Source organism: Argiope bruennichi, chromosome 2 (genome assembly GCF_947563725.1).
Source record: "Argiope bruennichi chromosome 2, qqArgBrue1.1, whole genome shotgun sequence".
Taxonomy (NCBI): Eukaryota; Metazoa; Arthropoda; class Arachnida; order Araneae; family Araneidae; genus Argiope; species Argiope bruennichi.
The window spans coordinates 19,025,686-19,169,864 of NC_079152.1; the positions used below are offsets into that span (position 1 = coordinate 19,025,686).

General features: G+C 29.7%; 1 protein-coding gene across 1 annotated transcript; it reads right to left on the bottom strand.

Moving 5' to 3' along the window:
- Positions 1-1,403: 1,403 nt before the first annotated feature.
- LOC129959046 (adipokinetic hormone/corazonin-related peptide receptor variant I-like) lies at positions 1,404-102,984 on the bottom strand. Its single transcript, XM_056071836.1, has 4 exons — positions 102,469-102,984; positions 14,762-14,966; positions 7,266-7,814; positions 1,404-1,585 (listed from the first exon to the last, which is right to left on the bottom strand). Exons 1-4 carry the CDS (start codon positions 102,982-102,984, stop codon positions 1,404-1,406), a joined length of 1,452 nt encoding a protein of 483 aa, XP_055927811.1.
- Positions 102,985-144,179: the final 41,195 nt, after the last annotated feature.

Consider the following 144,179-nt stretch of genomic DNA (forward strand, 5'->3'; position numbering starts at 1 on the left):
TTTATTTCGCCATTAAAAATTACTTATCCGAGCCGTTTGAAAAATTAATGAGTATAGGTAGGAAATGGCGTCGTCGTCTAGTGCCTAATATACGAATAATGGGAATCAGGGAATTCTTGTCTTTAAAATGTAAAAAGTAAGTTCTTTGTAGTTTGTAAACTTGGACAAAAGAAAATGAAATGATTTTTTTATCTTGAATTTTGAACTTTAATGAGAATGGAGGGACCAGTTTGTAACATAAAAATACAAGCATGAAACACGCGATGTTAAATAAAAGTATTTAATAATAAAAAGTTTTAGATAAACACAGAACGAAAGGTAATAAGATTATATTTTCATCTATATTTGTCCATTTAGGAATTTGTAAATAAACTTCAGATTAAATGGAAAAGTAAGTTATTTTTTTCTTTTATATAAAATTAATTTTTTGCTCTGCTTTAGAGATTAGAAAATATTGTGTTAATTTATTTTGCCAAAAATATGTTGTGATTAATAGGCTGTTGATTTGATTGCTAAGATTCTTAGTAAGATGGCACTATAAAAATTGTTTTAGAGCATTGTTCACAACAAGAATAATGGCATTAAATTTCGTAAGGGCTTTTCATTGATAATGGCATTAACTTTCGAAATGGCCTTTCATTCATAATGGCATTAAATTCAACAAGAATAAACAATTTCAAACATACAACATTTATTCACAGTCTGTGACATATATAATAAGATATTGTAAATATGGATATACATATATATACGCCTATACACAAAATATTAGAGGTATAATTAAAATAAGGACATGTATACATATACAGGGTGTTTCTAAAAAAGGAACATTATTTTTTCAATGAACATTTTTACAATGTTTATTGAATGTCATTACTTACAATATAAAATTTCTTTAAATTGGTGGGGAATTATTTGAAATCATTTTGATTTCCATGATTGATGATAGTAAAAAATTAAACAATACAAAAGATATGTATAACATATAATAATAACATATATTTATGCATTATGCATTTTTCATATGTATTTATGCAAATGGTCCAAGTTTGGTGCCGATTGCATGACCACACACCCTGCATTGGTTCTGCAAGCAGGAGGAGGGCTGTATATAAACCAGTGCATAGTTGCAGATTGAAAATATAGCACCAAATAAAGAAAGAACGGTGCGATCGTGAAACTTTTAAGATAAGTACAGTAAGATCCGACATGCAAATTATGCAAATTTAATGTCGATGGCATGACCACACACCTATCAGTGACACTGTAATCAGGAAGTGGCCCTATATGAACCGGCGCATAGTGGCAGACTTACAAACATAATCACATTCCGACTCGATGAGGACTTTAGTGAGCGAGTAGTAGGCAGATAATCGTGTGTGAAAACATTTCTACCAGTTAAGCTAGTTTGAGAGGAGTCTCATCACCGGCACAAAAACAACAGGTGGTCCACACGCCGTGTTGCTCGTGAGGTCCATCATTCGCAGTGTGCCTTCAGAATGTGATTGGAGAAGTCGACACGAGATAGTACCCACGTGTGGAGTAACAGTACTAGAGCAACCAGGAAGACGACGAGGCTTGAGAACTAAAGTATTTTGAGGCAAGTTCTCGTGAATTCCAGTAGCTCATTTCACGGTACAGTCAGATGTAAGGGTGTCAGTTTTTCCACAAATCTTTTCCAGATGGCCTGCGGAAGCGAATCTAAAATCCAAGCTCCCTTTTTATGCACTCTCTTTAACACTGAAGCATTGGCGATTCCGTCTACAATGATGCCAAACCAGAGCGATTTGGAGTGTCACAGATTTGCAGAACATAGCGGTGATAAATGAATCCTGCTCGTTTTGGGGACAGATGATAATCACTAAAGGGTATGGAGACGCCCCGGTGAACAGTAAATTCCGCCTACATTGTGGAGCGACACATTGTCTGCACAGCAGGTATAATAGTCTGTTGAACCTTAACTCATGATAGCCAATCCAGTCTAACGGGATATATGGATCCTTAATGGGCCAGAATTATGTTGATTACATTCTTCGACCCCACTTGGAAACTTTCCTAACTTATCTTTCAGGGACAATTTTCCATCAAGATAATGCTTGTCCACATACAAGTCGAATTGCTTAAAACTTCCTACGTCATGTTCAGACTTCCATGGCCGGCCTGCTCTCCCGATTTGTCCCTTATAGAGCATGTGTGGGACTAGATGAAACACAAAATGCCGTTATGCCACTCTGTGTATGATTTGTAGATGCCTGCTCAGGATTTGTGGGTCCATCTGCCTCAGGGCTATCTAACATCAGATGTCAAATCATCACAAAGCCGAATTTTGTTTCGGAAGGTATTGCAGCAGGAGGCGGTCCGACACGCTATTGAAGTACACTTGCATTTATCTAATTGTGCACATCATATTTGTTTTTTTTTATCTAGATTTTGAGATTTAGTGAATCTTTCATTTAAATTCACTACTCTGATGCTCCCTTCTTAACGAGATAATTTCAATGCACCTGCTTGCTTAATACACATAGCACATATATATAAATACATCAATTTGCTCCAAAGCTTATTTAACATTTGAAACATGATGTGGAATTTATTGATCTCATTATCCAACAAAGAAGAACTCTGCAGTATTTGAATACTATAATAGCTCAATACCAAGAATGTTTACTAAATACTTTAAAAAAAAAGGCTTATAAGAACAAAAAGTGTTGATTGTTCCCTTTTTTTGAGGAAAATAAAGGCTTCAAAATACTCATAAAATATATATATATATATATATATATATATATATATATATATATATATATATATATATATATATATATATATATATATATATATATATATATATATATATATATATATTTCAAAATATTTTCGAAGCATTTACACAAAATATATATACATATATTACAAAAGACATATATATATATATATATACATTTAATATACAGGATATACGCAAATGGATCGCCTTGTTGCACTGATATCTAAGCATTTGAAACATCATCAGAAATTGTATCGATCCCGTTATTTAACATCATCAAAAAATTACACAATATTTGAATTTTACGATGGTTCAATAAATGTATTAATAAACTTTTGTATAAACAAAAAATGGCTGTTTAATTCCTTTTTTGACAGAACATAAGACAGTTTCAATACATTTTTAAGTATTTACACAAAACATACAAATATATAATACACAAAATATACATTCTTTTACTACACTATATACACACATAAATACAACATATAAATGTAAAATACAATACATATATACATATAGTGCACAACATATACATATAGTACACAGCACATACATATAAAACATAATACATATATACATATAGTGCACAACATATACATATAGTACACAATATATACATATAAAACACAATACATATAGTACACAATATATACATATAAAACACAATACATATATACATATAATGCACAACATATACATATAGTACACAACATATACATATAGTGCACAACATATACATATAGTACACAATATATACATATAAAACATAATACATATATATATAGTGCACAACATATACATATAGTACACAACATATACATATAAAACACAATACATATACACATATAATATGCAGTACACATATACACATATAATATGCAATACACATATACATATAATACACAAGGCAAGCAAAAGCATCAGTTTATCCTGCAGAATACTTAACATCTTTATGCATCATTAGAGAATATATTGATATCATTATAAATCATTTGAACATTATATAACACATAAGGCATATATAACGTATAACACACAAAACATACATAAACATACAAAAATGGATTTATTTGCTCTTTTGAGTCCTTAATTACTTTATGTATCATTCGAGAATATATTGATCTCAATATTTAATAAAAAATAATCCTGAAATATTTAAATAGTATTTGAGTAAAAAGCATATTCTTGATCATAACCAGAGAACTAATTTGAACCTTTTTTTGAAAAAAAAAAAAAAAAAAAAAAAAAAAAACATAATTTCATCATTTTTATAAATATTAAATTCATTTTGAAAGGCTGTATTTCAATATATTTTAAAGCATTTGCACCATACATATATAAATATAATACACTAAATGAACATGATATGCATATCTATAATACACTAGACATTATATACACATAATTCTCAAGATATGTGTATATAACATACATATGCATACATTTCTTAACATATGAAATATCTTTAGAAACTGCATTGATCGCATTAAGTAGCAATAATATCTAGGTAACATTTGAATTCTACAATGGTTCAATATTATGAAAAGTTGCAGCAGATTTTTTATAAAAAAAAGTGGCAGTTAAACCCTTTTTTGACAAATAAACTTGCTCAAAACCTTTTGAAGCATTTGCACAAAACGTATAACTATACAATACACAATATAATACATACATACATACATACATATAGTACCCACTTTTATACATATAACACAGATTAATTAAATGAACACTTAACATTTGCAATATCATTAGAGAAAATTTTGGTCGCATCATTTATTAAACACATTATCCTGCAACATTTGAATACTACAGTCATTCACTCCCATGAAAATCTATTAAATGCTCTACTGCATTCCTTATAAAAATAAAAATTCACTAATCTTGCCCTTTTTCGACTGGATATATACTGGATATTTTACAAACATTTTGCATTTTGAATTTAATACGAAAAATTTAATATCGAACATTTTGAAATGTTTAATGACTAATTGAATACAATATATTTTCTCCTGCCATTTCGATCGACAACTAACTTCTCCAACACAATTTCTTTTTATCTAATTTGTAACCTTGTAATAAAAGCAATTTTCAAAACAATAGGATCTATTGAGATTGTAACATGATACAAATGAAACGTCTCTCTAGTTTTCAGGTCACAGGAGGAAAAAGGGCGTAATATCACAGTGTAAGACAACGTATGTACAAGGCATATTATGTACAAGGAAGAAACGGCGATCAAAAGACGAGTCAGTCTACATCGCGACACAAGAACAGAAGCGCAAAAGAGATCGAAATTTTCCTTCGGTGATTTTATAATGAGATTTCGGTAGGAATTTCTCTGACACGCGTAGTCTTAGAACAGGGAAATATAGGTATCTTTAAAAGAATGTTGTAGAAATTAAAGATTTGTATCCCTTCTCTCAGAGTCTGAGAACCTGCTGAATTCGGCAGCTTTACAGAGAGCGTGTGGAATGAATTAAATAAAAAAGGCTGGAGTTGGATCAGGAAATAAGGGAACATTTTAGGTGAAGTTAACATTGGGCTAAATGAAGATAAAAATTTGAAAATTAATTAGGATTTAAATTAAATTAAAATATATCATCATGTATATAAAATACTGCATGGAATTTAAAAGCGGGAAAATAAAAAAAAGTAATTACATTTTAACAATAATAAAAAAGTTTAAAAAAAAATTAAATTGCGTAATTGGACTTCGTCTCTGATTTTTTTTATTGTTTCTTCTAACTGTGATTTAAATACTTTGATACGAATACATAGCTTATTTTCATGCATACAATTAAAATAAGTTAATGATATTTAATTTTATTTTTCAGCCTTCAATCATTTTAGAATTATTACTTTTGAATTCATGATAATAATTAAAAAATATATTGAAAAGTTTTAAAAACCTGCAGCAGAAGTTTTGTAATTTTTTTTTGAGCATACAATTGTAAAAGTTCTACTATTCAGAAGTAGCAGGAAATACCACTTGAAATCTTTCAGTTTATGTTTGAAAGGTATCTGGCTTATTATTTATTAATCATTTTTACTGGATCCATTTTATGACGGAAGATAAATTATTATTTCTGTTTAACCATACTTTCAATGGAATTATATGTGAGGTTCTGACATTAAAAATGTAAATCTATGTCCAAGTTTAGATCCAGTCAATAAAAGGGCAAGGAATAAAAATGCTTTTCTCATTCTATTCACTAGATATTCAAGCTAAACATAAATCACGTGACATTCAAGAAGTATCCGAAAAAGTTCGGAGGGGGGGGGGTATACTTTTGCTGATTAAAGGATGATTTCTTAATGAAATTCAAATGTTCCGAGAATTTCTAGGTTATTTGTTTTCTATATCTAAATCTCATTTTCACCAAGCTATGTTTGTTTGAAATTGAGGTTGTACTTGGAGGCATGGCGAAATATTTTAACTATTTGATTCGTTAGAGCTTCACTGGGATTTCAAATATTGAAAAGCTCGAGTTTCCTTGATTAAGATAAGAAAACTCCGTAACCACACCTTGAAAACCTACAGCTCTTAGAGTTAAAGGAATTGATATTCAAGTGAGCGTTAAGGGGTATTTGCATAAGGAAGTGGATTTGTCTCTTACCTCTTTCAAATTGAACAACTCTAACAAGCATCTTTGATTGTTCAATCAATCACATTTAATGAAAGGAATGTTCAGGCGATTGCCGTACTTTGATTGAACGGATGCTTTGGGCGGCTTAGTATTGAAGGAGTTCATAATAAATTCTTCATTAATGGGTATTTTTCATTAAAATATTATATTTTCTTTTATTAATTAGCAGAAATATCGTACCATAATAATATTTTATTCTTGCCTACCGCAGAATTTAATGCACCAGCCGTTGCTTTGTATATATAAAGCACCATGGAATTCGGTGAAAGAATGCCATTAAAATAACAAATGGCATAATGTTTAAAATAGATATAATATTTGGAACATAACTATAACATATTGTATTGTTCCAATACTTATTTTGACCCATCGAAAGTAAGAATTAGTATAAAAGTAAAATTAATAAATTCCAAGCATTTTTTTCTTTAGAAATTTTGGGAAGTTATTATTTGAAATATAATTCAGAATATAAGAGCGATTTTAAATAATGTAACTTCTTTTACATTAAAATTTAATTCATAAAAATTCTAAACTAAAATGTTATGTATATCTGACTTATATAAACTAATGTCAAATTGTACTTTAAGAAAGCTCTTAAATAGATTAAACGTGTCATGAAGATGAAATACGTGATATGTTAACTTTTGTAGTTTTAGTCATAAATATTTTTATCAAAATAAAAGGCCTAAATATATCTTCATATATGTTCATTTAAAAATCAAAAAAGAATCCTATAGTCTTTATTTAATCCATATTTTATCTTATTTGTTCCTGATGCGGATAATAAAAGCTCGTAGAAGTAAATAAATTTTAAATAGTATATATATTCGAACGGCAATAATCACATTGAGAATTATCACATGAGTTTAGAACCAAATTTTCTTCTGTACGATGGACATTCATGAGATTCCTGCGACTCAGCGGCCGTCTGACTGGGGTAGCTTCTCTCAACTCTAAAATCACCTCCCCGGGCTGCGATGACCGATATTCATCAGTTCCTCTACCCAATCTATCTTCAGAAGTGACTCGTCTCGGAATTTGTGAGTTGGACTGTCCAGATCTCAACTGGAGTCTTCGGCAGCGAAACAAGTTCTTCAGCGAGTCTTTGAAATTGAAGATGTAACTACCATACACAAGAGGATTGATGCAAGAATTGAAGACAGCAAACATGAACATGGAGGACTGAATTCTTGTGTCCAGTTTTTCTGCTGACTCGGAATCGAAGAGATACCACAGGTCAATTATCACGTACGGTGTCCAGCAGAAGAAGAAAGAGATGACTATTAAGAATGTCATCTTAAGGGTCCGAGATCGAGTCTTCTCCAGATGTCGGGTGTCCGACAGACGAAAGATGCAGTGGCTTGAAGTTTCCGATCGATTGTCTTCGATTGAATCTGAAATATAAAGAGTTCAAGTAATTAGATTTATCATTTGAATCCATATTTTAAAAAATCATTGTTTCAATTTGCAAAATACACCGAAAAATATCAGAATAACTAAATGTTAATTATTGTTGATGATGATGTGACCGTGTTACCACGGAAAGGGGGTGCAGTAGCTTCTTAGGGTAAAGACCCCTGAGTACTTGAGGGCAGAAGTATGACTTCTGGCTTATATGAAGATGAAACTCGCACATTCACTTGCACAACCCCTTTTTACAGGGGGGTACATTCACACACCTTACGGATAGCACACAGAGAAAGAACAACCATGCCCGAACCGGGATTCGAACCTGGAACGCCCAGATCACAGAGAAGACGCGCTACCGCTACGCCAGGACGCCGGGGTTAATCACTTTTGAAGAAAGGAACTGTTTTAAACTCCATAATTTTAAACTCCGGTTTTGATATAACCAACCGGAGTAGTTTCCCCAAAACATTCTCGCGCACTCTGTAATAAAAGTGTTATATTAGAAAACGCCTTCCGTGGAATTAGCGTACAATAACTACGAAATATTAACCTTAGGCATGAATTTGGCATTTTTACTGGATCTATCTTGTCATCCTTGGCGATTTTTCTGGCGATTAATTCCTGGCATGCAGTTAAAAGTGTCTAAATATCGAATGCATTTTCGCCAACCGATTGAAATTAAAATTTGATATAAAACTACATTTGTACGCCCAAAATGCCATACCAAATTCGATATATTTAAATCATTCCGTCTTTGAGATATCGCGTTTTCGTGTTTCTGAAAATACAGACCGACAGACGGTCGACCCCTAGCTGGATTTTGATCAAAGTTTGCTATAACTCAAACTCTATAGTTGCTAAATCTGTATACCAAATTTTATCTATATAGCTCTCTTCTTTTTATAATTATCATATTAATTTATATTTGAATAGCCGGACAGACAAACTTCCTCTTAGAGGATTTGCTCAAATTTTGATAGAAACTTACAAATTTGATGTAAGGACTATGTACTGAATTTCACCACTCTAACTTAAAGCATTTTTGAGTTATCTTTATCACAAACAGATAGACAGACGAAACGTCAGTTTCCAGAAAAAAGTGTTTTTCGAACTCGGAGGTCTGAAATATGGAGATCAGTCAAAATCTCGAGTTCAGAATTTTTGACGATTACAGTATTTTCTATGCAATACTTATAAGAAAGAGTAATAAAGAAAACCGTTGAAAGATACAAATGTGCATGTGTAGCTTCGACAGGTTGATAAATTATTAAAGAATACTTGTGACTTAATGGCTTCAGGCACGGATTTCTGCGAGCTTCAAACACAACTCTACTAGAGATCTTCGTGCATTGCGCTTTCTGCTCGCTAAATTTTACTGCGAGTTCGTAAATTGTACAGACTAAGTCTATGGCAAAGGATACCGACGTGCTCTGATTGGTTTAAGCCTTGGCATCTTTTTGGCAATGTTTTGCCTAAAAAATGCCATACCGAAATATATTTTTATAAAAATAAATAAAATTTGTGAATTTATCCCCCCCCCTCCTATTTTTTACGGTTCACATGTAATATTAATCTGGAACACATATACAGCAGAAAAGATCAAATCCTGAAACCTAAATTCAGGATATAAAAAAATTAATTTATTAAAAATATTTTTGTGTGTGTTTCTTCTTAATATTATTTTAAATAAAAAAATGAGCTACGAAATCAAATATTCCGTTAAATCTTACATATTTATACGTTTTTTGGGCATTAAGTAATCATCTCCCCATATGTAGTTGATGGGAAAGTAACAAACGTTCATCAACAAGTTTCAATGACTGCATAAATGATCTAATAAAGGCAAGAAAATCATAGAAAAATAAGAATTATTTAATTCCTGCATCATATGTTGAGTCATTACTTCCATTTAGTTTTTATACTTCTGTGCATAAACAAATTAGTTACTTGTATTACTAGTATTATTAGTAATATTTATTATTATTAATAATAATTAGTATTAATTGTATTACTAGTAATATTTAGAGAAAACAATTTTATTAATAAAAATTAGATCGTGTTGATATTCACTCGTATCTTCCATAAAACTAATGAAAGGTACAAGGTTTGAGCCAAATAAGCGAAAACTACACTATTATGAGTGCAAAACATTGCCAAAAAGATGCCAAGGCTTAAACCAATCAGAGCCCGTCGGTATCCTTTGCCATAGACTTAGTCTGTACAATTTACGAGCTTGCTAACTCGCAATTTTACTCAGTTACGATTGTTCAAAGCATAAACGTACTGAGCTCAGACAACTAAGAAATCTTTCAAACATTTTGACACAATACTTTATTTATACAAGCATAGTAGGATGAATTATAATTAGTATTTTAGAACCACAAATTTCTAATTCTAGATTCATAATAATTTTGTCTGATATACAATTAAAAAATTGATTTTTTTCAAAGGTAAATTAAAAAAAAAATGCTCACAATCTAGCATTGAAGACAAGGATAAAAAGAATACAAATAAAAGAACTAACGCATGCGCAACTTATAGAAATTCTGGATGCTCAAAATTCTTATATAATATTGCGACCAAATGTTTTGTTTCTTCATTAATTTAACTAGTTCTCTTCAATGTAATAAATTTCAGCGGAAATATATTTATTCTTTTTAAAAATAAGATAGCAATCTTAACAATTTGTTATTTATTGCAATTTTTAACAATAAATATTTAATATTTGATAAACAATAAATATTTGCACGTCATATTTGGAATTGATTTGAATAGCTTTCTTCTAAATTTTTCATCCAACGAAATTCCAACTGGGAAAATTCACTCTTGTGTCTGTAGTCTATTCAAGTTAATAAATTTTGGCAGAAGTGCATTTATTCTTTTTACTAAATAAGGTAGAAAGCTTAGAAATTCATTATTTGTTGCAATTTTTAAGATGTGATAATAATAAATATTTGCACATCATATTTGGAATTGATTTGAATAGCTTTCTTCTAAATTTTTCACCCAACGAAATTCCAACTGGGAAAATTCACTCTTGTGGCTGTAGTCTATTCAAGTTAATAAATTTTGGCAGAAGTGCATTTATTCTTTTTACTAAATAAGGTAGAAAGCTTAGAAATTCATTATTTGTTGCAATTTTTAAGATGTGATAATAATAAATACTTGCACATCATATTTGGAATTGATTTGAATAGTTTTCTTCTAAATTTTTCACCCAACGAAATTCCAACTGGGAAAATTCACTCTTGTGGCTGTAGTCTATTCAAGTTAATAAATTTCGGCAGAAGTGCATTTATTCTTTTTACTAAATAAGGTAGAAAGCTTAGAAATTCATTATTTGTTGCAATTTTTAAGATGTGATAATAATAAATACTTGCACGTCATATTTGGAATTGATTTGAATAGCTTTCTTCTAAATTTTTCATCCAACGAAATTCCAACTGGGAAAATTCACTCTTGTGGCTGTAGTCTATTCAAGTTAATAAATTTTGGCAGAAGTGCATTTATTCTTTTTACTAAATAAGGTAGAAAGCTTAGAAATTCATTATTTGTTGCAATTTTTAAGATGTGATAATAATAAATACTTGCACATCATATTTGGAAATGATTTGAATAGCTTTCTTCTAAATTTTTCACCCAACGAAATTCCAACTGGGAAAATTCACTCTTGTGGCTGTAGTCTATTCAAGTTAATAAATTTTGGCAGAAGTGCATTTATTCTTTTTACTAAATAAGGTAGAAAGCTTAGAAATTCATTATTTGTTGCAATTTTTAAGATGTGATAATAATAAATACTTGCACATCATATTTGGAATTGATTTGAATAGCTTTCTTCTAAATTTTTCATCCAACGAAATTCCAACTGGGAAAATTCACTCTTGTGGCTGTAGTCTATTCAAGTTAATAAATTTTGGCAGAAGTGCATTTATTCTTTTTACTAAATAAGGTAGAAAGCTTAGAAATTCATTATTTGTTGCAATTTTTAAGATGTGATAATAATAAATATTTGCACATCATATTTGGAATTGATTTGAATAGCTTTCTTCTAAATTTTTCACCCAACGAAATGCCAACTTCGAAAATTCTCTCTTGTGTCTGTAAGCGTTTTAGAAATAGGCTGTGGATTTTTAGAAATAAGTTCCTTTGAAATTTTTTGCCTAACAAAATGTCAGCTCAGAAAATTCACTCAGTAATATCCATCATACCATTCACGGATCTGCATTTTATGATTCGATCAGAATAAAAAACTTCAACATCGATCGGTTGATCTCATTGGTCAACTCGTTATCTGAAACTGAGTTATCGGTTTCCAATAATCAAATCTTTTTGAACGTGCAATGTATCCTTAACCACTTGTGACTGACTGCCTTTGGTTTTTCGTGTATTAACCTATCAAAATAATTAATTAATGAACTATGATATTTAGCCTTATGTCTGACATTAAATATGCTATGTTTGACTGTATACATGTTTCCACTTGTTGATAAAGTAAAATATAATTTTTTTCTTTCTAAAAGGACTATTTATATTTTCTTGTCTTAATTCAGTAACAGTCGAACAATTTTTTCTGTTTATTAAATGGTTTATGAAATTTAAATAAAGAAAATTCTGTATGTGTCATACAGGTAAATGGAAAACGTTTAAGATTGATGATTATGATTAAATATTTGATTTTGTTCGTTTCGATAGATTTTTAGAAAATTACAATGACCTAATAGTAATGTACTGACTTCGAATAGGCGCATCTATAAGTTAAAAACTTATTTCACTGAAGATTTTTGCGGTTATCTAGGCCTGGTGCATGTTAATTCTGGCGTCTTAATCCAAAAATCGTCCCACTGATATGGTGCTGATGTTTGGAGAGTGGGGGCGTACTTGCTTAGGTATGTATTTGTTATCTGAACTTGGTTAAAATTACAATTTCCACTCAAAAGCTTTTGTGTTGCTTCAAATAAGACATTAATACTTTTAAAAGGCCTTTTTTTCTAGTCATGACGTATTAAAGCATTTTTTAGGATTGAGATTGGTTTAAGAAACGCTATTCAATTATCTTATGAAATAAATTTAATCTGATTTATTAATTAATTAACCAAATTAATTAATAAATTAAATTAAATTTATTTAATCAATCTATAATTAATTAATTAATAAATAATTAATTAATAAATCAAATTAAATTTATTTCATAAGATAATTGAATAGCGTTTCTTAAACCAATCTCAATCCTTAAAAATGCTTTAATACGTCATGACTAGAAAAGGCCTTTAATTTGGTTAATTAATAATTAAGGTATCCGAGAATGTTCGGAGCATTTTTTTTAAAGAAAAACATGGTGTAGACATACTTTAACTATCTTTCTGTGTTTAAGACTATTCAAAATTAGTAATAGGATGTCAATATTTGAAATAAACATTAAAAAGTTTTGAAAATTGGCATTTAATAGCATACATTTAAGCAAATTTTTTAAACACTTCAAATTGGTTACACCAAAAACTATTACTCTCATCCAAACAAAACTTATACCAAAATAAACTACATAGTTTTCTCTAGAGAATGAACAACAATCATATAGTTATAATAATAAATAAGAATTTTAGAATAAGTCGAAGAATTTATCATGAAATTTTTAGTAAATTTATGACGTTATTGTTCAAAAAATAGGTTGTAAATTAAAAAGTATTTCCTAAATCTAAATTCTTTTAGTTCATTCCCTAGAAAATAGTATAAAGACAAAGTCCACCAAATTTCATAGTAATATGATAATTATAGTTTCAGTTATTTGATTTAAAGTGAGCAATTTTGAGAAAAATGCATTTAAAGTATACACTAACATGTTTTAATAATAAATTATATGTGTACACACTTAAAATTCACCACATTTATAGGTTATGCCTTTTTCCTCCTCAGCATTTAATAATTTCCCTTTTATATACATTTCTGGCAAGTTTTGTGTTTGGCAGTGAATGCCGTCTAGATTCGTATATTCTGTTTTTGTCGAGCTCAGCAAATGCTCTAACTGCATTTGCAGTATCATACACTCCATTAACCTCAAAAACATTCAATAATCCTATAAAAACTTCCTTAAAATGTATTACAGACATAAATGCTCCTAATCTGAGGGTTCGGAGCTCAACAAAGACATCTTTAGGTACAAATTTCCAGAAAACATAGTTAAAACTCTCATTATCATTTTTCATTTTGCAGTGCAAAAAATGTTCTGTATTTAAAACTAATTTGTGCGTATACAAATTTTTAACATATTTTGGGCCCTTTAAATGGTTAATTAAACGTCGACTTCCGGTTTACCGATCATTACGAAAATATTAATATCTTGACTTCTAATAAATGTCGAGATAAAAGTAAACCTGTTTTGGATAGCTCAAAGGCTGGTCTATCCAAATTTTTTTTTAAATATCATTTTTGGCGAAAATCGACTTTTTTAACGTGTTAGGATACCTTAAGTAATAAATGAAGACACACCATTTTATGTGAGATAAGAAACTGAAATATCTGAGTTTCTCTCTGATTTAAAAATTGTCAAAACTCATGCCAGCCTACATAATTTAGCACATAATAATCATTGATGAATTTGATGGGAAGCATACTTCCCATGGTCTTAGAAAGGGTTAATATAGTTACACTAAGCTAAATCAATAAATTAACATGGCATTATGTTCGTGAAGTAAGCACTACAGATTGGAAAATGCCGAATAGTGGATTTAGGATATTTACAAAATACCGGTTATAGATTGACTGGTAGTAGTAACTAAGTAGTAACATCTCTACATTTGTATAGAGGTTATTTATTTAATAAGAGATTGACATCTGCCTCTTCTCTTTACCAGCATGCAATTAATGACGGATTCAGTACTTTGCAAAATGTGGATGGTCCTATGATTTCGATATGTACTTTAAAGAAAAATCTCACCTTTAGCAAGCTTGGACCTCTTCCATATCACCCACAGCACCCTGCAGTAGCAGTACACGATGACCGACAGTGGCCCGCAGTAGAACACGAACAGGCAAAAGAGATTGTAAGAGATCTTCTCGAACTCATTTTTAAAGGAATGAAAACTCACGCACTGCTCGAAGTCTGTTTGGACTGGATGGCTTTCGACGTGGAAGATGAAAGCCTGCAAGTGAAAAGGATTTTATTACTCTATATGAATATGCTATACATACTTCAATAAGCATATGCCTTGTTCATAATATAATATTATAATTTGATTAATATATTAATTATTAATTGAGCTTTATTTGTATTAATTTAGTGATATATTCTAAGTTCTAATTAAAATTTAAATTTTAATTAATTTTAATTTTAATTAAAATGTAAATTATAATTAAATTTAATTTTAATTAGAATTTAAATTATAATTAAATTTAATTTTAATTAAAATGTAAATTATAATTAAATTTAATTTTAATTAAAATTCTAATTTTAATTAAAATTTAAATTCTAATTAAAATTTAAATTCTAATTAAAATTTAAATTCTAATTAAATATAATTCTAATTAAAATTTAAATTCTAATTAAATATAATTCTAATTAAAATTTAAATTCTAATTAAATATAATTCTAATTACAATTTAAATTCTAATTAAATTTAATTCTAATTAAAATTTAAAAGTCCGAAGAGCACATTCCCATTTTCCAAGGTATGCATGTGCCGAATTTGGTAGCATACGCGCTTGCGCACACACACATTTTTTTTTTATTTGTTTTGTAAAGGACGCAAAAATTAAGCAGAATACTTCTTCTTTACCTTTCAACAATAGAAGAAAATCACGCGAGCAGATGGTTGATGAAACAATGAAAACAGTTGAACAGAGGTATAATCTCAAGCAATTATTACTGGAAAAAGAAAAAAAAAACCCAAACATTTTTTTTAAAAGTTGCTAAAAATCCGGAAAGATTTGTACTGCTATTAAATTGATATCATTAAAAAAGTTTTTATATTTTAAAATGATGCAAGATTTAGTTTTGTGCAATATTATCGCATGAAAACGCCAAAATTGAAGTTGTTGTTTATAATGACACTTGCCATGAACAAGCTAGCTGGCGAAGTCCGCGATTTTAAGCCCAGTGAGCGTCTCTTGTTTTAGTAACGCCAACAAGGGCCAAGAGTACGTCTTAGCTGCTCACACATGACATTCGCTTGCCCAACCCCTTTTTACAGGGTGGCACATTTACACATCTCACAGATAGAACAGATGAAGAACAACCATGGCCGAACCCAGTACGCCCAGGTCACGGGGAAGACGCGCTACCCCTATGCCAGGACGTCGGCCCAAAACTGAATTTAATTTAGTTAATTTAAACTCTAAAATAATGGTTTCGAGGTACATATTTCCACACTTCAAGGTAAATATGGGCAAAAGTTAGTAGATGCAAGTCAAACGATCTGGCGTACAGAGCGCCAACACACATGCACGCGCGTGCACGCACGCATCCACACACTCACGCACTCATCTTTATTATTAGTATAGTTGCTATCTCCAAATATTATTTTTTCGCTTTTTTAGCAGTAATTTTGAATAAAAGTTTATTTTATGAAAACTTTCCTGTGTTTTTTAAAACCTTTTGGACTATAATACATGATATGAGCTTTTCTAACAAATCTGACAACATAAATTGTACCCATAATCTAAATTAAAATCACTAATGAAGAAATTCCTAGACAAATTTCGCTTAAATAAAGAACATTCAAATAATTACGGCTCAACAAACAAATAATTACAATTCATTCCTCTTAAAAAGCTAAATCATAATAGAAAAAATTATAAAATTTAAATTCAAAATACTTATTTTATCTTGTGAAAACAAAATACAAATAGATTATCATATAAGAAATATCTGTCAATTTTATCTGATATAACAGTATTTATTGAGTATTCTATATGAATCTGTTTACCATTTTACTCCTACAATAACGCTTATTTACTAAATAAACATTGTACGTTTACCCTGTATCTGAATATTTATTAATTCTCCGTCTTCCCAAACATTCATGGAGAAGAATTCTTGGAGGATTAATTTATCTTTCGGAAACATATGTTTACTTTAATTACATTATATCTATCGAAACTTAAATTAACGAGTATAAACGTATCTATAACATAAATATGCATAATTAGAAAACCGATATCGTATGTCTACTTAAAATATGTTTTCAAATTTTAAACATGCAAGATGCAAATCCATTTATTTATATGAAGAGTAAATACATAATTTAATTTATTTTTCTCCGAGAATTTTGTTTCTATATGGGATGAAAATAAAAGTGACTTTGTAAGTCCAGGATAGAGTTTTCTTGTTTATAAGTAATTTTATTTTTCTATTAAATTCAGCATAATGAATTCGGTGAATAAATTGCATTTTCGAGTAAAAAATTCGCAATCCAGTCTTCCGTACCTAATTTGTATACAACAATATTATTGATAAATGTTACTTTATTTATTTAAATATTTTTAATGAAATCAGTTATTTACTGCCTCTCTTTTAAGTCGCCTTTTTGTATACAACTATATTTGTGTTTGTACAACTTTGTTTACAACATATACAACTTTGTTTGTAGTTTCTGTTATCTTGAATATTACTTAGTTGCCTTTATATCAGTGCTAAAAGTTGATAAAGTCGGAATGCCAACAATTTTCAGACAAATTTTTAACTTTAAAGTAACAAGTGAGCATTGCTTTATAATCTGGAAAACATGAAAAGTACCTAATACCAAGTATTTCAAAACACCATATTAGGAAATTTTAATGTCAATCTATTTATGAATTATATTGACAAATTTTTGAAATTTCTCGGCGTTTTCGTTTTTGTGATTTAGTGTTTACTATTTCTAATCCTCAAATTACCGTAATATAGCTTCGGGATTTCCCAATGTTATTCTAATTACTCTAAAATAGTACATTATACAATTTACTGTAATATGATTCTGCGATTTTCTAACATTATACACTATATTGTAATACAGTTTTTCAATTTTTTATTTGCGAGCTGTTTGCAATGCATTTAAATGATATGCAATGCATTTAAAATGTGTAGCAATATTATTGATAATGTTAATGGAAAGTAATATATTTAAATAGGAAAAATAACATTTCTATCTTTCCGAAAGTTTCCCTCATATTTTGAAATTGGCTCATATATTGGTAGTAATGAAAATATTTTTATGTATTCTATTAATAAGCGATTTTGATTAATTTTCAAGGAATGTTCACCAAAATATTTTGCAATTTGATTAGATTTAAAAAAATATATATAACTTTTGACTTTTTCTTCAATTTCTACTATTGTATGTAAATAAAAATGCTAAATCCGGAAAGTTTAATTAATAAAAAGCAATTTAAAAAAAATGAGCATTTTGTTGGAAAATGGTTTTCACAATGTTTGCTGAGAATTTTGAATTAAAGAGAAAATTTAAGAGTATATCAAAAAATTTCGGCTCAGAACAATATTGAGTTACCCGATAGTTAACGATAAATTTGATATTTGTGGTATTATTATAACTTGATAAGAAAAATTTCAATTCGAGAATTGTCGTTCAGTTTGGATTCTACTTTATAGTACATTATAAATATAATGATACGGATGTGTACAGCATTATAAGTTACGTGATTTACAAATTGCTGATCCAAACTGATTTTTGGTGCTACTATTACTATAAATAATCGGTAATTAGTGATCACAATCGTTAATTATCAATAATAAGGGGTCAATGTAATAAACTGAATCACTTTAGCTATTATTAATAATAACAGATTAATCACACTAAAATAACAATAACATATCACAATAAGGAATTGGTTTTCATTGATTGCAATATTTAAGTTTTAGCAATTAACTATAGAATTTGCATTTCTTGGAATATAACTATAATAGCGAAACAGTCAAAACTATATTTAAAAGATATATATATATCTACCAGTGCAATAAGTAGCTAGCATTCTATTCAATGGCCTTCAGTTTAGTTTTAAAAATGAATAACACCAGCTTTTATTGAGGAATAAATCCTACTAATATTCGACATTTCTGTCCAATTCAAATCTAGAATTACTTGAAGTAAAATGAATCCGATGATCAAGTGGTTTCAATGGCTCAGGTAATATAAAGAGATGACATATAATAAATATTTGGCATCTTAAAGTAGGCTTCGTATTCCCTTCCGAATTTCCAATTCATAGGAGATTAGATAGCTATTTATCTGATTTAAAGTGTCCTTTAACAGTACGAAACTTCCATATTTGTTTAATTCTGTTAAAAGATTAATCTATTTCCAAGAAAAGTTCTTAAAATTTTTATCCAAATTACTTTTACAATCGAGTATCAATAATGAACAGATTTTGAATCATTTAATTTTAAAGTGTTTAAGAAGAAAATTATTTCATTGAACAATTGTATATTTATTTGAGTAGCAGATGCAATGTTAATTCTTAAATGCCAATTACTGGGAATGAACTATCACGTCACTATCACTTTACAGCGAACTATCACATTTTTCCTGGTATCAAACAAAAAAATTATTTTTGTTCAATACCAGTAGTAGTCCATATTCACGAGTAGTAGTCCATATTCAATGAATAACCTCGTCCTGGTCTAGGGGTAGCGCGTCTACCACGTGATCTAGGAGTCCCAGGTTCGAGTCCTGGTTCGGGAATGGCTGTTATCTTCCTTGTTTTCTCTCTGTGAGGTGCGTGAATCAGCCCTTGTAAAAAGAGGTTGTGCAAGCGAGTTTCTTCATTTGAGTTCGAAGTCAGACTTCTGCTCTCGGGTGCTCAGGGGTCTTTACTCTCAGAAGCTACTGCGCAAACATTTAGCTTAAAATAGTCACGCGACAAAAAAAAAAAAAAAAAAAAAAAAAAAACTGTGACTGAACTATCACATTACTGTCACTTTAAGGTGAACTATTACTTTTTACCTGGTATTTAACAAGAAAATTATTTCTGTTCAATACCAAGTAGCATATTTAGGAACAGTAGTGTATATTCATTGAATTACTGTGAATTAACTATCAAGGCATTTCATTGAATATGGATTGCCATTCTTGAATATGCTATTTAATACTGAACAAGAATGATTTGCTTTTTCAATACTAGGTAAAAAGGTCAATATCAAGTGTATTTTTTAATATTTTGCCAATAATTTTGCTTGATATCAATAGATATTCAGTATTATAGTTTAGTTCCACATTCTGTCCATCAATAAAAAGCAGAAAACTGGAGCAGACATTAAATTTTTTCTTATAAATTTCTTTATTTTTGCCTATATGAAAATTTATGATATAAGAGATTTTTATTGATTGTTATATTAAAATCACTTACAGTAGTTACAAAAAGATAATTTTTCAATGCATTTGATTTGTTTGGAATGAAATGTTCCATTTGAAGTCACAGCAGACAGTGCATTGCTTAAATTTAATTCATGATGGAGTACCGATTATCCTTGTTCAATATCAGGTAGCATATTCCATATTTAATGGACTACCGTCATTGAATTATCACTGTAATTCAATGAATATGAGTTACCGCTCTTGAATATGCTACATGATATTGAACGAGTATACTAACTGATATTAAACACAGTCGAAATTCTTCTTTATTTGTACAACAAAATAATACAAAGAAGTTTTATATGATTCCAAAATTACACATAACAAACCTTTCTAGTTTCAAATACATAATCCTCTTATCTCCAGATCAATAATTAGATTTATGTTCACTTTTGCAATTGCTTGAGAATTATATTAGAATGAACATCGCAAATTTGACTAATTGAAGATAACAAGGATTCTACCTGAGTGGGTATTCCTCCTCCATATTTTCACATCACATTTAAGTGCTCATTTCATCTGATTCCGAAGGAATAAACATATACCCATTTTCTGAGAGAAGCCAGACACTGTGATGAACTATAGAGACGAACCTGGAGTATTTCAGTCCGGAAATTGAGATCTTGTCATCCGGTCTCAACGGTAATACATAAATCATAGATTCGTGACATTTCAAAATATTTCCTGATATCACATAGTATTATTCTACATTTTACTGAATAATGTATAACATCTCAATTTAAAACTATTCCATCACCAAAACTTGCCGTATTAAATTTTGAGTCCCACATAACGGTTTCTATTAGTTTATAAATTAAAATTATAAATACCTTCCATAGAAAATCATATGTTTCTAAAATAAGAAAATCCAGTGAAAAACTAATTTATTAGTTTCTTTTAAGAATTGTTATCTATGATGTAGATCTTCACCTTGAAAAACTTATTGATAATAATTTACTAATATCATTAATTGAAAATTCTAAAAATACAGAGACATTTCTTCATGATAGTTCTGCTTATTCACTCGAAATCTGACTCATAAATATTTATTTTCCTGTTGAGCGTGCAATCATAGACTGTGCATTTTAAAAATGAATAATGCAATTATTTTTTATGAATTATATTAATTTATTAAATAAAATTGAATTAATTAACGCATTAGTTGAATTAATTTATTGAAAATTCAGATACTAATTAATTAAAGGTTATTTAAATATAATGCTGTTTTTTCATATAAAGGAAATGATGGCTTGGATATTAAAATTTAGAAATGAAAAATAAATAATTTACTTGAGTGTGCATTTTAAGTTCCCATTTGTAATTACAGTCGGGAAAAACATATTTCAGAAATATAAACGAATGTTATCCGTAGTACACTTTATTTGTAAATATATAGTTATATTATAAAGAAACAATAAAAAACCTTAATCCTTTGAATTAAAAACCTCATTGTAAGCAACATTCGTTGTGAAATATCTATTGCCGTTTAAAAGTACTATTCTGTGGAATTTTTCATTTAACTTTAACATGGCTGTTATTCCGATATTTTGATAATACTACATAAAACTGTCCATGTAGAAAAAAAGCACCTCGTGAACTCCTACTCGTTTAAAAGTCTGTCCCTGTGATTTGTTGATAATCATAGCATACGTCAGAAAAATAGGAAACCTTAAATATAAATGATAGATAGACATCAGATGGAATTAAATTTATTTGGAACAGTAAAACTGTCTATGTATTTTTCTTTTTGAATTCTGAAAGATAATGCTTTACAATTTTATTTTTTATGAATCTCCTAATGGTAAGATAGGTAGCATTACATATTGTTTCTAGATTTATTCCTTAACTGGGGAGGTGTGGTATTTCAGAGCGCTAAGGATGGACTTTCGTTCACTTCTGTTCTATTTTTAGCTCAATCAAATGGAATAACCCAATAGCCGTTTGTTCCGTGACCTTCATTCACTACATGTGCACTTTTTTCAATCGGTTTCCGCGGATACTTTAAAAAAATATTTCAGCTATTTCTTTGCGCGATTTCTGTGAGACCGCACCTCCCTTTTAGTGTTCCAGTATTATACAAGGCTTAGAAGATGGCTCTGAAGCTTGGTCCTCGAAATATCATCCGATCTACTGATTCTCGTTATGAAGTTTAGCTCCAGAGACTTTTAAATAAAGTAGAAAGTGATTTTAGTGCTGAGGATAATTGTACAGAAGATTTTTGATGAAAGCTCACATTCAATTGATTCTGATATGCATGCTCAAATATAATTATATATTGGTATATTAATATCTATAGAATTTACAGGCTGATTTTTATACTAGTACTCATCCTGTATATTTAAATGCTCTCGAAAACCGTGTTTCTGCGTAGAACTGATGCCGACAAGAAAAAGGGTCAGTTTTACCCATTGTCATTGTAAAATTTTTCCTATAGTTGTTGAATTTTCCATTATATTGTTTTATATATATATATCTTTGTATACTGGAAAAATAAATACAATTTCAAAAGTAAAAACTAGTAAGTTTTTTTCCAGAATATTATTTGCTGTAAGATGTAATTTGAGAAGAAAATGTATGTTTCAACGCAACTTTTTTCAATGATAATATATTTTGAAAAATTTCTAAAATATATTTATGTATCAAGAAAAATATCTGCAGAAAAAATTGGCTGATTTTCACACAATACTTTAATTAGAAAATTTAAAGTAATTAATTTAATTAGAGTGAAGAAAAATGAGACCCCAGACAGCACCTCCCCAGTGAAGTCCTGCATTTTGACATCTCCAGTTAAGTCCTGAATTTTAACCTTCCCAGTTAGGTGTTAAATTCTTTTGAAATATGGCAGTAAATCCTTCTTTTAGCTGCAGTACATGAGGGTTTTCTTGAATGTATCTAAAAACAAAAGTAAACATATAAAGGCACTGGATTATGTACTGTTAATTTCTTTCGATATGTCCCCAAACACACGTTTATTTCTATATTTAAATTCAAAGGAGACGATTTACTCCACGTTTTTTGTAATAAACAGACTAAAAACAGACATATCATCCATAATTCTTGAAGAAGTGTATTTAGTAAGTCCGAGTATAAGATTCAAATTTTCCTTTGCGATATGGTGCAACGAAGAAGCAAAAATAAACTCACGCGCAATTTAAAACATTTTATTATTGAACTTAGAAGTTTAGTAAATATTCAACTCTGCTTTGTTGATTGACTTGTGTTCGAAAGATTTGATTTACGCATTAGAGTTACTTCCGTTAATCCTCGATCCTTATATTTAAATGTTTTGAATGTAAATATTAAATGTTTGTGTCGTCTTACTTTGGATTGAATTATTTTAGAAAGAACACACCTAATGTATGACAGCCCTACTTCAGTCATCACAGAGGCACGTTTACCTGCTTGCAAAGAAGGTTTACTTCCATACTTAATCAATTTATCTTTGGAAAAATAGATGTTCTCAGTAAATTCAATTTCTTCTGAATTATCATCGTCATATGAAGATAATTCTGAATCTTCCGAAATGTGATCTTTTAATTCCTTCACATTATCTTCGTCATCCGAAGCAGCTAGTTACATACCAAGAATTTCTTCTTCTAATAAAGATCCATATCTCATTGAACTAATAAAAAATCACTGTCATAAGTTGGAATTGGTACGAGAATTATTAATTACATAGAATTCTTGGGCCAATTTCATAAGAGCGACGAAAAAAAAACACACCTTTTTAGCGCTTCTCATTGATTATGACATTCATGCGTCTCAAGACAATCTGCGGTGAAAAGATCGAGGAAAATTATCGAACAGTTTTTTGGAATTTCCTTTTGATTCTAAACTTTTACGTCTAGACTTTCTCTGCCTATATATAATGTAAGAATAAAACAAATATTATAATATGTATGTGGGTATAATATGTATATCATAATACATATTAATAACATATATATTTCTAAATAATACTATAAAAATTATACTATATATATATATATATATATATAAATAATACTATATATATGAACTTTTTTTTTGACAAATAAGCTATGTTACAATCACGACAACCAACGAATATCTTTCACATAATAGCAAATTGAGCATATTCACCAAGTCACATCGCAATGGACATTTTATTTTCAATTATATTACAAAATTAAATGGCCTTTGGTTCAAAATGGACCTGAACTCAACAGCAAGATTACTGTGAACTGTTCTTTCATTTTAATTCTTTTTAAAAACTCGACAATGACTTAAAGATTAAAATGTATAAAACATATAAGTGGATTTTAGAAGGAATCTATTTAAACATTCCTCTAGCTAAAGGATAAATGCTTATTTTATTGCACTAATGGGCTATTTTATAAAGGATACCCTGCTGAGACGTATTATGAAATTCCACTATCCATTATTAATTCATCATGATTATTCTAAAAACTAAGAAATCCTTGTAAAGTATTAAATTTAAGTAATTTGATGAATAGATTTACAATGCAAAGCAATAAATCATTTAATTATTGAATGCGCCTCTCATAACATCTTTCAAAGAAGCTTGAATAGATTGTTACCTTCAATATAAGTAAACTACTTTCTGAACAATTATTTCCCAAATTAATTAAATATATATTAAATTGAATTGATTTGATCAATAAATTTTTAAAGGAAATCACCAAATAAATATAATAAATTAATTTATATGTCAAATAGATATTAAATTAGGACCGAATAAGTGAAATAAATCAAATAATGGTATTCGTTGTTAGTATAAAGAAATTTTAAAATCGATTATTAGTTCGACATTTGTTTCTAATTTTTTAATTGGTAAACGGAAAGATACATTGTAGAATTTAAAAATTTGCTCTGAGTTTATAAAGATGTCAAGTATGGTTTTCGATATGAGTTAAAAGTTATGGTTTCTTCCTAATTGATTTAAGTTTGAATAAAGGATAATCCAAATCAGATGATTTTTTTCAACAATATTAAGCGAAAGCTTTCTCTCCTTGCATGTAATTGGCGTACAAAAATTCCGAAATATTAATCCCTGGCTTGAATTTAGTGTTTTCATTGAAATTGTCATGTCCCCTAGACGAATCTCTTGGTGACTACACCCTGGCATACGGTTAATAGATCCGAAAATAGAATATCTGTTTTAGACATGTTACTCCCAACCGACCAAAAATTGACACTAAATTAAACTTATAGTCACAAAATCCCATACCAAATTTGATATACAGTACACTCTCAATTATCCACGGAATTGGGTGGCGCGGCCACCGCGGATAATCCGAAAAGAGCTAAAAACGGGTATAGCAAAAGAGAAAACAGTCATTCCGACTTTGAAAATTCGTTTTATGTACAATAAAACGTAAAATAAACTTCAGGAAATGTTTAACTAACGCTTAATATTTTAGTATATCACTCAAAACTAACTTAAAATGCATTTTGTTAATGAAAACAGAAAAGTGCTTTGTACTTACGAGAGACGTCAAGGATACACAGAAAAAATAATACATATGTTCTGTTTTAATACTGTAATGTATTATGTAATTACAAAAGCATAACTGTAAAACTGCACCGTTTTGAAGAAATCAGTCGAAAAAAAATTGTGTGGCAGGCACGGATAACCCGTCCTCGGATAATCGGGAGTCTACTGTACCTGTTTTTGGGTTTGAGTTTTTAAGTTGCCCTGTTTACATATTTCTGAAAGTATAGACCGACTGATGGTAAACCCTAATTGGATTTGGCTCAAAATTTTTAATGTGTCTACTTTATAAAGGTTAAATCTCTGTATCGAATTTTATCTATCTAGATCTCTTTACAGGGTGTTCATTAATTATTGTCGGGGTTTCCGTACCTCATAACTTTCGAATAAAAAATATTACGCAAAAACCGATTACGTATTCGTAAATTACAACTCAAAGAATTTTATTAATGATATTAAAGTGTAAAGCTTGCACAATTTGCACTTTGTAGGCATTCAACTGAAGGCGATTATGTATTTGTAAATTACAACTCAAAGAATTTTACGTGACAACAATGCGAAGAGGTGGACCAATCCCAGGGCCTCCGAGATCACCAGATATAACACCGCTGGATTTCTTTCTATGGGGGTTTGTTAAGAACATTGAGTACAAGACCCCTGTGCCCTCCCTTGATGAACTGAAGCGCAGAATTGTTCCTGCGATCCAAAATGTTACCCCACAAATGCTGGAGAACACTTGGAAGGAAATCGAATGTCGTCTCGATGTGTTACGAGCCACGAAGGGCAGCCATGTGCAAATTCATTAATCTTTTTAATATCATTAATAAAATTCTTTGAGTTGTAATTTACGAAGACATAATCGCCTTCAGCCGAATGCCTACAAAGTGCAAATTGTGCAAGCTTTACACTTTAATATCATTAATGAAATTCTTTGAGATGTAATTTACGAATACGTAATCGGTTTTTGTCTAATATTTTTTATTCGAAAGTTATGAGGTACGGAAACCCCGACAATAATTAATGAACAGCCTATATTTCTCAGTTAACGTGTTAAATTATATTCGAATGACGGTACAGACGGACATCCTCTGATCAGATTTTACTCAAAATATGATAGAAATATACAAATTTGATATAAAGACCATATACTAAATTTCATCTGCCTAGCTCAAAGCTGTTTTGAGTTATCTTTGACACAGACAGACATACGAACGTATATTTTTCAAAAATGTGTTTTTCAAACTCATGAAGGCCAAAGTTATGGAGAGTCCTTCAAAATTTCGAGTTCGATCTTTTTGACGATTACAATATTTTCTTTACACTATGTATACTAGGAAGTAAAAGTAGCACCAGACATGAACAATTCAAAGCCTAATTTCTCTTGTATTAAGATTTTAGACCATATATACTAACTTTAGCCTAAACAAAAAATAACTTATCTCTGTCCTCCAGCTGGCTAAAAGCAGTTCTTTCTGTATCGTTTAAACACTTAACACTTGCGCTTATATGCAAAGAATTATTTTATTTTTAACTATAGAAATCATAAATAATTAATTCATAATTATTATAATTCGAAATATGCAAAAACATCAAGAATTATATGGGCTCATTGTGCAATCACAATGAATAAACATTTCCAAAACAAAAAGTATCTAATCAAACAGAGAAAACAAAATAATTAAAGGAATCAGATTAAAGCCGAAAGTTAAAGCCACACTTGAGACTTTTGCTCGTGCTCTAACTTCTAATTAGTATTCTTGATTTTTTCTTTGCTTTTAGGTATATAATTAATAGCGCAATGTTGATGAGAAAGCAAAGCAATTAAGTGAAAGGTAGTGAAACTGGATATTATAGCTACACTAGAGAATTCGCCCGCCGCTGAAATCTTTTGATTTTGTTTTGTCAGGCTCTTTAGTAAATGATGCTGATACTGAATATTTTGAAGAAGCATTAAGGTAAAGAATACATTAAATTAGAAACATAGTAGAAGAAGCACTCTCTTAATTCGAACACCAGAATATGAATTTCTGTAGCTTAATTTTTTTATGCTTTGTTGCGCTGTTTATAGAAATTTATATGCCAAATCCATTGATTTTGACTTTAAAGCTATCGCCCAGTTAAATAAACAATATCAAAATTGTTTATTAAATAAACAAATACCGTTTAAATAATATTTATCGATATTTCTTGAAAAATATTTATCAATATTTTTTGAACAATATTTATCAATATTTTTTTAACAATATTTATGCATATTGTCTGAACAATATTTTTCCATATTGTTTGAACGACATTTATCAATATTGTTTGAACAATGTCGAAATTTATCAATCCAGAATAAAGAGAAATTAGAAAACATACACGTATTTTCATAGTTTAGAAAAACAAATTTAAGAAACATATTAAAATTTTCCCCATAAATATTATCTAAGGAAATTACCTGTTTCTTAGTGTAAACACACTCATTCGCTTAAACGAACCCTGCTTCAACGATAATCGATATAGTTTTCGATCTATCGATAGATAATCAATAGAGTTACCTGAATATGTATTGAAATTTCATAATATCATGTCATAACTGGCATAGACGAACTATATACTCTACAACGTTTGCTTCCTTCTTTTAGAATTTCTCACAGTCTGTTTCAAATAAGAAAATGTTTACAACCACTCAGATTTCCTGCATCTTCTCATTAATATCTTACTACTGTTTTTCTACACTTTGATGTTTACAAGCTGGATATTAAATACTGAATATAAATATATACTTATCCTAAGTTGTTAAATATATTTGCAATAATTTTATAGTTGTTTCTTTATCTAATATTAGTCATATTCGAAAGTACTTCTCTTCTGAATCTATACTTACAAGGTTAAGAATTTCATTTTTAAAAATGTAAATTCATTACATTCGTTTATGCATTGGCATCATATGATTCAAATTTCGAATGATTAATAAAAGTTTAGTACATTTATTTATTTATTATTATTCTTTTAATATTAATCGTATAGCATCGGTGAATGAAACATGCTTCGTTTGCCTTTTTTTTCATGTGAATACATTTATAAATTTTATTTATATGTTTCAAAAATAAAGTTTATAAATAAAATATTGTTACGAAATTTCCGGGATTCGCTTGGATAATGGGAGTTATATGGTGTGGAGAACACTCAATCAGCAGGCGGCAGTAGAAAATAAAACAACGACTTTATTTACACGAAGACACACAGGGCAGCACAAGGACGACAACTATATACAGCACAGAAGACGATTATCTTCAGCCGAGACGTGCAGCAACAACAGCATACAACAAGAATCTACTGCAGACAGTAGCACACAGCTTAGTTCAGCACTAGCTTGACTCCGTCGCTGCTCCGCTTATCTCTGGAAGGCCAGTTCTTACTGTCGATTCCGACTACTCTTCTCTGTCGCTTCCGACTACTCTCCGATCTGGTTCACGACCCAATTCACGACGACCCGGAAGCTGCAGGCTATTCCTTTTATAGGTCTCAGGAGGCGGGGCTAGAAGCCTCTCAACCAATCAGGGACGTTCGAGGCGTAACTCGGTTCCTACTGGACGGTTCGGGAAAATTCTCGATGTTTCGGGTATAATTTATTTTGGCGCCAAAGTCGCCAAGCTCTGGGACCTCCCATGGAGCCAACTATGCTGGGAAGCAGAATCACAGGTTCGTAACAATATATATATATGTCTTTATATATTTTTGTTAATTTTATATGAATTTTTTTTGCCGCCTTTAAATATTTTATTTACTCGATTCTGCGTTTTGGGCAATGTTTTTTCCCACATAATGGTTGGTATTGTAAATAGGCGCTCTTTTTTTTTTTTTAGTCTTTAAATACAATATTTAGTAATTTTTATTTATTCACTTTCACACAACCAAAATTCATATAAAAAGTTTATAAGTTACAGAGTTTCTTCCTTATTTGTAGATATTTGTCACATGTAGTTTTATCTTAATGGTTGCGCTCATTATACCTCTGTATATTTCGTCTTATTACGTTTAATTTTAAGCATTTCAAAATTTACCATTCATGATTTATTATTTACTGGTCGTCCTTGGTAACCAGTTGTTTTATCACGGATATTGTTTATATGTGATTTCTGTTAGATAACTTAGATACAAATTCATGTCCACGATCCTGTAAAATTTTCAGAAATTAAAATCCCGTTATTCTAATTGTCTTACATATGTTACATTCAATGTGTCTAACATTCCGTTCAATGTGTATATATTTCTCATAGTGCTATGATGTCAGTGCCAGTTGTTTTATCACAGTGCTATAAGAAAGCGTCTAAATGCAGTTCATCCATCTTCTAAATTTCATTGTATTGTAACTTTTTTATAGCGCTTGCAATCAACACAAATGCTATACAGAAATCTTCATCTTCAGCTTAAAACAAAAGAAAACAAATTTGGCAATTAATTATTTGTCAAAGCAATGAAACTTGTCCGCGTTTTAGGGCAACAAAGTGATATGCTAGGGATGATCCAAAAAAAGTTTACAAACAGCATATTTGGAAAGTAGAAATTGTGGATGGGAATATTGTTTTCCGGAGTTACAGACAGATGGCGCTAGTTGTCTTCGACTGGTCGTTCGAGCAGATAGTATTAGCACTGAGACCTGAAACAGCGACAGTAATGGCAAGACGTCTAGAACCAACTAGCTCCCAGAGGGGGTTGTTTTTTAAATGAAAGTCATCTTAAAGTATATATTTTCTACCTAATTGTTTATTGCTATGTACTTGAGTACTTTTTCTACTCAAAAGTGCATTTTTCAAACTCATTTTTATATTTTTATAAAATGATGCCATGTTCCTGAGTAGTAAAGGCATATTTTACTAGTTTGTTGATTATATCTAAATTTGACTGTTTAAAATGTTAGTTTGCGTTGAATCCTCCTCTCCCCTTACTTTTTAAAAACATATTGTTACGAACCTGCGATGCTGCTTCCCAGCATAGTGGGTTGGTTCCATAGGAGGTCCCAGAGCTTGGAGACAAACCTGGTGACCATTTGGCGACGAATTTGGTGACTTTGGTGCCAAAATAGATTATGCCCGAAACATCGAGAATTTTCCCGAACCGTCCAGTAGGAGCGGAGTTACGCCTCGAACGTTCCTGATTGGCTGAGAGGCTTCTAGCCCCGCCTCCTGAGACCTATAAAAGGAAGCACCCGCAGCTGCCAGGCAGTGGTGAATTGAGTCGTGGACCAGTGGAGTCGAAGAGTAGTCGGGATAGACGGTAAAGAACTGGCCCTGCATCATTCAATTATTCAATAAGTATAGTTCAAATTCCAATTTACTATCAACCCCTGACGTTTTCTCATTCCTTTTTTTATTCTTAAATTTTAGCTTAAAAATTTCTACTTATCAAATGATTAATAAAAACTCGATAATGGTATTTATAATGCTTTAAATTAAAAAAAAATCTAGGCTCTTATTTTCGCATGCTCCGATCTACGCCGGAGACTTCAATCGCATTCCAATTTTTCTGGCTACATTCTCCCATAGAAGCTTAGGCAAATATGTTAACTGTTGCGTTGTTACGACGTTTCGTACCTTTTCATTTGAACACCCCTTGTAGCAAAAACAAGTAATACTTGGCACTGTGGATGAGGACGTAAAACATCTGAATTCTGTAAATATCTAACATATATGAGCTCAAAGCAGAAAAATCAGAGTAAGATAAGAGCAGAAGTTATTTATAAGATGGGTAAAAGAAATGATGACAAATAGTTTCGTCTTACGAGAAGTAGAGAAAAGATTAATTCTCAGGAATGGAATGGAATTTCTCTAATGGAGGAAATAGGTAATATATTAAATACATTCTCCAGATGAAATACAGAATAAAATTCTACCATTGCAATGGCGGTATAGATCACATAAATATTAAAATACAGATACGAATTGCCAAAGGTTAACATGTAATAATAACTGGGTAACGAATAGTTTTCAGAATGTCCAAAATAACAATATCTTTTCCATTAAAAGAACTTTTATTTATTCACAAAATTATTTTTTGCTTATATTTTTAGTCTTATTCTTTAAAATTTCACTTTCTCGTATAGGAAATATAGAGAAAGTGTTGTAATTGTACTAATAATTTTAGTACAATTACAACACTTAACGTGACAAATCTTCACGTTTAAGTTCGGAAAACACATATTTGTGAAATGCTTAAATATATGTCTGTTTCTGACAAAGATAACTCAAAAACGCTTTCAGCTTAATGAATGAAATTTGGTTTTTAATCTTTACACTAAATTTGTAAATTTCAATCAAATTTTTCAGCAAGATCCCTTTGGTAGAAGTCTGTCCAGCTGTTCGAATATAAATGAACACAATAACTACAAGACGGAGACAGTTAGATAGATACAATTCTGTACATAGATTTAAAATCTATATTCCAGACACCTATCAAATTTTCAGCGAAATCCAACAAGGACTTAATCGTCTGTCTGTCTGTATTTTCAGAATCATATGTTAGTGCTTATAGCACTTGCCATAGACAAGCCCGATGATGAAATCAGTGTTTTTAAGCCAAGTTTTAGCGTCTCTTGTTTCTGTAGCGCCGTCTAGAGCAAAGAGTACATCTGAATTACTCATGGATCTGACTGACCTTTCTTCATTCATACAATTCATTCACAGATCTTAATTCAGATCTGAAACAGAGGACAATCACCTCTGATTCAGTACCCCAGTGGTATTGTCTCGACTTGAAGGACCCTGTGGCCACGACATATTTATACGTGCACCAGCCACCATGTACACGGAGAGCCTTCGGCCGACTAGGTTCGAGCTCATAATCGAGGGGATACGAATCCAACGCCCAACCGACAAGGCTATGCCGGATGTATACGTGATAACTCAGAAACACATTGATTAAAATATATGAGTTTGATATGTGATTTTGTGTTTACAAGTTTCGTTCTGTGTCAAATTCATGCTTTAATCGTTTAAGAAAAACACATTTAAAACCAATTCCATTTTTGGTTACTATTAATGGCATGCCAAGGGTTAATCACCAAAAAATTCGCTAAGGATCAAACGATAGATTTTGTAAAAATGCTAAATTGATGACAAAGGTTAACATTTCGTAATTATTATTAACCCATGCAAAGGGTTCTTCAGAATAACATCTTTTTTCGAGCGATGACTAGAAAGTTTCGAGAAGACCATTCTTCTTGAATTTTATATTAAATATACCAGAGGATAGTATTTTTATTATAGTAAAATCGAACTGAATTCCCACGTTTAGAGCATCGTCAGTTTGAGAAAAAATTTTTGGAATTAATTATAAATGAAAATGGTAAAGAAATAAATAGCTGTGTGACATTTCGTATGCGGTATTTTATACAAGAATAAAGTTTATAAGACGAAATAAAATTTATAAACACGAAATAAAGTTTAAGAAAATTCATCAAAGTGTCTTTCTGTGCGTCATAATAAAACAAAAACGGAACAAAGTAAGCGGATAAAGCTTATTCACCAATATTGCAATTATATAAAATTTGTGAATTATCTGTCAATACATATTTATATGAACATGGCAACACAAAATGAACTAGTCTATATGGATGAATTTAAGAATGCAATATTTTCAACAAATTTGAATATCTCTTTCTAACTACAGAATAAATCATTCAACCTTGTCTTTATAAATTCATTTATTTTTTGTTTTTGTGAATGAAATAACTTGATCACATAATAAGCTGGTTAACTGAAACCTACAGCCTGAGTAAAAACTTTAAGGCCAGTAAAAATTTTTGAGAAAATGGAAACATATAAACTGAGGAATTAAAATACCATTTGATTGATAATTATTGAGCTTAAATAAAAGTAAAAAAAGTAGAAAAATTAATTTGCAAATATTTTATTATTAGAAAATATTACAGAACACACAGATGAATATTTGGGCCTGAGTAAAAACTTTAAGGCCAACATAGAAAATAACATATAAGAAAAAAATTACAAATTCTTAGAAGGTTGTGTAGGAGCCATTTCTTCGAATTACTTCAAATATTCTTGTTTTCATGGATGAAACGAGTTTTTGACAAAGGGTGGGGTTGGTTTTATACCATTCATCTTCGATAGTAAATTTCAGCTCTGTTGTTGATGTAAAATGTCTCCCATTTGCATAAACTCTTCTTGATAAGTCACCCCAAAGGTTCTCAATTGGGTTGAGGTCAGGTTATCTAGCTGGCAGTTTCACAGTTTCAACATTGTTGACTTGGAACCAATTTTTTGTGCTGTTACTCGAATGGATCGATGCATTGTCTTGCTGATATTTCCAATTTTCTCCAGCAAGACATTCAGCATTTGGCAAAAGATGATTTGTTAGGACATTTTGGTATCCTTGTGAATTCATTCTACCTGAAACGAATGCAATTGAGCCCACACTATTGTAAGCAAAACAGCCCCAAGTCATGACAGACCCTCCACCTAATTGGCGCTTGGAGAATATTTCTTTTTCATTTCTTATATCATGCCAGTAGAAATTCCAGCCATCTGGTCCATCCAAATTCCATTTTTTTTCGTCAGAAAAATAATTTCTATCCATTGGTTGTCCCAGGTCATGACTTTCTGGCCAAAGTTCAAACGCTCTATTTTGTGTCTCTGCAGTAACTGAGGCTTAGTCAGTTTTGCTATATAAGTGAACTTTCCAGACCTTCTAATTGTGTTATAAATCGTTTTTTGACAAACTTTTAAACCTGTCGCCGGAATCAGTTTCCTGGTTGAGTACTTTCCAGTAGATGCAAGTTGGCAAACTCTTCTTTCATCACGTGAGGACAAAGCTTTAGGTCTTCCCCCAGTATTCTTTTTACCATAATTGCCTTTCAATTTAAAAAAAAATTGTTGACTACAGTCTTTGACCTTCCTATCTTTATCGCAATAGCACGACTACTCATTCCTGTTGAAGACAAAGCTTCGATCTGTCCTCTTTCACGATCAGTTAACTTCTGACCCTTCGCCATCTTCACAAAGATCACCAATACTTCGAATAAACGTATGAAAAATATGAAAATTGCAGCGTTGTCACAAGCTAGTAGTTGCAATGGTAATTACACGATTATATTACATTTATTTCTTAAAAAATGACTGGTGGCCTTAAAGTTTTTACTCAGGCGGAAATACTAACTTTTTACATAACCACATGTTTCTCATAATTATGTATTTACAAATTATGTTTATGGCATTTATTTCTTATCAATGAACTTTAATAATTAATATTATTTGAATCCCTTTTATTTTATTTTACATTTTCTCAAAATTTTTTACTGGCCTTAAAGTTTTTACTCAGGCTGTATATGGAATTTTTGAAACTAGAATTGCTCATCCATATCGAATTTTGAAACAATCAGTCAAAGTGAAAAAAAAATCTAAAACATAAAATCTAGATAATCTATTTTATAATATGAAAATAAGGCGCAGTATATTATTTAAACACAAGAGTTGGCGGCAATTTTATTTTAAAATAAAGGATATGTTTTAATTTTTTAAGTATTATTTAAAGAAAAAACAACCTGTGAGATTTTATTTTTCATTGAAAGACCGCCCTTTCAATAAATTAAATTTTTATTTATTTATTATGAATGTTATCATTTAAATTATAATGAAAGACAGAGAAAGAATTTAAATTTTCAAAACAAACTAGCTGTTAAAATTTCAAATTATTTTAAAAAATGATACAGGAATCATAACATTTTACGGCATGCAAGCTAAAACAGCTCGAATATTAATATTCATTTTGTTTTAATATTGAAAAGAAAGAGAAACCCAGAGAGAAAACTTGCAAAATTTTATCTTAGTTTATAAAAGAAGTTATATAAATTCAAATGAAATTTCACATGTATTTAAGCAATAGTTTCAACTCTGTTAAATATGCATCATTAGCAGGAAATTCAAGAAAAAAGTTATTATTTTTTAATGAAGTAAAACATTCATTTTATAAATTTATTCATGCAATAATTTCCATCCTTGTAATATTTTTTGCTCATGAATTTTAATATGAAAAGAGTTTGTAATATTTTAAATAAAAGATGTGACATAAAGTTAGCATTTATATAGAATGAAATTATAGAATTTAAATTCAACAATATTTTTACACCATTTGCGCTTTTTATGTTATTTACTTAGACTATTAGTATTCCTACATTATTATATCAAAAAAGCATATTATTACGGAAATTATTGTGTTGAAATCGATGGGTTGCCTTTAATGGGAGTAGGGTGACGCGCAGTTAGCAGGCCACAATAATAAATAAAGACATTTATTATCACGAAGACACGAACATACAGACGACAAAACACAGCCAAAACATACACAAACAATACACAGTAGCACTTAGAACACACAGCAGCCCTGAAGTAGTAATCAGTAATAAACAATCATAACAACACACAAAGCGACTAGACAGAACTCAGCAGGAGGAAGGAGTCTATGTAGCTATTCACTTAGATCTATCCAAACGTCTGCAATTTTCCACTATCTCCTAACTTTAACTGGATTCAACTAGACTCACAACTGTACAACAGACTACTCCACACATGACTCGATGCTGCTTCAATATTTGTCTTCAAGACCCGGTGTACGACTCAATTCCCAACCCACTAATCGCTTGAGCTAAACTCAACGCTTGTGCATCGCAGTACTGATTCAATTAACTCATTGCTGACTAACTATAGAATCATAGAATAACTCGCTATAATGATTTAACAGATTCGTAATACGACTCACTTTGGCTTGGACTGTTGGCCTTTTATAGCTTCAGGAACAGGGCACAGAAGTTCTCGAACAATCAAGCATAACTCGCGTCCTAGTGACCCTATTGTCAAAATTCCTAAGGATTCCAGTATGAAGCATTTTGTCACCAATGTCGCCAAGACCGACGTCATTGATCCGGCATCCGATCAGCATTCAATAGAGCTATCATAAAACGGTCTTTTCTACGATGGAACTAACTGTGCTGGGAAGCAGCTTTACAGATTCGTAAGAGTATTTTTTAGCATATAATTTAGAAATGGATTCTGCCTTAATTTGCAAGCGTAGAATGTAGAATCAATTATTGGGATTAAAGTACATTCACAGCATATCTTAAAGTTAATCATTCTTCGAAATTAGATCATGTTTCGAGAATAAACTAATTAATTCTAGAATATTCTGTGGGTGAAAATAGTAGTCTGGAATAATATTCATATTTCTCATTACTTATTTTTCAATTGAATGACATGAGCAATGGAATATTTTGCTCATGTTTTAAGAAATATTGTTCTAAAATATTAGAATTTGCTTATTTTATTAAAAAAATTGTTTTATTTAAGGTATTAAATTTTTTTAAATTCATTTTTTTTTCATCTCGAAGTTTTACGGAGCATATTGAAAGGAAAAATATCATTCGAAGATCAATATGGGTTTTAGACATTTTTGAAACATTTTTTTAATATTAAGATGAAGTTTGAAATGTTTTCTTAAGGAAAAAAATAAACAAAAAAAGTCTTTGAAATAAATATGGTTGGGTAAACAAGATTTAAGAGGAAACATGTTTCAGAATTCTGAGACATTCACTGAGGAAAGTAAATCTTGATGCATTTTCTTTATAAGTTGCCTTCTTTACATACGAGTAATACTTCCTTTTAGTGAATTCTCGGCAGAAGATTTTAGCAACTTAAAATTTGAACTGAGCCGTAAACTCTTCTTGTTCTGAAATTTTTTTAAAAATATATATATTCAATATTTCTTTAGAATATTTTCTATATTCTATATGCTATATAATATTTGATTAGAAATTTTAACTCATTTCTTTGGAAAATATTTAAGATTAACCCTCTTGCTGTGTATTTCTTTAATATCACTATTTAAATGCGATGTTTGCAAATAAGTTCAAATATTTTTCAAAGAAAGTGAACTGATATTCTATCTTACACGATAATAATATAATAAAATAAAAATAAACACTCTAAACTAAGAAAAACGATGGATGGAATAGAAAATGGACTGATTGCCAACCCGCGGAAATCGAGGGATACGTAGCTGGAGAGTTAAAGAATAAAATATAAAGAAAAAAAAATGAAAATTAAAGAAAATGTATCATAATAAAAATTCCTCAGTGAATTTCTTTTAAAATTTTAATGTATATTTCATATATTAATCATGCTAAAATTGATTGAATTATTGATATTAATTAAACATCCATTTCGTATGTTTAATACATTTCTTTTTTTGAATAAAAATCATTTATAAAAAAGTAGGGTCTTTTAGAGATTTTTATATTTACTACCAGAAACAGTTAATTAATGAAATCCAATATTCAGTAATTTATAGAATAGAATAAAAGTGGTATTATTAAAAGAAGAAGCACAAACAAAATTGCAAGTCTCATATTTCTTAAGTTTTAAAGATGTCGAATATACAAGGTAATTTTTTTTTGAATAATGAAATACAAAACTTAAGAATTCTTAAAATTTTTGCTGGCGATATTCAGTGTATTTCAATAAAAAGTGTTTAAATTACTGAAATAATATGTCTGAATACTGAATACTGAATCAGTAACATATTACTGAAATAATTTATTACTGATTTATATAATCTAAGAAATTGAGGAACATCTTGTTAAAAATGCAAATAACATTAGAAAGTTCCTAAGCAGCTCTAACAATTGTTGGCAATTCTTTTAATATTCTGGTAGTCAAATCTTTACAGTAACCTTTTTTATGTATAGATAAAGACAAATATATATATATATATATATATATATATATATATATATATATATATATATATATATATATATATATATATATATATATATATATATATATATATATATATATATATATAAATAATGTTTTCAAAGAATACTGTGTGATTAAATTCTTGGATATTTACTTCGAATATCTAAAATTACCCAAAATTATACATAATAATAATATATTTTTTCCTCTTGCAGATAAAACAACTGTATCAATAGCGTTTAGTTACACTTCAACTTTAAAGAAAAAAATTTGTAATTATAATTACTATAGCAAAAATTTAGATAAAATAAATAAAACAGATTGTTACTGTAAAAAAGAAAAATATAAAGATTTTATAGATATTGATAAAGGTCATATTATTACAGGTAATTTAAAAATTATTGAATCCAACTCTTTAAGAGATTTGATGGGAAGAGGAACAGAATTTAGATTAAGAGAAAAAATAAAACATAACAAAATTTTGATTTCTATTGGTAATGATTTGGATGTTTTTACTGCCAAATTATCTAGAAAATACCATTGGCCTGCGGAAGGTTTCCAGGAATGGAAAGTGAGAATTTTAAAGGAAATTAAACTAAAAATGAATACTGATTTTGACAGATCTAAAGAACGTGGGATTTATTTTAGTAAAACATTAAAAAACGAAATAAAAAATTTAAAAGAAAAATTTGTTATTACAGTAATAGATAAATCAGCAAATAATTTCTGTTTAATTTGTAAATATTATTATAAAGAACTTTTAATTAATGAATATAACTCTAATGCAACTTGTATGTTAAAGAACACCGGGAAAAAGGAATTAGATAAAAGAATGCTAGCTTTCTCAAAAAAAACCAAAACTAAGACTTGTTCTCTTAACTATCCTTATTTATTCCCAACAGTTAAATTTCATAAAAATCCATTAAAATTCAGATTCGTAACCTGTAGCACTGGCAGTTATAATTACTATACGGGTAAACATTTCTTTAAATACTTAAAAATTATCCTGGACAAAATAAAAAATGAAGACAACTTTATTATTTCTAGTAACAAAGAAGTATTGGATTTTCTTAAAGATAACAACATTAATAAACTTAATACTTTTGATTTCGAAAATTTATACACTAATCTACCTCATGAAAAATTAATAAAGGTCTGCACTTTTATATATGACGAGCGTCATTCAATCTCAGTTTCTTCTTTTTGGCGATGGAAGCTCATTATTTCAAATATCTAGTAGAATATATATGAAGATATATTAAGAGAGAGCGAAACTATGGCTAATTGATTTCAAGTCTGACATATGTCTAGACACATAATTGATGAATAATTATGAGCAAAGTTTAATCATAATTTCTGGAAGAACAGAAGTTCACTGCCAAGAAATATAAAATCAGCACGTCGAGGCTTAACCTATTTCATCTATGACATTCAACATCATTGAGAGAATCAGGCATAACGAACATTTTCGACGTACATATTATTATTTAATTTTGTTTATTTCATGTGCAGAGTTTACAAGAAAGTTAGGTTTCCAATGCAGACGACTCTAAAATGTGTTTTATTAGTACAAAAAGATAAAATTTGGGCTACAAATGATGAGTTTAGCATCAAATAGATAAAACATTTAGCACCAAGATTCACTAATAGATGGCGTTATAACAGAACAGAACGCCGTCTCATACCCCCGTATCCGTGACCATTCTGGTCACTGAACGGTTTGGTAGGCATGTTACGGGAATTTTATTTAATTAACAAAATATTTACAGTAGGAAAACGAAACAAAAATAACTATTTACAAAATTTACAATTATATAAGAAATTATATTATGATGAGACCGTTTACATAATTTTTCAACTTAGAAATATAATTTGTAGTAATTAGCTTAGAAATATAATGCAGATTGAGAGATAAAATTTGTAAATATATACATATAATCTGTGTTCACATTTTTTATGTTATAGTAGATCAGGATGCAGTTAAAAAAAATCAGATGGAAAATGATTTGAGAAATGGAAATGAAGACAATCTCTGTTTGATTGAAATGTGTGACAGGAGACTGCAGTGCTTGTTTTTTCCCTTAGTCTTTTTTGGTATGAGACTTGATGTTGAGTGCTATGGAGGCGAGAATAGGTCTCTATTTCCACTTATAAATTTAATTATACTGTGGATTTTTTGTCTGGAAAGGAAGTTGCCGGCGACTCTTTTCAGCCATTCCTGTTCATGGCTTGGTGATGGTTTTTTCATGTGCCAGGAGATTGTAAGGATGCATTCCGTAGCATAATGAAGTGCGGTGCCTATCCCACCACAACTGCACTGGTCACTCTCAGACAGGTTGAACCTTTTGAGGTAGGCAGGAAAAGGGCCGTGTTCTGAGAAGAAAATAATTTCCTCTCTGTTCCAGTTAGTGGGATTAAGGTTAACTGAAGGTAAGATATTAAAAATTTTTCTGCCTGTGACACCATTGCTCCAATATCCTTGCCATTCCTCAAGCATGTCTTTCCGGAGGAGGGCTTTTATATGTGGTTTTGGTATCTTTGTTTGCATGTAGAAGGAAAATGTGAAACTGGATAAAAAGAAGGCGTATTTTGCACGAGAATAAGTTACTTTTCTGCTCGTCAGTCTTATGCTACAAGAAAAGGAATTACTGGTAAAATTGTTCTTTCGGAACCAGCAGAAATCCATTGAAGCTTTAAACGAATTCCGCTGATTGAAGCAGTACGCAGAAATCCCATATCCCCGAGTGTCGTACTCAAGATGATACAGAAATTTCAAATAACCGGCGAACTAAATATTCTTTCAGGCAGAGAACGAAAGCAAATCTTGTCTTTTAACGTCGAAAATATGGTTATCGTGGTCCCGGAAGCTAGTGACAAGTCGCCGCACGGTAGAGTGGATGTGTCAGTTGCTTTCCGTGTATTGTGTATGTTGATTCTTCTGTACGAAACATTTTAAGGTGAATTTTACATTTTCACCCCAAGGAATTTAAGTCTGTGTCGTTATTGCAATAGGGAGACTCAGAGGTTCGTAAAACTTTTGGATTTAGTTCCTTGCTGTAGTGGTAGTTGTCATTACTAGACCATGAAACCTTCTGTAACGTGAAGAAGACCAGTTTTACCCCAAGTTAAACTTTATAATTATAGGATTTATGCAGCGATAAACCTTTACTCTATTCAGGGAAAAAACTTTTGATTCTTAAAAAATTGACAATATGGCAGTGTTACAAGTATCTTTCTGTAAAGTGTTACACGTACGACAGTATTTCTGTTGATTGATTTCTGTAAAGTGTTACAAGTACGACAGTATTTCTGTAAAGTGTTACACGTACGACAGTATTTCTGTTGATTGATTTGTGTAAAGTGTTACGCTTACGACAGTATTTCTGTTGATTGATTTTTGTGAAGTGTTACGCTTCGACAGTATTTCTGTAAAGTGTTACACGTGCGGCAGTAGTTCTGTTGATTGATTTCTGTAAAGTGTTACACGTAAGAAAGTATTTCTGTTGATTGATTTCTGTAAAGTGTTACACGTAAGAAAGTATTTCTGTTGATTGATTTCTGTAAAGTGTTACACGTACGACAGTATTTCTGTTGATTGATTTCTGTAAAATGTTACAAGCTCGACAGTATTTCTGTTGATGGATTTCTTATAAAATTTGGTAGATAGTTACAGTTTTTATCTAATGATCGTATACGGCATTTCATTTGTCTAATTATTTATGTTTTTATGTTTTATGAGGTATCGTAATCATACGTAAGCCGAGATAAAAAAACTGACATAATTTCAAAATTGTTTTTTTTTGGGGGGGGGAGGGGCTTAAAATGATCGAAAACGTATCTATCAAATGATAGAAGAAGAATGGCATTTATAATGCATTCTCTTTCTTTACTTCATATACGAGAATATGATTATCTTTTTTTCAGATGGCAAAGTTCTTTCTTACAGTTTTAACGCTTCTTCACAAACATATATTTTTTTTCTATTTAATAAATATAAAAAATGATCTCGCCTTAAGACATCGCTGAAATGTTCCATGAAAAAAACGTTAAACAATTATTTCAAGAAAAAAAATTGAAAAAAATATTTTCCTCCTCGCCGTTTTAATGTGTCTATGACTGTTTTTTTCTGTCTATCAAGTTAAGAAACGATCTCGCAATAAAAAATCACTCAAATATTCTATGAAATAAGAGCAAAAATATGTTTCAAAAAAAGTTTAAAGAATATCTTCTTTCTCGAAGTTTTAAAGTGTCTACAAATGTTTTCCCCCCTGTCTATAAAGTTAAGAAATCGATCTCGCAATAAGACATCGCACAAATATTCCAGTAAAAGAAATGTTAAAAATATTTTAAAGAAATGCTTCTTGTAATGAATGAGTTACTGAGAGTAAACTAGGCATAAGGGATTGTTTCTGAAAGATAAAGACTCTCTCAGAATTTTAATCGGAAAACTTTACAGCTTTCTCTTTCTGATTTCTTTTCTGAAAAGTACAGAGCGATTGATTGATTGTTGTTATGATATGTGTTTATAAATTCTGGCTATAATATAATATTTGACTGCACTGTTGACATGTTTATACTTTTTTGTGCATGAAAAAGTTTATATTTTCGCTCACTGACATTTTCAATGTTTAAATGAAAGTTGAATTGTTCTTTTCTTAATATTTTTATAATTTAAACTTTTTTATTCTTTTATTTTCTTTACAAGCAAATATTATAAATGTAATTTATAATTAAGTAATTAAGACACTATTTATAATATTTCTAAATTAATTAATGCTTATATTATTTTTGTTTTTTATTGCAATTAATAATATTTTTATTTATATATTGCCAGTTCATCCTTTTAATACTCATTGAAAACATTTTGTTCATATTTGAATTTTTTACTGTAACATAGCTAAATTTATGAAACAAAAGGTGGACTATTGCAGAGTCAGAGTCGAATACAGGGAACATTTACCTAACGAAGTACTTCTGCACAGTTCGTGAGCACATACCCTGTGTTCTAGTTTTCACAAAATAGAAGATTCTACGCAAGATTTTTCTTGCGTAGAATCCATTTTATTCACATCAAGCCACTCCTTATTTGTACACAATTTCCGGTAAGCAATTCCATATTACGGTTACGAATATTTCTTCAAGACAATAAAAATTATTTTTTTTATAAATTACTAATTTCACAAGAAACTCGCTTTGTTTCCGCGTGATCTTTAAAATAAACTTGCTCTGCTTTTTCTCGCGAGCTACTAATCGCTCACACTCCATGTGAACGTCTACTTTTCTTGACTGCCAAGGAAAAAAGAAACTTTTCTGTGTAACTTTAAAGGCAACGGGAATGCATTGCCACCTGGAGTTATGAAGGGGAACTAATCTCGACGGCCAGTAAAGATAACTATTTACAAAAAGTTTTCCGGCCGTGAGAAATAATAACCTTCAGCGTTTTCGTGCAGGAAACTTGTGAAAGTGTTGCTTGTTGCTTCCGTCTCTTATCCTTTTAACGGGTGAATGTGGGATGGCGTTGTATACTAAGAAGGGCATGTAATCACTTAGCCCTCAAAAAGCATAGAACTATCTCACATGGAGGACGGTTGGCAATATCAAATCAAATTTTATGGTTATGCATTGCAACGCTTAATGAAACCCCGTAATTGAAAAAAAGGCTCCTTAATTTTGTCATGAAAGTTTACGCTTTCTTATGGCTTATTATAAAATGTTATACAACAATGTTTTTCATATCACAACACTCTTATTTTAAGAAAGTACAATGCCTCAAGTATCTAGAACCTGAACTGAAGGCTATTCTTCAATCAGAAACAGAGAAAAATCTTTATGATATAACCGAAAAAATTTAAATTTATGTCTAATAAAATTAATTAAAAAATAATAAAATTATTTTTTTGAATATCTGGCAAGAAGAAGGGCACGAAAGATCGATAATAAGACTTAAAAGTGAAGAAGATATTCAAAGCGTCGTAAATTAATTTTGACTGAAAACTACATGAATCTTAATAACCGGCAGACTATAACAATCAATAACCATCTCTAGTAACTAACTAAAGTAAACAAGAGATAGAATTGATCTCCTTAACAGGGATGTAAAGACATTTAAAATTCCTTCGTTCTCACAAGCTGTAGGAAAAATTGTAAAATAGATTACAAAAACTTCTAAAACAAGCTGAGTTCTTAGATCAAAATTGCTGAACAAAATTACTAGTCCCCTTCTTAAACGAAACATCATATCTGTAAGTACAACAGTCCAAGATGAAAATTAAAAATCTTACATTATGTTGAAAGGGATGAAATATATAATATTATTAAATTCTGAGTAATATTTTTAATAAAGTTCTTTTTAATTTAAAATGTTATTCAGTTTTATTTCTCTTATTTCGAAAATAAGCATAGTTTCATAAAGCAGAAAAATAAGATGGGTCTTGTAAATGCAATTCAGCTTTGAAATAGTTTCTATTTGTGTGGTTATAAAAAATTATTAATTAAAAAATAGTCTAAAAGAAAATGAAAGCGGCTGGAATAGATCGTTATTTTGTGAAAAATCGGCGATACTTAATCTGAGATACCAAAATTTACGTGATAAAGAGACAGCTATTTTACATTTAATTAAAATAAAATACTTTATATTTGTATGCTTGAAAATAAAATTTTGTTTTCTGTTTATTGAAAATCTACAATTTTAACAAAAAAAAAAAAAAAAAAAAAAAAAAAAAAACTTCAGATCCATTCCGGACAAGATGCAAACATTGTTCAATTTGATTAAACTATTTTTTTTTTGTAAATAAGTGACCAAAGTGGAAACTTTTTATCGAGTTCAAATTCTTTTATAAAAAAATAAATCCCTTTTCGTCATATACCTTAATGGGCATTTTGCCTATTATTGATGCCTTATTGTGGATTTTTTCCTCAATTATGCCTGTGTTCATTCGTTTATATATTTATGTTTAAAATGTTTATTTTCTTCCCTGTTTTAATATGATTAATTTTATTTCTTTGATATAATGCTAAAGTGTTGAACAGAATATTATTTGAGTGTGAAGAATATTTTATGATCAGATAATTTTTATATGTGTTCAACTTACAAGATTTTCCTATTTCTTAAATTTATAACTAATTATCATTTTTTATTTCATTAAATACTGTGCTTTTATATAAATATAGAAATTAAAATGCATGAATATAATCAACATTAAGTGAATTAAAATCAATATCTAGATATTTTGTCATCTTGTAGGAGCCGCAATTAAAAGAATCAATTGGATTATGCACCCAAGCAGGAAAATTTAAGAAAATCCTTATTTTTTTAGTCTTTAATTTTATATATTGTTACGGAATTTCTGGGGTTCGTTTGGATAGTGGGGGTTATATGGTGTGAAGAGCGCTCAATCACCAGGCGGCAGTAGAAAATAAAACAACAACGTTTATTTAGACGAAGACACACAGGACAGCACAAAGACGACAACTATATACAGCACAGAAGACGATTATCTTCAGCCGAGACGTGCAGCATACAAAACAGCATAAACAGCAGCATACAACAGACTCTACTGCAGACAGTAGCACACAGCTTAATTCAGCACTAGTTTCACTCCTTCGCTGCTCCGCTTATTTCTGGAATGCCGGCTCTTTACCGTCGGTTTCGACTACGACTCTTCTCTGGTTCACGACTACAATTCACCACCACTCCCCGGCAGCTGCAGCTCCTTTTATAGGTCTTAGGAGGCGGGGTTAGAATCCTCTCAACCAATCAGAAACGTTCGAGGCGTATCTCCGTTCCTACTGGACGGATCGGGAAAATTCTCGATATTTCGGGTATAATCTATTTTGGCACCAAAGTCGCCAAATTTGTAGCCAAGTCGCTAAATGGTCGCCAAGCTCTGGGATCTCCTATGGAACCAACTATGCTGGGAAGCCACAACATAGATTCGTAACAATATTTATTTTTATCCTGTGTGCTTTTAATTGTTTCCTTTGTTTCACTGGTGAAAGCAAGTTTTTACGAATTACATTATTTATCTTCGATTGACTGAAATCTATTCTAACTAATCTCTAACTTTCTTTATTTTTAATTTCTGCTAATTCCTTGAGGGTTATTAAAATCAGCATCATGTGGGAACCGATTTAAAAATAAAAGAAGGGACTAACTTAAAAATATAAAAAAAATATTTAATTAACAACGAAAAATTGAATTTCTCTTTAAAGCGAAAACATCGTGTGTTTTTGACAAGAATAACTGGTTTTAGATAAAACAAACAAACATATTTTTAAATGAATGAAATCTGAGAAGTCTTATCAACAATGACATCAATTGACAACAATTTCTCAGAAACTTATTTTTCTGAGAAATTAGAAAAATAAAGTTTCTTTAATACTTTATTCTCTCTAACTGATGATGTTTTACTCTATATTAAGCAAAATAAATGTTCATTGTTTTGTATTTTATGCCATTTTATCTTATTATTTTGAAGGGATACTTAATTCAAAACACAGTTACGAGCTTTAAACCTTTTAACAAACGATTAATTATTACTGAAGAGAATACTTATTGCAAGTCATCATCATTATATGTTTTAAGAATAATATAATTCTGTAACTATTGCATTTTATCTGGTAAGGTGCTGTTTCAGATAAACTATCTCATTATCAGTTTGAGATATAATAACTCGGATTTTTTATCCAAATTACTTTTTATCCGTTTTGTATTTTTATCTGTTTGAGAATTCTTCAATAGGCGCTCTGAAGTCACAGGAAAACCAAAGGGAAGAGAGAGTAGTTACCCTCATTAACAAGCTGAAAGCAACGTCTGCAGCGAGAACGAATATGATTGAAGAAATAAAAAAAAATATTCCCCACCAAAAGTTAAAGAAAAGCATATTTACTGGTATAACTTTACGACTTTCTAAATAAATTATAAGTTTTTTTTTGCTCCAATAACTGTACTGATAATGAGAACAATGCAAGAGAATTGTTACTGAAAATTTCATTGAATATATTATTCAGTAAATTAAATGTTTTTTTCCATATAGGATATAGCCGTTACACTTCTGTGCTTAGAATGTCTGCCATTTAAAAGAGTGCAGACCTTCTTCAACCCCTTGTCTAGATTCAGCGTAAGAAATATGAAAATCCAACTCTCTCCATTAAAAATTCAAAAACTGCTAATTTTGATATAGAACTGAGGACAGAAAAAATAAATCACCATTATGCCACAATGAGGGAAGGGTTATTTCGATTAGAATGAAGTTATTGACCATTATAACAATTATGGTTGTACATATATATCCAGAAACTTATCTATAAATAAAGCCTCCATACAAGAATATTAGAAACTTGCCTATAAATACAGCCCCATACAAGAATATTAGAAACTTGTCTATAAATACAGCCCCATACAAGAGTATTAGAAACTTATCTATAGAGTACAAGAAGTCGAAAATAACCATCTAGAGAGATTTGGACCAAAATCATGATACATATGCATCGAGAATATTATCCAGATATCTTGCTTCATTTGATGTTCTCCATAGAAAACATGGTAGGTGTGGCCATCTAGAATGATTTCATCCCCAATTATGATACAAATGTATCAGACTCTTATATAGATTTTTACAAGACCAGTGTGGGCATCTAGAGAGTTTTCTGCCAAAACGATTACACATGTATATACAGAATCTTATTTAGATATTTACCTCATTTCATTTCTTCGATAGAACATTTGGTGAGTGTGGCTATCTAGAAAGATTCAATTCCAATTATAATACATATGTATCAAACTCTTATCTGGATATTTACAACAAGACCAGTGTGGGCATCTAGATAGATTTCAGCTAAAGCGATGACACATGTATATACGGAATCTTTTTTAGATATCTCACCTCATTTCAAGCTCTTCCATAGAATATTTGGCGAGTGTGTCCATCTAGAAAGATTTCAGCCCCAATTATAATACATATGAATCAAACTCTTATCCAGATATTTACAAGAAGATGAATGTGGCCACTTAGAGAGATTTCAGGCCAAATAATGATACATATGTTTCCAGAATCTCATGCCCATATCTAGCCTCATTTGATGTTCTTCCATAGGAGATGTTCCTCACTAGATGTTCTTCCATCCATCTAGAGAGATTTCATCTCCAATTATGATACGTATGCATCAGACTTTTATCTAAATATTTAAAAGAAGACCAGTATGCTCATCTAGAGAGATTTCAGACCAAACCATAACATATATGTATCTAGAATTTTATCTAGATAACTAGCCTCCTTTGAAGTTCTTCCATACAATACAGAAAGGACAGTGTGCTCATTTAGGGAGATTTCAGACCAAACCATGAGTGCACACATCATCTATATTGTGTCACATGTAAAATTCTTTGCATATGGTTTTCTATTCACTACAAATCAGATTCCAAGTATAATCTTCTTAAAATTAAATTTGGAGTTAATCTTTAAAAGTACTTATTTTCACTGACTCAACTAAAATGTTGTATGGCAAAACATAAATAATTGAATTTCTGGAATCAGATCAGAAGTTGGTTTATAAATTTTTTTCATGCATGTATGCCTTCATTACAAAGATATTTTCGCTTTATAGGGGAAGATAATCTGTTCTGTTTGGTGAAAATAATCCATCAAGAGTTCAAGAATAGTAATATTGCTTCTTTGACAAATAAAAAAAAAAATCTGATGAACATTTTGAATCAGGTCTCTTTATCACTGAATGTTCCCAATTTGCTAATATTAATTTTCACGAGTGCCATTTCACAATACATTTCTTGCTTTTTTTTCATTTCTTTATTTGATTAAATATACTGTTGTTCTGATTTACTTTTTATTCTAGATAAAGCCATAAACCGAGAAATTTATTCAACCTCTACATCTATATAGAATCTTTTTGGTGATATTTTTATTTTGATCACTCAGTTCAGACATTAGGAATATCAACAACATGCCTCCATTCAAGATTCCAGACATGCTTCCAGACATTTATTTCTTTTTATTTAAGAAATAAATTTGTAAAGCCATTAATGGATTTTTTATTCCCTGGTGGCTCTGATTTCAAAGTTATTTTATTTATATATTCAAAATTATCTTATTTTTTTATGCACACGTTTCAAAAAGGTCACTTATTTACATATTAATACTTAGTGAGATTAAAAGAAGAATTTTCATCAAAAATAAATAGGATTCTGTTCTCTGCCATGATTATTAAATGATTTCCGTCTATATGATTTTTGAATTATATCTCTATGTAACTACTATGTTTCTGTTATTTAACAATGTGTTCACTTCTAGGTGAAGAGTTATTTTTCATCGTATGTCTACAATGTATAACCCAACCTGTAGTAAAGAATACTATATATGTAGAAATAAAAAGTTTATATGAAATGTTCAAAATATATGTATTAAATATAATAGAATTTTTTGATTATAAATTATCATCTTTATGTGTTGAATGAAAATATAATAGAAATAAAGTTAGATAATTTAATGTTTGATTTTTACACATTGAAAATAAGTTTGATTTTGTGTGCTTTATGCTATATCTTGCACATATTGTTATTTACCATTTATATTACCATTATATGAAATCATAAGACAGTATATTAGAATGAGTATTTTCATAAAGGAACTTATAAGTTTATCCCTTGTTTTATTCATTTGCATTAATGTCTTGCGACTTTATAGTGTTAAATATTATTTCTTCTATTATGAATAATAACATAATATACATAACATACATAAGACTAATTGATGTATTTGGCATTTTCGAAAATAAATTCTTACATTTTTAATATGACCTTCGGGGGAGCACGTCGAAATGAGAATGAGTTGCTTCCGGCATGGTGGTTGGATCTCGCCACCCTTGAGGGTACACAAAAAGGTGGGGATCTGACTCCTCCCATCAATGACGGGGCGTACTTCCTTCGGGGAGGATTGTACCGAATTGGTGATGGCCCTTAGGAGTCAACCACATTCCCGACAGTGTTGCTGTTGCTGTCCTGTCGATACTGCTACGTTCAGTGGTGGAGGGGTGGTCGGCTGTACGCAAGAAGAAGAAGAAGAAGTGTTGCTGTTGCGGCGGTCCGGTCATTCAGCCTTATGGTTTAAATCCGTGTGCCTTCCGGGTCGGAGAGTCGATCCGGGTCGGAGAGTCGATTGGCTGACTTACATGTTTAATATTTTTAATACATAAACTGTCTTAGAATACAATATTACAAAGCACAAAATCCTTTTATAGTTTATTTTATCAATGTTTTTTTTATTTTATTAAAATGAGAATATCATTTGATCCAGACACGTTTTAAAAGTCGCTGATTGGTAATTTTTTTTAAAAATTTCTTATAATACTCGCCTTTGACGACCAGTTGGTACTTCGAGATTAATGATCTCTAAAATTTTCAATTAAATATTTTAGTAATTTAGCTTTTAGGGTTTCTTCAATAAGATATTTTAAAAATTTTGATCAATATATAATTCCATCTTAAAAGCATTTCATTATTCTGCTCATTTTAATATGCATTTCCCTTAATATTTCAAGACCCGCAAATTCATAAAAAAAATTTTAATCATTAAAAATTTTTAATTAAAAATAATTTAAAAATTAATTATTTAAAAAAATTTAAATAATTAATTTAAAAAAAAAGATTTTTAATCTAAAACAATGTATAATTAGGCATTTTTTCTTCATGTTAATAATATTTTAAATATAAATGCCTTTTACGGATTATTAGATTTAAGCAAATGCATCACTTGCTTTTAATTATTTGTGTTAAGAATGGGATAATAATTCGGATAATAAGCCAAAAACAAAAATATTTCTCCCAATTTAATAGTGATTTTTATCAACAATTTCGGTCCTTTTCCAGAATTTTTCAGATATTTTTTTACCGATCGTGATAATTCAATCGAGATTTAATATTCTTTCAGAATTATTAAAACTCTTAGTGGATAATATGCTTACAATAAGTTTTAAAATTGATTGAATATACAAAAAAAATATTTATACACCAAAACACTGGCATGATTGAAAAATTAATTTTTTGAATTTTAAGATGATGCAAAAATAATTTTTGTTTTAATTTCAGAAGTTATCGTGAAAAAAATATCATAAATGCATTTAATTATTAATTTAAAATTTTAATTAAAATTTAAAGAAATAACACTGAGTTGTACATTCCATTCCATCAAAGTATATATATATATATTAAGTTTGGATCAAATGGTGGATATAGATTAAATGGTCTTGTCTGCGAGGTGCCAACACAGACACATGCGCAGACCGACACGTTAAATCTTTATTATAAAGATATAAAGATAAATACTTCAAATTTGTTCACAAATCCTGATGCATAAGATGAGCTTTATTGATTGTTTCAAAACAATTATTTAACTAAATTTTTGTTAATAAAAATATGAAAATAAGACAAATCAATAGTTGTTCCTGTTATTAATTGTTAATCGTTTTTAAACTTTTCTTTAAATGTTCTATCAGAATTCTGCTAATGCATTTTAGCAGTTCTTCATATGTTTTTTTTTTTTTTTTTTTGCTCTTAAAAATCTGACGCATTTATCCAACTTTTTATTTAACTTTGAAAAATTAATGGAAATTGCAGAAAAGATTACATGAAAATGATCGTGGCACCATTAATATGATAAAATTTGAATTGTTAGGTCCTACAAGAAATTTCTAGTGGCATAACTTGATTTGAATTCCTGATAGATATTCGATAAAAATTTGGACGATTTCTATTTAATTAAATATTTATTCGAGTTTTGCAATTTAAAAAAAATGAGAGTGTTCTTTCTTTTTGCCTTAAATAATAAATGAAAAATATTTGGTTAAATTAGGCCCATTTGCTTTGGAAAGTGGTGGAAGATTTTACACACACACACACACACACACACACACACACACACACACACACACACACACACACACACACACACACACACACACACACACACACACACACACACACACACACACACACACACACACACACACACACTTAGCCATGATGACCTTTATATTAAGATAAAAGAATACTACACATTTAAAATTATGTTTTTTGAAACTAGAATATAAATTATTCACTCTTAAATTAACTATTTAGTAATGATTATCTAAACATTAAAAATAGCAAAGTACTTTTTTTTAAAGTCCAACTACAGTTATGATATTTCAAGCCGTTGTTAATAACACTTACTAACATTCTTTTTATTATTATGGAAACATTTCATCATAGAACTCATTATACTGTCCGATTTCTTTTCTAACTTAATATAAAAAAGTAATTTTAACCCCCTTAACCTTTCAGGAAACGTTTCGATTTCATAGACATTTCAAATATTATGTCTTAAGGTATTTGCTAAACATTTAACACCCAGTCGATTTGACACTATTTAATTAACACTCGAACGGAAAGCTGAAAGAAGAATGTTGAAATTTCAATTTTTTTTATAAAAAAATCTACAGTAAGAATAAAATTAGTCAAACGATCCCTCTGCAGAAAAAGAAAAGGAAAGAAAATGAGTAAACATTCAGAATGAGCATGCGCAGAAAAGGCGGAGGATTGGAAATAAGGAATTAGTTATTTTCCAGAGGACTGATTTCGAAGTAAAACCAAAAGAAGATTGGGTATTTGCTCTATGTCATTAAAAAGAAAGAGATTTGAACCTCTAATCAGAAACATTGAGAACTTAATAATGTCTAAGTCTTGATTAGACCGTCTTGTTTACCTCTGGCTGGATTGCATCAGCTGTTTCACTTTAGCTGTTTCAATCCAATCAGCTGTTTCAATCCAATCTAAAACATTACGTTAATGAGTTACAAAATAGAAATATATAATAATAAATTAGCAAATCCAGTGTTTATTTTTACTTAAGCATATGAAAAATATTAAAATATTCCAGCTGATTATTTTCTATATTACTGAAAACGATTTTAAAAAAAAAATTATTGCAAAGACGTGTTTAAAACTACTCTTGAAAAAATATTAAGATTAAAAAAATAAATGCACAGAAACAAAATTGATGTCATTGGAAAGCTAATTTTCTATCTTTTAATGTAGAATAAAAAAATATTTGAATTTGAATTTTATACTCCAGAGTTATTGTGGAAAATCTCTAAAATTTAAATTATTTTTTTAATTAAATAAGAATTTTAAAACTCCATTTATTAAGGGAAGATAAGCCAACAAATGATATCGTTTCAATTTGAAATATTTGTATTTGTTTCAATTGAATATTTCAAATTGAAATAAAACGATTGAGAAAGAAAACTTTTTCCAAAGCACTTGTTTAATTTATAAAACGAGTCTTGTCGAGTAATAATGATGTTCTTGATGCTATGGCTGAATTTAGCAAACATTATCAGAATATATTAATGACATTTATAATTGATAGAAGAGGTTACAAACCTTGTTGGATTTGTCCTATCAAAAATTTTGATTTAATTCTAAACGTCTTCAGGATCAAGCATATATTGTACAATAATATTTGATATTATCAATATTTGCAATATTGTATAATACTGTTAAGTATTGAATAATATGATATAATGATGTACAATATTGTGGAATATACTAAGCAACCTGTGGTAACTTCATGCAAAGGTATGATTTTTGAAAAATTAAAATGAGAAGATTGTACCTATTTACTTGAATATTTCCTTGAAAGTTACCTTATCCGTTCATAGAATATTTCATGGGAATGTTTTAGTTTGTACAAATTGCCTTTCATGAAAGGAAGTGCAATGGAAATGTTTCACCAATCACCGTCTTTAAACTATAAACTATTTATTTGATCTGTATGAAAGGGAAGAATATACTGTATTTGAGGATATATCAGCAGTATGGGAACCTTCAGTATATTCACAACGCCATTAATGATTAGGCTGTTGTTTTAATGAATGCTATTGCCAAATCTTTAAAGAATGCAAGGATTAACAAGTTTTCATCTTAAATCAGAAAAAATCTCTGTCTAAACTATTTCTTCAGATTCCTTTAGCTCATGAGGTAAAGCGAGTCATTTATTCCGGGCATACTTTTTTCTACCAAACAAATGTTGTTATTATAGTATATTTTTTGTCATTCTAATGTAAACTTTGAATACCAAAGCTTTGGAATACATCAAAACAGTCTATCAGAAAATCAAAATTTCTTATTAGAGATTCTCTTTTCTTCATTTTTTTTCTTTGTAAGTAAATTCATCATTGCTATACAATGGCAGAGGTGGAGTTTTTTTTTCCTTGTAAAAAAGATTTTTGTTTTACTTCAAAGTTCATGGTTCAAAGGTAACCGAGGTTGCACATATTGTTGGACAATATTATACAATATTGTGCGATATTAAATTATATTTTTTGATATTCAACAATGTTATAAAATATTTGCAACATTGTTTGATATCATACAATATTGTTCAATATATGTATGCTACTAGGGGACAAAGTCATTCATAAATTTTTTATATAAAATTTTCAAAATAACTCGTGAATTCGTAACTTGTAAAAAAATTTCTATAAATTGGGTTCCCAGATATTTTTTATACACGCATGCTAGTATTTTTTGTTTCCTTGGTGCTTGATAAATTATCATTTAATGACAACAAATGAGTTCATTGTTCATAGATGGCGCTTTACGAAGCACATTCTTACAAATTTCTATAAATTGGCTTCACAGATATTCTTTTATACACGTATATACGGTAGTATTTTTTGTTTCCTTGGTGCTTGATTAATTATATTAATTATCAGTTCATGGCGACACGTGAATTCATTGTTCATAGATGGCGCTTTACATTGCACATTCTTCTAAATTTCTATAAATTGGGTTCCCAGATATTTTTTATACACGCATGCCAGTATTTTTTGTTTCCTTGGTGCTTGATAAACTATCATTTAATGACAACAAATGAGTTCATTGTTCATAGATGGTGCTGTACGAAGCACATTCTTACAAATTTCTATAAATTGGCTTCCCAGATAATATTTTATACACGTATGCTAGTGTTTTTTACTTTCTTCATTGTTCATAGATGGTACGTTACGGAGCACAATCTTCCAAATTTCTATCAATTAGGTTCCCTGAAAATCTTTTTTTTCTTGTTTGCTTCGTGCATGATTAATTATCAGTTCATGGCAATACATGAACTCATTTTTCACAGATGATCCTTTATGTTACACATCCATCCAAATTTCTATAAATTAGAGCTTAAAAATCTTTCATACACCATCAAAAGATTTTTTTTTAAAATTTATATGTCTTAAATGATGAATAATTAAATATTTGATAACTACAAATTTTTATAGAATGGAATAATATAAATAAACTTTACGAATATTCAATTTTTAAAAATTTCTTTTTTTTAATATCTCAGATAAATCAAAGTAGATTTTACATGTAACAACTTATGGTATTTCTGCCAATTACAATAATATAAACTTCACAAATTAAAAACAACTCAAATTCTTTGCATTGATTTGATTAAAATTGAAATTACAGTTTACATTTGTATAGTAAAATAGTAAATAGAGTATAAAAAAATGTTTAATCTATTTTTAATATTTAAATGGATGAATTTATACGTCTTAAATATTTTGTGCAAATAGTTTCTATCATATATTATTGTCTGAATTTTTTCTTTTAAATTGGAAGGTACTCAACTGTTTTTAAGATAAAATTTTTACAAAAATTTTGTTATAACATTAAGGTTTTCAATAATTTTTAACAGAAAGTTTGATAAAAGCCTTTAAGTTTCATTAAAAACACATTAATTCTTGCCATTTGAAGAAATGAACAAAGCAATAAAGTTTTAAAATTTTAAATGCAAAATGGTAAAATTCTTCGAAAATGTAGAAAATTTAAAGAAAAGTATATTTATATTTATAAAAGTATATTATATTAAAGTTTTCTTTTGTTTTCTGAAATAATTTCTTTGCTTGTATTTAAAATTTTAAAAGTTAATTTCTCTATTCATTTACAAAAATGTGTAAGTTTTTAACAAGAATAGTTTTTGCCTATCTTTTCCCCATTTTTATGGACAATCAAAAATGGTTTCAATAGTTTATTAAGAGATTAGATGTAATTTAATTTATTTATACGATTTCCAAAAACATAAAATATGTATGAAATCGTTTGGTTTTTTTTTGTCAATACAAAATTAATGTGTGCTCTATTTTTTATCAAGAAGGAAATAAATCCAAATATAATTAAGCAATTTCGTCGAAATACGAACTTTAACGGTATAACAAATGGTAAATTTTAAAATTGTTTCAATTCGTTTTTATTACCTTTTTTATCAAATGCTCCGATTTCAATATTTGAATTACGCAATAATTCTAGAAATCCAGGAAACCGAGTTCTAGAGTTTTTTAAACAGTTTTAGCTCTCAAACATATTTCGAAAAAGATTTCCAAACTCGAATTTCAGTTAAGATATAAAATTTTTCCAGACAAATCCAGTGTCCAGACTAATTCAATTAAACTAAACAAATTTAATTTTAGAAAACTTCACATATAGTTGAAAAAAGCGAAGTTTTCCTCGAAGAAAATTGTACACAGAATGTAGGAAATTTTTGATAACAACTAATTTAATATTTAACAATGTAAAACAATTTTTTTATCTAACAATTTAAGCATTTTTAAACTAAAATTTAAGAACTTTAAGCAATTTGTCGATGTATTTCCATATACAAGGAGAATATAATCTATGAACAGATTATGCAAAACAGATGGAAATAAACAAGAAAACGGAAAATATTTCATAGATTTTTTTTGAAGAAAATTTGTATGAAATAATTTTTTAAACTAAAATTTAAGAATTTAAAACAATTTGTCGTTGTATTTCTATTTGTGAAAAGAAAAATCTATGAGCTGATTATGCAAAGCAAATGGAAATAAACCTGAAATTGTAAATTTGTTCATTTTTTTTTGTAGAAAATTTGTCTGAAAGTCTTATTGGCAAGATTAAAATGTCAAATTTAATTAGTTACTTGAAAGATAAAACAACTCAATATAATTGCGTTTTCATTTTTTCTTATCCGAAATTGCAATAGCAATTCTTCATTCTTGGACAAAATTCTGGAAGCAAATTTAAATTAAAAGGTTGTACAAGATCTTTGTATTTTAGATTTTTAACTATTTTGTTATATCAAACATTATTTGACCAGTTTCGCAAAATCTATCATGGAAGTCATCATCATAAATCACAGAATTTTAAATACCGCTGTATCAGAAAAACCACTTGAAGTTAAGTTGGTATATGCATATACAGGAAACCTATATACTGGCAATGCTGATGCTATTTCAAAATCAACAATAAATTTTTTTTCCCAATATACGTAAAATTTTCTTTTTTTGCTCGCGGAGTACCAATAATTAGAAAAATAGAATGAAAATCGAAAATCTGAAGAAAAATTGATGAAAATAGAGCTAGCAGTCTACTCCAAAATAAAGGGTGCCCCAAAATTAACGTAAAATTTGTATTTGCCACCATTCGTCATGTAAAGTGTTCGTAAAACTATTAAAAAACCATTTGACAGCTGATAGTTTAGGGTTTGTAAAGATGAAGCGATACACGACAGAACAACGTGTTAACGCAAGATATGAATTAAATTACAAAAGCACAGTTTTTTTCTTTAAATTGTTATTTTTTTTAATGAATCGTAAAGTGCAAAGGATAGGGTTATATATGGAATAACACAGAGATTAAATGGTTTTCTCGTGTTTGCTGGCACATTCAGACTTTTTTGTCGAAATTTTCCATGATTATTTTGCATAAATGTGGCTGAATTTTGTTGATGCAGCATTGAATTTCTTCCTTCAATGCACGCGTGTTTGTGGGCTTCTTTTCATAGACATTTGACTTCAAATAACCCCATAAAAGGAAATCCAATGGTGTTAAATCACAAGATCTAGGAGGAGTAAATTCAGAAATTTTCGAACTGTGGCCTCCAGACTTTCAATATTTTTGAAATATTGTACAACTATGAAATCATGTTGTTCTATTTGTCGTTGTATTTCTATTTGTGAAAAGAAGAATCTATGAGATGATTATGCAAAGCAAATGGAAATAAACATGAAAATGCAAATTTGTTATTTTTTTTTTTTGTAGAAAATTTGTCTTCTATTGTGTAAGGCTTCATTTTTACTAACTCTAAACTATCAGCTGTCAAATGGCTTTTTAAAGAGTGTTGCCAGCACTTTATTGCATAAAAGGTGGCAAATTCAAATTTCGCGTTAATTTTCAGACACCCTTTAGTTGAAGCTTCCGTCAGAAATAGTAACTGTAGCGAAGAAAAAAAAAAAATAAATAGGAAAAATCCCCCCTTTTTTCCATACAGTGCATTAATTTTCTTTCTTACATAGATTAAAAGAAGAGGCATAGATGAGCGCCATTCCGGAGATCAGAATTCAGCAGACTGCATTCCACCCAGGCAATAAGACTTAGCTCGCACTTCAGCAAAATGGCGTGGAAAGGGGGTGAGGTCATCAGTAGGATAGCAATAAAGAATTCTCGTAAATAACCTCTCCAGAAAATGTTTCAAAACAATCGATGAACACGCACATTATTTGTCCGCCAAGAACTACATAATAAAAATAGAAGCGCATTGTTATAAATCTATCCTTTTCAACCGTTTTTCCTTATTTATTAACAAATGCATATTTATTAATTGTTTACTTTTTATTTAAGTTGATTTTTACAAATTTTATCCATTGCTATTAGATATCTATTAAAAGCAAACATCACTTAAAAAGTAAGTTACGTAACGAGCAAATAAAAAAGGAAGAAAGCGATTCACTTAAAGAGTGATGTTAATGATGATGTCTCTTCACCACTCACATAATGAGTGGTGAGGAGTCATCTTGACGTCATATGCTGGATTGATTTACTCACATAATGAGTGGTGAGGAGTCATCTTGACGTCATATGCTGGATTGATTTACTCACATAATGAGTGGTGAGGAGTCCTCTTGACGTCATATGCTGGATTGATTTACTCACATAATGAGTGGTGAGGAGTCATCTTGACGTCATATGCTGGATTGATTTGTATCAGTCGGTGTTGAGCGCTTGATTGAAAAAAAAAGCCTGTTATATACATCGAAGAAGTTTCGACTGGAAAGCGTTGTCGAACGCTACTCGGAAAGGTTTGGATAAATGTTGTGGAGTCTTCATCGACAAGATTTTATCTCTGGTGAAGATTATAGGGATACAGATGGAGAGCAATGACATCGATAAGCTAAAGAAAGAACATAACCAGAACTACCGAAAAACTTAAAAAGCTGCATTCTGTATTACAGCAAATCAGAAGCGAAGGAAATAATATACTCAAGAGAGCAAAACTCTTCAAATGAAATAAAGGAGAAACTGAAAACCTGGAAAATTATTGCATCTTATGTTGAGAAGCATTGTATTAATAAAGCAGTAATTATGCTCTTTACAAATTCATTTAACAATAACAATGTATCTCATTTTTGCCAAATTTGAAAAACTGTCAAAGACAAATGTCTTTAGTTATCTTTCTTTTTTATAAAAAAAAGAGATGCTTTATAAATAACAAATTACATTATTATAAATTTGCCTGATAATTTTTTTTCTCGAAATGGTACGTATTGTCTTATTTCACATGGATCCCTATTGAAAAAGGGCCACGGTGACCTGGTGGTAAGATCCCGGCTTCAGAGTTGGAAGGCTTCAAATTCGAGACCCTATTCCACCGAAGAAGCGTCGTGTAAAAGGGTGTAGTGTGCGTTAAATCCGTCAGAGCCAAAACGTCCACACTCTGGTGTGGCGAGGAAGTTTGGAGAATGGGGGACCAACTCAAGCGTACCTCCTCGTCATCTGGCCACGATTCAAAATTACGAGGGTCGTTCCCAAATTAACCTTAGGCCGCGGTGGCCTGGTGGTAAGGTTTCGGCTTGTGAGCCGTAGGGTTTCAGGTTCGAGACCCGATTCCACCGAAGAACCGGCGTGTAAGGGGGTCTGTTGCACGTTAAATCCGTCATGCCAAACGTCCTCCCGCTGGTGTGGTGTGGCGTGGAGAATGGGGTGCCAGCTCAGGTGTCATCCTCGTCATCTGACAGCAGTTCAAAATTACGAGTTCCGTCCCAAAATAACCCTAGTGTTGCTTTACAAAGGGACGTTAATAAAACTAAACTAAACTAAACCCAATTTAACCCTAGTATTGCTTTAAAAAACGGGATGTTAATGTAACTACATTAAACTAAACTAAATCCAATGGAGAAAAAATAGGATTTCGTTTATTAAGGATCGATTTCTCATAACTAGTAATATTTAGGATCGAATTACCCTTGTTAAGCGAGGTTCCATTACATTTTTATTAATATTGTTATTTACTATATTCTTATCTATTTATTATTGTTATATATTTTTATTATTTACATTTTGTTATAATATATTTATAATGTTCTATTGCAATGTAATTTACTTATTTATTCCATTGCATTCATTGTTATTTATCCATTCTCATTTGTTAGCTTATTATTATTATAATGTTAAATAATTTTTGTTAATCACAGTCTCATTACTCGTTTAATATAATCAAACAGCAAAAACAACATCTCAAAGCTCTCATATCTCATAAACCAAATAAATTTTGTTTAATAAAACTGGCAACTAAGAGATGGGAAGCACAATGAAATATAGTAATTGGTAGGATCTTGATACCGTTTGAGAGTGAATTGTTTTTCTTCTTTGCAAGTCCATTTTCGACAGGTAAAAAGTCACATAATGGTTTCAAGTGATGGAAAATGTTTGCAATATAAAATTTTTACGTATATAATAGTAATTTGCAAACTAAAATAAAATAACACATGAGTTATAAATTATATTCATCATTTTAATTCATTATATATTCATTATTTTATCCCTTGTTAGTTCTTCAATTCCTATCTTTCGTTATTATTACGATATTTTACTTATTAATATATATTATTAACTCAGTTTCACCAAACATTAAAATAATGTCTTTAGAACCCATAATATCGTAATTTAAATCATGTTAAAAGACTCAGGGGCTATCTAATTTTTTTAAATCAAAAAAGGGAAAAAAAAGCCTTGAGAATGTCGACAAGGATAGCTTTGAAGTATTAATTGCTCATTTCCCACTTGTGCCTATTTTATATTAACACAAAATCATATAATAATTTCACATAAGAATTCCAATGGTTTGCAATCCTTTTAGTAAGTGAATAGTTCTATTTTTCAATCAAAATGAATAAGAAATCAGAATTTTTTTGTAAACTTCGATGTAATTAATTCAAGACTCACTAAGAAATTTTATTTTACAGAATAAATAAATTTAGAAAAAGGCTTTTTAAAAGCACTCCTTTATTTGTTTAGTAAAAATAAATAAATAAAAAAAATAGATTTTTGCATTTCAATTATTTTTAACTGTTTCCTAATACTTTTAGTCTTCAGTTCATAACTAATTATTATAAATACCGCGAATGAATGTCTTAATAGAATAAACATTGTAAGTACCTAAAGTAAAAATGTTAGAAAATCGGAAAAATTTGTTCATACTAGCAACGTCTTCATATGATCTTTTGTGCCAATTAGAAGACCCCAAAGCCCTTTTCACTTATATTTTAAAGTACTGGCAATATTTGATAGTTCGACCTATAAACGATATTTGCCTTTTTTTAAAACTCTTCCATCGTTAATAATTTCAGTATTCTATTCTTAAATTTAAATTTTCATTAATTCTCCACTAGGTGGAACTTGTGATACAGAATCCTTTCAGTTGTATTAATCGATTAATCGATAATTATATTATGAAAATATAAAAATAATATATTTTTGTCTATAATGCGTAATTGTACACATTTTCAAAAATCCAGAACATTTAGGTATTAATTGAAAATCCAATGCAAAATACTATCTTTACAAATTTGAGAAAAGTGAATTTAAATAATTGCTTATCAATAATTTTATTTCACTAGTTCATTTTTAAGATCCAACATAATTTTTAAAGTAACAGTTTTACAGCTCAAATGCATAATTTAAAAGAGTTCAAAAACTTTTATTTCAAAACACATGACAGATGTCTAATCCTTGTATAATCCTTTCTTATTTGTGTGTAGCTATCAAAAATAAAATAAAACTGTGAAATTACTACGAAAATTGTGAAAAAAAATTATGCTTATTCCTCCTTGAAACCGACACCAACATATTTTAATGACTCATTAAAATTAACACTTTGCACAGAAATAATTTACTGGTTACTTCGGGGGATATTTGGCAAAGGAAATAATTTTTTTCTTGAATCGGATTATTTGTTCTGTGGAGGATTATAACAAACCTACTCATTTTCAATTTAGTGCTAATAAAAAAAAAACATTTTAGAAGAGACAGATCCTTTTAGTTCTTTACCTTCAGCAAAAATTTATGATGGGATGCGCTATGACTTTTTAATTAACCAAAAGATACTCTCATTTGGGCTAAAGTTGTCATTCAACATAATGTTAAACTGATACGCTGTTAAATTGGAAAACTTTTCTATTAAGGCGACTAAAAAACAGATGCTTACAAAAATAAAGGAGTGCATTTAGATTTTCTGAGGAAATTTTTTTAATTGCTTTTTCTTTGCTCGCGGATAATTTTTCTCCTAAGATAGCCCATATTTCCCCTTTTTTGTATGTAAAGCTTTTAACAGAAAATGCTGTTCTTGTAAAAAGTTTCAGTCTCGAGATTTCAAAAAGTCTCTCAACTTTAGACTTCCATGAATGGAAACCCCCCTAATTTTCGATATTATGTGAGTTCACTATCTCTGTTTTAAATAAAAGTAACGAACTGAAAGATAGCAATTTTATATATGTTGCTTACACTAATTCTGTAGATTCTATTGAAATTCAAAACTTAATCCGAGATCCTGATAATCATTTATTAATGGTTATGCAAGCGCAATAACTCAGAAATGAAACGAGCAAAATAGGTGAAATTTGTTATGTGGTTTACTGTTACCATATTGTTGATGCGTTTTGAGTTTTGACTAAATTTCCATCGAAAATTGCAAAATATAGACAAGTATTTTAATATGTGATTCTTTACAAAAAATTATCATCGAAAAATAAACATCGACCAATGTTGCCAAATTAATTAATTACCATTCTAATTGTAAATTCAGTTCTCATAACTATAACACGAAGATAAACACAAAACTGTTGGACAAAGAATGCCGGGATAAGAAATCTTCGCTGGTTTAGCCTTAATGAAATGTGAAAGATAGCATTGCTACGAATTTGTAATTTTTCTTCGTTGTGTGTTATGTCTCCCGATAAGGAAGTTGGTTTTACAAATATATTAATGGCTGTTGAATGGGTCGAACTTGGCAGACGTGGGATATTGACGTCAAAAATGAAAGATCCCGAATATTCGTGAATCTTGGCGATAGCATCGTTAAGATTCTAGTCTCCACTTTTGTTCTGGAATATTATATACAATATTACAAGAACTATAAAAAAGCAAAATTGAATTGGTAGTTGTATAGAAACAAAGAGAATTGAGTTGAGCTCAACTGAGCAGTTGAGCGAATTCTTTCTTTGATATTTTACTAGTTGTGCTTTGCGCTATAGCAATTGTTTAATATAATTTAGACGCTTCTCTGCTGCTGCTTATCGTAAGAGGTTTAATTTTTTTTTTGTCTATGCTTCATCTGTGTTTTGCTATCTGTGTATCTTGTTTTCTTGTCGAATAAAGCATCGCTATTCGTTATGGAGCTAAGACATTTTCATCATGCACCCACCGGATAGATTCGGATTATTTCTTTCAACAGTATTATTTAATAAGTTATCAAAATGAATTTATCATATTGTAAAAAGTTTTGATTGCTTGTGTTATAAGAGTTTTCTCAGATTTCAAGTGAACCGGAAACATATGATTGCGAAACAAATTTAATGAATTTGAAGACAGTGTCTCCATAACAACAATTGACAAACCTGAAACTACGATCACAAGTAAAAATTCCAATTCATAAGTAATACTAGACTTTATGATTACTATATTCTGCAGTTTTTAAACAGATTGTCTGATACTGAAATTCCCGAATTAACTCTAATATCTTTCGCATTTCTTCATCTTCATAAAGCAAACAGATGGAGTTTATAGCAAGAACGAACTGTTTTAATTTGAAACTTTTTCATATTATTATAAATATGTAACTTTTATCAACAACTCTTGAACAGGTGAAAATAACCCCCTTCCAGTTCTTTACAGTATTCCTTTCTTTAACTAATATGTAGGTTACAGTGAAGTTGTAATGAATATATGATGCATATGATAAAGATATGAAGTTGCAGTAGGTGTTAGTGAAGTATGTATCAATGTACTTAAAGGCAAATAATACTTCGTTGACATCTAAACAATTTATTTCTGACAGAAACTACTACCCACACTTTTATTGAGTTTACCACCTTGAACTTTAAGCCTAACTTTCATATAGATCATGGAACCTTGTTATATCTTTGAATAACTGAAAAGGAAATCATTAATTGACTACTATGAACCGTTCTAAAGATTAAGAAAAAGCTGAATGACCGGATCGCCACAGCAGCAGCATTGGCAGGAACTGAGGTTGAATACCTAATGGCCAATACCACCACAGTACAGTGGCCTTCTTTTGCAGGGCAGAAAGGGTCTTGAGCCATCTTCACAGATTAAAATATTAAATTTCTAGAAAATAATGAATTTTCTAACAAATAGACAATTTGCTTAAATTTCTAGAATTTCTAACAAATAGACATTAAGATGTTAGAGGTAAAAAAAAACCCTTATAAGTTACTAGAAATTTGTATGAGTTATAACGATTAGATTTAAGAGGGACGCACACGGTTAGCGATTCTTTAGTGGTATGAAATATCATACCACCCTGTCAAAATCTTATTTATTGCTTTGATCTGGCAGAAAACCACATTTGAAATTTGAGTCAGACCTACATCTAATTTTGTAGTAAAAAATGTCTTTTAAAAAGGAAAAAAAATAAATAAAGAAGTAAAGTATAAAACAAAGCGATGTGATTTAAATTCATAATCTAATCGCAATTTAGCTACATAAAGTACGAAGATGCAAACCCGGTGCATAAATAAGGAAATACTCTTTTACAAACGTAAATATCAAAAGGACGAATCAATTAATATTCTTATTTCTCATTAATAAGCCGTAAAAAATTAATAATAAATAATTGAATAGAAAATTTAAAAAGTAAATCACTACGTTTGTTCATTAGGAATTGCGCTTATTAAGAAATAAAAGCAGAACTAAAATTTAATCACTCTTTTTTTAATGTCCCCAAAACGCTCGATTCAATGCCACACAAAAGCACACCACTTTTTTTTTATGATAACTCTATCTCCAACAAAAGCAAGCGATTCAATGATTTGATGAATCAAAGTTATTGAAATGAATTCTTCACAAGAAAAAAAATTCTTATTACGCACTGAAATTGGAATTAATTAGAAAACATTTTTTTTTAAATTAGCGAAAAGAAAATTACAGAAAATTGAAATTATAGTCACTGAAATGCTTCATTTTCATTTTAAGACATTATAAAAAATAATTTTGTGCAATAATACTTTCAGAAAGTCCAGCGAAAAAATACGGGAAACGCAGATATTGTATAATAAAGTAATGTTTTAATTAAATTCTAGACTTTGGAAAATGAGATTGTTCTATCGTTTTGCGATATTTCATGAAGATTGAACAAGACTCATGGTGGTACACAGAGAGAGACAGATAGAGTTTCTTTTATGTGCATGTGTTGGCCGGCATTCTGGCATAGGGGTAGCGCGTCTTACTCGTTATCTGGGAGCCCTGGGTTCGAGTCCCAGTTCGGGCGTGATTGTTCTTCTTGTGTTTTATTTGTGAGATGTGTGAATGTGCCCTTCTGTAAAAAGGGGTTGTACAAGCTAATGAGTGATGCGTGAGTGACGAAGTCGTACTCTTGGTCCTAGTTGGCGCTACTAAAACAAGAGCTGCTTCCACTATCGGCTTAAATCGCTGTCTTCGTAACAACGGGCTTGCCTAAGTGCCATAACAAACAACAACAGATGTATTGCATTGATATTTCCATTCAAAAAATATGTATTACCTTTTTTAAATAAAGCTAAATAACCTTTTTCCATATTAGTTGGTTCCTACGACTAACTGATTCACCTGGAGTATTAGTTGCATTTTATTTCATATGAATTGATTAGATACAACTTCCAAATTTTCTAACATTAAAACCATGCAATTTTAATTGTCTTTTATAAGTTCTGTTTATTGAGTAGATGAATCCTTTGAAAGACATTAGAGCTCTATTGGAAACGTAAATACTTGATTCATCTGCCATATAAATTCCACGGTACTGTTACTTCGATTTTTTTTTTATTTGTCTACTATACATAAAGTAGAATCCCTCTTCTCCAGTTTTCAAGATTCGAAGATAAGCACGCTGGTAAGACTTAATATTTGTTGAAGCAACGAAAATGGAATGAATTTTTAGGCAATAATGCAATATATTGTTGGAAATTAAGCAAAAAATATTTTTAAGCAATTGCAAAAACGAAATTGCGCGACTAGTAAATTAATATAATTAAAACGACAATTTTTAAAATACTGAAACAATGAGAAATAATCGTGCGAGAATATTTTTAGAAGTTTCTAATGTTACGTTAAAAATCGGCTTATTTTTTAATTAATTAAAATAAAAAATCGCTCTTAGATGCATATTTCCGCAATCCAAATATATGTGCCAATCACACACACACACACACACACACACACACACACACACACACACACACACACACACACACACACACACACACACACACACACACACACATACACACACACGCACACACACGCACACACATACACACACACACACACACACACACACACACACACACGCACACACCTTTATTGTTAGAAGATATTGTTTTCGATCACTTGGCATTAAAATGACGTTAATAAGTTTTTTTCTTACTTCAAAAAGGTCGTATCTGTTTTTTTTAACTGTGTATCCAATGATTTTGTTTTCTGAAAATATATTTACATTAATTAAAATTGAAAATAAAATTTTTAATTAAAAATAGCATATGTTTATTAAGATGAATAAGAAAAACCTTTATTAATCTGTCGGAAATTTTAAAACTCACAATACTACTAATGTGAAGTTCTCGTGTATTTCTAAATTTAGGCGTTAATTTTTCTTTTAATTCTAATTTATTGTTATTAAGTGTTCATTATTTTTTTTTATTTATATTAATTCTTGTTATTTTAACAAAATACGGATAAAAAAATTATAAAAAAGTTTTTTCAAAGTCATAGGGTATAGAAATTTGCAAGCAATTTGCAAATTTCTAAGAAATGAATATGTTAAAAGAAGAACATTTACATTGAAACATAATATTTAAATATATTATCTAATATTCTACATTTTATATTCTGTCAGTGAAAAATTCTACTGGTTTTTTTTACTCTACACTGAAAAGGTTATCGAAAGCCTTATGGTACACAAATGGATACTAGCAGTCTCTTTCCATTTCTAAGTTCATGCCTAATAAAATAGGCTTAAGTGGTTAAAAAATAAACTTACAAATAATTTATCAAGGGCCGAACTTTATACTTGATGATAACAATGTTCTAGGGAAAAGACAGAAAGTAAGAATTGCAGGTGGTTATCAAAATAAAGGAAGCACCTGTGAATAAAAGTGGCATTTTTGAATGTGCTTCGTAAGCATTAAAATATAATAATAGCCATCATTTTTTTTATAAGCAGCAATATATATATTCTAGTTGTATGTGTTAGTTCTATTAAAGTCCTGCAATTATTGGTTTTTATTTTCAAAAGTGTAAAATGTCGTGCCTCTCAGATTCTCAAAGCAGCCATATTGTAGAAGTCCTTCTAGCTGGAGCAAGTTTCTAGAGGTTTCTAGAGGTACGGTGTCTAATATCATGTTAGCATACGCATAGCGCGGCAAGACAAACTCGGCAAAGCAAAATAGTGTGCGGAAAGAGAGGCTTAGTGAAAGGGACCGACAGGTATTGAAGCGGATTGCAATGTCTAAAAAGCGAACAACTATAGCAAAATTTGACCACAGAGCTCAATACCCATCTGGATTCTCTAGTGTCAGTGATTATGGTTAGAAGGCACTTTCATAATCAGATCATTTATGGATAACAGCAATTCCCAAGCCACTTGCCACTGATGTTAATGATAAACGACGACTACAGTGGTGTCACACTCACAAAGCCTGGTCGATTGATAAGTGGAAAAAAGTCATATGGTTTGACGAATCGTGTTTCACACTTTTACTTACAACAGGACGGGTGCACGTTTGGAAGACACCTGCACAAACTTATGATAGGGATTGTCTCCTTCCAACTGTCAAGCATGGAGGTGGATCTGCCATGATATGGTTAGCCATGTCGTGGATTTCTGCTGGACCAATCGTAACCCTGAAAGGAAGGATCACTGGGGAGAAGTATAGAGAACTTTTAGCTGACCAGGCCCATTCTATGATGCAAACTTCGTTTCCTGCAACAGGTGAATTTTCCAAGATGATAATGCACCTATCCATGCAGCGAGACATGTCCAGTCATGGTTTGATGAACACGAGGATGAAGTTAAATATCTGTCTTTGCCCACACTGTCACCCGAGCTCAATATAACTGAACCGTTATAGTCTATTTTAGAGCGTTCAATACAGAACCGATATCCTCCACCGGCATCTCTCCCAGAACTTTCTCAATAACTCCAGGAAGAGTGTTACAATATTCCTCTAAACACTATTCAACGCTTGTATAAATCGACTCCAAGGCAAATCCAAGCTGTATAACATGTAGAAGGCGATTCTAAACCAAACTAATAAAGGATTCTTTATAAATTTAAGGTGCTTTCATTATTTTGATAACCACTTGTAACTATCGAAAGGGTGGCGTATGCTTCTAAATTTGGAGTTGTAAATAGTATTAAGTAATTTAATTCAACAGTTTGTTATTTAAAGGTAAACTCATTAATTGGAAGATAATTCCTAGAATAAATTAAAAGCATTTAAATTAATTTCAAAATTGCAGAGTTTTATAAGTATTAAAACCAAAAATAAAAATAAAAAAATATTTTACTTATTTTTTTACTTTGTAGGGTTTTAATTTATTATTCATTCTGATAAATTCTATTAATTTTTTAAAAAGAATTACTAGCAGATTTATCTCTTCAGGTACAATCAAAATAGAGTTACATGAATTCAATAAAAGGCAATCATTTTCTAGAAATATTAAAATAATGCACTTATTCCGAGAAAATATGCGAATTCAAAATCCTCACCAATACATAAAAGAGAGAAATTAAATTAAAAATGCCATCTTAACAAATATTAAACATTTCAAATTAAATAAAAGTATCTAAAACATTTGGTTAATAAAATTTTCTGAAACTAAAACATTTAAAAGTCGAATAAAGTATTCATGAAATATTAAATGCCTCTAATGAAATTTTGAAATGCATTTTAAATGAAAGTATGAAGAATACAAGACTTTTCTGGAACTGGTATTTTAAAATGTTATATTTCTAAATAATTTTCCATATTATTTTTGCAAATTATTATTGCGGCCATAGTAAATAAGTTTCAATTATAAATCCATTAGGTTTGATTTAAAGGAATCTTTTGTAGTTAATATATTTTGTTTAAAAATACAAAGAAGAAGTTACCTAATTAAATATTTATAATTAGTTACGTCAAGTTAATGTCGTCTTTGTCTAGTTAACAGAAGTTAACCTAAATTGAGAAGCTTTCAATGTTGCATAATAAGAACAAAACACATGTAATATTAAGAGCTTTAAATTGTTTGCGTGTGTTTACTATGAACAAATTTTAAAAATTAAAACCAAAATTAACTCAATTTAGGATTCGGAACAAAATGGCTGTAGCTGTAGCTTGAAAAATCAATAAAGAGAATATTTCATTCCAAAAATAACAGGAGTATTTGGAAGGAATTTTGGTATGTTGATGGAAAAAGGCATTGACTAATCGACTGCTCAAATAATATCATCTTATGTAATGGAAGCATTTCGTGACAAGAATGAGCTATTTTAAAGAAGGTAGTTAAGTAATTCATTAATATAAGAAAGAGGAATCATTTTCAGCTTTTCCGTTACTTCCATGTTGATATTGTTACGAAATTTCCCGGGTTCGTTTGGATAGTGGAAGTTATATGGTGTGGAGAACTCTCAATCAGCAGGCGGCAGTAGAAAATTAAACAACGATGTTTATTTACACGAAGACACACAGGACAGCACAAAGACGACAACTATATACAGCATAGAGAAGACAATTATCCTCAGCCGAGATGTGCAGACAACAGCACACAACAAGACTCTACTGCAGACAGTAGCGCACAGCTTAATTCAGCACTAACTTGACTCCGTCGCTGCTCCACTAATCTCTGGAAGGCCAGTTCTTTAACGTCGATTCCGACTACTCCTATCTCAATTCACGACGACTCCCCGGCAGCTGCAGACTGCCTCCTTTTATAGGTCTCAGGAGGCGGGGCTAGAAGCCTCTCAACCAATCAGGACGTTCGAGGCGTATCTCGGTTACTAATGGACGGATCGGGAAAATTCTCGATGTTTCGGGTATAATTTATTTTGGCGTCAAAGTCGCCAAATTCATCGCCAAGTCGCCAAATGGTCGCCAAGTTTGTCACCAAGCTCTGGAACCACCGATGCGACACCCGAACTCCGTCCAATACAGATGACTGTAAAACGGTCTTTCTGATGATGGAACCAACTATGCTGGGAAGCAGCATTACAAATTCGTAACAATATCTTAGTTACTGCTATCATGCTGTTCAGTCATTTAATTTGATTTCAGTTAGAAACTTCAGTACCTTAATTAATTAACTTTAATCCTATCTTTCCTTACTTTTGTTTAAAAGATACTGCTTCTTGATTTTGAATACAGCGGAATGATTTAAAATTGTACTATAATTTTAGCTTCGGAATTACAGAAGATTGTATTTATCCTGAAGGCATACTTGACATACTTGATTTCCAAGCAATCAACTGCTATTGTATATTGTTGACTAAATTTTTATACTGCTATAAATTTTGACTATCAAAATAATATGTAAGTATTTTACTTGAATTTTATAGTGACATTATCAAGTTGCTGTTTTTTTCTCATCTCGATTTACACGATAATAACACGATTTTTTCTAAACTATTTAATCATATAGCTGTAAATGTAACATAGAATTGAAAACGATTCTAAATACAGTACAATGAAAAATGCATTTATGATGGAATTTAAAAAAATAAAATAAAAGTTATAAAAATACACTTTTAATAGTGTATCATGAACCTAATTTTCTATTTTAACTATCTTTTATTTTTATATTTTTTGGAAATTAATTGTTTGCAGATCCTCTACTATGTACCTTATTTTACAGGTTAGGAGTCAATTTTATTATTTTAATTGATAATTAAGCCATGAGAGTATTCAGATAGCATATCGCCATGGGAAAATACATGTACAGAATTTCAGTTACTAAATCTCATTTATAACATAAGGACGCTTCATATTCACGCACACGTTACTTTTTGTCATTTATTTGTTCAATGATCATGGCACGTGAATTTCATTAAAATCAAAATATTTGCAGAGTTCCATCTTTACAAACAAGTAAAAAAGTCAAGTTTACTATACCATACTATACTATTTACTATATAGTGAGACAAACTTGTACCCTTAAACATGATTCGTCCTCATTGATTTTGAGGATTTTCCTCAGGCTTTTATATGGCTGTTTCCTTTTGCTTTATTTACAACTATTTTCAAAATCTTGAAATCACGTCTAACTTTTTATCAAATATTCAAAAGTTAATTGCCTAGATTAAAAGAACCAAAAGAAACCAGAGCAGAAATGTCTCCCAGTTTAAGTTTAAGTTTAGTTATATTAACGTCCAGTTTGAAGCAACACTAGGGCTATTTTGGGACGGACCTCGTAATTTTGAACCGAGGTCAGATGACGAGGACGACACCTGAGCTGGCAACCCCCTCTCCACACCACATCACACGACACCAGCGGGAGGACGTTTAGTCAGGACGAATTTAACGTCCTGAAACAGTCCGGTTCCGAAGCCGAGACCTTACCACCAGGCCACCGCGGCCCTTAAAATTTCTCCCAGGCCTTCATTACATAGTCTTGAATTGCGCTTATAGAAATTAAAAGCAAATACAAATTATAAATATAAGACTAATCTCAACTATTAATAAAGATGAGTATGTGTGTGTATATCGTGATGTTTTATAGGCCAGATGGTTTGACCTACAGTGACCAAATTTGATAGATATAATTTGACAAAATGATGAACATAAAGATATGCATAAGAAATTTAATTGAAAGTTAACACAACAAATATTACTAATGAACTAGCTGGTCTCCAACGGCAGCTAGTTGATAAAATTATTGAAATTTATATTATGTAGATCAATATAAAGCTATTTTATTGTAACTGATATTTTTATACAGCTTATTTTTTTTATCTTTGAGTGATACTCATTGAAAAAGAGTTTCGAATTTTTAACTGTATTGCTTTACTTTATTTTAAAATTAATTATATTATACGTAATTTGATGTACTTATATGGTAATAAATGTGTGTTTCTCAAGCATTTTGTAGTAACTGTTAAGGGATTTATTTATTTTATCGTATTTAGAGTGAGAAAAGTTTAACAAGAACCTTGATTCAAGAATTACAATAAATATCAATGTACGCTTCAAAAATAAATAAATAAAACGAATATGTCGACATAAAGAGGATGCATATGCACAAAACTCAATGAAACAGAATACATAAATAATAGAATAAATAAAAGAGCAAACGCCGTTTTTCCTAAAAATGAAAATGGATTACGAAAAGTTCTTGAAAAGTTTATAAAAAATAAAAAGTTGCATCGCATTATTTGATGAACAGCAGCTCTTAAATGAAATAAATGCCGACTTATTTATCAAAGGCTTTACGGAAATTTTTTTAGTCAGACATTAATTTTTAATTTTAGAAATACTACGTAGAATTTCTTTGTTTAATAAAGATATAAGCCTGTTGTTTAATTCGTTTTATACGGAAAAATTGAAGTCCACATCTAAAAGAAAATTTAATTAATATCCGTATTTCTGGAAAATTTTGAATTTCTTCGTTTTGAAATTTTGACTGTGGATTATTTTTGCATTTCGAAAAATAAGAATTTAATTTAAAATAATTTATCTTATCCGCATATTAGATCCTTGCATATAAATTTACGTACAGATTTAGACACATTTATCAATAAATGTTTCCTCTGGTTAATGTGCAATAATTCATGGGTTTCGTTTTCCTATCATCTTGGTTGTAAAGTCTGCTTCGAATTCCAGGTTCGAAATCCATTCTCAACGAAGAAAGCTATAAGTGGATCTCTTGCAAGTTACCTTGAAGAGGAGCGATAAGGCCCTGGTATCGTTTTCATCATCTGACCATGGTTCAAAAATACTGCGCTTGTACTAAAATAACATTCTTGCTTTTTCAAAAAAGTGTAATTAAACTAATAATAAAATAACTGAGTTTAACTAAACAAAGCTATCATTTATATTTTCCTGACATTTATCCATTCTTTCTGAATTCAATAGGGCCACTGTGAGCTAGTGGCTTTGTTTCCGGAGCCAGGTTTGGAATACTACTAAGTAAAAGACATGTCATGGTTTGGAGGGCGTAAAACGTTATAGCATAGGACAAATGTTCTTCCGTTGGGATGGAGTACATGTTTAAAGAGCTGATGTCGCTCTCGTCCTTTGAGCATGGTTATAAATTACGAAGTTCACCCCCAAATAGTCATCTATTGCTTTCAAATGTGACATTAATGTACCCAAACTATAGCTCGGTAAATTTTTCCCGTAATACATTGAGTTAATAGTAACTGGGATTATATAAATGATTGACAAATAGGCATAAAATTTATAAGGCATTCATTAGATAATAAATTATATTATCTAAAACAAGATAGAATATCGATTCACTTCAGGATATATTTTAGTCTTCATGCCATTACAATGGAATTTGAGCATACTTTAAATCTTAGCTGATGCTAGTATAGCGAGTTCAAAAGGAGACAATTTGCAGAGTGTAATACATTGTAAATTTGTCATCTAAGTTATCTGTCAAACATTATAAATGATGCAAATATTGCCCCATATGCAGAACCTATTTCCAAAATGACTTTATTCATAATGCATAAATTATATCTTACGAAAAAAGCAATTAAATTTAATCGTTCTGCTTATTACTATGATACAGTGTTCTTAATAATAAACATTGTTCTGAAAAATGAAATAAAAAGCAGAAAGATTATAGCATTTCACAAAGTCAACAACTTTTAAAGCTACATTTTGTTTGTTATCCTTAAAGCAGCCTTTTTCAAGATTTTTTTCACTTATTAGTCTAATACATTTAATTTATTAAGAATACTTTTATTTCCAGTAGTTTTAAATGCATCACTTTTATTTTTGAACAAAATTTCATTAAATAGTAATTGAATTGAACTGATTTAAGTTAAGACTGTAAACATATTCTAAAGAAAGGAATCCATTAGAGAAATTTGAAGCTCAAAACAATAAAGACAAAAAAAAAATGATGGTAGAAAAAATATTATTAATTTATACAAGTAGTTTTCAGAATTAAAGAAAAACAAATTTAATTTTATGTCGAAATTAGAAACAAAACTTCCTACTTAGAATTTTGAACAGGATAGTGCTTACGAAATACTTCACAACTATTGATTTAATTATTAGTAATATAAATTTTAATTAATTTATGTAAAAAGCATTTTAGTTTGCTTTTTAGCTTCTACATTTTTTTTTATTTTTAATATTTTACTTATTTATTTTGTATTTTATCATGTGAGAATCATAATTAATGCCTATATTTTTATGAAAATTACTATATTCGAAATGCAAGCATTTTTATCTTATACGCTTTGCTTCTATTTTAATGGAAATTGGCAAATATATATAATAGAAATATTCAATATATATCACTCTTTCTATATTATTGAAAAGCTTTTATCTGAATTAAAAATTATAATTTTAATAATAATCTTTACAAATAAAAAAGATAAACGCTTGGGTGCTAACGCGTTATAAAGAGATCATTTGATTTACAACAAGAAATTCTAGTGCGCGCTCACACATACCATTATTATTAGAAGAAATTGTTGCCGTTTATTTGGCACTAAAAATATGGCAAACAAGTCTTTTTTTTTACTTTCAAAATTTAGCATCAGTTTTTAATCTGTATATCTTGTGGCTGATTGGGATGCACGAGAATAGAACCTGGGAACTTATGGTTCGCAGCCAAGTAACATGACCACGATACAAAAGCAATTTCTCTAGCGGTTAACTGGCTTATAAGCTTTCACCACAGAATCTCCCTCCAGTGAGTCGGAGGTGAGACGAACGATATGGCTGTTGAGTGGTGATGTATTGAGCTTTGAATTTAATGCGCCTGTACCCATTTGAGTAGCGCCAGGCGTTATGGCGAGCGTATGTGGGTGAGTGGTTGCTGATGCTGTTGCAGCGTCAAGTGAGTCTGACGACTTTGGTTGCGGGTAGATGGCGCCACAACAGCTTGTACGAAGGTTGAAGGTTCATCGTCCGAGGTCACCAATGGGGCGAATTGGTATGAGCGAGGATAGAACCTGGGATCTTGTGGTTTGCAGTCCAGTAACATGACCACAATACAAAAGCAATTGCTCATGTAGCGTCGCTGTTAACTGGCTTATAAGCTTTCACCACAATCTACTAATTTTCTTTTCTGTAAGTATATTTTAAAAATATTTAAATAAATTCTCAACTATTTACATGCTTGTCTTTCTGATCATGCAATTAATTGCACATGTAAATACCCACACATGCACACTTATTAGAGAGGGAAAACATGCATTTTGGTGCAATTTTGTTGAAATTTTAATTAATAAAATATTGGGTTGCGCATTTTGGTCTGTTATCCAAAACTAATGAAAATATTATTGCACAAAAATACATTTTATGCCATTTCAAAATTAAAAAAAAAAGATGTTTTTTAATCACATAAGTAAAATAGTCACGCAATATTTTTTTGAATTTTGGTAGTTTCTTAACAACATTTTTTTTTTGTCTACGTTCCAGCAATTGATTGCAATTTTCCTCTGAATTTCAAATCGTTTTCACGGCTTCATTAAATAAATAATAGTGAGATTCTCTTTCATTGGTGGAAATTAAAGAAGAACGATTCTATTAAATATCTGTACAGGTTACAAGGCAAATATAAAGCGAAATGACAATGCCTGCAGAATTAAAAAGATGGATATTAAAAGCCTTAAAAAAATTTTAATAGCTTTATGATGTCATTGAACTGCTCTCCATTAGAAAGGTTGATGTGCGAATTGAACGGAATGTGTGTAAAACTATTTAAATAACTTGGCTTTAATGCCTAAAAAATGGATGGAATCTGTTATACCTAATCAGGCACGAAATTATTTCAAAATTATTTACCTGAAATTAAATATAACGAATATATTTAATATTCGTTAGCTGTATTAAATATAACGTTATATAACGTCAAACAGCTGGTCGTCAAAGGTAAATCTTTTTTACAATAGCAGCAGTTTTATCGCCAGAATAATTTTTTTTTTTATCATGGCGATAACAAAGTAAAAGTAAGGCCGCGATGCCTGGTCGGTAGAGCGTTGGATCTGCGTCCCTTTGGTTGCGAGTTCAAACCCCGCCGGCCGAAGACTCTCCATGTGTGTGGTGGCTGGCACACGTATCTGGCGCACTGTCGTGGTTACAGAGTCCTCCATGTCGAGAGTAATACCACTGGGGGTACTGGATCAAGGGTGATCGTTCTCTGAAATCAGGTCTAAATTACGATCTGTAGATGAGTGAATGAAATGCGCGAATGAAGTCCGTCCCGTAAAATGTTTGTGACGTGTATGTAGCTATGTCGTTCTCTTGGTCCTAGATGGCGCTACTATAAAAAACAAGAGACGTTCCCCCACCGGCTTAAATTCGCAGTTTTCGTAACAGCGAGCTTGTCCATGGCAAGCGCCATAAGAAACAACAACAACCAAGTAAAGGTAAAGTATTTTCTCTATCATGGTGATTTTTTCATCGTAATTTACTTAAAACTTTTCCTATTTGAGATATAGGAGACAGGCCATAACCTAGGAAAATATTATTCGGTTTCAAATTACTTCATATTCTTTTTGAGTTTGTAGTGGAATAACACGCTTAAATTTCTTTTTGTTGCTTCCTTAAAACTGAAATCTTATTTCTGAAACGATTATTCTTAATTTCAAACTTTCTTTGCTCGAAATAAAATTATTTAACAATTTTTCTTCTTAGGATCACAGTACTCAGGAATATTAAACTTCTTGGTGAGACATGAGACAATTCATGTTATGTGAAATCTGACTTAATGAATTTTATGTAGTATTTTTACAATTATGGAATTACACCAACTGTAAATGGTCTCCCACGCAAGGTGTTTTTCAAGATGGTATTAATATGCATCATACTCATATCTCCATAAAGACTATTTTTCTTTTAGAACATTTAGTAAAATGAGTCAGTTTATTATCCTTTTTTTTCTGTAGGAGCATGGTACCGTGCAAACAGTTTTGAATTTCTTCATTCTTTTTCTGTTGGGTTTATAATATAAAGACTAATTTAATTAAAATTTCATAGCTAGTTTAATTTATTCTTGGAGCTTGGTATTCATTTCTTTTAAAGAAATAAACAACATCCATTGTACATTGCTATCCAGAAAAAAATCCTGTGAGTTGGGGAAATTTGTTAAACTTCACATTAACAGTGAAGTTTAGTCTTGTTATATTAACGTCCCGTTTTTAAAGCAACACTTGGGCTATTGGGAAGGACCTCGTAATTTTGAACCACGGTTAGATGGTGAGGACGTCACCTAAATTGGCACCTCCCTCTCACTCACAATCACCCATAAACATCCCAGAATAAGAAGTTCTATTTTAAGTAAAGTTTTAAAAAAATGCTTATTTATCACAGGGTCACTTTTCAAATGATGTCACAGTTAATGTTATGACATCGTAAATTATGAATGTATATTAAGTATTATATTTATTAAATACCATATTTTTAACTAACAAATTATACCCTTCAACAATGAAATAAGGGATGGATCCTTACAAGCAATAACTAATTACTTGTCCTTTTCTCTTTTTCTTCTTCTTTTACAGTCTTTCATATTGACGAAATATTTCCGTAATGATGATCATTGGAAATGAAGAGAACAATATAAAATTTCTTTATGGTTAAAAAAGAAGAGTAATCATGGAGTTCTATTTCATGCGATACAGAATAAAAATTTAAATAGCTTTAAAATAAAATAATTCATAAATAATATTATAAAAATGTATTTGACATCATAATGAATTCTTTTATTTAGTTACTAAGGATTTTTCTTTTAAAAACAAGTGCTGCGTTCTTACTATTTTCAGTTCATTTCTATAAACAATTTAATTACTTTTTTTTATTTACATTATACTATTTTAATAAAGACAAATATTGAAAACAACTTTTAAAAATTGATGTGATTTCTGACAAAAAAATTTGTCAATAGTTTTAAAATTAGGTTTGAAAATCATGAATCAAATTGAAATATTAAATTTTTCATCAGCTTTGGCAGATTCCTACTTATATTCATCTGAAAAATGACTCTTTTTGTTCTGCATGCGGGAAATACATGAAAAATGTCTTTATTTATCATCCTTTTGTCACTCGAAAGATGTTAAACATGTGTTGGTGGAATGATGAAGAAATGGGGAAAAGTTTTCTCTTTCGCAATTTTTAATGTAAGAATTCTTCTCTTAATCTAAATTCAAGAAAGATTTTCATATATATTATATTACTAACTACTTAAGGATGATATAAAGATTATTTAAAAACATACAATACCGATTCTCCATTTAAGTTTAAATATCTTGAAAACGGAGCTTCGTTCGGCATTTTTTAAAATAATAAAATCACGTTTTTTTCGAAGAAAATATTCAGATACGAATCACATACTAATTACATACAAACATTTATTCAACCTTACCAACCTATGAACCGGTCTTTTATAAAAAATCATGAGTGTACTTAGTTTAATGTGTTATTCGAAAAAAATCTGTTATATTACAACATTCATTTTACAATTTATTCATTTCACAATTTCATTTATCTATCCTCACTGATATTTTTGAACTTACATTACTTGATATTTTTGAACTTACTTGCGAATTAAACTTACTTGATATTTTTGAAATTACTTGCTAATTGAACTTGCTTGATATTTTTGAATTACATAGTTTTACCATGGTGAAAATATTGTTACATACCAACAGAATTTATATAAAAGAGTATGAAACTGTAGACGAAATGTAGCAAGGTACTTGTAATATAAAAATGTTTGAAATTGGAATCTCATTTTAAAATGTTCTTAAATTTGGACTTTCTAAATTACATTCTGGAATAAAAATTCTTGAAAAATATTTGCAACAAGATCTATCTTTTTCATTGAAATAATTCCTTTTAACTATAAACAATAGATTGCATTATTGAAAACTATATTTAAAAAAAGAAACATTGACATTTAAAATAAATAAATACCAAATAGTTAAATCCTTCAACAGTTATATTTTTATTATCTCTATAGTAAATAATATTCAGAAGTATTCTTACCTTAATATTTAGTTTGGAAATACAGTCGGAGTAAATTTTATTCTTGTACTAGTCAAATAAAGTTATAGAGAAGTTCTGGGAATTCCAATATTTTTTTATGGCTGAAATATTGTTTATCTCAGATATATCCTTTAAAAGCATTCGATAGTTTATACTTAAATAAAGGATATAAAAAAGAAGGCAACGCAAGAAGGAATCACCATATTTATTTTATACTTTACTTATATTGTAGGTGAATCTCTTGGTCTTTGCTCTGAAATTTGAAAGAAACTATTTCCAAGAATCTTAAAAGAAGGATATTTAAAAAAAGACTATAAAATTCTTTTGTAAATTGTTTAAAGTAAATGCTTTTGCTTATATTTCACTTAGAGTTTCAAATGTTTTTAAATCCATATCATAAAATTCCAGTAAGACATTTGTAAAGTTAACATCGAAAGCATTTGATTTGGTTTTGTTTAAATTTTTTTCTAGTTTTATTGGAAAAATAAATTTAAATATCCATTGCAATTTGTTTTTCAGATTGTACAGTTTAAATTTCTTAAAAGCAGAAATATGTTTTAGAGAAAGATTCAGTTGTCTAATGGAGCTGTTTTTGCAAATGGTGTCGAAAATCGATTCTGCACATATTATATACAATAATTAAAAAAAGAAAGAAATGTCTAATATTTTTCTGCTGTGTAATACTTTACGTGGTTTCACTTCATATTCAATATGTTATCATAATATGCTTAATAATTTCTTTGAAATTCAATTTGTAATTATATTTACTCCTTTATGTATTCAGACATACGGTGGACAAATGCATAACGAAAGAATAAAATGAGCAGGTTTAAAAAAAAATAATATTTTAGTACAAAATTATGGTTCTTTTTATTTAATATAATGGAAAATAAACAATGTTAGTGTATTTAAAAAAATTGCTTCAATTAATGTGAAAATTATTTAATAATTATTTAAAATTATTTAATATTTATAGCTGTGAACAAAATAATTGAATATCACTTTTGATTTATAGATTTGATTTATTAATCGAATTTGCAGTTTGAAATTCATATTTTATAAGATCTTATCTGGAAACGTTCTAGATTCCAACAATTATATAAGAAATGTGTTATATAATGCTGTTCGCGATTTTAACTCATATTGAATGCAGATGCTTAATGTGTATTATTTTACCTTTAGAAATTGAATTTATAAATATATTTTTGCCATTAAAAGGTATACTTTAAGGTGGATTAATGATCTCTACGAGCAATAAGACGAATGTGTGTGTGTGTGTGATCTGTGTGTTAGCGCTCGACAGGACAGACCACGTGACACACAACTACAAAATTTGGCTCATATATACCTTGTAGGGTCATATATACCTTACGCGTTGCAGCAAATGTTTTGAATTTTTAATTAAAATTTTAATTAATTAAAAATGGAACCATATTTTGGTGATCATTCGCGGTAATTTTCGAAAAAAGTTTTGCCCAATAATAAAATTTACACTGTTTCAAAAAAAAAATGAATAAATAAATAACAATAGACATTTAAATGTGGTACCAAATTGTTTCTAAAATTTTGCAAATTTTTAAAATTATTTTTTTTTGCCTCATTGCTAGTAATAGATTACATTGTTGCCCTGAAATTCAAATTGTTTCCATTGTTTAATATTTAATATTTAATCCCGTGAATTTATTCCATTGTTGAAAGCTAAAAAAGAAGTATTTTATTTAATATATGTGTAGTTTACAAAAAGAATAAAAAAGTTAAATATACCCACTAAAGTTAGAAAATAATGGAGCTGGAATTATATGTTTTATATAACCTTAAACTGGCAACTCCAACCCGCCCAGAAAGTACATGGAAAATTCTGAATGACAGGTCCGCCGCAACAGCAACACTGGCGGAAACTGCGGTTGATCCCCACGGGGCATCACTGGCCCCGGAACAACCCTTCCCTTAGGAAGTATGTCCCGTCATTGATGGAGGAGTCAGAACCCAACCTTTTTGTATATTCACCAGAATGGCGAGAACCAACCACCATGCCAGAAGCTTCTCATCTTGAATTACGAAGTTCCCCGTGTGGGGAAGCTATGTTTTCTATAGTGTTATGATGATATGAGACTTCCCTGTTAGGAAGGTTAGTAGACATAATGAACATACGATATATAAAACATATTAAAATAACACAGCTTTAATGCATGGCAAATTGACGGACGCACATTAAAGTTGTCTAATTGTTATAAAGTTGTCTAAAAGAAGTTATATCTAAATGATTTAAATGAAATTAAATATAACCAGTATCCCCGGCTATCCATTCGAAAGAAACTAGTTATAGAATAATATAACGAAATGAAAAAATTAAAATTGCATTTCAAATTCAAATTTATCATTATCAAAATATGCTTAGAAATTTGAAGTTTATAAATTTAGTTTGAAGTATAAACTTCATAAACCTAATGCAGAAATGTCCATTCAAACAATTCATGAGAAAATGTATTTAAAATTTTCGACATTAAATCCTTGGAAGCATATTTATACTACACAAGAGTCAGACTGAATGCCAGAATCGATCCAGAGGATTTCTGAGTAAATATTTGTTAAACTTTGCCTAGACGTATTATTTTAAGATTACTCAGTACGTTCATAATCGTCAGTTAAATTAGGAAAGCTTTCTGCTTTTGACAAGCTTATTAAAGATATTCTAATTTATTTACTTTTTGAATTATCGGAGGTAATAGATATATTGTGCTTCCATGCTCACATAATCAAATCATTTTCTTTCTAAAGGTGAGAAATTTTGAAAAATTTAATGTCTTTTAATCACGATATAAAAATATAAAAAATGGATAGGATTTTCAATTTTAAATTAATCTTAAAATTCTATAAAGATAACACGCACAAGCACGCACACACACACGCACGCACACACACACGCACGCACACACACACAGTTTTTTTTATTGTTCCATGATGCTTCACTGTGTATGTAAGAAAGAAGATTTTATTGCTATATACATTAATTCATTACTTTCTATCTTGGACTCTTCTCCTAATCCTAAACTACGCCCATTTGCTCAATCTTGCTTCTGATTGGTTATGATTACAATAAGATCTTCATACAGCCTAATACACACTTTCTAGAAAGCTCACATACCAGTCTAGTGCTTTGATTAGTTCCTCTTTATTCACTTCGCCCCGAGGCTTGGCATGACATCATTATCTTTATTTTGCCAATTGTTATGTAAAATGTTTTCCCTTTATCCCCCCCCCCCCAATGTTTGTACTTTTTATGAATCTATTTTTAAAATTACTTTGGTAAATTCCACTCTCTAATATTTATTTAATCATGTAACTGCATTTGCTACTTTATACTTCCCCAGCACTGTTAGATGCGAAAGATCTTTACCGAAGATATTTAAAATATTCTTGAAATACTTTTATGCCCAATAGATGGCGTTGCTGTTTTAATAAAAGAACGTGCTTTTACCTCTTATAGTATGATACCTATGTCATAAATATATAAAAATCCGACCATAAAACAACATTATATAAAATTTCAAGGTAATCGGTAAAGATCTTTCGGAGATTACCGATTTTGAATAAAAGAATATATATATAGATATATCCTTTTTGTTTTAATAATTGGTTATGAGAGTTCTTATATAGTTTATTTAATGTTGTTGCATTTTTTTGCTTAAATGATGGTCGTATTCATTTATAATTTATTGTTTTGTTTCATTTCTGTAAAAAATGGTGTATCTCTTAGGCCTTAATTTCAGGGGATTTTCGGTTCACGAGGGATCTATACTGTTGGACTAAAGTCAGATTTCTCACAGAAAAAATCCCTTATTTTGAATCCCTGTCTGAGGGTGACACTTGAGAAAGTCTTCAGGCCGGATTCTTATTTTATTTGGTTTAATTTTGATTCTTTTTTCCTTCGATCTTATTTTTTCATCGATCGTTCCTTTATCTTCGAAAGTTCTTCACCGATTGCTTTGAAATTTTATATGAAGTTTTTCCTATAAGATAACGGTCTTTTATTCTATATAATCGAACATATGAAAAATATAGTTAAGAAAACGCAATAACACACAAGGTAATAAAACAACGGTAACAGCACGAAGCATTCAGTGGGAAGGCGAAGAGAAAGATTTCGGGCAATCACCCACGTTTCTCTTCTTTTCTGCCATTCTCCACGGACTCAATACTGACTGACTGCAATGTTTTCTTCGCGTCTTTTATAGTTTCCGGAAAGAAAGATTTTATATCATATATTTTTATATCAAATATTTATCATATATATTTATATATGATATATTTATTTTATATTATATGAGACAGATCTCTCATTCTAATAGAGATATTCTCAAGATTTTCGCAATTTTTGGAATAGTCAATTTTTTAAAGCCTTTATCACCAAGTTTATCTCCATAGGCGAAGGCATTAATTTGTCATTCCTTCAGCATCTGCAGAGATATCAGAAAAAGTGTCTCCCAAACATGAAATTACGCACACACACACACACACACACACACACACACACACACAATACAACATACACACAACACAACACAACACAACACACACTCACACACACACACACACACACACACACATACAACACAACACAACACACACACACATATATAGCTCAGCACGCACTTTTGTTAGCAAGTAATAAATGTTAAATGTTGAGCAAAAAACACCGAAGTATAAGTAATCACTCAGAAACTCCACACTAAACTAGTGTTTCGAATATAGTACTATGTATTTTTTAACAAGAATTTCTTTTAATTTTATGAATTTTTCGTTTCTTCAGTTTTTTAATCTATTAGTTATACTTTAATTTGAAATACCTTAATCTTTCATTATAATTTTTTGGTATATTCTTTACAGGATTGATGATTATTAGAAAATTTTTATGTCATAACTTTGAGACAGTTTCTTCACAGAATTTCTTATCATGATTTCTCGAATATTAAACCATTTCTCATATAAAAGTTTTCATAGAATTTTTTTTTCATGATTTCTAGAATCTTTACCCTTTTCTCATATAAATGCTTTCATGGTATTCCTAACCATGATTTCCAGAATCTTAAACTATTTCTCATATAAATGTTTTCATAGAATTTCTTATCATGATTTCCAGAATGTTAATTTATTTCTCATATAAATGTTTTAATAGAATTTCTGATCATGATTTCTAGAATCTTAAAAATTTTCATAGAATTTCATGTCATGATTTCTAGAATCTTAAAAGTTTTCATAGAATTTCATATCATGATTTCAAGAATCTTAAACCATTTCTTATATAAATGCTTTCATAGTATTCCTGATCACGACATGTAGAATATTAAACTATTTCTCATTTAAATGTTTTCATAGAATTTCATATCATGATTTCTAGAATCTTAAGCCATTTCTTGTATAAATGCTTTCATAGTATTCCTGATCACGATATATAGAATATTAAACTATTTCTCATATAAATGTTTTCATAGAATTTCATATCATGATTTCTAGAATCTTAAACCATTTCTTATATAAATGCTTTCATAGTATTCCTGATCACGACATGTAGAATATTAAACTATTTCTCATATAAACGTTTTCATAGAATTTAATTTCATGATTTCTAGAATCTTAAACCATTTCTTATATAAATGCTTTCATAGTATTCCTGATCACGATATATAGAATATTAAACTATTTCTCATATAAATGTTTTCATAGAATTTCATATCATAATTTCCAAAATCTGAAAAGTTTTCATAGAATTTCATATCATGATTTCCAAAATCTTAAAAGTTTTCATAGAATTTCATATCATGATTTCTAGAATCTTAAACCATTTTTTATATAAATTCTTTCATAGTATTCCTGATCACGACATGTAGAATATTAAACTATTTCTCATATAAATGTTTTCATAGAATTTCATATCATGATTTCTAGAATCTTAAGCCATTTCTTGTATAAATGCTTTCAAAGTATTCCTGATCACGATATATAGAATATTAAACTTTTTCTCATATAAATGTTTTCATAGAATTTCATATCATGATTTCCAAAATCTGAAAAGTTTTCATAGAATTTCATATCATGATTTCTAGAATCTTAAACCATTTCTTATATAAATGCTTTCATAGTATTCCTGATCACGACATGTAGAATATTAAACTATTTCTCATATAAATGTTTTCATAGAATTTTATATTATGATTTCTAGAATCTTAAACCATTTCTTACATAAATGCTTTCATAGTATTCCTGTTCACGATATATAGAATATTAAACTATTTCTCATATAAATGTTTTCATAGAATTTCATATCATGATTTCCAAAATCTGAAAAGTTTTCATAGAATTTCATATCATGATTTCTAGAATCTTAAACCATTTCTTATATAAATGCTTTCATAGTATTCCTGATCACGATATGTAGAATATTAAATTATTTCTCATATAAATGTTTTCATAGAATTTATGACCACAATTTCAAGAATCTTAAACCATTTCTCATATAACGGTTTATGTAACAAATATAAATTTTGCTTCAGCTATAATATGAATATGAATAATTTGTTGTTGTGAGATTAACATTTTCGACCGAGTACGTACATTGGCCTTTCAACTCAAATAGGTTATAAGTGATTTAAGGCTAAAATTTTCATTTTCTTCTAACTATTTCACTACTAAATAATTTTAATAATTTATAGCAGACCCATTATGGCGTCATAATGAGAAATTTTTGCATTTAAAGTTTATTAAATAGTCTTAATTCTTTACAATAAAATTACAGAAGGACTTTCAATTCCTAATTTTGATTTTTAAAAATTCAAATATTAGATCATTTGCTGAAAAGTTGTTAATTAGTTGTATTCTATTTTCTCGATTTTAATCTCATATAGTGACTAAAAATATATATCATATATCCTTAAATATTATGGAAATAGATCTGGAAATGGCATTGGAGTTACAAATAATGTATCCACATTTGTTTTTTAGGGCAGTGAAATTTTTTTTTGTATCAACTATTTATCATTTCATTAAAAGGGATGAAAGAGAATTTAAAAAGGCAAAGAACATTTTTCTACCATACATTCCGTTTCACGATTGAATGACTAATAATATCTGCTAGCTTACCAATTCTTTTAAACAACAATCATGTGTTTCTGAAAGAACTACTTTTCATGACATATCATGATGGAAATCTTCATTTCTTAGATTGAAATATTTTGCCTTGTCTGAGAACTAGAAATAATAACATTGTTGTTTATAATAGTGTTCTTCTATACTGTTACTTTTTGTTATAGTTTATCAAAAAAGGAATTTTGATTTATATGCGATGGCTTCCAGAAGAATATGTTAAAACCTTCCCTTGAAGCTACAAGATCGATCTGAAAAGTTCGAATCTCGTGTCAAATTTTCAAAGAGTTCTTTCTTAATCCTTCTTAGCTATTTCTAACAATGGAGGATTTTCGACTACACAGTCTAGGCATCTGCCTAGGGCCACTAGTTTGAGAAGAACAGCAATCAGATAGAATAAAATCTCAATTTTTTCAGCCCTAGTTCTATTTTTCTGTGCAAAAAGTACGAATTCTTTTAATTAAAAAGCATCACGTATACATTTATATTTTAACAAGAATAATTGATTAAATTCAGGTGAATTTCATAACGTTTATCAGTTATTACAGTAATTATGAAAATGGAATATATATTAACGTATTATGTATATTAATATTTTATCAAGAATATTTGATCAAATTCGGGTGAGATTCATAACGTTTGTCAGTTATTTCAATAATTATGAAATATATATTAACATATTATGCATATTAATATTTTACCAAGAAAGTTTGATCAAGTTATAGTGAGATTTATAACGTCTGTCAGTTATTACAATAATTATAAAATATATATTAACATATTATGTATATTAATATTTTACCAAGAATGTTTGGTCAAGTTATGGTGACATTTATAATGTCTGTCAGTTATTACAATAATTATGAAAATGGAATATTTATTAACATATTATGTATATTAACATTTTACCAAGAATATTTGGTCAAATTCGGGTGAGATTCATACGTCTGTCAGTTATTTCAATAATTATGAAATATATATTAACATATTATGTATGTTAATATTTTACCAAGAAAGTTTGATCAAGTTATGGTGAGATTCATAACGTCTGTCAGTTATTACAATAATTATGAAAATGGAATATATATTAACATATTATGTATATCAATATTTTACCAAGAATATTTGATCAAGTTATTGTGAGATTTATAACGTCTGTCAGTTATTACAATAATTATAAAATATATATTAACATATTATGTATATTAATATTTTACCAAGAATGTTTGGTCAAGTTATGGTGACATTTATAATGTCTGTCAGTTATTACAATAATTATGAAAATGGAATATTTATTAACATATTATGTATATTAACATTTTACCAAGAATATTTGATCAAATTCGGGTGAGATTCATAAGGTTTTTCAGTTATTGCAATAATCATTAAAGTAGAAATTTATAATCATGAAAATAGAAATTTATTTCAATAACGTTTTATTAACTGTTTTTCTTGTAAATTAATATTCTCATTTATTATTAACGTTATTGTTTCAAAAAACGTTTTAATAAAAAGATTAAACTAACGAGAAGAAATGAGCCACATATTTTCTTTCAGTTCAGTTTCATCAATATGTAAAGAAAAATCGATTCGCACTGCTTGAGAAATTACCTATAGAAGATGGGAAGCCTTACATTAAATCATTTGCTCCTAAACTGTCGCAGAATCTACGGACAACTTTCGTGGAATGAACGAATTATCTCTTTCCTAGAAGTTGGGAAATCTTTGTTGATGTAAGAACCGGGATTTCATGCTTCCATTTCTGAGTAAATTAGATTAAATATAATTCGATTACAAAATTTCTTAAGCATGTTTCCAAAAGTCAATTAATTTTGATCCAGAATTTGACGAGAGTGTATAATACATTAATGGCATATTCATTAACTTTTGTTTCAAAATTGTATATATTTGCTAATACATTTGGAAAGAGGGAACCCAGATAAAAGGATGAGATACTTCCTGTATATTGATAAGTTCTCACTTTCTTGTAAAGCACACCAATGTCGTGGTATCGAAATACCTCCACTTCAATGATGAGACTTATACCTTACAGGTACAAATCCAAAAACATATGCATTTATTAAACCTTGACATTCTGTCCTGTATACATTAAAAGGATAGTATTTTTTGTGAAGTTTTCATATTATATCTCTTTAACCACTTAGCAGTCAATATTTGATATGTGTACTTATTGTCATGTTAATATTCCAATTTAGTAATATTAAAGAGTACGGCAAGTTTTAATAAAGATTTCATATAATTAAATTAACTAAATATATTTTTTTAATTTTCAGATATTAGCAATGGAACAATGTAATTAGCGAAAAAATTATATAAATAATTTTATTCGTTATATAGACTATCCATTACCATAGCTAATTTTCATTCTATTAGAAACAAATATGTATCCTCAATTGAATGTAAATTTTATATAGTTTGAGACAATAATAATATTGCTAGAATAAATTACTAAATTGAAGTTTTTCTGCATTTAGTTTCCATAACGTATTTGATCACATTTTTTTTTATCATCTTAACAGCATAAACAAAATAAAAACAATAACTAAAATGCCTTTTTTATGCTCCTAGTATTGCTCGAGATTTGATGTTGGGCCGCTTTGAGTTAGTGCCGCCGATTGATTGACGTACCTTCTTAGTTGAAATGGGTTAAATGATCTTATTTCGTAATATTTTAATTATAATATTACTCATAATTAATACTAATAATTAATAATATTAATAATAATTCATAATTAAAATAATGATAATATTTAAACTGATGTAACTAGATCACTTTGATTGCAAAAGAGAAAAGATGCTTATATGAACTTTAAAATTACGAGCATATTATTTTTGCTCAAAGGATAGAGAAAATATATTAGTCATAAAAGATTTTAGATTGATTTCGAACAGATACAAAAAAGTTCAAGATACAAAAACTTAGTTCTAGTTTTCAAGTTAGATTACTTTTACTATTGTATAAAGACACCACAAATAAATTTTCTATTTCTAATTATAAATTTGTTTGAATCTTTTTTTTTAAATTTTTATTTATAAAATGCAATTTTTTTTCCATAGATGTATTTTCTTATTTCCTTCATTTTGCAAATTATTAAATATTATTCTAATTTTTTTTACTCTAGAATTGAAATCTTTTTATTGTATGAGAAATTAAAAAAATGTAATAATAACTATTTGATACAATGTATTATAATTTTTGAGAAAATTTAATTTAAACTGAAGAAAATCGAACATTCAACTCAAAAAATTTCAAAGAAAATTTTAAAAATGAATTGAAGCAATTAAACAAATTAATTTTAGAAGAATAAGTTTATCTTTATATAAAAAATGAAAATATGTTTATCTTGTATTTTGATAAGATGAACAGTGTAAGATGAGATGTTTAAATACTTATTATAATAACAACATTTTTTTAAATACACTTGTTAAGCCGAATTTTTTTATTTTAATTGTTTTCGACATTTTCGTTTTTAATTTATGAATCAGTTTTTTAAATAATAAGAATTTTTATACACACATTTTTCATATTTTCAAACATGTGGTAGGGAATCAAAATTAATTGAAATAATCAATTAATCGAAAATTTTGTTTTAAAACATTATCTTTATAAATTGTCGTTGAAAATACGCAAAAATAAAAAAAAAAATAATGATAATAAAAGCATTAACACAACAGAAAATGAGTAAAATTCTTTACAAAAATGTCATCTTTTCAAAATGAAATGAGCCAAGAAAAGAATAAAAAATGGTTTATAATTTCAAATTCTAAGCATTTTCTTCTTCTTTGTTTTTATACTCTGTATATTTAGAAGATGGTAGCTGCAGTCGTAATTTCAATAAAAAAAATCATGCAAACGATTCTTTCAAACGATGATTATCTTTTTAAAATGAAAATATCATCTCTAGTTCTGATAATTCCTGTTTTTAAATTTAAAAAAAATGAATAAATGAAAAGCTTTAATATCATTATCCGAAATAAAATAAATCAAACGTACAGAAACAACACTTAAATTTCTCACAGATTTTTCTTTCCATAAAGGAAACTCCATTAATCAAGTAGCTACTCTTATGGATCGATAAATTCAACGAAAAGAATCACAGCTCTTTATTTACAAAGAATTAAACTTTCTCCGATGCTTTTGGTAATACATTTTGTAAATAAATAATATATCTACTCTGTATAAAGCAAGGGAAAAGTGCGTTGGAAGAGATATAAATATTGACTGGATAAATTTTTCAATAATCATGTTGAACGAGAAACCTTTTGTATAAAAAATGAATAAAATATTTTACAGATTTTTAAATCTTTATGTACAAAGAAGAATTTTAAATGTTTTACACCCACACTCACACCCATATCGTATACGGTTTACAGGCAGACAGATAGACACACAAAAGCACGCACACAACCACACATATACCCTCTACACCCACCTTACATAAAAATCCTTTTCTTTTTATATATTTTTTATGAAATATAAAATGAAATGTATTAATATAGTATTTAGTATCGTATATAACAATATTGAATGAATTGCTATCGTATATAGCAATATATATCGTATATAGCAGGGTACAACCTCTCCAGTGGGATGTATACTCCATCGTTGGTACTACGTAGTCGACTCTACACCATTTCCGTACCCACCCCGGTGACGAGAATCAACTACCATGCCTTAAACTTCTCATCGTCAGGACTAAGATTCCACCCAGTGAGAGTACATAGCTATTTTGTTGAAATTTTAACTAATGAAAAATTAAGTTATTATATTATGCTGAAAAGTAGCTAAGATGCAGAAAACTGTAAGAAATATAAAGTTTAAAATATAAAAATAAATTTAAACTCAAAAATTTGTTTTATGATTAAGTTTGCTTTAATTATATTTAGATTTCTTATCTTTATCTAAGTACCGGCCTTGACATAGTTTTCACAGAGATGTAAGATACGAAAAAATAGTGAAATGATTCTCAGTAACCACAAGCCTCAGAATACGCATTTTATGTTTAATATTTCAAGAAGTTTAGAACATTCTTTAAGCGAAGACACTTACTGATATTTGCAAGAACATTCCGTAACGTATTGTTCGTTTCAGGATTCCTACACTAGCACTTTTAATCATTGACCCTTCGTCAAGGGGTGGTACACAGAAAGATGAGCGGTCATTAGGGCTCCTACCTCGAATAATCTGTGTTTACCCTAGCCCTAAATGTGAACAACCCCCTCTATTCAATTCTCTTTTCACCCTTTTCTTGACAAAATAAATTCTTTCTGACGCATGCGTAAAAGCGCAGAGGGTTTTAGAATACAATAAGGAACAGTATGTAGGTAAAATGTTGCTCTTCTACAGTTGCAAATCTAAAAAAAAAAATTCTAAAAATATATTTATTTGTTGCAAAAAAAAAAAGGCCTAAATTCTGACATTTTTTGATTTTTAAAACACATTGGGTTTATAAATAACATTATTTTAAGATTTTTTAAAATAATTTTTCTTCGGTATTAAATTTTGAGTATAATTAAATGTTATAAAGGGAAAGTAAGAATAGTATTTTATTAACTTAAAAATAACAAGAAGAATAGTATTTTATTAACTTAAAAGAAAATATGAACAATTTTATTATATTATTTATCTGAAAGTGCCTTTGAATATATCTTTTTATTATAATTGGAACTCTGCTTTTCAAAATAATGATAGTTTTAGGTTAATTAAGAGGTTTTGTGTATGATGTCATAAAAGGATTTCAAAGAATTTTAATTATAAATCTTGTACTATTTCAAAAATGTTCTTTTTTAATCAGCTTTAAAGTAAAATACAAAGTGAAATAAAAAAAAATACATATCTAATAAAGTTATAGCTATATTTTCATAATTTGATTGGAGTACAATTATATCGAAAAATTAAAAACTGCATTACAAGAGCTCTATTCATTTTAGCGAATGAAAAAAAAATATTTCTGCTGAAGTTCCATAATGAATAGAGCTGCTTCCAACAATTTATTTGGTTTCACATCAGATCTTTGAGTAATATTTTTTTTTCAAATGAAAATACTACTGAATAAAATTACTAGAGCGAAAATGACTTTTTTTTTAATGTAATAAATAGATCAATGTTAATAAATGTTTGACCTTCAAAATTTAATTGAAAACAAGGATAGTGTTTGTAGAAGTGTGAGAATTTAGTCAGGGAAGATTTTTTTTCATTCAGTATAAAGAAGATTCATTATTTTTACGCGAAAAAAGTTAGATAACAAGTAGTTTGAATTCTATTTATTTTTGAAGATTCGTATTTTTTTAAAAAAAGAGTAACTAGAGCTATCAATTCCACATGTAAATAAAAGTTTTACTAGTTGGAACTTGGTAATAAGAAAACTAAGACTACGTAGATCTTAAGAAATTAAAAGAATAATAAAAAATAAAAACTACATTTTTTATTTCTTTGGCATTTGACTAGATGGAACATTATGGGAAAATAGCAGGGAAATAGGGGTAGCAGAAGAATTAGTTCAATTTTTCAATTTATTTAAGTTTTAGTTATATAAAACAAATCATTGTAATAATTCTAAGTTTTAAAGGAATTAGGGAACAGTTTAAAGTTAAAATTGATTCCAAATTTTAGGTCTGCTTCTATAAATTTGAAAAGTAAAAGAAAAAGTTGCTCAAGAATTATTTGAGAATTTTGGCAGAATTAAATAAATTTCATGAACATGATTTCCTATAATTTTTACAAACATTGAATTGAATTGTTTTCCAAGAATGTTTTGATAGAATCTAAAAGAGTTATCTATCTTTTAAAAATTAACGTCATAATTATAAAAGAAATTTTTTAAAGAGTTTTATAAAATGTAATATTTAAATATTTTGTTCCAAATAAACAAGAAGAAATGGAATATAAAGATGGCATCTGACAACTGACAAATACTGTCTTTAAATACAAAAGAAAGTCATCTTCATTGTAGATATAAGTATGCACAAAGAACATTTGAATTTATACAATTGTGGTATATTATACACGAAAAATATTTGAATTTTTATGATTGTAGAATATTATGTACGGAGAGTATTTGAATCTTTACGATTGTAAAATATTATGCACGAGAAATATTTGAATATCTACGATTGTAGAATGTTATGTACTGAGAACATTTTAATCCTTAAGATTATAGAATGTTATACACGAAGAAAATTTGAATACTTACAATTGTAGAATGTTATGCACTAAGAACATATTAATCCTTAAGATTATAGAATGTTATACACGAAGAGAATTTTAATACTTACGATTGTAGAATGTTATGCATTAAGAACATTTTAATTCTTATGATTATAGAATGTTATACACGAAGAGAATTTTAATGCTACGATTGTAGAATGTTATGTACTAAGAACATTTTAATCCTAAAAATTATAGAATGTTATATATGAAGAAAATTTGAATACCTACGATTGTAGAATGTTATGTACTAAGAACATTTTAATCCTAAAAATTATAGAATGTTATATATGAAGAAAATTTGAATACCTACGATTGTAGAATGTTATGCACAATTCCTTAATCCTTAAGATTATAGAATGTTATACACGAAGATATTTTAATCCTTACGATTGCAGAATATAAGTCCAATTCTGATGAGCATTTCTTTAACCTGAGAACAGCAGATAAATATGGAACAGGGAAAAAGGGATGTTATTAATTTTCTAAAGCTCACTCCATATTTTTTAAAGAATTATTTTAATTGTCTGACTTGGAGAACATAAAAGATTGATCTAAAGAGAATAGGGAATCAAGTCCAAACAATCTGAAAAAAAATACAATGTAGAAGAGGTGGAATCATATTGGGTCTGGAATCTCTTTGAATGGCTACAGTGATTGTCCCTATTGCAAAAATTAGATCTTTAAATCATACGTAAGATCTATGCCAGTGGTAGTGGTAATTTCATGCTAATGGATCAAAATGCCTACATTCATCGCACCCTATTTGTAAATAAATATTCAACGGAAAAAGATTTCGAAAGATGATGATATAAGTTTCTTGATCAATTCGATATCTCTTAATGAGCATTTTTGGGATTACTTAATACTACCAATACTGCTATTGGTTGTTCAAAATTCTCATCAAGAAACTCTACCTCAGCCTAAATGCACCCTATACGGTCTTTCTCTTCAATTTGGTTGACAGACAACGTAATCGTGGAAAAGAAATTATTGCATTTCAGATTGAAAAGGACATATCTTTTTGACTAACATTTATTCAGTAAAAATTCCTTTTCCAAATTTTTGCATTAAGGAATTATTTGCAATAAGACAGCTATGATTTTACAATTCATATCTTGTTTTTAAAGAGTAATTTTTGCTTGCGAATTGTCTAATAAATAATGCCTCCAAATAACATCCTCTTTTATTAATCTGTTTGTAAATTAGACCTAGAAAACAAGTTCATTAATTTTTGAAGGGTAATGTTATTAAAGTATGAGGATAAATTTCTGATCAATCGATGCAAAAGATATAAAATCAAATTTTAATTATAGTGATCTATTAAATTATGATAAAACCTCTGAAAATATTTAAATAGTTAATTATCATCAAACAATGCACAAAATTTCAAAACACAAGCACATCCCGAAGTCAGTGAGAAATTTATTTCAAATTCTCTTTTTTACAATCATGAAATACTTTAAGTTAATAAAACTGTGTGGAAATATAATCGAATTAAAGAAATAATCCATTTCATATCATCACAGATTTCGTTTTAAATAAAACGCAGAGGTATTTATGTGGGAAGAAACTAATTAAACTTATTGATATTTGAATTTAAATATTTATAAATGGTATATTTTTAGAATACTATTTGATAAAAATGTTCTTTCATTAATGTAAATACATTTTTATTATAGTTTACTTTTAAGAATTTTTAAAACGTTATATGTCTTAAATAGCTCTCCCATATATAATTAAAGTGAAAAAAGGAATTAAAGAGGGTATAGAAAAATAAATTAGGATGGAAAGGATGATATTTTCTTTTCATTATAAAAAAATATAAATTAATTGAATATCTCAAATGCAAATTTGTTTTAAAAATATAAAATTGAATTCGATTAATGGAACCAATTACTTTTCTATATATTTTTATTCAGAAAATTTAAATAATTAAAAAAAGGAAATAATGTGAATTCCGTAAGGATTTTTACATTAAAACAAATTTATATTATGAATGTTTGATGTGTTTTTTAAGGTTGTAAAAGAATTTATAGTTTTAATGATTTCAGCTGCAAATAGCGAGTATAATGCAAAACAATATAACTTTCAGGAAATTCGGATATTTCTTTTCAGGCTTAAATCATCTTGTGCTAAGATAAACTAAATTCAAGATAATTCGGTAAATTAATTTAAAATGTCAAGAATTTTATTACTTTTAATTAATGATCTGTAAAAATCGGATGAAAATATATTGTCGTTGACTTAAAATTTTTAAAATTAACATTTTTATACTATAAAAATTATTTATAATTCTTTGAGTTAATTTTTGCATGTATCACATTTTTATTAAAGATTTAGTTTTAGTTTAGTTATATTAACGTCTCGTTGTAAAGCAACATAGGGGCTATTTTGGGACGGATCTCGTAATTTTGAACCGTGGTCAAATGACGAGGACGACACCTGAGCTGGTACCCCCCTCTCCACACTGCACTACATCACCAGGAGGACATTTGGTCTGGACGGATTTAATGTGCAACAGACCCCTTTACACGACGATTCTTCAGGTGAAAAAGGGTCACGAACCTGAAACCCTACGGCTCACTAGCCGAGAACTTGCCACCAGCCTTCCTTTTTATTAAAGAAGAAATGTACTTAAAATTATTTATTTGATTGTCTTTGTTTCTAACTATCATTTTATATCATAATTTACATTACAATAATATTTTTAAAATGTAAGTATGTGAATTTATCTATATTTTATCTATATATTTATCTAAATATTTTTGGGCTACTAATGCTCATTGATTTTTTTTTTAATTAGTAGATCCAATGTGCAAAATTTTTTGTTTCATACTTCCTGACATTAGAAGGAATGTGAGAAAAGTTTATTGGATGGATACGTTTGTTGTTTCTTTTTTCCCTCAACCAAATTAAAAGTGAATGTACCATCGTCTATTGGCAAACCTCTAAAAATTTGTGCCTCCGAATCGTATCAATCATAATTATTTTAAATTGTCGGTAATTCTATAGAAATTTGAAGCAAATTTCATTCAGACATATCTGTAAAGCCATATTGAATACTAATTTTAATCGATTTAGTGTCGTGTCATTTAAAGAAATATAAGATAAGGATAAATAAAGATAATAACTATTTCATGCGGAGTTGAAATATTATTTTTTGAAAATGGAATCACTTAGGAAATCAAATTTAACTTTGATAAACATAATAGAGATTTCAAACATTTGATTTAAATAGTTTATAAGAGATTTGTAAATTTCCGGAATGGTCATATAAGCATATAGGACGTCGAACGTCCTGGTAGCGCTTAAAGTTTCTACAAAAAGAAACACTGGTAGATTTAGGAATTGATATGGAGATGCATATATCAGCAAAAACTAAGGAAACCTTATATCATATCTTCTATAAAATATTTTTCAAGAAATTCACTATTTTAGGCATAACAAGATGGATACCAAAAATAATCAGAATGTATCCAAAAAGGTGATACTTAAAAAGTGATTTCTATAAAATACAGAAAAACTTTTTTTTTCCATCAATGGCTGAAACTGAAATCAATATTCTCATCTTTAGATAAAGAAGCAACCATAACTATGAATTGGTTTTTAATAATAGAATAACTATGACTTTTTTGGCTTCTAATAATCGAATAACTATGACGTTTTTGGCTTCTAATAATCGAATAACTATGATTTTTTTAATAATTGAATAACTATGACTTCTTTAATGATTGAAGAACTATGACTTTTTTTAGTAATAGAGTGACTACGATTTTTTACAGCAATGTGTGAAGCTTCAATTAATCACTCTCATCTTCAGGTAAAAAAAATCATAACTATGAATAGGCTTTTAATAATTGAATAGCTATGACTTTTTTGGCTTTTGATAATTGGACAACTATGACTTTTTTTTATAGAAACGGGTGAAACTTGAATTTATTACTCTCTTCTTCAGATAAAGAAACAATCATAAATATGAATTGGTTTTTAATAATCTAATAACTATGACTTTTTTGGCTTTTAATAACAGAAAGAACCACTATGACTTTTTTGGTTTTTAATATTAGAAAGAACCACTATGACTTTTTTGGCTTTTAATAACAGAAAGAACCACTATGACTTTTTTTAATAATCGAATAATTATGACTTTTTTAAATAATTGAATAATTGTGATTTTTTTTACAGAAATGGACGAAAATTGTATTTAACACTCTGATCTTCAGATAAAGAAACAATCATAGCTATGAATTGGCTTTTATTAATCAAATAACTATGACTTTTTTCCTTACAGAAACGGGAGAAAGTTGAATTCAACACTAGCATCTTCAAATAAACAAACAATCATAATTATGAATTCGCTTTTAATAATTGAATAAATATGATTTTTTTTTTAGTTTTAATAATCGAATAACTATGCCTTTTTTTAATAATCGAATAACTATGCCTTTTTTTAATAATCGAATAACTATAAGCTTTTTAGATTTTAATAATCGAATAACACAGACTTCTTTGGTTTTTTAATAATCGAATAATTATGAGTTTTTCCGATTTTAATAATCGAATAACACTGACTTTTTGGGTTTTTAATAATCAAATAACTATGAGTTTTTCCGATTTTAATAATCGAATAACACTGACTTCTTTGGTTTTTAATAATCGAATAACTCTGGCTTTTTTTTTGGCTTTTATTAATCGAATAACTATGACTTTTTCTTTTTTACTGAAATGGTTGAAACTTGAATTCAACAATTTCATCTTCAAATAAAGAAATGTTCATAGGTATGATTTGGCTTTTAATAATTGAATAACTACGACGTTTTTAAATAATCGAATAATTATGACTTTTTTGCGGAAATGAGTGGAATGTGAATTCAACACTCTCATCTTCAGATAAAAAAGCAATCATAATTATGAATTGGCTTTTATTAACCGAATAACTATGACATTTTTATCTTTTAGTAACCGAATAACTATGTTTTTTTTTGTCTTTTAATAATCGAATAACTATGATATTTTTTTTTACCGAAATGAATGAAGATTGAATGAATTACTTTCATCTTCAGATAAAGAAACAATCATAACTATCAATGGAATCAAAGATTCTGTTACCCTTTTTTTTAGGAAAGAGGAAATAGTTTGTTAAGTAGAAAGATATTGCCTTAGTTTTCTGAGATGCTCAAAGAATAATTGAATATCCCCAGTGTTTAGGTATTCGATTAATCGATTACAGGGCAGATGTAATATGTTTTTCCGGATCATTTCAATAATCAAAAGAGAAGAAATAACTTCATTTAGTGAAAAAGGAAACTATTTAACCTCCAGTATGCCAGCTCACATACTTGCAATACTATTAACACAAATATACATTTACCCCTACAAGAAATATTTCACTCTTTTCTCCTAATTTAACTCTTTTTATTTATTAACTGTCCAGAAATGAAAAAAAGAGTTTAAAAGAGTTAGTTAATGAAATTACCCAAGAGCGATAAATTAATAACCCGTATATTTATCTGTTTTGAAAGGTTTTATAAATTGTATTTCGTGAATAGAATAAAATCACTGAAGTAGCATTATACAAAGTATACAAATTTCAAGGGAGATTATACTGAAAATTTAATATTGCTTATTACGAAAAGATTATATTTCACAACTTTTTACATAAAATTATCGAGCAACTTTGTAGATGAATAGATAAGTTTATTTTTGAATTATTGGCCTGAATGGGGCGAAGCATTGCTATTTTTTTCCATAGATGTTGATTGTAAATCTTAAACCGGTTACTCCGACCCTCCTAAAGGTAGACGAAAAAATCTGAATGACCGGACCGCCGCAACAGCAACATTGGCGGGAACTGTGGTTGAGTCCCAAGGCCATCACCGGCCACGGTACAACCTTTCCCTAAGGAAGTACGTACCGTCATCAAAGGGAGGCAAGTGACATCCACCTTTTGCTGTACCCACCAGGATGGCGAGAACCAACTTCCATGCCGGATGTTTCTCATCCTCAATTAAGAAGGATATCACCGGGGGGGGATAAATGTTGTTATTCAAATTTTAAGAGGAAGGAATTCTTTTAATTACTGAAATTAATTTTTTTACTAAACATAAAATTATCAACAACCGCAAATATTTTTCTAAAAATTTCTTTCGGTTTATTGAAGGAGTTTCCAATTTTTCACTTTTCATTTTAAGATGATAAATAGATTTCTTTTTTTTCTTAAATCGATGAAAAATTGTTATAATTTTTCTAAGCAGATAAATTTACTTCATCCAAAATTCTGTATTGAATTTCTGAAAACGCATATTTATAATAGCATATAAAGATAAAGTCGTTCACAATAATTTTGTGTTCTTTTAAGATACAAAGCATTATTTTTATTTTAATTACAAAGAAAGTTTTAAAATTTATATACTTCAAAAAATTCTTGGAATTACTGTGAAATTTTTAATAAGAATCATACATTTGTAATTAACGCTGAAATTTACCTCTTTTTTTATAGATATTTAGAATTTTATTTTCATTAGATTCAGTTTACATTCAGTCGAATTTAAAAGGAAAGTGTGTAACTGCACTTGCTTTGATTTCAAAGTGATTTTTAAATATTCAGTTTAAGACAATTTTCTTGAAAAAAGCGGATTAATAATTTAACAATTTAAAACAATGTAATTATAACTTGAATGTTTTATTTGAATTATGTTCATTTAATCTTCAGAGAATCTGTTTCAATACGCTCTTTAATTTTCAGATTCTTAGATAATCTTCAAATATTCTAGATTAGATAATCGCCATTCAAGTATAACATATTCACTAATAAACAAGCAAAAATATGTAAGGAATCGCCAAATTGTTTTGCGTTAATATTCCAGATTAGATAATCGTCATGCAAGCATAGTATATTCACTAATAATCAAACAAAAATAAGCAATGAATCTCTTGAATTATTTAGCACTAATATTCGAGATAAGATAATCGTCTCGTAAGTATAATACATTTCTTAATAACAAACAAAAATATATAATGAATTGCCAAATTGTTTTAAGTTATTAGTCCAGATTAGATAATCGTCATGCGAGCATAGTATATTCACTAATAATCAAACAAAAATGCATGATGAAGAAACTAAATTGTTTTGATTTAATATTTAGAATAATCTTCATACAAGCATAATATGTTCACTAATAATAATAATAAAAATATTGGCAATCAATTGTAAAATTCTTTTGCGTTAATATTCCAAATTAGATAATCGTCACTTAAGCATAGATTATTCACTAATAATAATAATAATAATAATAATAAATGTAACGAATCATCCATATTATTTTGTTAATATTCCAGATTAGATAATAGACCTGCCGGCGTCCAGGCATAGTGGTAGCGCGTCTTCTCCGTGATCTGTGCGTCTGGGGTTCCAGTCCAGGTTTGGGCATGGTTGTTATTCCGTTATTCTATCAGTGAGATATGGGAATGTGCCCTCCTGTAAAAAGTGGCTGTGCAAGCGAATGAGTGATGTGTAAGTGTGATGTGTACCCTTGGCCCTAGTTGGCTTTGCCATAAAATCAAGAGACGCTCCCTCACCGGCTTAATTTGCTGTCTTCGTAACAGCGGGCTTGTTCATGGCAATTGCCATAAGAAGCAACAACAACCGATGAAAGATCCAATCGAATAACAATGAACAATTATGAACAAATAAAAATATGTAATGAATTGCCAAGTTGTTTCGCGTAAATATACTAGATTAGATAATCATTAGGTAAACATAATATATTTACTAATAATCAAATAAAAATTTTTGAGTCACCGAATTGTTTTGTGTTAATATTCCAGATTGGATAATCGTCATGCAACCATGCTATATTCACTAATAATTAGATTAGATAATCGTCATGCAAAAATATATATTTTTATAATTCTTACTTGTGGTATGCTGCAGAGGAAGCTGCTTGCCCATGCGCAGCGCAACATGAATCTTACTCTTTCCTGGGCCACATTCACTTTCAGTGGATACACGATTGCCGTGAACCGATCGATGCTGATGCAGACGAGAACCTTGGACGATAAGTAAGGGCCGAAAGCCCTGAAGAACATCATGATTCTACACAAAAAGTCTCCAGCAACCCACTCTACCGTGATTCTCCAGCATATCTCCAGAGGTATCATCACACAGGTTACTATCAAATCCGCGATTGTCAAATGCATGATCATCTCTTCGATTCGGGATCTCCTGCGCCGCCCCCGAATGAGGCTGATAAACACCGGAACGTTTCCACAGGTGGCAAATAGAAACAAAAAGGTATAGATGATGGCTTCTACTCTTGATTCTTCTGTGAATTCTAGAAGATCTTCTATGGTTCGACTGTTGTTTGTCGCGTTCACGACGGACTCGTACTGTGAAGTGGAGGATGTAATGTTAATCTCTTTGAAGCCCGACATTGTTTTAGATTTCTATATCTAAGAATGGATTTTTTTCGTCTAAAGCAGCACTGTCCCAGGTATTAATTATATAGATAGGTTTTTTTCCTACCTAAATTCAGCACTGTCTTTCGTTTTTGCATCTTTATATAATATAGGAATATATATTTTCAATGTAAAGCAGCATTGTCCCAGGTATTAATTATATAAGGTAGGTTTTTCTATCTAAATCAGGCTTTGTCTTTAGGTTTTGCTACTTTATATATTATATATAGGAATATATATTTTCGTCATAAAGCAGCTTTGACTCGCTTTTTTTTTACAAAGAAGTACTTTGCCTTATTTTCTCTGGTTATTTTTACTTTTATAAAATTGACTTTTCTTTTTCTCTTTTCCGAAATGGAATTTTAATTAAAATTTAAAATTCAGCTCTTTCCTTTGTGATTTAAATTTTTTTCTGAATAAGATCAAGCAATGCTGCTTCTAAATTCTTCACTTTTCAAATCATGTTCATGCTTACGGATTGTGCTTTAACAGTGATGTAACTTCCATTCTCACCTACAAGAAAGAAAATGTTAAATTAATTTCAAAAATTCTGAATTAGCTATTATATCTATAGACTCAGGAATTTTTATAAGGAGGAAAAGATTGGGTGAGATTAAATACAAAAGTATACAAATAGTACAAAATAGTACTCTCTAAAACAATAATACAGTTGAATCGGTAGCTAAACAAGGGACAATGTAAAATCACTATTAAGGTTTTATGAAAAACCCGAGAGAATGGCCTCCAGAAATTTTATTTTATACTCTCTAACGCATTCTTCTTCTCCTCATCCTTGCATAAAATGGTGAATATTGAGCAAGGTCATCCCTTACATGAGAGTTGTAAACTTCTTAGCACAGAGAAAACTTCCGATACTTTTTTCATTATTAAAGCATACCATTTGGTAAAAAAAATTAAGAGCTTATTAGTGTTGTGGTGGATTGGATATGAGCGAGGATAGGATTGCGGTTCTCAGCCGAGTAACAAGACCACAAGACAAAAGCAGCTGCTCGTGTTTTGGTTGATTTTTTTAACGATTAATCTCTGAGATGCAGTTAATACAGAAGTATCTGAAAACTGTATATGTATTTTGAACAACTTTTTTCTGATAGATTGAAGCAAAAATTTGATATATAACTACAATACTAATCAGTAAATCACATTCCTAGTTTTATAATTATTGTATTTTTGAATTATTGCCTATATAAGCATGTAGAATATGGTCAAATCTAGATGGATTTTGTTTCAAATTTGATACCTGTCTTCATATTAGATATTAAATCCGTCTCCCAAATTTTATCCATTTATTGCCCTTCATTTTATATCTTCATTTATCATTTTATAACTTTTTTCGGTCAGCTAAACAGGCGAAATTCTTCTGAAAGAAGTTTGTTGAAAATTCGACAGAAATCAATACATTTAGAAAAGATTATATTCTAAATTTCATCCGTTTAGTTTAAAGAATTATTTATTACGTTCACAGCGTGACAGACATACAGACATAATTACAAGAACGTGTTTTTCGGTCTAAGGAAGTAAGGAAGTTTGAAACGTGGTGATTCGTCAATATCTGTTCGAATTTTTTGACTATTACAGGGCTTTTTATATTTACAATGCATAAAAGTAATATATATATATATATATATATATATATATATATATATATATATATATATATATATATATATATATATATATATATATATATATATATATATATATGTGTGTGTGTGTGTTTACTTATTGTGTATTTCAATCATTCTTTAGAATCTAAACATTTTATTCATGTAATCAAACCTAAATATATATAATTTCGCGAAAAGGTATAATTGTATATTTGTATGAAATGGACAGTTGAAACTGTGACAAAAAATAGATTATTGTATTTTCATTTTTATGCATGCTTTCGCGAATTGCTAGTGTAAAGCAAATAAGTAAAATAAATAATTGTTGATTCATGTTCAGAAATTGAATTGTTTATTTTATTAGAACAATTACAAAATAATTAAGAAATTATCAGTGTTTTATGAAATTACATTTTTGAAGTCTTTCTTTTTTCAATAAAGTAATGAAAATTTCATATACATATGAATAAATAAAAGTATATTAGATATTTATCTTCTATTTTTTAAGTTAACAGAAAATCATACTTATTTTCTGACATTTCAGTTTTGCTGTAAGTGAACACTTAATAGGTTGTATAATCATTATTCCTTTCTTAAAGAACTTGTTTCTATTTAAATCGTTTCTTTTACAAAAAAGAATATATTTGAAAAATGATGCAACCGCAAAACTGAAAGATGGAAGAGAAATAGTTTCCAATTTCTAACGTCGGAAACAACGTTCCCTTAGGGTAAAATGTATTTACCTGCCTTCTTTGTCGCTGTCACATTATTCAACTTTCGTAGCCAAATTATCTGACAGAGTCCATAACAATAACTCGCGGAATATGCGACATCGGTGGAGTCCTATTTGAAGCGAAACGGAGAACTTCAAAGATGTTAGACCTGGAAGAAAAAAGAAAATAACTGAAAACTGGAAGGGAAAAAAGATATCCATTTTACCAGCCTTATTTGAAAATTGTCTTTGAAAATATTAATGATTCCCTTATAGCATATGACAATGATGAAAAATGAATACTTGTTCAGACTTTCCATTATTGAGAAGACGGAAGAGATTACTAATGTGCGAAACCGAACTAAGCAGTACTTCATATATTTTATAGACATTGAAAATCATGAAATTTTAAACGAATATATACTAAAACCTATATATTTTTTATAATAGAAGATGACACAATGAAGGTATGAAAATTTTAAATCATTGCAGCAATATTTATAACATTGTAACAGTGTTACAATTATATTCGAATAAGGGTTACAAATAATATATTCGGGCATTTTATTATTATATATTTGTTAAAATTTTTGATTTAGATAAATACTGTTTTAACACTAACATATTGATAGTAGTACCTAACTTTTAATCAATTTTTAATACCTTAAGTTTTGTTAATTATATTTTCTTAAATTACAAGCCGGAATGCGAATACTGGGAACAATGTTCCTTCGCTTGTTGCCAAACTGTTTTCACGTAATTTATTTAATTAAAATGTAGGTTTATTCACTTGTTGCTAAACTATTTTCTCGTGATGATGGTGTCGTGTCCGCGTTACAACGGAAAGAGGGGTGCAGTAGCTTCTGAAGGTAAAGACCCCTGAGCACCTCAGGGCAGAAGTTTGACTTCTAGCTCATATGAAGATGACACTCACCCTCGCTTGCACAACCTCTTTTTATAGAGGAGCTCATTCAAATACCTCACAGATAGAGCACAGGGTAAAGAACAACCATGCCCGAATCAAGACGCTTAGATCATGGGAAAGACGCTCTACCCCTAGGCCAGGACGCCGGCACTGTTTTCTAGTAATTTATTTAATTAAAATGTATGTTCATTTACTTGTTGCGAAACTGTTTTCTCGGAATTTATTTAATTAAAATGTATGTTCATTTACTTGGTGCCGAACTGTTTTCTCGTAATTTATTTAATTAAATTATTTGTTCATTTACTTCTTGCCAAACTGTTTTCTCGTAATTTATTTAAGTATAATGTATGTTCATTTACTTGATGGCAAACTGTTTTCTCGTAAATTATTTAATTAAAATATTTGTTGATTTACGTGTTGCCAAACTGTTTTCTTATAATTTATTTAACTATAATGTATGCTCATTCACTTGTTGCCAAACTGTTTTCTAGTAATTTGCTTAACTATAATATATATTCATTCACTTGTTGCTAAACTGTTTTCCCGTAATTTATTTAATTAAAAATATGGAACTAATTCTTAGTAATATTTATGTCAACTAATTAAAGACAAGGATTCTAAGAGAGTTAAGAATAAAAAAAGATACCATCATTACGGAAATGCACATATTTTGGAAACAACTGTAACCGTTTCATTCCCTCAATATGAGATGATTGTATTCTCCCTTTATACCAGATCAATCTTCTTCAGTTGATCTGCATCACTGATTTTGCTTTATTTGTTTATCGATTTTAGAGAAAAATGGAATGAAATGCTCCATTCAGAAACGATGCCTTCAAATTCAGTCGAAGTTATGAAATAATCATTTTAAAAGGCCAAAAATTGCACGGTGACATTTTGGGCTTTTATGTGCAAATAAAACGAACGCTCAACTATGGTGCTTTTCCAAAACCTTTTTCGTATATAACCATCAGACTAAAGTGCTTACTGTCTTTATTAATTGGATTCGTCTTTTAATTTTTCAAAAAATTATCGATATAAATTTAAAATTACTCTAATTGGGGACATACAGCACTAAATATTATTAAATAACTTCATCTCTTTTCCTAAGCTATAATAATTTGTGTGTCCAAATTAGAAAGCACTGTCTATTGAAGAAACTTCATTGAAATGTATATAATGCAGAATTAATCTTTAAGTGTCAATATTACCCCTTTCTAAGGCCGTGTAAAGTATGCTTCCCACCAAATTTATCAATCTTTGTATGAAATTATGTAGGTTGGCATCAGTTCTGATAAATTTTTTTAGTAAGTCAGAAACTTAGATGCTTCAGTTCTTTATCTCAGATAAAATGATGTTTTTTGATTTATTACTTAATTATTAATGAACCAAATTAATTAATTAATCAACTTAAACTTATCTAATAAGCTAAATAAATCTCTTTTCTTATTCTAATTTCAAGCCTAAAAATATTTTAACATAATATGACTAGAAAAAAAAATGGCCCTTTAAAGGGTTAAACTTTGAAATAATTCAAATATGTTCTTTTAATATTTTTAAGCTTCAACTATTTTATATTATCAATAGATAATTTATCTATTTTTTCATGTATGATCATTCTAAGCTCTGAATAATAATTGGAATTATTAGCAAATTCATCGTTAGCAAAAAAATTGATTTAGAGAATATAAGTTTCCTTTATTCAGCTTTTAGTACGAAAGGTTTAGTTTAGTTAATTAACGCTCCAATTTTTTAACGCAACACTATGGCTATTTTGGGACTGACCTCGTAATTTCAAACTACGGTTAGTTGCGAGGACTGCAACAGAGCTGGTATCACCTCCCCTAACTTTTCCGCTACACTATCGACAGGGGATTTGGCCCTTCCAGATTTAGCATGCACCAGACCCGCTTACACAACGGTTCTTCGATAGAATCTGGTCTTGAACCTTAAACCCTCCTGCTCCGAAACCGAGACTTTACCACTAGGCCACCGCAGCCCTTTAAACCGAAAAGACACCAGTTTTAAAACCAAAATGATATTACGTTAGTTGTTTTCAATTTAACCCTTAACTGGGGACGTGCGGTCTGTGAGACCGCTAGCGATGGATTTTTTTATCACCCCTATTCTATTTTTAGCTCAATTGAATGGATTGAACCTGTAGCTTCCTGTTTTGTGACCTTCAATATACGTGCACTTTTCAACCGATTTCAGCAGATGCTTTTTAAAATAATTCAGTTATTTCTTTAAGCGCGGTCTTTAAGACCGCATCTCCCTATTAGCGTCCCAATGATAAACAAGGCTTAGCAGATAGCGCTAAAACTTGGGGCCGGATATATCATCCAGTTTACTGATCCTATTATGAAGCAGTGCTCCAGACACTTTTAAATGAATCAGAAAATGATTTTGGTGATAAGGATAATTGTACAAAAGAGTTTTTCGATGAAACTGATTTTGATATGTATGTTCAAACATAATTAATTTTTCTAATGATAATGCATTTTGAAAAATTTATAAAATATATTAATATACCATGATATATGTATACAGAATTTATAGGTTGATTTTTACACTAGTTCTTAAACTGTATATTTAAAATGCCCTAGAAAACCGTGCTATGAAAGTCACACAAGCCGATAAAAAAAGGGCCAATTTTACCCATTGTCATTTTTTTTATTTTTCATATAATTATTGAATTTTACATTATATTGTCTTCTATATACCTTCATATACGGTAAAAATAAATATGATTTAAAAAGTAAAAAGTAATATGTTTTTTCAAGAATATTATTTATTGTAACATGTAATTTGAGAAGAAAATGTATGCTCCAACGCATTTACTTTTTTCAATGACAATATATTTTGAAAAATTTCTAAAACATATCTATATATCAAGAAAAATATCTGCAAAATATATTGGCAGTTTTTCATACTAATACATTCATTAGAAAATAATTTAATTGGAGTCTAAATGAAATGCGGTCTCGTAGACCGCACCTCCCCAGTTAAGTCCTAAAATTTCACCTCCCCAGTTAAGGGTTAAAAAATAGTTATCTCTAAATTGATTTGCGTTTTGAGCTGTAAATATATTATATTCTAAGAAGGTTGTCTCATATTTCTTCAAACTTAAACAATCTGAGCTATTAATAATAATTAAAATTATTGCAAATATTTTGAAAATAAACTCATTTCATTTAGCATATCAAGTTTTTCTTTACCAAGCTTTTAATACGAAAAGACATCTATTTTAAGACCAAAAAATATTATGTTAATAGTTTTCTATTTAAAAAGATCGATAGCATAAAGTCGATATTTGCATAAGATTTGTGATTTAAAATCTAAATATATTGCATACTAAGAAATTATCTCTTATTTCTTCATGCTTAAACATCCTGAACCCTTAATAATAATTGAAATTATTGGTATATACTTCGAAAACAAACCATTGGATTCAGCATATCAGATTTCTCTTTACTAAGCTTTAGACAAGAAAATGTCACAGTCTACCAAAAAAGTATTATATCAATAGTTTTCTATTTAAAAAGATCCCTAGTATAAAGATGTTTATATAACATTTCTTTTCTAAACTCCAAATATACTCTTAATAAGCAATTTGTCAAATATTCTTCATGCATGTAAGCATCCTTAATTCTTAATATAAATTGAAATGAATGGGAAATACTTCGAAAACAAACTCGTTTGATTTAGCATATGAAGTTTCTTTTTATTAAGTTTTTCATATAAAAAGGTACCGTTTTTAATACCAAAAATATATTGTATAAATAGTCTTCTATTTAAAAAGATCCCTAGAATAAACTTGAAAAAAAAAACATTAACATTATTAACATTTATTTTTAACATCTATTACAAATAACATTAATTTTTAAAACTCGAAATACGTTAGGTGCTAACTAAAAAGTTCAGGCTGGGATAGCCTGGTTGGTAGGACGTTGGACTAGCATCCCGTAGGTTGTGAGTTCAAACCCCGTCGGCTGAAAACTCTCCGTGGGTGTGGTGGCTGGCGCACGTATAAATCTGTCATGGTTCCGCCATGTTGAGAGTAATACCACTGGGAGTGCTGGATCAGATCATTCTCTAATTCAGGTCTAAATTACGATCTGTGAAAGAGTGAATGAAGCCTGCCACATACAAAGGGTTGTCACGCGTGAGTGTCTGTGTGCCATCGTCATTTGAGATAGAAGTTATACTTCTGCCCTCGGGTGCTCAGGGGTCGTTATTCTCAGAAGCTACTGCAAATAAACTTGGCTTAAAATAGTCACACGAAAACAACAGCAATAAACATTTTGTCATAAATATCCTTAATTGGTATTTATGGTAAATACTTCGAAAATAAGTTCATTTGACTTAGCATACGGTGATTCTCTTTACTAAGCTTTCGATATGAAAATGCATAGTTTTTAATTCCAAAAATGCATCATATCAATAGTTTTCTATTTAAAAACATTCCTAGTATAAATTTGATGTGTACATAACATTTATTTTTAAAACTTCAAATATATTATAATGTAAATAAGCAATTTGTATAATATTTCTTAGTTCATAAAGATCTTAATTCTTAAAAATAATTGAAATTATTGGAAAATATTTCGAAAGCCAACTCGGTTTGATATATACATATGATGCTTTTCATATGAAAAGGTTTAGTACCAAAACTATATCATGTTAATAGACTTCTATTTAAAAATATCGTTGGCATAAAGTTGGTGTACACATACTATTTGTTTTTTAAACTCCAAATATATTATACTCTAAATAAGCAATTTGTGTAGTAATTTTTCATGCATAAACATCCTTAAAACTTAATACAATATTAATTTAAATTATTGGTAAATATTTTGAAAACAAACTCATTTGATTTAGCATATCAAGTTTCTCATTAATATTCTTTTGATATGAAAATGCATAGTTTTTAATTTCAAAAATCTATTTTGTCAATAGTTTTCTATTTAAAAAAGATCCAACAATAAACTTGATGTTAAGTAACATTTATTTTTAAACTCCATAAAACTTTATTTTTAAATAAACATTTATTTTAAACAATTAAATACATTGTGTCCTAAATAAGGCATTTGTAAGATTCATAAATAAACATACTCAACTCTTAATTTTAGTTGAAATTATTGGTAAATACTTTGGAAACAAACTCATTTGATTTAACATATCATCTCATTACTAAGCTTATGTTGTGACATCGTTTTCAATACTAAAAAGATATTATGTTAATAGTTTTCTATTCAGAGTGGTTCCCTAATGTTACATTTTCATTTATTTAAAATTCTAGTAGTCTTGAAAGATGCATAAATACTGGATGCTAAAACTAAGTAAATTATTTATGAGCATAACTTGGTTGTATCACACTAAATTCCTAATCTGATGAGTTACACTGGAATTTAAAATAGAATGGAATTTTAATCATCAAGAAAAACGAAATAATCTCAAAGGATAAAAATCTGATATTTTTACATTTTAATGATACAGAACAAAATAATTTAAATTAGCTTTTACAAATACCAGAACAGAAGAATTTTTGGTTTGGAAGAGCATTTTTAACCACTTCCCACGCTGTGACGTATTTGACTCGGGCGAGATTTTTTATTTTCAAAGATTTAATTAAATGAAAAATGAAATTTTAGAAACAAGTTTCTCTAGTTTCATTACGGTTATGGAGTGGATTTAGAAATGTTGCATTATCTTCTCAGGAGGTTAATTAAATTTTCGCGTCAAAGGAATTGTTTATTTCCCTAAAAAGAATCTGTAGCTTCTTGGAATATCTAGGTATTCTGAGATAAGGATTTGTAAGAATTTTAAAATTTTAAAGAACTTCCCACTAAGATGAGTTCCACTTTTGCATGAGGAGTGAATTTTAAGGGAAGCTTTCCTTATACTGAATTTCGATTGTTTTTGGTAACTACTTAAACAAGGAAATTGACGACAATAAAAACTCTTTTTAAGTAAAATGATTTTTTAAATTCTTTCATGTTTTTTTAAATAAACCTCGGCCATCTTATACGCAGTAATCGAAAAAAAGTTTCTTAAGATTTCAGAACTGGACAAAAGCACTCTAATGAGTAATTTGTACAAACGAATTTACTAGCAATATTTTCTTTTCTTGAACCTAAGTACTAAATTTTTAAACATATATTCATAACCTACTCTTTTCGTATTATATAAAATAATCTTTCAAATTTAATTCTTCCTCAACATCATATTTCTTAAATTAGAACAGATTATTAGCATTAAGGAGTTGAAATTAAATCATCTCATTCTTTCATTTTAAATATTGTTACAAATCTGTAAAACTGATTCCCAACAACGTTAGTTCAATCACTGGAAAGGCCGTTTTTCGGTGAGCTCTGTTGGATGCTGATCGGGTGCCGGATCAATGATCCCAGAGCTTGGCGACAAACCTGGCAACCATTTGGCGATTTGGCGACGAATTTGGAGACATAAGAGACAAAATAGATAATACTGGAATCTTCCAGAATTTTGGCCAATAGAAACCGAGATATGCCTGATTGTTCCAGAACCTTCTCTGCCTTGCTCCGCGAACTATAAAAAGCTGCCAGTCTAAGCTGAAGATAGTCGTAGAAATAGTCGACGGGAGCCCTAGAGCTGCATACCGGAAGTTTCACACCCTCATGTTTGAGGTGTCTCCCAATCTGTGAATGATATCTCATAATTTTAATCTTAAACCAAATACTCCAACCCACCCAAAAGCACACGGAAAAATCTGAATGACCGGCCCGTCTGGACAGGAACACTGGCTGAAACTGTGGTTGAGTCATAAATCCCATATCCGGCCACGGTACAACATTCCCCGTGGGAAGAACGTCCCGCCATCGATAGGAGGTAAACAACTTCTATCTTTTCTGTGTCCACCAGGATGGCGAGAACCAACCACCATATCGGAAATTTCTCTCATGTTTGAGGTGTGCCCAGTGCTAGAATGATATATAATAAGCATGTTCTTATTTCCAAATTTATTTCGTTTTGAAATATTGATTGTCATTGTAGTCATAATAAATAATAATTGTATTTTGAATTTACAATCTGTAGTATATATTTATCTGTGACTGATAAAAAGAAATTGAATCGCATTTCATACCTTTTGGGTTATCCTATATATTGAAGGATCGGATACCTTCCAGGTGAAATATCAAGGATTAGTTTAGTTTAGTTATGTTAACTTCCCGTTTTAAAGCAACACTAAGGTAATGTTGGGGCGGACCTAGCAATTTTGAACCACGATCAGATGAAGAAGACGACACTTGAGCTGGCATATCCCGCTTGAAGATTCCACATCAAAACAGCGAGAGGATGTTTGGACCCGACTGATTTAACGTGCACCAGACCGCGTACCCGAGGGTTCTTCGTTGGAATCAGGTCTCAAACTTGAAACCCTCCGGTTCCGGAGCTGAGACCTTACCACAGGTCACCGCGGCCGTCATGAAACATCAAGGAAGACTGGACCTTGATTATGTTTTAATTGATGACAAATGAGAAAAATCTCTGGTAGTCAGAACTTATTTGCTAAAATCTACTAGAATGGTTTTATTGGTTTTTAATATTACTGAATAAAAATGTCCATAATCCTCCTGGACTGATTAATTTTCCTCATCCATGTAATGGGCTGCGGTGGCATGGTGGTAAGGTCTCGGCATGTGAGCCGTAGGATTTCAGGTTCGGGACCCGACTCTACCGAAGAACCGTCGTGTAAGGGGCTCTGTTGCACGTTAAATCCGTGATGCTAAACGTCCTCCCGCTGGTGTGGCATGGAGAGGGGATGCCAGCTCAGGTGTCGTCCTCGTCATCTGACCGCGGTTCAACATTACGACATCCGTTCCGAAATAGCCTTAGTGTTGATTTACAACGGGGCGTTAATATAACTAAACTAATCATCCATGTAATTTATTAACTTGGTATGCTATTAATTTTAGGATTCACGGAAGAAAATTGTAACTTTAAAGAAAATATAAAATGCAATGAAAAATTTGTATTCTATTAATTTATTATAATTCTCAGAAAAATATCTAGTTTTATTCATTCTAGTAATCTAGCAAAAAGCATAGAGGAAATGTAACTTTAAATAATTGCTCTGCAGTTTCGGCATTAAAGGAATGGCAATACAGAAACAATTCTTGTTTTTAAAAATAGTTTATTTAAATTGTACGACTAATTGAATCTAAATTCGAATTGTCTAGAGACTAACTTACAATATTTAAAGAATATGCGAATTAATTAATATGATTTTTAAGAAAATGAATATAAAATTAAACGAACTTTCATAACGAGTTAAATGTATATTGATAATGTAAATAATCTCATATTATCAGTGGATTTCACAATTTTTGGTGTTATTTACTATGTTCTATTTTTAAAAATGAATGATGAAAAATTGAAATGTTAAAATTAATTCTTTTAGTGAAAAATCTGTTGCAACTCGACATATTCATATAGACTCGACATATTCATTTCAATAAGTAAAACTTAATTAGTAATTTAGTCAATAATTAATTTATCTGGAAGCTATAAAATGATAAGATAAATATTTACTTTTGAAAAATAATTAAATTTATTAGATTGGCATTAAAAATAACATAAACACGAAGAAAAATAAAATTCTTTTAATCGTGAATTAACGCATAGCAAAAATGTAAAAGGATGTATAGAAACAAGACCATTGCACAGTATTTGATCTCATATCAATTAAGCACCATAGCACAGCATGGTGACACTTCTCTTACTTTAGATGCGCATGCGCCAGTTCTTGGTGTGGCAAGTGTTCATTAGTCACAAAATTAATTATTTATTATTCTGTTTCTAAATCAATACTTAATAATTGTAGATTAAATCGGTAGCCTTATATTTGTATTATTTTATCTTTCAATGCAGTTTCATTGAATTTAATTCTTGCTTTTAAATAAAACCAGAGCTAAAATGAGGTGTCATAAAACTTTTGAACCATGCCCATATAAAGAGGATCCAATTATGTCACAAATCCCTGTAAATTCCGAGCACTATATTAATAAAAGGACATTTATTATGTTCTATTCAAGGTGCACCAGACCTGGGTACACAACGGAATATTTGGTGGAATTTGGTCTTGAGGCGGTGTTTCACTTTTCTCCATAGCCTAAATATTACATGAGTAAACCACGGGACTTCAGTAAACATTTCAAAATAAGTAATCTGAGATATTGATAAAATGACCTAAGTAAATATAGATTCCTTGAAGGTATTTAGGAGAGTGGAATTACAAATACTTATAAAAAATCATGTAATGCTTCTCCAACTAATTATTTTGTCCAGAAGTTGGAAAGTAATAGTTTTGTCAAAGTTTAAAAGAATGATAGAAATAGCTTTGTTAAAGGCAAGGTAAAAGAACGTAGTTTGTCTAATTCTTTGCTAGTACGTTCTGGTACATTCAATAAAGTAAAAAAAAAAAATGTTACATTTCTCGGGGGAAAAAGAAAAGGAAAAAAAAAGAAAAAAAGAAAAAGAAAATATTACATAGAACAATCTTTTGCTCCAAAAAATTACAAAGAAGATTTTTTAGGGAAAAGAAATATTTGTATTTATATCATTTATTTTTTATAATTCGTTCAATACTTTGTTGATTTTATTGAATTAGCTAGTTTACTGTCAAAAAATATATTATAAAAAAGGGATGCAAAAAATCACCAACAAATAAAGCTTTGGCTGGCTGGATTTCAAAGAAAAAACATCTTCTTAAGATCACTTTAATGCTGAAATTGTTTTTTTATGATAATTACTTTTTTTTGGAATTCTTGGGACTCAGAATTTATGAAACACACACACACACACACACACACACACACACACACACACACACACACACACACACACACACACACACACACACACACACATATATATTTATTTCATTCAATATTTTTTTACTCCTACACGAATTAAAAAAAAAACTGTTGCTTTATCAGAATTCGACCTCCAGAATTTACCGATTCTTAGCATTTAATAACTCCCTGAATTCAACAATTTTTTAGAACTATACCTATGCTTGTCAGTAAACCCCATAGCTGAAAAATACAAGGTGTATGACAAATGAATTTTAGGTGATTTGTCTTTACTGCGAATTTCTATTAAATGTTTGAACGAAATTCATGTACTAGGTGGTCTTAATTTTGTATACGAGTAAGTCAGCCCGCCACGAAGGCATACGGATTTAAACCATAAAAACTGAATGACCGGACCGCTGCAACAGCAACACTGGCGGGAACTGTGGTTGAGTCCTAAGGGCCATCACCGGCCACGGTACAACCCTCCCCGAAGGAAGTACGTCCGTCATTGATGGGAGGAGTCAGATCCCCCACCTATTTGTGTACCTTCCAGGGTGGCGATATCCATCCACCATGCTTGAAGCATCTCATCCTCATTTGGAGGTGCCCCCCCCCGGGGGGTTTGTATACGCGAAAATAAGATTACGAAAATTTAGGACTCCAAGAGTTATGTAGATAAAATATTGCATATGATTATCGAATCTGGAGTTATTGATGTAACCAATTCAAGACAGTCTTTCTGTTAGGTGCGTATCATAATGTGACATCTCGAAAATGCAATAATTCAGATGAATGAAATTAAATTCAGCAAAATTGTAATTCAGCATCAAATTTTCAGCTCAAACAATCGAGGAAAAAATCATGCATGCTAAATTTTTTCGTTATTTGATGAAGAATAAAACCCTCCAGTTCTGCATCTATGAAAGAAATTTGATTGAAATGTGCACTTTTATTAAAGTAAGTTGTCAGTTACATCTACAATACACAGATAAATAACACATAAGTAATTATAATAACTAGGTTGATGTTTTTAGCGGGATTCATATACAAATATAAACAAGAAACTAATGTATTTTTATGACCAAAAAGTACTTGAACTTGTGACATAAGACGGAGAGTATCAATTTACTGGTCAGAATATATTACATATCCTTTAATTGTAACACACTTGGTCTGTCAATGCTTTTTCCAATAATTGCAACATATTTTGAACTCCTTTATGTGAACTCCCACCATTAGAAGTTGTAGTGAATTTTCTTTTATCGATTCAATGGATTCGTAATGGAGAGCATGGAAAGGCAATTTCATTTAAGGAAACAGACTAAATCTTTTGGTATTAAAAGTATCAATTTATTGGTAATTTGTATTTTAAAATATATTGCATCTCCTCCAACTCAATGTATTTCTGCCAAGGCTTTTTCCAATAATCCGAACATATTTTAATCTTAAAACATATATTTAGCTTTTGTGAAACCCCTTTAGAGGTTGTAGAGAATTTCTTTTATCGATTCAATGGATTCATAATAGTGACCATGGAGAGGCAGTTTCTATCAAGAAAACAGAGTAAGTCACATGGTGCCATATCAGGTGAATACTGAGCATATGGAATTTGTTTGAGGACTCTTTTAAAAAAATCATGGATAATAACAGTCTTTGGAAAAGACGCATAATTGTTTTATAAAGGGTATGATCTATTTCTCTACATTATTTGCTTTTTATTACTTTTAGGGACTTGTTCAACAATGCCTGTAATAATTAAAAGATAATTCGAATTCGAATTCTCTGATCTCTTCTAAATGCTCTGATCTAGAACGTGATTCACAGATTCTCTACTTTCTGTATATATATTTTATTCTTTTTAAGCACTCTGCAAAGCAATTTTCTTTAAATAATTTTCGGAATAACTTTTGACGCAAGAGTGATTTTTTACAAAACCTTTTTAATACATATTCTTTATTCAATTATATTAGAAATTAAAAGAATCGACTAAGATAAAATTCGCAATCCATTTAAAAAAAATTTATTTTCAGACGATAAAATGAAATAAAATCTTGACTATTACCGGATGCTTACAAAATATTCAATAAAAGTTTGAAGGTATTATGAATACAATAGATTAATTTTAAATGAAGCATTCCACATACTTTTTGATTTACGTTATTATATTAATAATATTTGGAATTTAAATAATTGCAATAAATTGAACCGGGATACTTTCTAAGCAATCATTTGAGAAAACATAGATATTTTCTTTTTCTCATAATGAATTTCATTTTTTAAAAACTTGCATTACATTAAAAAAATATAATAGAAAATAATTTTTCGGAAAAAGTCAACGAGTAGACCATTCATTTTCGAACTGAATCAAGTCTGTTTATTATATTTAAATATACTTTCCAAAAATGAATATGGAAAAAGGAAAATCCTACATCGTTAAGAGAGAAATTTGTTATACAAAGAAAGTAGAAAGCAATATTTTTTATGCTTTAATAGATGTTAATATTTTATATCCCCATAAATTTGAAAAAAGAATTTGTATTTGTATTTTTGCATGTTTTTCTGGCTGGGAGTGCAAGAATACAATGACTACGCACTTAAATCAGTAATAGAATGAAATTTAGTTGTGCCGATAAATGGTCGAAGTTCTAATTTCGTTTGGTCTGCGTATTTAAACACGCCATTGAGTCAGGGAGAATTCTGATATCTTCTTTCTGTCAGAGCTTTTTAGGTTCATTTTCATTACGTAAACAACCTTTTAACGCCAAATGAGGTTATTTGAAACGACACTAGTAATTCTGAACTGTGTGCAGAAGACGAGGATGACATCAGAGCCAACATCCACTCTCCAATTTTTAGTGCATTACTAGGGGGAAAAATTTTGAATTTCAATGTCAAATTCAATGTAAACTGGGTCCATGTACACAAAATATTTCTGGTGCATGGAATTTTGAACTTTGAATCCATTCATATCGAAGATTTCACATCTATTCTATCTCTTCAAAGGAGCAATTGTGTATAATTTTAGTTTGAATTGTGACTTACCTCGGAGGTGTATGAATAAGTCGGTTTCATGAAGAACTTTTTAAAGAAAATTGGGTCACATTTGTGTTTTCTTTGAAGGAACACTTTCAACAGTAGGTAGATTTTACCTGATTGCATATCGATCAATTAATTTTTGAATAATTTTAATCAAATTTTTTTAGAAAATAGGATTAATAATATTTCTTAACCATGACATACCAAAAATCCTTAGAATATTGGCAGGATGCGTATATATTCGTATGAACAAAATATATCCTTAATACAATAAGGAAGATGGTTGAAATTTAAAAAATAGTCCGCCAAAAAATGAAGAAGAATGGAGAATTGGAGGTATGGAAAATTTCAAAGAAAAGATTTTATAAAACCTAGAATTTAAAAAAAATTAATTCATGAATTTTAAAATTATTAAAATATAACAAAAATTGATAAAATGAAGGAATTGAATTAAATTTCAATATATAAAAAATGAATGAACTTGTTTTATAATACGGATGAAAATTATTTACTGAAAAAATGAAAACTATGGAAGCGGAAATTCTAACAACATCGGTATCACAAAAGATAGTTTGTCTAAATATCAAATTATTAAAAAATAATTTAAGAATATAAGTTTCGAAATTGTCACAATAAAGGATATGAATTTAAAACCAAATTCACAATACAATGTAGAAAATTAAAAATATTACAGCAATAAATTTTAAAAAATAAAATTTACAAACCGTTATTTGGTTGCCTGAAACAGAAGCGTATTCATTTTCCAAATAGATGCCACATTTTTAGCTTATGTGTTTATTTTTCATAGGTGTTATATATTACGGGATTATATATAACACCTGTCATATATTTACATTTTACAGACCCCGGGTTTACATGAAGATTTTAAGATTATGCCATAATCGGCTAGATAATGGTGATTTTCAGATATCTCCATGGTAAGCGGTTTATTTCGTGATTTTAAGATAGCGCCAAAATCGTCTAGATAATGGATTGGTGAATTTCAGATATATCCAAGATAATTGGTTTATTTGGTGATTTTCAGATTATGCCAAGATCGCCAAGATTTTGTCAGAATCATTAGTGACTTCAATTGTTTACGGTTAGCAGTTTGTGACAATTTAACTTGGGGATCGGATTAAGATATTTATATGCTATCAAACTAAACAACACTGGAAGCTAAAAATAGGGTTAATATATGATAGATTACCTGAGTCAAACACGTTATAACAATATAAACAGAAGAATAACAAAATAAAAAGATGAAAAGTTACTGTTTAAGAATGAAGAATACACAATTAAGAATATAAGAATAGGGTTCATGAATTTAAGAATAAAGATTGTAAAATTCAGAAATACAAAATTTGAGAATAAAATTTAAAATTCACATATTTGATAAATGGTGCCAATTATATTTAGGAAAGTAATTTTTGCAGACATTTTAAGATCGACTTTTTATATTGGTATATCTACTCTAATATAAATAAAAAAATGTCATTAATTTGAAGCACCGTCTAATGATATTAAGAACCACATTCTAATCTCCAGATTATTACCACCTAAACAACTTAAGTCCCTTGTTATTGTTGTTTCTTATTGCACTTGCCATGGACAAGCCCGCTGTTCGGAGACAGCCGATTTAAGCCAGAGGGGGAGCGCCTCTTGTTTCTATAGCAGCGCCATCTAGGGCCAAGAGAACGACTTAGCTACACACACGTCACATCCCTTTTTACGGGGCGGACTTCCTTCACGCATTTCATTCACTCAACCACAGATCGTAATTTAGACCTGAATCAGAGAACGATCACCCCTGATCCAGTACCCCCAGTGGTATTACTCTCGACATGGGAGGACTTTGTAACCACGACAGACATACAGCGCGTCAGCCACCAAGCACGCGGGGAATCTTCGGTCGGTGGGGTTCGAACTCGCAACCTAAGGGACGCGAATACGACGCTCTACCAACCAGGCCATCCTGGCCTATACTTATGACCCTTAAACCTACGAAAAACTAATTTACGTTTTTTATTAGAATTATTAAAAAAATAATTCAGAAATTGATTTATAAGAGATTTTGGATAGCACTCCTCGTTGCGGTCACATTGCAATTAGTAAAAAAAAAGAATCCATTATTTTGAAGCGTCTGATGGTACTTTAAACACCTTATTTTCTAGAAATTAAAATAAGTGACAACAGTAAAAATTGATTTTTTTCATTTAAAATTTTTAACATTTATGCAATTTTTTTAAAAAATCGTTTGGATTTTATTTTTAAGTTCAGTTAAGGGGAAGTTCACTGATTTTTTTTATATTTGAATTTATAATCGTTTTAATGGTATTTTATATCTTTAAACGGTAGTATGAAATTTCAAACTTCAATAGAATTTTCTCAAGGGAATCTCATGAATAAAGATATAATAAATATGCTTCAATCAAATTTGGTATATTAATTTCTCGATATATTCTACAGATTTTGAGCTGGAGAATATGTAATTATTCATTTAGAAATGCTCTGTAGTTGTTTATGGTCTTAGCATTGCATAAAAAAATGAAAATTTCAGACAAACCCCAATATTTAAAGAATGGATAGAAATACAGCCTAAGTTTCCGTTCAAGAACTTGTTAATATATTTCTTAAGCTATTTGAAAAATGTTAAGCTAAACATTTGATAAACTTCTAAACCTCTTATCTTTTTGCTCAATACCCCTTCTTAGTAGAAAAAATAATTGATTTCCAATTGTTAAATTCTTTTGTCATTTAACTGTCTTAACCCTTTCTAGGATCGTGGGAAGTATGCTTCCCACCAAATTTATCAATCTTTGTATGAAATTATGTAGGTTGGCATAAGTTCTGACAAATTTTTTTAGCCAGTCAGAAACTTAGATGCTTCAGTTCTTTATCTCAGACCAAATGATGTGTCTTGATTTGTTACTTAATTTAATTACTGTTTGTTAATTAATTAATCAAATTAAATTTATATAATAAGCTAAATGAATCCCTTTTTTTATTCTAATTTCAAGCCTAAAATATTCTAACATAATATGACTAGAAAAAAATGGCCCTTTAAAGGGTTAACTTGGTCACACGGAAGCTTTTAAAATCTTTTTCATCCGCAAATTTGTAAATATAACTATTTTAAAGGTTAACTATTATAACTAATATATAACTATATAACTATTTATGACTAAGGTTTTTAAAAAAATTCATCCCTAATGTAGTCACATATCTTAACATAAAAAATAAAAGGCGGTTAGATCTGAGTAAAATTGATTCTATATTTTTAATGAGTTTCTTCTGATCTTTTTTACTTTCTCGTGTACAAAATATAGAAAAAGCATGGTAATCATAAAAAAAAAAAAAAAAAATCCAACTCGAGATTTGGGCAAAGTTACCAAGTTTTAAACCTTCCTTCCTATATTAGTAAACACCTATTTAAGCATTATATCTCTCTGTGGCAAAGATAACTCAAAAGCGCTTTGAGCTAAATGGATAAAATTCGTATTCTGTCTTTACGCCAATTTTGCAGATTTCTGTCAAATTTTGATCAAACTCAATTCAGAAAAATTCAGTCTGTTCAGTTGTTTAAATATAAATTAAAAAGTTAACTACAAAACGAAAACAGCTAGATCAATAAAATTAAATACACAGATTCATCATTATAATGTAGACATTCCAGCCAAGTTCCAGCCAAATACATAAGGGATTTTATCATCTCTTGGTCTGTACTTTCAGAAATATGTAAACACGATAAATGACTTGATTATTTTAAATTTGGAATAGGATTTTTGACTGCAAGTATAGTTTTTAGACAAATTTTTATTTCAACCATTTTGGAAAAACGAGTGTAAAACACAAATTTGATTTTCGGATACTATTAACTGCAAGCTAGGGATTTATCTCAAATAATTCGCCAAGAATGACATAATAAATCAAATTTCGTGCATAAATTTTAGACTTTAATTGCAGTCTTATGTCAGATTTAAGTTTCAATCGATTTTGATGAACGCGTCTGAAACCCAAATTCGATTTTTAGATATTTTTTTAACGATGCTGGTATTCACCGCCAAATAACTCGCCAAGGATAACACGATAAATTCAGCAAAAATATTAAATACATGCCAAAGTTAATATTTTGTAACTACCGTACTCCAATGCGGAATTCTCTGAGATAACATCTTTATTACAGAATATGCGAGAAAGTTTTGGAGAGACGACTTCCGCTGATTTCTTGTTTTAACTATACAGATGATGAAGCCAAAAAAGCAGAAGAAATAATCTCATTACACTTGAATTGGTCTGAGCATATAATATCAGAAATGTTTTTCATAAAATTTGTAATGTCACTCATACTAGGACACCAGCTTGAATACGAGTCAAGAATGAAATAATTTTTGAAAGGGATTTTTCAATTTGTTATCAGTTTTTCATAGCAATTGGTGTATATTTAAATTGATTTAAATGTTTAAGGAAAAATAACTTTTCATTTCAGTTTTTATTGACACGAGTGTAAAAGTCGAGATTTTAATTACTTTAATCGAATTAGAAAATATCTGAATAATACATTTTCACTAATATATTCATGATATATCCATATATGTCTAATATTTATATAGTATGTTTTCCATTTTGCATCCAATAAATGTTCAAATAAAATACGCTTTTTCTCAGAAATTATTCATGGGAGAGTGCATTTTTATACTTTTATGTTTTTTTATAGAATTTCAAGCAATATCAGCGAATGCGAAGAAATGTATATCTCATTCAAAGATCGAATAATTCTTGAAGCTCACTATTATATAATAAAACAATATTACATTGTTGACAATAATTTTAGATATGTCTATACAATATACTGTAAAATTACAAAGCGAATCACTTTTTTTGGCAATAAAAACACCATTTGATGATTTAAAAATGTCAGGACAGTTTTATGAAAATTAATAAAAAATGTTAATAATGTAAGAAAAATGTATAAAACTTCATTAAAATGTAATTATAAATATAATACATTAAATATATACAGTGCAACACACGTAACTAAAAGCTTAAGAGAGAAAAAATTTCAAGTTTGAGTGCTAATATCTAAAAAATAAACAAAACGCCATAAACTTCATTTGGAAGGTGATCATATAATGACTTAAAAATGAAGAAAATAAATTCAAAATTACTAAACACTTTAAATTTTATTTTTACTATACATATTCCAATTATAAGAAATTAAACTGAATGATTTCCAGATTAAAACAATTCACCGGAAGTTTCAGATTAATATAAAATATTAAGAAAAGTTTGAAATAGCAACATAACAATAGCGACACTGAATAAATTATCTGCGATTTTGCTTGAATTAAAAGAAATTTATTATTATATACAATTTTGATTGGGCATTTATCTACGCATTAATAGAATTCAATCAACAATTCTTTACTTCACAAGTTTATCATATAATATTTTAAAAATTAAGAAAATAAAAATTACTAATCAATTAAAATTTTATTTTTACTATACATATTTCATTTCTGAGAAATGAAACCGAGTTTTTTTCCAGATTAAAACATTTTACCGGAAGTTTTAGACTAATATAAAACGATGAGAGAAGTTTGAAATAGCAACAACAACAACAACAAAAATTATAATCCTAAATAAATCGTCTGCGATGTGATCTGAATTAAAAGAAATTTATTATTAAAAATACAATTTTAATCGAGTATTTATCTACTTATAAACAGCCTTTTATCAACATTTCTTTATTTTAAGCATATCATAGATTTCAAAACTTATTATTAAACTTATTAAGAAGTACAAAAAATTAATTCCTTTAATATATAAACCCAAACACTATGCCCAGAAGGAATCCTCTCCCCCTCCCTTTCCATAAATACTCAATATCTGTCCCAGAGACAATACCAGAACTCCGGAAAGACACAAAATGATTGTACTTGACTTACCGAATGCTATCGATCGAAAACGAAACCGCTGACATTCATCCAAGCCGGACACATTTTTCACAGTCCGGGAGAAGAGATGCACCCTAGCGGTTCCAAGTCGAGAAATAGCTCAAATGATGAATGGTGTGTTACGGGCGAAAAACACCGAGCTTTATTTTCGGAACGCATGCGTCCCGAGCTGACTCCCGGCTCTTCCAGCATCCCGACGGTGCTTGAATCTCGGGGGAGTTCATTCTGACTTGTTTTTTCGCCTCTCTGAATTCTTGACTAGCAACAGGTGATAGTATATGATTGTTGAAGGAAAAAGAAGTAGTTAAGGTAGTCGTATTATTTTTAGCTGTTTTGTTTTCATTATTTAAGTACTCAAATGAATGCCTCTGTAAGAAATGTATTTTATATGACACATGACATGTGCATTGATTATAGATAAAAATACATTTTTTTTCTTTTATTTTTATTTGTTTACATTTATAATCTTAGTGATATTATCATAAATGAATGCAAATTCAGTTTTGCCGGTATTGAGGTTTCTTTTTTTTCATCATTATTTATCGTTTTTTTTATTTTTGTTATTTGTTTATGACTATTTAAGTACTGAAATTAATGCATCTGAAAGAGATGTATATTATATGTACACGATATATTGATTACGAATAAAACACATTTTATTTATTACATGTGTAAACACATTTTTCCCCTTTTCTTTTGATCAATTCGTGGTTATAATCTTGGCTATATATTATTACATAAAATATAAATGATTTTTGAAAGAGATTATTTTCTTATGAATTATATTTTTTATTATTAATTATTTGTTTCTAGTTTCATTATTTATTTATTTATCATCATTTAAGGTATCCGAACACGTTGAAAAGGTCGATTTTTGCCAAAAAATGATATCTTATAAAAATTCTTTTATTGGATATACCAGTCTTTAAGCTATCCAAAATAGGTTCACTTTTATCTCTACGTTAATTAGAAGTCAAGATATTAATATTTTCGTAATGATCGGTAAACTGGAAGTAGACATTTAAATAACCGAAAGTACCGATTTCAAGGGCCTAAAACATGTTAAAAATTTGCATAAACACAAATTTAGTTTTAAATACTGAACAGTTTCTGCACTGCAAAATGAAAACTGCCAATGAGAGTTTGAACTGTGTTTTCTGGAAATTTGTGCCTAAAGATGTCTTTGTTGCGCTCCAAACCCGCAGATTAGGGACATTTATGTCTGTAATACATTTTAACGAAGGTTTTATAGGATTACTGGATGTCCTTAAGGTTACTGGAGTGTATTATATTGCAAATGCAGTTAGAGCATTTGCTGAGCTCGGAAAAGACAGAATATACAAATCTAAGCGGCATCCACTGCCAAACACAAAAATTGCCAGAAAAAAAATAAAATGATTAAAAAAGGAAAATTATTAAATGCCGAGGAGGTATAAGGTATAACCTATAAATGTGGTGCATTTTAAGTATGTGCGCGCATAATTTATTATTAAACTACTTTATTACTTTAAATGCATTTTTCTCAAAATTGATTTTTTTTTCTTATTTTTTGCTCACTTCAAATCAAATAACTCAAAATTTAATTATCATATTACTGTGAAAATTTAATTATCATGTCACTGTTACTTATTTTCATACTATTTTCTAGGGAATAAACTAAAAGAATTTAGATTGAGGGATTTTTTTTTTAATTTACAGCCTATTGTTTGAACAATAACGTGATAAATTTACAAAAAATTTCATGATAAATTCTTCGACTGGTTCTAGAATTTTTATTTATTATTATAACCATAAGATTGCAGTTCGTGTCCTAGAAAAAAAAATGTAGTTTGTTTTGATATAAGTTTTGTTCGAATGTGAGTAATAGTTTTTGGTGTAGCCAATTTGAAGTTTTTAAAGAATTTGCTTAAAGTTATGCTATTAAATGTCAATTTTCAAAACGTTTTAATGTTTATTTCAAGTATTGACATCTTATTACTAATTTTGAATAGTCTTAAACCCAGAAATATGGTTAAAGTATGACTACAACATGCGTTTATAAAAAAAGTGTTCCGAACGTATTCGGATACATTAAGTAAACAATTTAAGGCCTCTATAAGAAATGTATAATATATTGTACATTATGCATTACACATAAAATACATTTTATGTGTTACATATATTGACACATTTCTCCCCTCTTTATTTTCCTTTGATAAATTTACGTTTATAATCTTGGCGATATTTTCTAACATGATATTTAAATGTTTTTTTGGCGGTGATTCTTCCTTTATGAAGTATTTTTCCTTTTCCACTTTTTAATTATTTATTTATTATTATTACACAACGTCTCAGCAAGAAATATATATTATATGACTTATAACAGATTACACATGTATTTATTACATTTACATTTATACATTATACACACACATTATATTTATACATTATAATATAGAATATAATATTATATTCTATATTATAATATATATAAAAATTATATAATATAATAATTTAAATAATTATATATATATATATATATATATCCATATTAAAATTATATATATATAAATAATTTTTGCTGAAGATTCTTTACCTATGAGCTCTGTCTTTTCATCTCTTTCTTATAGGTGAATATTACAGTTTACCACCATTTATCCTCATCAGTTTATCATCATTAATTGTCACCATTTTTATGTTTTTCTAGACCTTATATGAATTATTAGTTAGTTTTAAAGACATGCATTTTTATACATTATATGAATTTTTTTTCTTTTCTCCTCTTTATGTAGTTGTTTTCGAATTTCTTTTTCAGCTCTTGTGGTCATATGCAGAATGTGCCGGCATACTGACCTAGGGGTAACGCGCCTTCCACGTGGTCTGGGCTTTCCGGGTTCGAGTCTTGTTTCGGGCATGGTTGTTTTTTACCTTGTGTTCTATTTGTGAAAGAGCCTTCCTGTAAAAAGGGGTTGTGCAAGTGAGTGTCATCTTCTGCCCTCGGGTGCTCAGGGCACTTACCCTCAGAAGCTACTGCACTCCTCTTTCCCCGATCTCTTGGACGTGGTTTGAATTGGTGTTCAGTTCAAGGGGGATAAGCAACAACAACAACATATTGTTACGAATCCTTGATGCGGCTTCCCAGCATAGTGGTTCCATAGGAGGTCCCAGAACTTGGCGACTTTGGCGCTAAAATAGATTATACCCGAAACATCGAGAATTTTCCCGTTCCGTCCAGTAGGAATGGAGATACGCATCGAACGTTCCTGATTGGTTGAGAGGTTTCTAGCTCCGCCTCCTGAGACCTATAAAAGGAAGCACCCATAGCTGCCGGGTGGTGGTCAATTGAGTAGTCGGAAGCGACAGAGAAGAGTGGTCGTGGACCAGTGGAGTCGTCGTAGTTGTGAACCGACGGTGAATTGAGTCGTGGACCAGTGGAGTCAAAGAGTAGTCTGAAGCGACTGTGAAGAACTCGTCTTCTAGGGACTAGCGGTGCAGCGACGGAGTAGAGCTGCTGTGTATATTGTTGTATGCTGCAAGTCTCGGCTGAAGATAATCGACTTCTGTGCTATATATAGTTGTCGTCTTTGTGCTGTCCCGTGTGTCTCCGTGTAAATAAACGTCGTTGTTTCATTTTCTACTGCCGCCTGCTGATTGAGCGTTCTCCACACCATATAACTCCCACTATCCAAACGAACTTGGAAATTCCGTAACAATATGTAGAATGAATCTTTATTAGATGAAGTTTACATATAGATTTTTCACATATAGATAATTTCTGTGCATAATTGATTATTGGAAACGTTATAAGAATTATTACATTAAATTTACTTTATAATTAACACTCATTGCCAAACAAGTTCCTTTTCATTGCAAAAAGAGTTTATTTATCCTGTTAAATGTAACTATGTTCTGTGTAAAAAGAACTTTTAAAGTCTGATTCTATCTAGTTGGCCAATACTCGACACGTTTCAATCTTGTAAGATTTTGTATGCAAGCCGTTTTAATTTTGTCTACATTAATACTTATTGAAATGGCATTCAGTTTTACATTTGCATACAGTGTATTTTAATGCAATTTTACCACATTCAATGCTATTTTCTAAAATTCTGAATTTTGGCAAAATCTAATGCAGCCAAATTTTATAAATTAAAATCTAATGCATATTCTGAAATTTCCGAGAGGCAGGATAAACAATGATTTAACGTAATGATGTTTTAAAAAGCAAAAAAATGGAAAAAAATAATGTAATAATCAGTTTAAAATTGAACTGAATAGAAATAAAACTTATTTTTCATGAAAGGAAGAATGGCTTTATTAGGTTATCACCAAGCATTTGCTTTATACTTCTTTTTATCCTTTCCCCTCCCAAATCCAATTTTTAAAATATTTTGACTTTTATCTTATATATATTTGCTTCAAAAGTATTTCTTTCAATCTATTTTATGCAAAAATTATAATTATAAGTACTTTAAGAATTTTTCAAAAACCTGAGTTCCAACATATTAACATACCATAAAACCGAGAGCATTGTTAAAAATATAAATAGGGTTACATTATAAGAGTAAAATATAGTTTCCTTAATGATTCAGCTTTACAACGATAATATGTGAGTTTTTCGTACTTAAGCTCATGTGCTTCTTTTCTGTATGTCTTTTTCTGTCATTTGATCTGTTTATAAAGCGTATCTTTAAAAGAAAACTTCAATTTTCCTAAATTCTGATTAAAGGAAATTATTCATATAATCAACTCATTAATATTAATGTTACAAATGTTTCATTTGTTATTAATGACTACCGAATGTTATTAATGCTAATTGGGTTTTATTACTTGATTATCGTTCATTTTAACCACGATTATTATTAGTAATATTTTTCTAGCATTTCTTATAATTGGATGTTTATATAAATATGATTCCATTCTTTTTAAGATGTTGTTGTTCAGTTATTGCTTGTATGTTATTAAATATTGGAATACTTTACATAAACCTTTAATTATGTGGTAAATGCATATGTTATGAAGAGCATGTCTGTTATAAGCCAATCCATTATTTCATTATTCATACAAAACTAGTATCATTTTTTGATTATCATTACTGCTCAAAACTATATTTTGAAACAATTCTAGTTATGCAAGAACTGGAAATTAGTCAATAAATGTAATTACATTATTCAGCGTATTTCAAACATGTAAGAAAATAGTTAATCATCTTTTTCTATATTGCCTTACTAAAGAATTTATCTTTCATAACCTCATTGAGATCCTATGAACTTCATTCACATAGAAGTTTCATTCGCTTGTATTTTCTTCAAAATAATTTCTTAGACTTTCATTAGAATCTTCAATCTTTTTTCTGTGAATTGCAAAATGTCAGATTCTTCAAAAATCTAGCATTATTAGTTTATTTTTCTTAATTAGGTGGGGTAGGGTGTACTTAAGTTGGAAGGACCACGTGAGAATTGATTGTGATAGTATTGAAAAAAAAAAATGATTTCCACAGTACATCTACTCGTCTGTGATGTTTCATCTTTTGAATATTGAATAATCTTTTGTCAATCATTTTGTCCAAGACATTAACCATCCCTTTGTAAAGATCATGGAAGACAGTTGTTTATGTTTCCCTGTAGTTCAATGTATTATTATCTTAATATTAAAGTGCTTAGCCATTGAGTAATATTTCCCCTTTTCATAATATTGTTACGAATCTGTGAGGCGGCTTCCCAGCATAGTCGGTTCCATAGGGGGTCCCAGAGCTTGGCGACAAACTTGGCGACCATTTGGAAACTTGGCGACGAATTTGGCGACTTTCGCGGCAAAATAGATTATACGCGAAAAATCGAGAATTTTCCCGATCCGTCCAGTAGGAACGGAGATACGCCTCGAACGTTCCTGATTGGTTGAGAGGCTTCTAGCCCCGCCTCCTGAGACCTATAAAAGGAAGCACCCGCAGCTGCCTGGCAGTGGTGAGTCGAGTGGTGAACCAGGGTCGGAGGAGTCGGAAGCGACAGAGCAGAGCAGAGTAGAGTGAAAAAGAGTCGTAGTGGTGAATTGGGTTGCGAACCAGTGGAGTCGAAGAGTAGTCGTCGTGGTGAACCAGATCGGAGCTGTAGTTGTGAACCAGTGGTGAATTGAGTCGCGAACCATTGGAGTCGAAGAGTAGTCGGAACCGACGAAAAAGAACTGGCCTTCCAGAGCGGAGCAGCGACGGAGTGAAGCTAGTGCTGAACTAAGCTGTGCGCTACTGTCTGTCTGTCTTGTTATATGCTGCTGTTGCTGAACGTCTCGGCTGAAGATACTCGTCTTCTGTGCTGTATATAGTTGTCGTCTTTGTGCTGTCCTGTGTGTCCTCGTGTAAATAAACGTCGTTGTTTTATTTTCTACTGCCGCTTAGTGATTGAACGTTCTCCGCACCATATAACTCCCACTATCCAAACGAACCCCCGGAAATTTCGTAACAATATTTTAAATTTTATTCGTCTCATAATAAGAGTAGTAAAAGAAAATAAACTCGAGAATGCAGCATTTATTATCAAAAACTAAATGAAATTGAACAATAAATTAATATATATATATATATATATATATATATATATATATATATATATATATATATATATATATATATATATATATATATATATATATATATATTATTGTTTATTTTTATTTCGAATACTTAGTCGGATTCTGGAGTATTTTGATAATTTCATTCAATGCATTTTAAACTTATAGAGAATTTGTCTTGGTTGCAAAGTTTTGCTTTCTTTTACTTTTTTACTTTCCGATATACGTAATATAGAGAAAGTATAGCAATCGTCAAAAAATTTGAATTTGAGATTTTGACTAATATTCACGTCAAAATGAATCGTTGAATTTGAAACACACACTTTTGGAAAATGTCCGCCTGTCTGTGACAAAGATAATACAAAATGTTGCGTTGAGCAAGACAGTTGAAATTTGGTATACGATCTTTGCACAAAATTTGTAGATTTAGATTAAATTTTAAACCAAACCCGTTCAGATCTTAGATTATGACTTGTTTTACCTCTTGCATATAGCCCTTTTTCAAGAGTGTTTGAGATCTTATATAGAAATTACAACTGACTGAATGATCTGAGAATATCAAAATATAAAATCCTCTTTCAACTTGAAGATTGGTTTTTTTTTTATCTGAAAAATGAAAAATTATTCGTTTATTTTATCAACTACAATATATCTTTTATTTACTCGAAAAATTTGAAGATTTGTATTTAGCATCCAAAACCCTTTAAAGAAAAGTTTCCGTCAGTAATTTCTAATGAAATTAAATTTTACAGATTATTGCTTGATTAAAAAGTACAAATTCAGAGAAAAAATCCCGTCTATATAATTCTAGATACATTTAAAGATATACACCTTATTTTGGATAAAAAAAAGGACTAAGTGTTAATTAGCAAAATCTCCGAATTATTCTCTTAAAAGAGTTAATTACGCAAAAATCAACTTAGTTTACCACTTGTTAGAATTACTTACCAGCCGCGGGCGACAGAATAAAGTGATAGAGAAAATGGGGCTTTTAGATAAGTTAACGATATAGCTCTTTTATTTGTTCAGAACTATTAGTATAAGTATTAAAAATGTACAATAGAAAAATGGAAAAATATTGACATTAAAGAAATAATAAGAAATAATTATTGTCATAAAATAATATAGAAAGGAAAATATTGACATAACGTGGTGATTTTTCAGCGTATTATATAATATGCTGTTGGAAAATGTCCTCCAGCTATCACAGTATAGGAATTGCAGTATATTTTTTTATAATATGAGATACTGATAAAACATTTTCCATACAATTAAGTGCAATAGTAATTAGTTCTTATACAATAAAAGATTTTAAAAATACTGCTTATTCATAAATCAGTGCAAGAGCTATAGCAAAAGCTCTTTACCAGACATTTTGATAAATTGTCTCTAATAATTTAGTTGCTTTAACATCCAGTATAAAAGCAACAATAGGATGGGGGGGGGGCAGGCTACTTTGGGAAGAGCAAATATTAATAGCGGGGAACCTCAGATGGTGCTTACTGTCCAAACTACCACACCACAGCATCTAGAGGTATCTTTTACCCCTACGGATTTGGTGTGTACTAGAGACATAGGCGCATACTACTCTTAAGCCCTATTGCCTTTACAAAAACGGTCCTAAGACCATTGTAGGACCACTCTCATCTATGGATGTCGGTCGGGAGATTCCCGCAAACTATAGGAACAGACATCAAAGAGCGCCGAATATCCACAAATGACGAGAAAGAGGGCAAAATGCACCAGACGCAAGGCCATGGGAATGGTACTTTACACTGCAATTCTTCGGTGCAATAGAGACACGAACTTAGAACGTCCTGAAATCTAATTCGTGACCTTACCATCGAGTCACAGCGGCTTTACACTTCTCGTATAAAGTGAAAGAATTGTAAGAAATCCCAAATAACAAAATTGTAAACAAGTAGATCGCATGGTACAAGAATAACATTAGTATTTTCATAAAACAGATAAATAAAGCGATTCTCACAAGTATTGTGAGAATATAGTGTTACAGCATAGAAAACAGACAGCTGAAATTCATTTAAAACAGGGAAAGATTTACGATAATCCGCCTACAACTCGAACTTCACTTACCACTCGTGAGTGTTTCATATGGTAAGATTTTTCTATCTTTCTCTGTTTCGATTGATGATAACTCTGCTCTATCTTTTTAATACACTTATGGTTAAAGCTTATAAGCCAATTAACAGCTACGTTACACGGCAATTGCTTTTGTATTGTGGTCTTGTTACTCGGCTATGGACCACAAGGTCCCAGGTTCTATCCTCGCTCATAACGAACCGCTACATTGGTGACCCGGACGTGATGTATCGTGGCTGTTGAGTTTAATGCGCCTTACCTCTTTTTGATTCGGCGAGCATGTATGAGTGGTTGCTGTTGCGTCAAGTGAGTCTGACGACTTTGTGTTGCTGCGTCAAATGGGTCTGTCGATTTTGGTTGCGGATAGATGGCGACACAACAACTGTACGAAGGTTAAAGGTTCATCGTCCGGTTCACCAATGTGGTGATGTTCATGTAGAGTGTTGTATAAAGCATTTCATTGCTATTAGAAAATAAACTCTTTATTTCACTAATAACCATCGGAACACCACTGCTTAGCGCACTTATATACACTTATATATAGAACAGGGAATTCCCCGGGCGAAGTATTAACATAGATTGTATTAGGGAAAGTAGATAGGTAGCGCTTTAGAATGACATGAATGAAAGATGACGCTACGATCACTACACACTCATGAATTAAATGAGTTTTTCATATTTTTCTCTCTTTCTTTGTGTTTTGCAGAGTATATATTCATATTTCATTTTGAATTTTAACTCATTTTTTATGTGATTCATTTTATTTGCTTTATTTAAAGCGGAAAAATCTGTCGAAGATTCTCTTTTTTTCATAAAACAGAGTGTCATATTCAATTTTTTAAAGAGAAAAATGGGAATTCGAAAAGTGTTGCTAAATTTTGTTAAGATATAATGGAATAACATATGAATATGATTATAATTTTTTAGCAGTCAGTACGAAATTGAATATTTTCACTTACTGATATATTGGGAAAAAGACAAAAGAACTAAATGAAGTCTAAAACCTAGCAAAACCAGAGATAGTGGTCTCTTCAAAACTTGCTCGCATATTCTCTAATAAAGCTGTTACCCAGAGAATGTCTTGCATGGTATTGGCAAGCAATAGTCACGAAACATTAGCTTTGGCGTCACTTTAGCATTTTTACTGAATCTTGGCGTGTATGTTGGCGATGAATCCCTGGCAAACGGTGAACAGTATCCGAAAATCGAATTTGTGTTTTAGATTTGTTTTTCCCAACCGATTGATGCAAAAGTTTTACATAAAACTACATTTGTAATTACATGATGCTGTGCCAAGTTTGATTTATAAAAATCATTCCGTTTTTGAGTTATCATGAGTGCTCTTCACGAGTTACTCGAGTGTTTCTGAAAATACAGACCGGCAGATCGACCACCTCCTTGCCTGATTTGGCTCAAAATTTGTCACGTTTCTACGTTATAGAGAATAAATATGTAAACCTAATTTTATTTATCTAGCTCTCTTCGTTTTGAAAGTTATCGTGTTAGTTTGTATTTGAACAGCGGGACAGATAGACGCTCTCTGAACAGATTTAACTCAAAATTTGATAGAAATCTACAAGTCTGTTGTAAAAACTGTATATCAGTTTTCATCCGTCTAGCTCAAAGTGTTTATGAGTCTATCTTTGTCACAGATAGACATACAGAAATTTTCGTTAAATTTGTTTTTCGAACTTTAGGAGGTCTAAAACGAAGATATTCGTCAAATTCTCTGAGTTTGAATTTTTTGACGATTACAATATTTTTTCTACACTTCGCAAACAAGAAAGCAAAAGTAATTGAGAAAAATTTAGTTCATGGCTTAAAGTAACTCCCAATAAACATCAATTAGTTTTATTTAAGATACATAATAGAATTTTAAAATATGACTGACAACTAACTCAAGATTTGTGTGCAATTTCTAAGATATGAAGACAGGAAATTGAAAATGCAGTAATCACCAAATTGTAAATTTTACAAGATAGAATAACAACTTCTAATCCAATTTTGGTACATACTATGTTTGTCAGGTAAGCAGTATTTACTTCGAATTGCTTTTTAATCTTTCGAATTTCTTCAATCTTCGTAAGTACACTTTATATCCCCATTCGCCTAGTAAAAATTTTTTTTTACATAGTTTGATAATTATTTCAAGCTAATTCTGTAATGTTTTTGACAAAAGAAAATAAACGAATCAAACGATAAAATGTTATTAAACAGGAGATTAATCACGGCATTCAGGCCTTGTCAAGGATTATTTTCTTGTTAAAAAAATTGCCAACGCGTTTTCAAAAACGAGGTATATTTAAGTGCTTAAAATTTGTCCCAGAGTTAAGCTGAAAATGAAAAAAAAAATGTTTAATTACAATATTTTGAAGCAAAAAAGGAAAAACATACTGTGCTTTCCATTTCCAGTCTTCAATTTATTTTTTATGACACTTGAAAAGTAACATAAACGAAAAAATGTCACTCGATTAAAAGTTCGTTTCTCTTATTCCTACATAAATTCGAATAAAATGCAGGGTAATCATAAATACCTGTCCGGATATATGAGGCTGTGACATTCATACTGTTCACAGGAAAGGAATAAAATTTTGGCTCAAGATATTTTGAGATAAGGGCTCAAGAATCATATGAAAAGTAATAGTTAAAGCTTTTTCTATTACAGTGAAAAAGTGAATTCAAATGGCTAAACCACCTATATTCCTTGAAATGTGTCATCCATAGCAAAAACCAAAAACAGCGTTGGAACGATACCTGTAGCACGAAAATCACTAGCGCTAGACAGACTAAGAAGAAAAGAAAAAATAATGAATAACATTAAAGAAACAACAGAAAAATATTTTATTGAGTTCCGTAAATTTTCTACTTGAGCTACTTCAATCACGATGACACTTTGCATGCAGCAGATAGTGCCTAGAACCAAAGCCCATGCCATACCGAGAACATCAGCCCATCTAGGGGCTAGTGATTTTCGTGCTACAGGCATTGTTCCAACTCTGTCTTTGTTTTTTGCTATGCAGAACATATTCCAAGAAAAAAAAAGTTGTTTTTGCCATTTGGAATTTTGAAAATTTTTTACTGTAACGAAAACTGTTAAAGCTTAGCTGTTGAGATAGAGATAGACTTTTTTATAATTACCCTGTATATTAATTGTGAATTATTATAAAAAGATATTGATTTCAGACATGGCAGGCATGAGTTTTTAAAAAAATCATATACGAAATTTTAACCAAACCGTTAAAATAGAAAACATTATTGTCGAAAATTTCACTAGTTCCTTCGTTTTCCCCATTTTGCTGTTATTGTACGTTCCGATCTAGCTGATAATAGGATTATCTGTAGAGAAAAGGGATTGTTTGAGATAGTGAAATCCAAATGAGCAATAGTTGTCGAATTATAAATAATATTAAAACATTAAAATATATATTTTCTAAAAAAATGAAACAAAAAGTGAAATGTTTGAGAAATTTCTTATTTGTTACAAACTTTTATATATTACTAAGGATGTGAAATTCATGAAGAAGGCAACTTATTCAAGTGGATAAAGGCTGAGATGCTGTAAATATTTCTTAATAAATACACATTTTGCTCAATGTGCAGCCATTTGAAACATCTGAGATATGTATAAACAGTTATTTAAAGAATAATCATTTTTATACATATGAACAATGCCTATTACTTTAAAAAAATGGTAAATTTATGGTAAAGTTTCTTGAATATTGTATCTTTTTCCCTACGTTTTCTAATACAAGAAAAAAAATTTCAGCATCACTTCCGCCTTATTATCCTTCACAGCTGTCGTTTCTCATAGGGACCATTCCGAAGTGACCAGCCTTTCTGAAAGATGAATAACACATGCGCGGAAATGGGGCTGTTGTAGGGAGGTTTCAATACATAACAATATGCCACTTCTTGTAGGAGAAAAAAGTGACGAAATATCTGAAAAACTTACTAACAGAACTGGTTAAAAAACACCCTTTCTATAACAAGTTGTATTATAATTTACTTTCCAATTAAAGGACAACAATGTCCATCAAAAAACAACGAGGAATTAAATTTTACCATGAGTTTTTGAAAAAAATATTTTTGCTGATAGTAAAATAACCTTCATTAAATCTTCACTTCGAAATTTCTATAAAGAGAAAGTCACAACACGAAAAATTAATCATCTCAGTTAACATCATGAAAGAAATAAAGTGATTTAATAAGAGATACTCAAATGAAATTGGGACTGAGCTTTTAAACACTTTTCTGTATGAGTCTCTGATAAATTGTATTGTCGGAAAATTTCTGATTTGAAATAATTAGATCCAATTCATCATTGGGCGAAAAAAGTAGCGTCTTATCATGAACTTTTCAAAGCAGGATCATTACACTTATTTCAATTTTTGACTGTGAAACAAGCAATTACAATCGAATATTTATGAATTGATGTAATGATTATTATATTAGAGATGTGTGACATTGAATTACATATTCAAGTCCTACAAAATGTGCTAAAGCATTCATTATTAAAATATTCGCATTAACGAAAATCTGCATTTTGAGTCAGAGAGTTGCTTTCAGTTTTTCATTTAATTTTAAATGTCAATTCCATTACGATCTTTTGTCAACGAATATTGAATTACGATGAACTGTGCATATTTTGAATGATCTATAACATGCTTCGTCATTTATGTTTCACTCTAAGAGACTCTATCGTCCATAGTTGCTTACCATATTTTAAATAGAATACACATCCATATACCTAAAAGAAAAAAAAAATCAAGGTTTTACCACCTTTAACTGTACCGCTAGTGCCACGGATACAATGTCACTGTGCTATTTATTTATATTGAAAAGGAATAACCTTGTCATAATACGTTTTTTCCGTGAAATATTTTCATTACAGTAGTAACTATGAAAAACATCGCAACAATATCGAAAATGGAAAACATAAGGAAAAAGACAAAAATAGCAGTAAATGTAAAGAAAATGGTTAAAATCAATAAAAAAATATCTAATGTATTTGCACACGGATGAAAGAATGTACTTGTAGAGACTCAAAAATCATATACATACTTTTAATAATCATACTGTTTAAGTACCATACAAAGAACATATGTTAGCTGATGCATGTTTACAGTTTCATATATGATGGAATAATCAGTTTTGCATATAAAACTGTTCTTCCTGTTTGTGAAAACTTTGCGAAACTCTCCCAAAAATTAAATATGAGTAGAAATTTTAATCAAATGTGATTAGAAATTTCACATTTGATCACAGAACTTAGTAATCTTGTTCAAATAGGAATATTTTTGTTACCATTTTATTGATCCTGTTCAAAAAGGAAATGCTTTCCCCATGTCGTCTGGGGATAGATTGAACTTTTTTAAAATGGAGGGGGTCAATACATGCAACTACAAATATTTGACGAAAAAGCTTTTTAAATTTGTAGATCAAAATGCTCTGACTTCATTAAAGTCAATATCTTTTGTAGATATAGTCCTAGTTTCCAACTAATCCTCTTACTTTTTAAGATCATTTTGTTTCAGCATCTGTACTAAGATTCCTAATTGTCTTCATTTATGAATCCATTCTAATACTTTATTTTCAGCAGACTACAATATGGCTTCGTTTCAAACTGAGGCAGGTTTAAAGTGGTTACTCTGCAATATATACTACAGAATTATAGATGGACACACTCTTTTCTATAGACAACTCTACCATTAGATCTTAGACAATATTCTTTTCAACTTTAAGGCTCTTCAGTAGTTTTGATTGCCGAATAACAGAAAGATAACTTTTTAATGCTTAACCATACATTATTTTTAACTATACATTATTGGGTATTTATATGTGTTCGTGCCTTTGTATTAGTATTGCGAGTATGTGTATCTTTCTCTTTGTCCCTTAATAGGTATTTCCATATTATTGATATATGATTCTGAAATTCGTAATTTCGCATCCTCTGCTGTTGTCTTTTTACGTGTGCTTCGTGGCTTATATTCTTTGTGTATTTTTGACTCAGGGTTTGTTTAAATAGAGTCATCTTTGTAATGTTTTTATAAATTAAATAAGTAAATAAATAATATAAGAAATTTATGAAAATCAAAAGACACCTTTGATGCAAACAGATGCATTTATAATGCTATTTGTTTGCAGTTACGTAGAAATGTGATATTGCAGTTTCATTTTATTGCTATCAGAAATTTTTATTTATAAATTGTAGGTGTCAAACCGAAATGCCTTTTCTGCTGATAAAAGTTCACAAAATTCCTTTTGCAATGATTCCAAATTTCAGAAATTTGACTCTAATAGTTTTCATAAATATAGTTTATAAATTGAAATTTTAATCTTCATCTTGTGTGCTAACTATAGAGCTCAAAAGCTTTATTGTGGTTAAATTTAATAGCATTTATTTATGCTTAAATGAATAGTAATGTGAGGCCCACACTGAATATCTTATGCAAAGTAATAGTGTGTGAAGAAATTAAAATGTAATTTATAAATTTTATAATAAACAATAATATAAAAAATATTTTATTCAATTCCTACTTAGGTCAAGAAAGAAAAAAATTTATTTTAGTTACTTTATATTAAATAATTATCAAAAAAAAGTATAAAAAAATGTTTGATTTTCGCGAGAATTGTACTCGCATTCTTCAGCTTCACGTGAAAAATATTGAAATCCTTGCATTTCACTAAGTGAGTTACTGCCTTTAGATTTCAATTCAATTACAAACTGCTAAAACTCTACATTCTGTATTTAAAGTATTAAAGTAAAACTCTGTATTTAAAGTATTAAAAATTCAAAAAATTAATGAATGAATTAATATTTGAAAAAAACTGTATTAACATCAAGTGTCATCCACTACAATTTAAAAACAAATGTATTTGAACTTGAGTGGATGAATAAAAAGTATTTTAATAACGATTGAAAATTTGAACAAGATATATATATATATATATATATATATATATATATATATATATATATATATATATATATATATATATATATATATATATATATATATATATATATATATACACACACACATACACATACAGCCTGAGTAAAAACTTTAAGGCCAGTAAAAATTTTTGAGAAAATGTAAAATGAAATAAAAGGGATTCAAATAATATTAATTATTAAAGTTCATTGATAAGAAATAAATGCCATAAACATAATTTGTAAATACATAATTATGAGAAACATGTGGTTATTTAAAAAGTTAATATTTCTGCCTGAGTAAAAACGTTAAGGCCACCAGTCATTTTTTAAAAATAAATATAACATAATCGTGTAATTACCATTACAACTACTAGCTTGTGACAACGCTGCAATTTTCATATTTGTCATACATTTCTTCGAAGTATTGGTGATCTTTGTGAAGATTGCGAAGGGTAAGAAGTTAATTGATCGTGAAAGAGGACAGATCGAAGCTTTGTCTTCAACAGGAATGAGTAGTCGTGCTATTGCGATAAGGATAGGAAGATCAAAGACTGTAGTCAACATTTTTTTTTTTAAATTGGAAGGAAATTATGGTAAAAAGAATACTGGCGAAAGACCTAAAGCTTTGTCCTCGCGTGATGAAAGAAGAGTTTGACAACTTGCATCTACTGGAAAGTATTCAACAAAGAAACTGATTCCGACGACAGGTTTAAAAGTATGACAAAAAACGATTTATAACACAATTAGAAGGTCTGGAAGGTTCACTTATACAGTAAAATGACTAAGCCTCAGTTACTGCAGAGGCACAAAGTGGAGCGTTTGAACTTTGGCCAGAAATTCATGACCTGGGACAACCAATGGATAGAAATTATTTTTTCTGACGAAAAAAAATAGAATTTGGATGGACCAGATGGTTGGAATTTCTACTGGCATGATATAAGAAATGAAAAAGAAATATTATCCAAGCGCCAATTAGGTAGAGGGTCTGTCATGACTTGGGGCTGTTTTGCTTACAATGATGTGGGCTCAATTGCATTCGTTTCAGGTATAATGAATTCACAAAGATACCAAAATGTCCTAACAAATCATCTTTTGCCAAATGCTGAATGTCTTGCTGGAGAAAATTGGAAACATCAGCAAGACAATGCATCGATCCATTCGAGTAGCAGCACAAAAAATTGGTTCCAAGTCAACAATGTTGAAACTGTGAAATGGCCAGCTAGATCATCTGACCTCAACCCAATCGAGAACATTTGGGGTGACTTAGCAAGAAGAGTTTATGCAAATGGGAGACATTTTACATCAACAACATAGCTGAAATCTACTATCGAAGATGAATGGTATAAAACCGACCCCACCCTTTGTCAAAAATTCGTTTCATCCATGAAAACAAGAATATTTGAAGTAATTCGAAGAAATGGCTCCTACACAACCTTCTAAGAATTTGTAATTTTTTTCTTATATGTTATTTTCTATGTTGGCTTTAAAGTTTTTACTCAGGCTCAAATATTCATCTGTGTGTTCTGTAATATTTTCTAATAATAAAATATTTGCAACTTAATTTTTCTACTTTTTTACTTTTATTTAAGCTCAATAATTATCAATCAAATGGTATTTAATTCCTCAGTTTATATGTTTCCATTTTCTCAAAAATTGTTCCTGGCCTTAAAGTTTTTACTCAGGCTGTATATATATACACACGCACACACACACACACACACACACACACACACACACATATATATATATTTGAGAGTGTGATAGTACTAATAGTAGGAATTGAAAAATAAATTTTAAAAGAGATCAAAGATTTAATTTATCAAACATACATGAAAAGATTTTAAGAATTTAATTTAAATTCGAAACAAAATTTACATATTTTACATCTTTTAAAGACATGTTTTCATTGTTGTCTCATTTTATTCCTAAACGTAAAATAGAGGAATTAACATACACATACATGAAGAAATCAGATCTAATTGGATTACAAGTTAAATTCAGAATTCAGTCAATTGAGGTAATTCAAGGAATAGTTTTCATCCCTACTTTAATTCACTTTGAAATTCAAATCTAAAATCATTTCGATGCCTGAAGCACAAAGAGCGTTGCGAGCGACTATTGACACGATTAAACGGAAATACTTCTCTTGTGAAATTCAAAATTACTGACAATCCTCCTGCTTGAATTTTAGCGCATTTTTCTGCGAAAAACTAATTCCTGTTAAAGGTAAGATGATGCATGAAAATGGATACAAAATTCCAGGAAAAGATGTTAGTTTTTTTTAATAATAACGTTGAATGCGTGCATGTATGTGTATTAGAGTCTGTATGCATGATAAAATTCTGTAAGAATTTCTGATGTATTATTTAATAATTAATTGTGATTATATACATAAAACCGCAGGAGTGAATTCCCCAAAATTTTCTGCTATAAGCTATAATAAGTTTGTAGCACCACTGAAGGCCTTGCAAGATATTGGCCTACAATAGTTACGAAATATTAACCTATGGCGTAAAATTAGCATTTTTATTGAATATATCATGTCATCCTTGGCGATTATTCCCTGGAAAAATATTGTTACGAAATTTCCGGGGTTCGTTTGGATACTGGGAGTTATATGGTGTGAAGAACGCTCAATCACCAGGCGGCAGTAGAAGATAAAACAACGACGTTTATTTAGACGAAGACACACAGGACAGCACAAAGACGACAACTATATACAGCACAGAAGACGATTATCTTCAGCCGAGACGTGCAGCAACAACAGCATACATAGCAGCATATAACAAGACTCTACTGCAGACAGTAGCGCACAGCTTAGTTCAGCACTAGCTTCACTCCGTCGTTGCTCCGGTTATCTCTGGAAGGCCAGTTCTTTATCGTCGATTCCGACTACTCTGCCCTAGCAGCTGCGGCTGCCTCCTTTTATAGGTCTCAAGAGGCAGGGCTAGAAGCCTCTCAACCAATCAGGAACGTTCGAGGCGTATCTCGGTTCCTACTGGACGGGTCGGGAAAATTCTCGATGTTTCGTGTATAATCTATTTTGGCTAAAAAGTCGCCAAATTCGTCGCCAAGTCGCCAAATGGTCGCCAAGTTTGTCGCCAAGCTCCGGGATTTCCAACGACGACTCCGTCCAATAGAGATGACTGTAAAACATTCTTTCCGATGGTGGAACCAACTATGCTGGGAAGCAGCATTACGGATTCGTAACAATATTAATAGTATCTGAAAATCGAATTTGTGATTTAGACACGATTTTCTCAATCGATTGAAACAAAGATTTGACACAAAATTGCACTTGTAGTCACAAAATCCCATATGTAATTTAATATATTTATGTCATTGAGTTTTTTAATTATTGCTTTAACATGTTTTGGAAAGTACAGACCAGCAGACAGCCAACCCGTAGTTGGCCTTGGCTCAACACTATACAATAGTAGTTAAACCTGAGTACAGGATCTTACCTATATAGATAAAAGGTACGAGAAAGTAACAAACTA

Bases quoted from the DNA above. Each gene is read 5' to 3' on its own strand.
- LOC129959046 (XM_056071836.1), bottom strand. From the start codon at position 102,984: ATGTCGGGCTTCAAAGAGATTAACATTACATCCTCCACTTCACAGTAC. The intron at 14,967-102,468 runs GTAAGAATTATA...TTTCACTTGCAG, and splicing joins TCCTCTGCAGCATACCACAA to GCTTTCATCTTCCACGTCGA. The intron at 1,586-7,265 runs GTGATTATTGCC...AAAATACTTTAG, and splicing joins CTCATGTGATAATTCTCAAT to TTCTCAAGCCTCGTCGTCTT.